This window comes from Stegodyphus dumicola, chromosome X1 (genome assembly GCF_044657685.1).
Source record: "Stegodyphus dumicola isolate Sdum_Otavi_A_Nest chromosome X1, ASM4465768v1".
Lineage (NCBI taxonomy): Eukaryota > Metazoa > Arthropoda > Arachnida > Araneae > Eresidae > Stegodyphus > Stegodyphus dumicola.
In genome coordinates this window covers 251147040-251268935 of record NC_140780.1, presented here as the reverse complement: position 1 = coordinate 251268935, position 121896 = coordinate 251147040, and the positions used below count along the sequence as shown (strand labels likewise).

The 121896-nt window shown below is 33.4% G+C and overlaps 2 protein-coding genes across 2 annotated transcripts; one reads left to right on the top strand and one right to left on the bottom strand.

The window, feature by feature from the left end:
• Positions 1 to 22322: 22322 nt before the first annotated feature.
• wus (TM2 and DnaJ domain-containing protein wurst) lies at positions 22323 to 66574 on the bottom strand. The gene is made up of 3 exons (XM_035375498.2): positions 65959 to 66574; positions 37632 to 38095; positions 22323 to 24656 (listed from the first exon to the last, which is right to left on the bottom strand). Exons 1-3 carry the CDS (start codon positions 66344 to 66346, stop codon positions 24426 to 24428), a joined length of 1083 nt encoding a protein of 360 aa, XP_035231389.1. The 5' UTR covers positions 66347 to 66574; the 3' UTR covers positions 22323 to 24425.
• A 25119-nt stretch (positions 66575 to 91693) lies between these two features.
• On the top strand, positions 91694 to 93096 carry LOC146993473 (uncharacterized). The gene is made up of 2 exons (XM_085808411.1): positions 91694 to 92041; positions 92741 to 93096. The coding sequence occupies exons 1-2, from the start codon at positions 91886 to 91888 to the stop codon at positions 92969 to 92971; spliced, it is 387 nt and encodes a 128-aa protein (XP_085664537.1). The 5' UTR covers positions 91694 to 91885; the 3' UTR covers positions 92972 to 93096.
• Positions 93097 to 121896: the final 28800 nt, after the last annotated feature.

Genomic DNA, 121896 nt, shown 5'->3' with positions numbered 1-121896 from the left:
ATTAGTGCAGAGCGCTGGAGAGGGTTGTTGATAGCATAAATGCTTGACAGGCTGTCAGTAAATATCGTAGCTCGACTCTGCTGCGTGTCAATTGCCCATTTCACTGCCTTTGTGAGGGCAATTACTTCCGCTTGGAACACTGAGTTCTGTGCGCCCAGACGGCCCTTCCATTCCTTTGCTATGTTTCCATCTATATAGGCTATATAGGCACTGCCTACAGCGTTATCAATTTTTGACCCGTCCGTATAAAGCACGGCCCCTGGTCCGTCTAAGCGCGGGGTTAACGCTGGTGAGTGGAAAGTCCTTATGCCCAGTCCATATTCCGACGAATGTGTGCTTAGTTTGGATCTGCGTGTTTCGTAGACTTCTGGCAGATAGCATGTAATCCCATATGTGCATGGCTGTTGGAGTCGCGTCACCTTTGCAATTGAGGCTTCTTGCTGCGCTTTGATTGCGAGCGGCATAAGCCCTGCTAATACCGAAGCGGCCGCAGTCGATGTTGTCCTGTAGGTCTTGGTTATGGCCAGGACAAATGGTCGCTGTGCACTACTTAGCAATTTTACCTTTCTGACTGTCATCGGAGCTGCCCACATGGCTGCTCCGTAGGTTAGAACCCTCTCCGCGACAGCGGAGTAAAGTATCTTGTAGATATTGGGCCGAAGGCCCCAGTGCGGACCTTGCATTTTTTGCAGATTGTTTGCGATTCGGCGGGCCTTTTCTCTTTGCGCTTTAAGGTGAGGCAGCCAGGTGAACTTTTCATCCAATATAATACCCAGGAGTTTTAGTTCTCTGACCCTTTTGATGGTCTTCACATAGAGCTGGATGGTTGTGTTTCTTATTAAAGTATGGCCTGGCTAATGATAAATTATATATTTCGATTTTGCCTCAGAAATTATTAGCTTTTTCTCCTGACATAGCCGTGAGAAGGTATCAATTACCTCATTGCAGTTTTGCTGCAGTTCATCTCTACTATTGCCGCCCACCACAAAGGTCGCGTCATCCGCGAAGGCTACTATCTGTGTATGGGACGGCCATTTGTATCGTAGGATGGAATCGAAAGTTGCGTTCCACAAGTCTGGACCCGCGCACGATCCCTGTGGACAGCCTTTTGTCTGGCTTCTGGTTATGACTCCGCCAGTGTGTGTTATTATGAACTTTCTATTGGATAGGTATTGCTTGAAAACCTGCAGGAGATTATCAGGGATCCTTGCCTGGTGCAGTGCCTCTAAAATTGAGGGCCACCACAGAGAGTCAAATGCGCTTTGCAGGTCCAGACTTAGGACCGCTGCATGCTGTTTCCTTTCATGCAAGTGGCTGATATGGTCTCTTATCTTTGATAGGGCAGCAATCGTTGAGCGTAGCTCTCTGAATCCATATTGAGCGCCAGAGATTGCCCCACTCTGCGTCATATGAAATTTAAGCCGCTGGATTAGAAGCTTCTCATAGAGTTTCCCTATTACCGGGAGAAGACAGATCGGCCTAAAAGAGGATGGGCTGTTTGGATCCTTCCCTTCTTTCTTAAAGAGAACAACCTGCCCCGTTTTGTAAGGTTCCAGAAAGCTTTGCAGCAGTTTGTTAAAATAACGCGTGAAAAAGCCCGATTTTACTTTATGTATTGCTCTCAAGATTAAATAGTCTATTGAGTCGGGACCAGGGGCTTTATTTCCGGGAGAATTTTGATCGTTGCGGAGACTTCCTTCTCCGTAAATGGCATATCATCTGGGACAGATGTGTGCAGCGTATAAGCCTGGTGGTCGGACGGATCTGTAATATCCTCTTCCGGAAGCACGGCGTCAAGAATTGTCCTGAGCGTGATTTTCGTTATGTGTCCAGCCTGCTGCCCTGCAAAGGCTCTTAGCTGCGGTGGTCTGTAAACTTTGTTCGAAGCTATCTTGTGGAAAGCACTATAGACTTCTACATTCTTAGTACAGAACTCCATCCAGCTGGCAAGTTTCGCGGCTGTAACTGCCCTTTTGTACTGAGCTTGCTCTTCATTATAAAGAACACTAAAGGCTTGCCTCCTCTCTGGGTCTCTTTCGCTCTTCATCTTACGCCTAAATGCCCTGGTGCGACTGCGCTGTGCACGTAGCTCTTTCGTCCACCAGTTTGCCACTCTTAAAACTTTTGGTTATTTCAGGCCTAGGGTGGCATCACAGATAGACTGAATATCTCGTATCATACTGGTGGTTAAGTCGTCGGCATCCTTTTTGTTCTGACATTCCATAAGTGCCTCGTCCACCTGCTCTAGTACTGGTCCTAGCCTGCTTACAAGTTGTTTTAATTTTCTGCCATTCGTTCTATAACACTTGTTCATAAACTGCGCATGTTGCTGACCTATCTGGAACGTTATATAGCGATGGTCCGAGTTTGAGGGAGTGTCACTTACGGTCCAGTGCTGTATTTTCTGAGCCAGACGCGCAGTTGACAGCCAATCAATCTCCTGCCAATACATGGTGTGCATGCGGGTAGGACGTAAGGATATTCTGCAAGGCATCTAATGTGGGAGAAACGTCTACTGTAGGTGGAATGTAAACATTCGTGACCAGGACACTCAGTCCCATAGCCTCGACTGCAATTGTGATCATGTCTCTTGACTTTGCTAGCACAACTGACAACCATCTGCTGTGGCAACAAACTACTGCCGCTCTTGTTCCCTCACTTCCTGAATCCTGGATGACGGTCCATTGGAGGGGAAATTCTGCTGCCTGCCCTGCATAAAGAAAAGGTTCTTGAATTAAAAGGAAGTCCACCTCTTCCTCCCTAGCATATTGCACTAGCTGTGCAGTAGCCGCGCGCGCTTTTTGGAGGTTGATTTGGACAAACTTGAGCACATTGCTTTCCTCTGTTCTTGAATTCACTTCCATTACTTTTGTAAATTAATTAACTTTTAAGGTAAAAATTACTAACTGTGAAAATACTTGACTTGCTTCCTAGGAAGGTGCGCTTGTTATTAAGTGGACTGGCTGTTGTAGTAGGTAGAGGGTGCCTTGCTTGCTGGACTATTAAATTAGTTGTCCTCGCCGTAGTCAGTACGTGCTTTAATCTTCTGGATTTGCGCATGGAATGTTGGGCAGTTTGCTGCGTACGCTGCATGGTGCGTATCCACTTTAACTTTTGAATCTCTGTCTGCTATGATGCAGTTAATGCATTCAGGGCAGTCCGCCTTACATTCGTTAATGTCATGACAGCCTCCGCAGTAAGCGCAGTAAGGCCTGTGGCAGCAGTCTTTCGACGTATGTTCCAGGTCCTGACAGCGGAAACAGCGCTTGGCTCCCGTAAACTCGTAGATACTATGTTCCCTCCATCCTTGGAACAATCTTCGTTTGGACACGAGGACGTGAAAGGCACCAGGGGTACATTCAATCACCCACTTTGTGACTCTATTCCTTCTGTCTGGGCGCTTGAAGAGGACTCTACACTCTTCATTCCCAAGTTTGCAAGACTTTTGTAGCATTTCTTGTACTTCCACCTCCGAGGTGCCGTACGGTACATTGTCGATTGTGCATTTCGGTGTTCTCTTCCGTGGTATACGCGTGCGTACTGTATCCTTTAGGTTGTCGTGCTGAGATAGGAACTGACTTATATTCTGTACTTCATCCTTGTTGTTGCATCGCACCGCCACACCTCCACTATTTAAGTTCGTAATGCCCCGAAGGTTGACACCCAGATCTTCAATTTGGACATGCTTTTCTAGTACCCCGCGTATATCCGCACTGTGTTCATCACGTTTAGGGAGGATCAGCAGTGTTGGCCTGTTCGTGACCTTCCTTTTCAATCTCTGCTTTATCGCTTGCGCGTACGTAGGTTGGCCATCTTTGCCCTCTATAACCGGGTGCTCATCCTGGTTGTATAGTATCTTTGCTTGCACGGAGCTGCTTGACCTGTCTTTTTGCATTTTGCTGAATCGAGTGAGCAAGTTCACAGCAAAGTACAGTCGACGTGTTTACTCCTATGTCTGCTAGGTTGTTTTTGGATAAGTAGTCCTTATTCTGTTGTAGTGTTTATCCAGTTATCTTTCAGTTGGTTTCTTTTAAATTGCCGGTTGTGCCAATTTTGGCGGTACGGCTTATTTTCTTAGATTAGATTAGATGTCTGCTAGGGTTGGGCTTTCTGCAAGGTGTGGGCCTCTCAAGGCTAGCGTTTTCAGAGCGTCCAGAGCACATAGCAGTCGCTCACAAAGATCTTGAGGTAGGAGGAATTTGCCCCCTCTATAAGCGCTGGCTGTCTTTCTTATAAATTCGTAGAGCAGGTGAACTTTGCCTTGATGGTCTTGGTCACTGTCGAGTAACTCTTGCGGATCAAAATCCGACCTTTGCATCTGAGGCTCTCCTTCCGACTGTGCAGATGAGTTACGTGTCATTCTTGAATCACCGATGCACGTTGAGCACTTTTCACTTAATAACACATTAATATCACTTTCACGTTAACACTTGTATCACCTTAATCACTTTAAATCAGTGTTGATGGAATTCAACGCGTGATATCACTTTCACGTAAACACTTTGGATCACTTTTAAATACGTTAAAACACTTTAAATCACACTATAAATCACCGTTGACAGAACGTAAACTTTTTAAATCACTTACACTTGAAAACACTTTCACCATACAATATCAACTCTTAATAACACTTTAAATCACTTTTCACCTGAGCCACGTACATAACTTTCACGCTAATTTAACACAATAACACACTTTTCCACTTTAAGAACACCACATAAATGCATTGTATATTATTAGAAAATTCTGGAATTATTGCTGGGTTGAATGTAACAGGTACATTTTAATACATAAATATTGAGTGCTATAATCAATAGTGACCAGCAAGCAAATTGCAGACAAGTTAACACTTTGGATCACTTTTAATCATGTTAAATCACACTATAAATCACCGTTGACGGAATGTAAACACTTTAAATCACTTTTTGCGTAAATCACTTAACACTTGAAAATACGTTCACCATGCAATATCAAAACTTAATAGTACTTCCACGTTAACACTTTAAATCACTTTTCACCTGTGCCACGTACATAACTTTCACTTTAATTTGACACAAAAACCTATTTCCACTTTAAGAACACCACATAAATGTCTTGTATAATATTAGGAAATACTGGTATTATTGCTATGTTGAATGTAACAGGTACATTTTAATACATAAATTTCAGAGCTATAATCTATAGTGACGAGCAAGCAAATTGCAGACACGTTAACACTTTGGATCCCTTTTAATCACGTAAAATCACTTTAAATCACACTATAAATCACCGTTGACGGAACGTAAACACTTTAAATCACTTTTCCCGTAAATCACTTAACACTTGAAAACACTTGCACCATGCAATATCAACACTTAATAACACTTTCACGTTAACCCTTTAAATCACTTTTCACCTGTGCCACGTACATAACTTTCCCGTTAATTTGACAGAAAAACACACTTCCACTTTAAGAACACCACAAAAATGCCTTGTATATTATTAGGAAATACTGGTATTATTGCTGGGTTGAATGTAACAGGTACATTTTATTACATAAATGTTGAGTGCTATAATCAATAGTGACTAGCAAGCAAATTGCAGAGAAATGCACTTGGCTGCGATACTTCTTGTGTGCATCAGCTATACACTATAGGTAGTTCTGCGGAGTAATCCAATTGATAAACACAGGCACAGAATTATTTAAAAAGCACACACATACTGCATTAATCACTAGTGTAGAAGACGATAATCCTAAGTCCTGGTAATGCCGGGAAACGGTTACTCTTGAAGTAGCAGGCCGATCTTCTTCGAATTTACAATCTCATATAGCCCATGGCTTGAATCAGAAGAATCCGTTTGAACAAAATCGATAGGCCAATTAAGGGCTTAATTAGCGATTCGTTTAATTGCCTCCAGTACCTGTTTCTCCCTTTGTTGACAACAGGAAATCACTCATGTTCACAGGCGACGGGGGGTCGATTGCTTCTAACTGACCGTAGAGACGGGGAAAAGGTCAAAGTTCACGGTGAAAAACTTGTTAAAGCAATTAAAAATCAATTACTCGGCATTCATTGACCGCACACACACATAATTACTGTCAAATTGCTCAGCGTAAAATTCCTCATCCGACGATACTAAACACCAGTGACATCGGGCAACGGCGGCTGCTATGCAAATTTGGAAGCACAGTTCGATATGCTTTACCACGTGCACGACGCTTTGAGGCAGTAATTAGTCTCTTAGTAATTACTCGATGATCCGACCTTGACGAACTTGGTGTCTAATTAAAGCTGAAGGTCTTGGGTATACATAGCAATTGGAATTAAGACAATCCGCTGAATATTTCCGCTTCTGCTGAGGAATCCGTACAACGCCTAGGCATGCTGAGTATCAAATTATCGATCTGATCTTGGGGGATATTACACCACTCAAACCGCAATGCTCTCCGAAGTTCCGGTAGACATGTAGGAGGAGCTTGACGGGCTGCAACTCGTCGGCCAAGCATGTCCCACAAGTGCTCTACTGGATTCAAGTCCGGTGAGAATGCTGGCCAGTCCATACGGGTGATATCCTCCGACTGAAGGCATTCACTTACGACGTTTGCACGGTGAGGACGGGCGTTGTCATCCATATACACAAATTGTGCGCCCATGGCGCTCCGAAACAAACGTACATGTTGTTCCAGAATGACGTCCCGATAGATTTGGCTTGTCATGGTACCAATTTGAACATGCAGGTCAGTTCTGGAACCCAGAATAATTCCACCCCAAACGAGCACTCCTGCACCACCGTAACGGTGTCGTTCAACGATGTTTTCTTGGTGATAACGGGTACTTGGAGCTCTCCATATGAAAGTCCGGCGAGAATCAGACTGCAAGCTAAACCCGGACTCGTCGGAAAACATCACACAAGCCCACTGTTGCGGTTTCCACAATGCATGCTTTCTACTCCAGGCTAACCGCAGGCGACAGTGAGTTGCAGTAAGTGGAACGCATCTGACAGGTCTACGAGCATATAGACCAATCTGGCCTATGCGTCTGTACACGGTCTGCCTTGAAACGGTCCCTCCAGGGGGTTGACTCAGGAGACGTCCTGGGAAGTACTGGTTAGGATCTGTACCTAGGCAGTCTCAACCACTGGGGTATACAAACACTCTTCACAGGACTAGAACCCGAGTATTGTACTCAGGTAGGTTCGGGCTTGGCAGGGACCGTACTGGTACTGTCGTGTCCGTTCCCCCGGCTGTTGTGGAGCTGATATGTAGATATAAGCGGGGCTTTTCGATGGGGGTTTGGCCCTCATAGTCCCAGTGACGGGGACTGACAGAGTAAGGCAAGGCACCGATCATGAATTAACTGATGCTGAGGGAGTGGTGCCCCAAGGCAAAGGTGACATAGTGTATCTTCTTCGTATTTAGCATTTTTACCTCGCCGAGGCTATGTATAAAGCCGGGCAGGGACTGTGGGGTCTACGCCGCCACTGATAAGTCCCATCTAGAGCCCGTTTCATCTAAACTTTGTAAGGATATCTCCAGGTCGAAGGTTCGGTCTCTGGCGTACTCGTACTTGTCGTACCAGTGGCTGAAGAGAGCTGACGAGACAGGTCTGAGGCTGTGCTCCGCCTGTTTCTTTTGGCAGTAACTGCCAAATACCGGTCCTCATTCGGCGTTGTAACTCTGGGGCGACCTGTGCTGTAAAGTCTACTCACATTACCATCATCTTGGAATCGTTGCCAAAGCCTGGAGATGACACTCTGGGCAGTTCCAAGTTCGTCTTATACTTCCAGTTGGGTACGCCCACATTCCAGACGGCCGATAATTCTACCACGTAAAAAATCATCCAAATGCGTCCTTTGTGTCATAACTATTAGGTTATTGCACTGAAATGCTGATAAAGCGTCTGAGAACAATTTTACTTCTTTGCCTGTATTCCTTATATATCTCTTACACTCTCGTCATTGTGACGTACCATCAGTGTCATCTGGTTACTTCCTGAAATTTGCATATGATTCTTGAAGATGTGTGCAGTGATTTTACAGGTGATATATTTATTTTAGAGTTCGATTTTCGCGTGACTCCGAATTATCCTTAATTTATGGACATGAGTGTAAAATACAATACTTTTTAAATAGTGTTGGTCACTATGGATTTTACAAAGTTGCCTATAATTAAGAGACCGGGAGGTGTTTCTGGCGACTTTGAAGAGGTTAATAGAGCTTATGCTGAGGTTTATTTCGATTTGAACACTGACTTTGTCTCCGATCTTTCATTGATTTGTGATTCAGATTTTGGAGATGATCCTGATTTTGCAAGAGACGAAATCTTTGGCGTAATTCGATGGTATCGAAATGCTTCTGCTGCCGGACCTGATGGTGTTCACGCTGTAATTGTTAAGACCATTTTTGATTTATATCCTGATTTCTTTTATGTTTTGTTCAATATGTGCCGAAAGTATTCTGTTTTTCCGGATAATTGGAAGATTTGTAGGGTTATACTTATTCCTAAGGATAACGGTAAATATAGACCCATCGCACTTTTGAATATTATTGGAAAGGTACTGGACAAGTTAGTGACAAATAGACTTTTACATTATAATCATGAAATATAAACCTTTCACAATAATCAGTTCGGGTTCGTGCCGGGTAAATGCACAGATGATGCCTTGTTTGAGGTTACCTCATTTATACGAGAATATAGGATAAAACAACATGTACTATTGGTGTCATTCGATATTGCCTCAGCTTTCGATAATGTTGATTGGAACTCCTTGCTACTGAACATTTATGATTTGCATATTCCTAGGAATTTGTTTTATATAATATTGGATTATTTTAAGAATAGAAAGATTCTTTTTAATTGTTTCTCCGATGATAGGTATGTCTCTAACTTTGCTATTAGTAGAGGCTGTCCTCAAGTCTCCTGCAGCGCTTCCCTGTTCTGAATCATCATTATGGATAAATTGTTGGAACAAAATTTTGCCGATAATGTAAAATTGATTGCCTATGCCGATGACATAGTTTTATTATTGAGAGATGATTCACTGGAAAAATTGGAAAGACTGTTTGACGAAACTTGTAAAATCCTTGATGATTGGAGTAGTAAAGAAAAATTGAAGTTCAATATGAATAAAGCACAAGCTATGTTTTTCCGAGGGGAGGTCGAACTGTCAGGCTTCCTCGGATAAAATATGATAATAAACGAATAAAATTTTACGAACATATCAAATATCTTGGTGTTATCTTTGATCCAAAACTAACCGTTACTGAACATTTTAAGTGCATTCAAAGAAGAACGGATCAACTTTTACTTTCCTATAAGAGGAATTTTCCAGCTGACGTACTCGCAAGGAAATCCTCTACCTTACTTCCTATATACTATAATACAGTTGTATTGGTAATTATCATGTACGGCATTGGCGCATGGGGTTCCAGAGCGGAGGAGTTGGCTCAGGATGAAATTAGATTCAATCCAGAGAGCTTGGGGTTTGGCTATCACTCGATGTTTTAGGGCAGTTCCCACGGAAGTGGTGTGTATCTTGGCCGGTTTGCCGCCCCTCTCAGTCTTGTATAAATTATATTATCAGAAATATTTATTATGATCCGGTAATATGAACTTTATTCAATATGATTCAAATATTGTTACTAAACATTCTTTTGAAAAATTTAATTACCATCTGTTCATCCGACAAAATGTATTGCTTATAGTTTTGATAAAACTTTATCTAAAATTGATATGTATGATGTCTATACGGATGGTTCGGGGATCGGGGGTCGCATTGGAGCAGCTTTCGTTATTTACTTTTATGGAACAGAAATTCATAATTGTCAGTATAGACTGAATTCTTATAATTCCATTTTTCAAGCAGAGTGTGTAGCGGTCTTACAAGCTTTAAAATGGATTAAGATGAATGTTTACAATAATGTCATTGTCAATTTATAATACTGATTGCCACTCGTTGCTTCAATTGCTCTCCCGCCCCCGACAATACAAATTTGCTTATTCTGGATATAAAATTGTTGCTTGAAAATATGTACCCTAAAATTGTGTTGCACTGGGTCAAAGCCCATGTTGGGTATGCCGGAAATGAGAGGGCCGACATTCTGGCCAAGGAGGCTGTTACTAAACAGAACATACCATTTATGGAAATATCTGGCTCCAAACGAGTAGCTTTAACTCTCACGAAAGAATATTTTAATAATGAGTGGAAAGAACTGTGGGAAAACTCTGATAGGAAGAAAAACCTACTCATAGATATTAACATTTCAAATAAAATGTTTATTTACAATGATATAGATATGAATCAATTGATTACGGGACATGGGAGGTTCCCATATTACTTGAATAGGTTTAATATACAAGACAATGAATTATGTTTGAATTGTGGTGTTCTAGGAAATGCCAGACACTTCGTGGTGGACTGTCCGCTAATAGATACTATTAGAAAAAGTTTTAATAATGTATCATTTCATTTTAAGAATTTGAATTTTAAACATTTTAGGCATTTTTCAAGAATTCTAATGCACTTTGTTAATAATAATAGGCAAGTTGTTGGCATTTTGGTTTGAGGGATTTACTTTGGTGAGCATTATTGGTGGTGCAGTAATTTTTAGGAGTTTTAATTTAAATTTTTAATTACACTTGGGATTTAAGAGGTTTTAATTCTTAGTTTTTATGTGTGGTGCCCTGTCAATTCCAATGTCTGTTTGTTTGGTAGTATTTTGTGTTTGTGTTGTCCTTACATATGTACCTTTCCTTATTTTTGTTTTCTTATACTAACATATATTTTTTTTCGTTAGTTATTTTTGGTTTTATGGGTGCCCCTTTAAGATTATAAGATCACTACGTGATCAGGTGGGTGGGGAGCACTCCAGCAATGTCAATCTACTGGGAAATACACCCATATGCGGTCAGGTCGTAAATTTAGAACACCTTTTTTCCTGGGGGGGGCTGAAAAGTAGGGGATAATCTTGCTCCTGCTCTTGACAAAATGTGGGGGTCGTTTAAACATCTAACTTATCTACATTCAGTTTTATACAGAGGAAAATACAAATTGAATTCTTCGAATGAATGCAATTTTGTACAATGAAAATGTATTACTTAATGATAAACTGTAAGATAAATAACATTTTTTTTTTAAAGCCATAGGTGTAGAAAGACAGATATTTGTTACACGAATGAATTTGTAGTAAATATTGAGTTTTTCATTTCGAATGCTATGTTCCCTGTATGCGAAGTAGCTGAGTATGTGAGATAATAGTCAAAACCGAATGGCTTTCAACCTTTTCACGGCTAAGGACTGTTTCTCAATTACAATGTGGTCGCTGCTTTTTAGTTAATTTTCTAATGACATATAAACAATAGTTGTTTTTATTTGAGACTTATGAATAAAATAACGCAAACTAGACTGCAGAAAATTCTTAAGATTGAAGTTAAATAATACTGAAAAATTTTGTGTTTTATATGTAGTAGTATTAACTACTACTATAATCCTTAAATGGAATCCTTAAATTATATATATCTATGTATAGGTATATATAAATGGAATCAAATATAGAACAAGGTATAAAATATTTTTATTATACAATGTTTATTACCATACGTATATTTACGTAATATCAATATAAATAGTTAGTTAGGTTTCGTACATATATAATTTATTTTTATATTTGTATTTTTTGTATTAGATTCAGTATTGTATACGTATCTGACGTTTAATTTGTTCTCTTTTTGGGTTACGACTTTAAGTAAGAAAGAATTGTTAGGGTCTTCATAGGGATTACATTATATACAATCAGTTAGGATCCGACTTTTCCTTTCTTTTAATCATTATATATATTGAAATACTACTTGATAAGTATACATAAAATATAGCAGTTTTTTAAGCTACTTATTTATATATCTATTGTTTGGTCTGGTTTGTTTGATTATAGCAAAGCATTCGACGGTTATTTGCCTAAGGGTAAGGGTGCCTCGTAGAGAACTTTCTAAGCAAAACTGACTCTTATGCACGTTACACGTGGGGAAAGCCTCGAAAACGCCAATACAGCTGATCCGGATTCGAACCCCGTATCGACCTGCCAGAGTTCAACGACTTTAAGCTCAGCCGCTAGTGAGCCCCCCCCACACACATCCACACATATACATTAAATAGTATTTACATGTCGTTTATAAAGTATAATTGAGTGCAATTTAATCATAAAGAGTTAGAAAATATTCTACGGAATTACTTCACTTCGTAGACGTTTTCTTAAGCTTCACCATATTTCTTAAAGAGAATCTCAATGCTAGTTCCATTTCCAAGCTGTTTATGTACCTTATTTTTCATGCTTTGAATTATATTTAGAAAATTATTTCACTTGGTTATAGCTGAAAATGCAGTTTTTTTATTGAAGAATTTAAGGGTAAGAAGAGAATTATGTCCTTTTCTAATTATTCTTGAAGCATTTAAATTAAAAAAAAAAAAAGCGCACATTAATACGGATCACTGAACTAAAGTGCTCGATACAGGACAGATTAATTAGCTACTAAATTTTGATTTTCGTTGAGTAAAAATGAATTCATCTGCATTCTCTAAGAAAGTAAATATTCAAAAAATGTTTTATTTTCCCATTCTCGCAGTCATAATATTATTCTTAAATATTCAGCTAATTCATATTCAAATATTCCAATCCATTACAATAAGTAATAAATCGATACAGTAAATAAATAATTAAAATCAATTAAATGGAATTTTAATTGCCATTTTCCCTCTGATAAACCCCTCTTTAGAGTTCAATAGCAGTCGATCAGCTTTTGTTAGGGGTTCATTTTTCTTTATGGTATGCTTACGTTATATATGTATGTATTATGCATTGCTCATACTTGTCAATTGCAGCTTTTAATATCTTTTGGAAAAAAATCAATATGAGAATCCAGAAAATGATTCTTAGCGACGCTAAAACTATTATTACTAGGCACTCTCATGCCACAGTGTTTAAAAAAAAATCCCATTGTTTAAAGGTAGATTCTATGCTCATATTTTAGTCTAAAATTAAAAGATGCGAGTCAAAATTAAGGGGGTTGCTCTTAGAAAGCCTCAATTAGAAGTAGTTATATGAAATGTTAATCAATACTTATAATTTTACGGATTAAACACTTATTCCCTATTTGATCACGTGTATGGCAAACAGATATTCGTCATTCATAAAGAAAAGAAAGGTGAATCAAAATGAGTTTTCAAGGCCTTTTGCATACATTAGCAATACTTATTCTCGTAATAACAGATACGTATGTGTTATTCTCTTCGTAATTTTCAGTACATATATTTATATTTATAATTAAGAAATCTTTTGAAAGCAGCGTCAAACAGCTGTCAAAATTATATTTTAAAATTGTTATTTAGAAATGCGCTTATAATGGTTTTTATATTTACGAAAGATACTTCCCGTTTACTCAGGCTCACTGTATTCAAGTCGATAGGACCAATTGAATGGAAAGATCGATTTCTTAATTCATTTCCAAGTTTCAAATCGGATGAATGGACTCGCGAATAAAATGGCACATTAAAATACGGTCACTGAACTACAGTGAGCTATGAAAATTTTAACAAAGGTTTCGTACTTTATCTTATGAAAACAAAATATCAGAATCTAATTAAATGTTTCACTTATTAGAAAAATAGAAAATATAAATATTTGTGAATAAAAAGAAATTATCTTTAAAAAATATAATTTAAATGAAAAAATAAAAGAATTACAAAATATTGCAGAAATTACATAAAATAGCGAATAAACTTATTCGGCACAAGCTCGCTAAATATAAAACAGATTGTACAGTCAGAAAGCTCGCCTTGTCACAGAAATATACTGTTCATCGGGTTTAAAGGTTATTCAGACTAAAGTGCGAAGTTCAGTGAGTAACTTGTATTTTCCTTTGAATGTATAAACTAGCCAAAAAATTGAGCACTTGACAATTAGATGCAAATTTAACAGATGGGAGCACTTGACAATTAGATGCAAATTTAACAGATGGATTGAATGAACCCTACTGCAACGTACCACTTTGTGTAAGCATTCTCGTGGATTTCCTTAAGGTATGTAAATATGAGCCCATTTTCCTTAGAAATTCTCCATGAAATCATACCTAGCCAACCCTCATATGTTTTGCCATATTCAACACAAAATCATTCTTAAGATGATTAATAAATTTTATGTTAGATGATACGAAGCTTTTCAAAAACTAGGATGCTTTCCGTAAACAATTAGTATTAATAAGGGCTGTTCAACTGGAATTAGGTTGGATTATTTGTTTATAGCAGTGCTTTTCAGCCGACTTACATGTACCTGTATGTATTGCTCAGAGGGGGGTGGAAGGAAATTCCTGAACGAAAACAATGTAATAATGAAATGTTAATAAACAAATAAATATAACTTTTCGTATCTTATGTAATTTGTCTCCATTCTGATACCATGTGCATCATTTATTTCTGATATACTGATACTGAATGAGACCTAAAAACAATTTTTGTTTTAAATATATCTCCCCTTATGATCCCTAACACAGCCGTTTACTTTCCCCTTCCGTAATTAACGTCAGTTTCCTGCTCTTGACCGCATTTGCCATGCCACCTCTACTGGAAGTGCCTTTGTTGACGGCGGCCTGGCATTCTCTCCTATTACACGTATCTTCCCGGACAAAAACCAACTTTCTTCGATAATTCATCTGGCAGAAATAAAGACAGGAATATTGTCCATTCTGTACGTTCCTTCCCTTATATCTTACTTCACGTGCGTCGGAGAGCTGCGCATTTCACATCATTTGCATAACTCAGTGACGTGTGTCTACTCTAAAATTTGCATAAATTTCTGACCACTCCTTCTTGGTGTTGCATTTTCAATGTTGAGCAGTGTATATCTCATCAATATTTTTATCCGGTATGAGCTGTGCCTGGAAAAGCAGCATACGCGCTTTAGTTTTTTTTTATCTAGTCAACTGCACAATCTTGTGTACATTAAATTTGTAATTTATCAGAGACTCTTTTATGATATCAATATTTGCATCGATAGGTAGTCCCCCGAGTAACACCTTAACAAGTTTTTTTGTGCACAGGGTTAACTACATAACGTTCAACATCATTATCAATAAAATACTGACTCAAAATTCTATGATAATTTCAGTAGCTGGCTCAACTTTAAGAAACTCACTGCTGACGTGGCCACAAAATTTACAATCAGGTAACAGAGCTGATAGTTCCGTAAAAAAATCATAATATTTAAGACCATCAGGAGGCCGAACCACAATCGGTGGGGCCTGGGGTGAGGTTAACCGCTGCTGCTTCATATTAACTGTCTAGTGGCTATTAGCATCAGAATTAACATTATCAATACTATTATCATCAACATTACACATATTGTTCACAATATTAGAATATAAGGTATTACTATTACAAGATACGAGTGCATCATCAACATTTAAGTTAGCAAATCTATTTTGCAGATTTAATTCAAGCACATGCTTAACTAGCCTAGCTTTAGCCATTTTCTTAAAATTATTCACTGTCACTACATTTTATTTCACAAACTTCATTTTTATAGCTTGCCGTTTGCATTAGAAGTTTTTAAGATACATTACCTGTAGTTGTGATATACAAAAAAACCGTTTTCATATATTGCGACTCCCCATCCCTTGAGTTACCTTGCAAAATCAGATTTTATACTTCCACGGTCACCTTTAGTTGGTCAATTTAACTTATGTCTACTATATAATATGTTACAATGCATGTAGTCACTTATCAAATAACAGAACAGTTTTATGTTTGGCGGCAAAAAACTATTTCAACCAATTTTAGAATTTGATGGCAAGAGTCCTAAGCAATGGTAAATGAAAACATTCCGGGCTTGGGCAGCTCAAGTGACCATAGTTGAAATGGCCAGTTAATTCACAGAGTAGAATTCCATCTTTTGTCACGAACGTACATAGACAAAAGAAACAATTCAAAGAAGTTCACTTACTTGTTTAACTTAATGCAGAAAGACATATAAGAGCTATCTGTCTTTGTGGAGCACATTTTAAGGGCTGCAAATGCACAGCTGATGAAAATTCTTCAAAACTACAGTACTTAGAAAAAAAGTTGCAGACGTTTTACTTATATATGCTAGTTAAGTTACATGCCAAGACCTGCTGCATATTTTTTGTTTCTTTAGCATGGACACAATATTAAGTAAATCTAACGAAAATTCACAAACATCGACTATTATTTGCTTCTAAAAATTCTCTATTAAAATTAGGATATGTAGTCTTATAGCTCGTTTTACATGAAGGTACATAATAAACATTTACATTAAACTCCACCATTTTATTTCTAATAAAAAGGCTACTTCTATTTTGAGACACTGAAAAAGAAATTATACATTTTAAAACAGATGTTAAGATGTGATGGTAATTAAAGTATTCTCCTTTATGAAAAGGATGTGCATATAAATATAGCAAGACTAATTCTATTTTCCCATGAGTCAAACTAAACTTTATCTCTCTAGTTTTAATTTATATTAGCCTTGTAATTTTCTACTCCCTACTAAAAACACGAACCAAAAGCAAAATTTTAATGTATGGGTTGAATAGCAGTGGTTTGCAGAAAATGTACACTAAAAAATCCCTTTACATTTATTTTAATTTCATTACCTTAATCTGTAATTATCTAAATAAATAATAACGAATTAATTTTTATTTAATTATATACTTATTAATTAAATAATAATTGATAAATTTTAATTAAGTAATTATGAATTGATTTGATAATTATTAACTATTTTTTATTATTAATGATTTTAATAGTCATTCTATTTATTTATTTTGGTTCCTCTTTATTGACGGTCTTTATAGGGCTCTGGCACTTTTAATTTTAGAAATTAAGCCCTGATTACTGTGTGCAAACTGATGCATTTCTGGAGCTTGAAATATATGTGTTCATGGTATATAAACTTCAACACATTTAAGATGACCAAAACTTTGTAGAGACATTAAGTATTTTTTGGAAGCAGGATTAATGAAAAATTAACAACGCCTTCGCGGGGATTTGAATCGCGGACCTTTTGGAATATCGGCCCAGTGTGCAGACCACCACACCACGAACACACCCCAAGAAGGTTGGAGAAATACCTTATAACTTTAAGTTGGAATATGTTACTTGTAGCGAATGGAAGTTCCTGTTAAGATAAATAATAACTGCCCTCTTAAACAAAACAATAATAATTATATAAAATGATCCAGCAGCTTCTGTAGTTAACAATTCAGTAGTAACTACATTTTATAGCAACATTTTTTTAAGTGTACGTAGACTGCTAAAAAGTTATTGTAACATGCTGAAAATCCTGAATTCCTACCCATCTCTGGAGTAAACTAGATTTCCAATTTGCTGCATTTTAAAGAAATCTCAAGCCCTATTAATGGAAATTAAAATGTTTATAAGTAAGTTTATATCAACAGTTACACAAATATTTCATATGTCAGCTTATATAGACAACTACAGAAATAATAACTATTAAAGTATGTTAATAATAATAATAATAATAATATAATATATAGTTTAGATAAGTTCTGGCAACAATGAGTGTTGTCATCATCAGGAGATCGTGCTTCGCGATACTGTCGTTCAAAAATTGCTATAGTTTGTAATTCCAATAAAAAGCATCGTATTTTTGCTCTGCTGTTTGTTTTCTCTATTTTTAGAAATACCTTTTTAGGTTATGTATTTTTTAAGAAATACTTTTTTAGGTTATGGGTCAAGCAAGCTCCCATATTGTGTCAAATGTTTTGAATTGATGTTTTCTCGAAGAAACGGAACTCGTTAAGCCTAATCAAGTAAGTGTTTTGTTTTCGTTATAGCAATCAAAAGTTGTTTAGAAATCAAAGTATGGAATTATCTAAGGTCCAAGTAAAGCCTTTATCAGGTGAAAGTGATTGGCTTATATGGAAATACAGGATAAAATTTGTTTTAAATTATCATCCTGGTGCTTTAGAAATTGTAGAAGGAACTATAGTGAAACCAGAAATTCTTCCTGTAGATGCTCCGATTGCTCAACAAGAGAAATATAATGAAGCTGTTAAGAAGTTTCAAAATGCAAACACTAGTGCTATGATGGTATTAACGAATTCCATGATGGAAGAAACTCTGCAAAAAGTTATGAGATTTCAGACTGCTAGAGAAGTGTGGTTGGAATTACATAAGTTATTTGAAGCATCATCAGAAAATCAATTGTATAATATATGCATGCAATTTTTTCAATTCAAGTGGAATGAAAATGATAATATGGCGGCTCATCTTTCCAAATTAAAAAACTTGTGGAATGAGTTGAATTCAGGACTTGAAAAGAAAAATGAAAATAAGTTACCTGACATGCTACTCAATTGCAAGATTTTAGATGTCTTACCAGAACAATACCATTTGTTTAAGTCAAGTTGGTTACTCTTGGGTGAAGACAAAAGAACTGTTGATGAGTTAACAGCACAGCTTTGCTCTCATGAAAGATAATTTAAAAGTCATGAGAAAGGCAATATAAATGAACGAGTGGCATTAGTAATGTCAAAATCTGAAAAACAAAAGCAATATAAAAAAGACAAATTCAGAATAAAACCAAGAAAAGAAGATATTTGCAATTATTGCAAAAAGAAAGGACACTGGGTAAAAGATTGTAAACAGTGGATTGCTGATGGAAGACCACCCAAGAATAGGTTGACGAAAACCAATGAAGGAAATACAGGCAGTGTAATACTGATGTCCATTGACGAAGAGGCTAAGACTGATCGAACATCTTTTTGGATTGATAGTGGAGCTACAAGACATATCATGAATTGTTTCACATACTTTATTGACTTTATGAAGTTTGATAGTCCCTGTAGCATTAAGGCTGCTGGAAAAGAAACTTTAGTTGCTCTTGGTAAAGGTACAGTATGTGTCAAAACAACTATTGGTAGTAAAATCCAAAGAATTTACCTTAAAGATGTTTGGTATGTCCCTGAGATAAACAGAAATTTATTTTCTTTACTTGCTGCTCAATATAGAAATCCGAATAGTAAATTTATTTCAACAGTTACAGAATGCTGGTTAAAGGTTAATGGTCAAGTAGTGCTTTTTGGAACTCGCAAAGTATATGGTACTTTATACAAGGCAGCTATCGAACCTATTATGCCTGGTAAAATTATAGAAGTTCATGCTGCTGAAGCAGACAATTCCTTGTTAGAGTTATATCATCAGAGATGGGGACATCAAGATAAACGTCACATTAAGAACATGCTTGAGAAAGAATTAGGAATTAAAATCCCATTTGAAAGAAAATTGTGTGAACCATGCATTTTTGGCAAAGCACACCGTTTACCATTTGGCATAAGAAAGCCAGCCAGCAAGCCTGGTGAATTAATTTCAGCTGATGTCTGTGGACCTTTTGATGAATCTTTCCAGAAGAAAAGATACTTAGTTGTGTTTAAAGATAGCTACACAAAGTTTCGTTATGGGTATTTTATCAAGGAAAAATCTGCTGTGGTAAATATGTTACAACACATGCTTGCACACGCTAAAATTTTAGGACATTCAGTCAAAGAATTTCTCAGCGATAATGGAGGCGAGTTTGACAATGACAAAGTAAGTGCTATTTTGCATTCTGAAGGTATAACTCAAAGACTAACAGCACCTTATTCTCCTGAACAAAATGGCTCTAGTGAAAGAGACATACGTACAATAATCGAAATGGCAAGAACAATTAAGTACTCAAATTCTGAAGCTCATTTTCCTGCAGCAATGTGGGCTGAACTAGTCAACACTGCCATATATGTACTAAACAGAACTGGCAAATCATCAGTAGAAGGCATGAGTCCTTATGAGCTATGGTTTAAAAAGAAACCTCGAATTAAGCATCTTCGTATAGTAGGATCTGTGTGTTATGCCCATATTCCTAAACAAAGAAGAAGGAAAATGGGTAATAAGGCTACAAAAGGCTTATTTAATTGGTTATGATGGAGACGAAAGATACCGACTATGGATCAAAGAAACCAATAGTGTGATCTGTTCACGGGATGTTATATTTAACGAAAAGCTCACTGATTGTGAAGAAAGGGTGCAGTTACCTATTCAAGATCAAGATAGCCTAATTTCTGGCTCTGAACATCAACAAAATTCAGAAAAAGATAAGTCAGAAAAGTTTCTTTGTGAAGAAGATAATTCAGAAAAAGAATACAACAAAGAAATATCTGGAAATATATCAGAAGAACATTCTGAAAGAGAAGAATGTGAAGATATTAATTTGCAAAATAATGCACAGTCAAGATTCCTAAGAGATAGAGCTGACTTGAGAAAGCCAAAGCGTTTTGAAGATTATATAATGATAAGTGAAGCTTTTATTATTGATTCTGAAGAACCTGAATCTTATGAAGAAGCGATCAACTGTAAGCAAAGTGTTAATTGGAAAGAAGCTATGGATTCAGAGATGAAATCATTGATAGAGAATGAAACATGGAGTTTAGAAAAATTACCAATAGATGCTAAAGCTATACCATGCAAGTGGGTTTATAAGATCAAAAGGAATCCTGATGGATCTATTGATAAATTCAAGGCTAGACTTGTTGCCAAAGGATGTACTCAACGTTTTGGAGTTGATTATGATCAAACGTTTAGTACAGTAACAAAGCTAGGAACTATTCATTCAGTTTTGAGCATCGCAGCCAATGAGAAAATGAATCTTTCTCAGTTTGATGTCGGTTCAGCATTCTTATATGGAAAACTTGAAGAATCTATATACATGCAGCAACCAGAAGGATATAGTGACGGTTCGAAGAAAGTCTGTAAGTTGAAACGCAGTTTGTATGGACTTAAACAATCATCACGCTGCTGGAATAAATATTTTGGAGATTTTGTGTCACAGCTGGGCTTCAAGACAAGTGAAGCTGATCCATGCTTATATATAAGAAACAATAACGGCAAGAAGCTAATCGTATGTTTATATGTAGATGATGGTTTAGTAGCATCAACAGATCTACAAGAATCTGAAAAATGTCTCAGAGAATTGAAGTCGAGATTCAGAATCACAACTAAACCAGCAGTATACTTTCTTGGACTTGAAATTAAACATCTTGAAGATGGAAGTATTAAAATTAGTCAGCAAGCTTATGCAAGAAAAATTCTTCAAAAATTTGGGATGGAAGATTGCAAGCCAGTGTCAACTCCTATCCTGAAGGAAGGTCTAACTGAAAAGAAAAAGGAAGATAAATCAAACAGAGAAATTTTTCCTTATAGAGAAGCTGTAGGAGCTTTAATGTATCTTATGTTATGCACAAGACCAGATTTAGCTTACTGTGTTGGCATTCTATCACGTTACCTAGAAAATCCTTCGAAAGACGATTGGACAAATGTGAAACGTGTATTCAGATACATAGCAGGTTCTCTAACTAAAGGTGTTACATACAAGAATAAATACAAACCAGGAATTCTAGAATGCTATAGTGATGCAGATTTTGGAGGCTGTCAAGAAACAGAAAATCAACGAGTGGAGTAGTGATATTATATAGTGGTGGAGCTATATCATGGATTAGCCAAAGGCAAACAGTTGTTGCAACTTCGACGACAAATTACTTTTCTAGAACATTCACTAGCTGCAGAAGTAATTGCAGCTAGTGAATGTTCTAGAGAAGTAATTTGGTTAAAGCGACTATTTAGTGATGTAACCAAGTTACGTGAAACTCCAGTAATTCAAGTAGACAACGCCGCTGCAGTGAGACTGTCAATAAACCCGGAGTTTCATCGACGCACAAAACACATTGATATCAAGCACTTTTTCATACGAGAGAAAGTTCTAGAAAAGGAAATCATTGTGCAGCAGGTACCTACAGAGGCGTAAGTTGCTGACATAATGACTAAACCTTTATTTAAACAGAGACTGTTAATTCTTTGTGATAAGATGGGACTTTTGTGACTTTTTCCTTTTAAGTTATTATTATTATTATTTTTTACAAGGGGAAGTATTAAAGTATGTTAATAAAAATAATAATAATATAATATATAGTTTAGATAGGTTCTGGCAACAGTGAGTGTTGTCATCATCAGGAGATCGTGCTTCGCGATACTGTCGTTCAAAAATTGCTATAGTTTGTAATTCCAATAAAAAGCATCGTATTTTTGCTCTGCTGTTTGTTTTCTCTATTTTTAGAAATACCTTTTTAGGTTATGTATTTTTTAAGAAATTAAAATGTTTATAAGTAAGTTTATATCAACAGTTACACAAATATTTCATATGTCAGCTTATATAGACAACTACAGAAGTAATAACAAACAAAATTAAAATACACTAATAAATGAATCACAAATGACAAAAGGCAGTTAAAGTTCAGAATACATGAAATTTTATGAAATATCGTGTATGATTTTTTAAATGTTTTTGTCAGAGTATTTTGGCTTTTTTTCCTTAAGCTAACTTACATACAACTTACATTTAATTAACACAGAGGAATGATAAAAATATTATCCAAAGCTTAAAACTTAACATACATCATGAATATAATGACATCAATACATTTTAATCAAGATAAAAGGAAAGGGATTAAGTTTTCACATGAAAAAATTGTATACATGTACAGAAGCAAAATTTTGCATGTCAAATGATCAGTTACAAAGAACAAAAGAAATGAATAATATTTTTTTTTCATTAAGTTAAGGAAAGAATATAATGAGAAAAATCAAGGTTAACAAACGTAATAAAAGCAAAACTTTTACATTTCCTGACTGAAAAGTAAACAAAGAAACAAATTTAATTTTTAATTATTCAGCATAAATTTGTGAGACAACTATATAAAAGCTTACTTATTACAGAGAAAAAAGTAATACTATTTTCCATTCCTTCATATTCATTTTGAAAGAAAATTAACAGACCCAGTCAAAAGGAAAAACATATTTATATAATATAATCTTACGAAAAGCAGAAACTGTGGGGAAAAATATGTGTAAGACTTAAAGCCGGGGGGGGGGGGGAACTTAAAATGAACAGCAGCAGAAATTTACAGATAATTTTAAATAATTAAATGCATAGTAAGTACAAAATAAAAAAATCAGAAATAAAATTAACAAATTCCTGATACAAGATATAACATTTTAATTCTAATACAAATCTTTAAAGGTGGTGGAAAAACTGCCCATAACTGATCACTATTTCCAAATAGCAAAGATTAAAAAAATGTTAAGTGAAAATTATATATAAAAGAACATTACCATATTTATTCAAAAATAAGACTCCCTTTATATTTCAAGATAAATTTTCAGATATAAAAGTTGAATATTTGGTAAGAACAGGATTCCGATTACATTTCATTTGTTTCTGATTAGAATGAAAGACAAATTACCTAATTAAATGCAACATTTTACTATACTACAGAAAGAATATTTAGGAAGAATTGTCACACTATTATTTAATTTCGAAGTCAAACAACAAAAATCAGCGTTATATTTGCAAACGCTGACTTTTGTTGTTTGGCTTCTAAATTAATATTTGTTCTGTTCATTATTTTAACCTACACCATTACTTGTTTTTAGGCATAACGATAACCAGCATAGCAATGGCAAGCTTAAACTGAAACTGTTTAATTAGACGTGGCTATTGTAATTAGCAGTACTTATACAGTTTATATGTAGAGTAATTAGTTATGTGGTTTATTTAGTATTAGAACAGTATAATTATTTCAAATAGTATGAAACTTAAACTCCATCTTTTATTCTACAAATTCATTTGTTAAAATATACAATTAAAAGATCCTGCCAATTTTTAGAACAAAAATGTGCAAAAAAGGAGATCTTGTTTTTGAATAAGTAAGATAATTATTTTTTTATGTGAAATATTACTATAAAAACACCTGTTGAGCAATAATGGAAACTAAAAATTTATCAGCACAGTACAAAAGCTTATACAGCTAGCACTTTTATATTCTAAATTTATTTGCATTAAGTATATCAATTCTGTGTAATCCACTCAGAACAAATTTGATGACTGAAACTATGTTAATACTGAAAAACTAATTTAACTTCTTACTTCTGAGAAAAATTATTGAACTAAAAAAAGCCTTAAAAACCAATAAAAAATAATTTTCTTTTAAATATTTAATAAATAGTAGAAATATGAAATGCAAAATGGTTGAGAATAAGTGAAACCTTAGGAAACTAAAATTTTTGCTCCATTTAAATGAATTAAAATTTTATTATCCTATAATTTAAATTTTCAAACAAGCAGAAAATTATAATGGTAGAAAATTTATAAAATTAAAAAATTTAATTTCATGACACTGAAAATCGTTTTAACTTATTTGAACAAATAAAATGTGAAATAACTTATAACAGAATTAAATTTGCAAATAATAAGTATTAAAAGTTCTGTCACACAAGTGTATAATAAATAAATTATACTCCTAAATGTGTCAATATTCATTGACTTTATAGCTATGCTTCTTGCTGATCACCATAAGAAGATGGATTTCTTATATTTTGAGCAACACGGTGAGATTTAATTTTAGATAAGATTTCATATGCTTGCTGAATTTCTATGAACTTTTCTTCTGCTACCTTCTTTTGCAGCTCATCTTTATGTTTATCTGGATGCCACATCCGGGACAATTTTCGGTACCTTAATGTAATTTCCTGTTGAGTTGCATTCGTATTCAATCCCAGTACCTGTGAAGTGTAGGATACCAAATCATAAAACATTAAAATAAAGTTTGAAATCAGCAAAAATTTTACCAAATCAAATGGTTTTTGGATACCATCAAAAATGATATTCTTAGTCCTATAAAATTAGTCCGAATATTTTAAAAATGTATTAGTAGCATTTTTTTATTATAGAGACTTTAAGAAAACATTTCATGTTAATTTACTGGTTTTCATAAGATTTATCCAAGTATTTACTTAATTTTAGCATGTGTTTTCATTTACAAAATATGTTTTTATTTACTAAAGGAAGATAAGAGAGCATTTTTGAAAAAATCTCTATTGTGACTCAAATATTATTTCTGATTGGAAGTAACCAGTTAAAATAATAGTTACCTAACAGCCATTGGTCTCTCTTAATTTTATTCCATATCATGCAAATATCTGAGGAGAGTTATGCCTCGCTTTAGCTAAACAATTTAAATAATGTTTTACCAGTAGTTTGAATATTTTATTGCATTTCATTTTTATATCTAATTTAATTTAGTTTTATTACTAATCTGAGTTTCTATTTGAAACAAACACATTCAGAAATTATAGTCAAGGTATTCCATATAGATATATTTTTCTATGTTTCAAACCATTTCATTTCCTACAAAATTTGATTCATTACCAAACTGATGGCATTTTCCACTTCACATATGCTCAGAGTAGTGACTTAAGAAGGTTACAGACAAGTTAGAACGTAGGTGAATATTTCCTGAAATACTGGATGTTTCATTTCCGCAAATTTACATGAGTATCCTCATTTTTAATTCCTCATTTCTTTTCCAGCATCAGAAGTAAATTTTCGAGCACAAATATTAAACTTTTCAATTTTGATAGAATTTATTTGTGAATAACTGGGATGTCATCATGCTTTGAGAAGTTGCTTTTTTGGTAATCTTTTGGAATACCCTGAATATATTACCTCTTTTTACACTATTCCCACTGCATCGAATTTTCAGATATTTTCTGATTTATTTGTTTATTACTTTTTATAATGCCTTTTAAAGATTTGGGAACAAATTTTACTAAATAATTGTACTGGTTGATTTAACAGTTTTGTTATATGTCTGGAAGATTCAGCGTCAACAACACTACCATTGTAAACAAGAAAGTTAGAAAGAAAATGAAATTTCAAGTTAGTATACTACTGTGATAGACTAATTTTATCAGACACTGACTAAAATTATCTACGCATTGAAATTTTATCTTACTATTATTTATTTACTATTTCTGCATTGAAATTTTATCTTACTATTATTTATTTACTACGATAGATTTATTTTCTCACACACTGATGTATTCACAGGTAGGTAAGAGAGACTTTTAACCCAATTCATATGGACTTTGAAACTTTCCTCCGTCTAAGTCAGGCCATTATCTTCAATGCATACGTGAATGTGAAAATGCACATGAATATTCCCATTACCGTCCAAATTTTGATTAATAGATGTCCTTCACTATTTCTCTACTTACGAATTTCTGTCTTATATGCTATGTCATTTCAAAATAAGCTACAAATTTGAAGAATATTTGCACATTTTACTGAACAATCTTACTTTGCAAAATTTGAAGAATATCATACAAATTGTGGAAACATCAATTTGAGAAAATGAAAAACAAAACTTGCAAAAACGGATACACGTAGGATGAAAAATAAGTTAATTAGAGAAGAAAAAAGAAAACAATAAAAAGATATGATTGTGAAATAAAAATGATAAATTTAGTATGTGGAAAGATCTTAGAAACAGAAATTAGAAAAGAATAAATTTAAAGGAATGATTTAGAAAGCCAAAATAAATGTATGTCTATATCAAGAAACAAGCATGCTGATTGGTTGAAATGGGAAGGGTACTGTTAACGAGAATCTGATTGGTATTATAAATGCCCTCTTTCGCCATCAAAAGATGTGAAGCGGTTTAGGCACACTGCAACAGGCTTGCACACGCCGCAATTCCCTATGCTAGGTGAACAAGCTACAAGGTGAACAAGGTAAAATAAGAGGTTTTCTGTCTGTGGTGGTGGGTCCGGGGTTCGATACCAACTTTTTAAAATTAAGCGAAATGTTATTAAATTCAATAATGAAATCAATTAAAAATAATAAGAGATAAAATAATGAGAAATTAGTGTAAAACGAATCACGTATCAAATAATTACGGAAAATAAATTAAAGTTGATGTCATTCCAAACATGTGGTTCAAGAGATCGTTACCAAAAAATTCGTCCTTGCCACAAAAATAAAACTTCGAAACAATTTTCTCGTTGCCACAAAAACATAAAACTAACGTGCATGGTGTTATTCAAGCCTGTCTACGTCACTTCCGTTTGTTACATTATCCAAGATGGTGGTGATCAAGACTCTTTTTCTGAGATGTCACTTCCACTGGTTAAGTACCTCCGCTTACTAATCATGGATAATATTTCAACAAACTAAATGTAGGATGATAAAATTGTGTAATATAAAAACACAGCAATACAATCGTGGAAACTTATTGTTCTAAATTAAAATCATTCTAAATTAAACTGTAGGTAATACAACTTTCTCACTTATATATATTTTCTAAACGGCTCACTGAGAGACGTATTAACCGCGCTTTTCGGTTATATTCTCTTTTAATGCAGAATCCAGTTTTCAAAGGCATTGTCAAAAATACCAAAAGACAAAGTATCCTTTCCAAAGAAATTATATTCACATAAATAAAATCAAATTAAAAAAGTTAACTACATGAATAAGCATATTTAAAGTACGCAATGCAAATTTTTTTAAAAACAACTATTTAAAGAACTATAGTTCAACCATGCAACTCAAAAAATTAAGATGAAATTCTTAAAAAAAGTCTAAAATGTGATAAAAATATAATATGAAGTAAAAATATATGCAAGAAAGAAAAATGACACTTTTCTCTCTCCCGCAAAAAATAAAAGAAAAATTTAAATAGGCTGCTGTAAACTCAGAAGTTCACCAAGTGATACAAAATAAAAAAGTGCGCCAAGCTAAATTTCCGAATTCCTAACCAAACTTCACAAAATTTGAATTTTAGGCACAATTTGAGCCGTAGAATCGAAACATGGAAGAAAATAGGCATGTCATTTCAGAAAAAACATGTAATAATACGCATGTTAGAACAACGCTGTATATAAATCTAATATATATCCTAAGTCGCACTTTCCAGGCATGAAAAACGCAAGTTAAATGTCGCCAATCGGCACAGTAGAAAGGCAGATATAGATCTCCTTTTTTGACCGAGTGCACCTAAATTTCTGAGAGGATTTCGGGAAAGGGATTTATTTTAAAAAAAGTTTATTAATATTATTTAAAATTTGTAACTGAATTATTATAAAATGTAAGGAAATAATTCTTTTAATGCTTATTAAAAACTTCTTCTGACCCTTGAATTCAACAATACGTATTTTAAAAATTCTACTGAACTATTTCCACCTCATATACTGCACTTTCCAACACCTTTTAATAGACCGTTTTCCAGTACTAACTATTTCTTTCTTCAACAGTCTTATAAATATATCTGGCAACAGCATTTAAATATATGTTTACAATTAAGTGTTAAGATCATTATATATATTTAGATGGTTTTAATAACTAGATTCTTCCACCAAAGTTTATGAATGAATAAATCCTTCATTTCCAAATACATTTATAAATGATTCAAATTAATATTTACATATTTAATTAAAAGCAAATGAATGCTTTTAAAAGGATATGCAAAATATTCATATATATTTAATATTTTTCATTTTTGGCATGTGCAAAGTTTTATTTTTTGTACATTCACTATATTTTTCGAATACAGTAATTTACAATAACTTAGTACATATCAGAAATTTTACATAAGAAATACGTATAAATACAAATTGAATGAAAATTATATGCATTATTTTTTACAACCACTCAAGGTTCAGATTTCTGTGAAAATTTCTCAGATTTCCCACTTGCGTGGGAAACTTTCTGCAATCTGGAATCAGTAGCAGGACTATCCCTGAGATGTCGTTTCAGAACATCACACACACACAGGGTTTTTACCTTCGCCGATAACACTGTTTATAAATTCTTAATAGGCTATCAAGATCATGGAGCTAAGAATAAAAGGAGGGGCCAACCCCGCTCTAGGAAAGCACTGCCTAAACATTCACTGCTGGATAAAATTCCGCATAAAAGAAACATTCATTGTTAGAGAGATAATAGAAATTTGTATAGCTTAGTGACATTTACCCAAAAATCACATCTTGGTTTTTTTTCGGTAACTTGCAACAGCGATTTTGCGGTACCTTTAAAATTGTATACGTCTTTCGATACCCTTTATAAAGTATTCGTTACTTTAGTTTATGTTTCAAACACCAAAATCTTTTCAATTAAATACATGTTTTGTCATTGACATATTATTTTTATATAATTGAAAAATAATCACTTTGGGTTAACTCAAAAAAAAAAAAAAAAAAAAAAAAAAAAAAGTAAATAAATGAATAAATAAAATAAAGTTCTCTCTCTCTTTTTTTTTTTTTTTCAAAATTTAATTTAGCAACATGTTTAATAGATGACTAAATGTAATACAAAATTATGAATGAAAAATCTTTGTTATTCAATACATACACTTGAGAAGTGGTCTGCTATTTTTGAAAGAGATTCAAGACATGAAAAAAGCATCATCCATGTTATTAATTCGGTATATCAATATACTTTCTATGTTGTTACCATCTGGATTATCTCGCAGTATGAAAATTTCAGGTATTTGTGAATTTATATCAATTAAGTTGTTTCTAACTGTTTTAAAAAGTGATGCAATATTATGCAGAGTAAAGCAATCAAGATTGCGATCTGATGACAGCGAGGTTAATATTTAAATGTGAAATGGATAGTTATATATTCTATTATCAGAGAACTATTAAACTGGGTAAAATCGCTAAAAGAGGTATTGAATGTTCTGCCAAAACATTTACTAGAAAAGTTCAATTTAATAATGAATGCATCCTAAGATGGGTTTTAAGTCGAAAGTTTGAAACTTGATGGCTAGATGTAAATATAAAATTATGCATGTTAAAATATTTGTAATTAGGCACATAGATCAGGTTAAGTTTTTATTAAATAGTGTAAGGCATGCAAGGGTTGTCTGCTTAAAGGGGGGAAGAGAGGCCATCAAGGAGGAATTTCGAAAAATTTTAGAATATGTATTGTTGAAATTAAGAGTAAAGAAAAATCTGATAAGTATTAAAAGAATTATTTCCTTATATTTTATAATAACTCAGTTACAAGTTTTAAATAATATATATATATATATATATATATATAAAACCCTTTTTTTATTTCCTTTCAGAAATAGTCATAGAAAGTTAAATACATGGAAATCAGCAAAAATATTTAACACATTTCACTATTAAAATAAAAGACTCTCTAATATGAAATGAACTGAACAGAGCATTAATTATAGATTGACTCAGATTTTTGATTTAAAAGATGCCTTAGAAGCTAAAAAAACAACTCATACTTGAGAAAGTATTTTAAGAAGCTCTGAAAATAGAAAAGAAATAATGCGTAATTTTAATATTATTAATACAATAAAAAGTTAATAATATTATATATTAATAATACAATAAAATAAAGTATTTGTTACTTAAGTTTATGTTCCAAACACCAAAATATTTTAAATAAAATACATGTTTTGTCATTGACATATTATTTTTATAATTATATTAGAATTACCTTAAATTTTTTTTTCTAATGTAATTAACGAAAATTTGTGAGAATATTTTCTTCAAATTAAATTGTTCTGGAAAAAGTGTAGCAATTAATTCCGTTCAGATCCGATCATGTCAAAACCCGTAGATCTTAATGCTTAAGTCACTGAATGTTTTAGTCTCCACGATTGGATCGCCACTGCTTCAAAGCAGTGAATGGGGAAAACCAGTCAGGGCCTTTCCTCTTACTTCCCTCCTGATGGTACCTTGACATGGATAGGATGTCATGGTCACATCACCTTCCGCCAAAATGGCAAGTGCCTCTGTATACACTTTTACACAAATACATAATTACAAATGACGGAAAAGTTAACTTATTAGCATATCTATCTATATATTTATTAATTTTAACAAGGTAGAGGTAATTTCGTTCTCCACTTAGGATATTATAAAACCTAAGTGACTATTTTTTAGTCATATAAACATTAAGTGAGTTTAAAATGAGCAACTATTATGTCTCTTCCCTAAAAATTTTAGAAGTTACCTTTAATTTTACATGAAAAAGTTTGATGTGGACACCACACGACTTCCTTGTACGGCCTATTAAATTATACACATTTTTTTCTGCATTTTATTTTAACATATTTCCTCGAAACTCATTACAGATTTATTTCTCATTCAATTCAGTTCTTACTTCGCGGCAAGGCAAAAATACATGAAAACTGAAAACATCTTCATTAAAAATTGAAAAATAAAGAAAAACATAACACACAAAATACAATTAAAAAAATTGAAAAAAATTTTTTTACGGTTAAAATTAAGAGTTTCTGCACAAAAACAAGCAATTTGGACAGCATGCAAAAATTCGGTTCACAAAACTGAAAGTTTATATTTGGCCTCCCTCGGCAAAAAGACACTGAAGGTTCAGAAAATGACTATTCTGCCAAATTTCAAACATAAACAAATATGGCTGCTTTATTAGGCTTAGTCGCACTTAAACAAATTTTAAATTGTTGGTAATTCTACAACTATTGCACGCAGATTAGCTGAAGGCATAAAAACCCTAATCGGAAACATACGAACAACATAATTAAAATATATATATACACACGTTTGGTGCGGCATATTTGACCTAAAAAAGGAGGTGCGCAATTACATGTTATAGCAGTCCTATATACAAAATTTCAACGTTCTGAGGCTACTCATTTTTGAGTTACGCGAGATACATACATGCATACGTACAGACGTCGCGAAGAATATCTCTTCTGAATCCATTTTATAATCCGTTTTGGAAAAAAAAAAAGGTTCTTTATTCTGTTTTTACGTACAGATGTCACGCAAAAAACATTGTTAAATTGCATTCAATTGAGGTCAAAATGAATATTTTCATTGAAATACGATACCCGAAATTTTTCGCCATTACAATTTACTTCGTACAAGGAAGTAAAAATAGTCCATTAAGAGACTAAAAGAAATTTTTTAAGAAAATATTTTATTGATTTTAGCCTAGGTTATTTTTCTATTTGTTTTTCTGAAAGAAAAGTTTAAAAACAGCGATTCGTTTTTCCATAATGCTCAAAGCAGTGCATATTACAATATTATGTGGATGACTAAAATGCATTTTATTTAAAATATTTTAATATTTGGAACATAAAATAAAAGTAGCAAATGCCCTATCAAGGACATCGAAATAAGTACACAAATTTTCATGTTTATACCAGTTAGTTATAAAAACTGGGGTTTAAAATGTATTACATTTTTGTGATATTTTGACATCTTAAAGGTACTTTGACTTTTTAAGGTATTTGTCATTCTTTACACGTAACAAACATTTTATTAAAATCTGTATTTGTGAAAACCAGTAGCTTTGAATTTTATAAAATAAATTAATAATTAAAGTCGCTGTGGCAAGTTATCGAAAGATAATCAAGATGTGATTCATGCGAAAATGCCACCCAAACTATACAAACTGCTATTCCATTCATCAATCAATGTTTCTTTGTGCAGAAGTGTGTCTGCTTTTTGAATGTGCAGGATTGTCGTATGCAGAAGTACAACTAAACCGCTGTCAGTGTAACGGGCTATAAATGTGAAAACTGCTGCATCCCTTTTACACTATAAATCATGGCAGCATTGCATCGGCCATGGTGGAAGGAAGGAAGGTGTCTCCTTATATTCCTTCCTCCACAGTTTATAGTTATCCACAACTTTCCACTGCAGTGATAACTTCAATAACCGCAACACTAAAAGGTAGTGAGCATTTAGTTTTGAATTACTTCTCCTAATTTTACATAGCTTTATTTATTCATATATTGTAGAATTTTACTCTACATTTCCTGAGGATTTTTTTAATACTATATATATATATATTAAATTTAATCTGATTTAGTTTAGATTGGCTATTTAAAAACAATTTGTGGTTTTGTTCTGCTTATTCCATATTAAAGATTTTTAGTTAAAAAAATTAGTGTTATATATCATAAATGCGTTCAAATAATAAAATAATAATAATAATAATAATAATAATAATAATAAAACAATAGAAAAACATACAAGCTGTCCAACCTCTAAATCTGATTATTTTGATACTATGTACTTATGCCTGCCAATTCCATGACTGCAAAAATCAAGTACATGAAAAACTTTTGAAACGTGTAAAGTGACTTTTACAGAAAAAATTTCGCATATCTGAATGTTTTGAAAGAATTACACGAAGAAAACCCTTATCATTAAACATAATGTATATAAAATAACAAAATGAAATTAATTCAAGATATTAAAAATATTTTCCCCTATAAATTAATTCTGAAACCATGCTTAATAACATTAACTAGTTTGTTTGAATTTCAAAATTAAGTTATCAGAAAACTTCCAAAATAATGATTAGACAGTTTAAAACATGACAAAAGCAAAACGAGAGGGGAAAGGAAGTTTCACTTTAACGTTATTTTTTCTAAAGAACTAAACTTTTATCTTATCGCATCACTTAGGATAAGGTTCCAAAGGCATTTTGTGCAATGGGGGGAAATCTTATCGCTATTTTAATGATGTAATAAAATTATCATATAAGTTAAGAGATCGTCATGAAATTCGCAAATGAGTGAATCAAATTTTTGGACATAAACTGGTCTTTAAAATCGCCAAAATGCTCATGATTCGTCAATCTTCACAGCGCACAACAAAAATAACTTTGAAATACATATTTCAATATCTCTAAAATATTCTCATAAAGAAAAAAATTAATAGTTAAATTTATAAAAATATACGTAAACACTAATTAAGTAAGAAACACAAGGCGTCAATAATGGCCGCTGCACATAGGCAGGGTTTTTCCGAAATGCGAATGCAGCTGAAAGCACAACTTATTAAAATAACGACAAATACACCTGTTTTTTCGGGGAGGGGGGAATCCACCATGAAGAAAGTGACTGTTTTTATTGAAATTAAACATGTGTAAATCTTGTACACAGATAATGAAATGATTGAAACGTCAAGGCCATAAGGGCACATCAGTGGTTAGCAATTGCACATTGAGCGTTCAACTCTGGCGGTGACGCATGACTGTAAACGTTGAGGCAAGGAGTGATAAAGATTCCTAATCTCACCCTCCTATATATTCCGCCTGGACCTTGAAAGATTTGTTGCACATGCGAGATGAAGTTCTCCACTTCCAATGGGAAAGCGCCAACAGAAAGTACTAAGGTAGCAACTTCTATCTACTACTAAGATTTCGAAGCCTTGTGTTCTTTCAAAACATCGATATAGTGCTACTTAAATTTCTTCTGGAACCAGAAAAAAATTTAAAGCAAAAGAGTGATGCAAATCCTGTGATGAAGGATGGAATGGACCACAAATACATTATGAAAAAGATGACACTGCTCTACTGCAGAAGCACCTTCTGAAAAAGTCGCTGCGGATATTTCTCAGATCATTATTCCTGCCTAATGACCAAATCTAGCTGTTGCGGTCTATTTCAATATGTGGCGGACGCTTATCCCATACCTGAGCTTCGAATGATAAGAGAAATTCTCGTACAAAACTGGATTTTGCAGTTTAGAGTGTTCTTGTTTTATTCATTTTAATCAGCGAGTGAATTTTACCTCTGCCGCATATTAAAGACCGAGGGAAATTCTCGGCGCAGAAAAAAATCAGTTTCTTTGCACCTACAATCGGATATTTTCAATTACAAGATCCTGGATCATATTTCTTTCATATTATACAGCCATTAAGATCGGAACAAAAAATTATCTTTGTTCCTTTCAGCATAAAGGAATGCAATACACGAGAGTACTTATTTTCAAATTTAGATATCTTTGACGACCTCTGTGCGACCGCCGAATGCACATTCTTCGTTAGAGTATTATACACTGATTTCCAAAAATTAAGGAAAAATCATAAAAATAGTGACAACTCGTTCAAAAATAAGCCAATCCGTATAAAATTTGAATATGTTGTCATATAAGAGTTGCTCAGTAAAGTGCAGCATGCAAATTAGTGGCGCTGCAATCGGAATAAGTCATCTGAGAGGAGCATGTTTCAGAGGAAGCCTGCAAATTTCGCTGTTATACTGAGATAAGAAATCTGGAATAGCCAATTTGTAACAATGACCTCCAGGCATCATTTGCCCGAAGAACTGCGATGGAGAACTATTGGTAGACTAGAGGCAAGACTAAGTCAGTCAGAAGTGGGCAGATAGCTAAATGTGAGGCCTTCAGTGGTTCATACACATTCAACAATTTCTAATTCTAGATTTGACATCCAGGAGGTTCAGCCAAGGACCGTCAGCCGCTACAAGCGCTGATGACTAATATTTGTCGTCATGTGCACGAAGGAATAGAACCTTAACACGGATCCTCCGGTGCATTTGGAACCAGTATTTAACTAGTGTATTTTGAATACGTACAGGCAGGATGTCCGTCGAATAATAGTATTTGATACTTTTCTCGAAGCACAATCTTTGACATTTAATTATATTTTTATAGCATTTTATGAACAATTTAAAAACCCGAAATTTGTCTGTTTATGACATCTCCTTTAGCACTGCGCGCATCGTGCTTTTTACTTTCTTATCTGAAGAGAACCTCTTTTCATACAGTTGCTTTTACAGTTTTCTGAATGCTCAGTAAATCAAAAGGCTCTGAATCCGCGCATAGGAGAATATTTCTATCAATTTTAGACACAAAACCAATGCCAAAATAACAATAGAGGGTCAAGCATTATCCATGATGCAAAAATCACAGTTTATTGAAGATTGCCAGTCTTTTCTTTCTCGTAGCTCCACGCTAAGGAATTTTGAGAATACTTGCATAATAAGCACCGTTCACTGCGTGCACATTTACTGTCAATGTTAACATTCTTAATCGCAATAGATGGTCTGCTACAATGCGCTTCGTCGATCGCTAGCATGTTGAGTTCTCGAAGAATAGCCAGGACAAACCATACTACATGCTTTTACTCATTCTGACAGTGTTAGCATCATGAATGCCTAGCTGAAGCTTCACGCAAGTCGATGATAATCTTCACAAAACCCAGTTAGTCTCGCCTAACAACTGGAACGAGAAAAAAGGTAGTCTTAAAACTTTTCAGTCAGCTTATGTACTAAAAAGTATTATGCGACTAAAATCACTGGAGCATGGAAGCCCATTTTAATTAGATTCCTTTTTGAAAGTAGAACCATGAGTTCACGAGCAGTCATTCAAGACATATTTATTCCTGAAAATTTGTGAAACGCTCTGTTTACTTATTTACCTTACTTTTCAATATACCCGTCTAACTACATTTTCATGTCAGCGCACACGACATTTGATATTTCTAAACACAGCATAACTTATAATGTCTTCTTATACGAATTTTACAAATTAAAAGGTAGAATAACTACCACTTAAAAAAGAAAAAAGAAAAAGGTAGAAAGCATATTACCGCAAGAAATAAAAAGATAAAGAGAGGTGTCAAAGTTAATTTTGGCATATTTTCGATTATTCGAGAACCTTCGTTAATCCCTTTAAGTTAGAATTAACGATAGTCTAGTATCTTAAAGTTGAAACAGCAGCAAAAACCAAAATTGTAAGATCTGCTATATTTTCTGAAATAAACAAAGTTTGTTAATATTTTAAATACTTTAGTTTATATGATGCCTTTAGGAGAGCTTGGAGTTTCAGAAATATGCATATTCGATTATGAATAATATGCAGATACTAAATAAATGAGTAACTAAAAATTAAAAGAATGCAAGTATGAATTTGTATTAAACAAAATTTACTCCTAAAGACCACTGTTCTTGCAGGTTGACATTATAGCATTTCTGAAATAGTCCTTCTCCAGAAATACTGTAATATCTACAAGAGGCTAAATGGCTTCTAAAAAGGAGACTAATTTAAAAACAAGTTATACACATTTTGTATGGGATGAGAGAAATTAGGAAGTGCAATGAACGAAACTTAAGCACGTTTTCCTCTCCAAAATATTACTTAATAAACAGGAAAAAAAAAAAAAAAAAAAGTAACTCATTTTGCCGATTTTCGAAGAAATATATAACTTGCATTAACTTAAAATAACAAATTCTTCAAACTGAATTTATTTATCTTTCTTAACAAATTTCACGTAATCTTTTGATTTAATGAATTAAGAGTTTTTAGAAGTAGAATAAATTCAAGCTTCATTTATAAATATTCTGAATCGATAAAACAGGGCATTTCAGCAGAGGAAACGACTGCAGATGTTGAATAAGCATCTGAATAAATACAGATAAATAAGCAGAAATTCCCACAGCTTTCGCGATCCAAAGAGCTTTCGTTTCTGTGTCTGTCTTGAATTTGAGTAAACACACACCTTGATAAGTAAACGAAAGCAGCAGCCGTTGGCGTGAGCGAACAAATACGTCTAGTTATATTTAATATAAAACTCGATGTCATCGAATTATCCACTGCAAGTTAAGATTTACAATATCGTAAATTATAATATAGTCTTCCATAACACCTTGCCACCCGTTGATTAAATAAGAAATTTTCTCTTTCGGCGAACAATGTGTTAAACAAAAAGAAAAACGGCACTGTTCCCAGCATGAAGATTTAACTATGAAAATAAATCGGAGTCGTGTAGGCATAAAATGCTGCCCACAATATTTATAGCAATAAAATAGAAATATCCATTCAGCTATTTAAAGAACAAAACCTAAAAAAAAAAAAAAAACATTTAAAAAAAATTTCAAAATATATGTTATATATATTTATACAAGCTTCGAAAGCGATATGTCAATGTTTAAAATCTTACCCTTAAAGCATTAGTTTCTCCAACAGGATCAAATGCATCCACAATCTCTTTCCAGACTTCTCTCCAACCATGAACTTTCACATGTCCCCAAAGTTCCTTCATCACAGTCACAAATTCTCTCCATATAGGGCTTTTGAAAAAGTGTTTGGCAGCATCTCTGCATTTTACAGACTCTTGATCTTGATAAGTTATGTGGCAATTAAAATACAACAAAGAGCCCCAAAGAGACACATATAATATGCCGCAAAAGGTAAAGAACGCCAATCTGCGGAAAAAAGATTTGCGAGGCTTCGGTGTTCGTCGCCATCTCTTAGAAAACCTATTAAAAAACGTTGAGGACGCAGTAGAAGATATAAGTATGGGAGATTCCAACCAAAAGTATACAGGTATTGTCAGGTAAGCTCCTGCTAGCGCACTTCGAAGAGATCCCTCATGGCGGCCAATATTTCCAACTAGATAAACACCTACGGCAAAAAACAAAATATACTTCAAGGAAATGTTGAATAAAAATATTTATGTATTTTCTATTTTTATATATTTTTTATTTACATAATTTGCGGATAATGTTAATTTCAAAGTAGCGGGACATCTAAAACTACGATACATACTTATGAAAATATTAAAACGGACATATTACATATCGCTATCGAAGAGATACATTTATTGCTCAGCACGTCCAGGGAAAAACTTCAAAATACGAAAATGCATACATTCATAGAACATCATGCTGATGTGAGGTTGTGTCTGACGTTATTTGAATTATTTCTTATGCTTTTTTAGATTTTCAGAAGTTTAATTTATTTAACATATCAAAATTTGAAATCCTGCTTTAAGGAAAGTGTTTTCTATCTGAGCTGACATTTTGTACGGAAAAACGTACCCCTAAGATCCGTAACATCCTATACTATTACACTGTATAATAACGTACGAAGAGTTGAAATACTTCTGGAAGATTAGAAATAATCAAATAGATACCATAGCAATTAATATTTAAAGATAATTATCATTCGTTACTTAATATTTAAAGATAATTAAGATTTATTTTATAAATAAAGATTAATATTTAAAGATAATTATCAGTACTAATGAAAAGTGAATATGCGAATTAACAGCCCCGCATTAATGTCACCAGGTTCTCATAATTATTTAACTAAAACAGAAAATGTAAATCACTCAGTACACACCATGCTCACGCATAATATACAGTAAAAATTCTTAAATTTAAAAAAAAAAAAAAAAAAAAAAAAAAAATTCTTAAAAAATATTCAGAAAGTTTAAGGATTCAACAATGTAACGACAAAGGATAGAAACAAATTAACCTGCACAATAAAACATTTAGACAATCTTTTCATGCAGTTTACAGGTAGCAAACGCATAAACTATCATAACAGTGAACAAAATAAGACATTAAATCAATATTTCAGTTTAACAAAATAAGTTTATCTAAGACCAGCATGACAAAATGATCTTTCTCCTGTGTCTGCACAACATAATATTTCGAATTTAGACAAAAATTCTTCTTTTGAGAATCATCATAGTAAATTTTTTAACAAATTCCAATCTATTTTGTAGCCTTAAAATCAAGATTTGGAGCAACCTAGACAGAAATTTGAATTTTAAGAAGATACAAACAAAAGACAGTAAACTTTTACACCAATTTCCAGATAGATTTTTTAAAATTTTTGAACGAAATATCATAATTGTCAAACGAAACATCCACAAATTCATGAATACAAAAGATAAACAAATAAGAACAGATGCAAAAGTAAAATTACGTAATCTATTACATTTTAAATTTAATTGAGAAGCAAAAAATACGAAGTGAAGAATTTCGTCAAATCAGCTGCATACACAGTACGACAAAGTTGGGTGAATTAGTTAATAAACAAAATATTCTTATTTAAATAAGAAAAAACATTTTATATTTCTTTAAAATAATGCCCATCGTTTGCAGCGCAATTTTAAAAACTGTCCAGATCCTGAAAACTGCGGGCAAAGTCCTCTTTAAGTATTGCACGAAGACTAGACATATGACTTTGAAAGCCATCAATATCCGAAAATCGTTCTCATTTTAAGGCTCATTTCAGGTTCGTGAACGGATGGAAGTCTGCTGAAGCAAGACCAGGTAGTACGGTGGCTGATTGAGAAGTCTTTTCTACAGGCCATAAACTGCTTCACGACGAAAGCCCAGTGTGGTCATACATTATTAAAGAAAGAAAAAAAAAAAAAAAAAAAAAAAAGAACCAAGGGCTCGCTTTGACGTTTTCTGGATGTATACGATAGATCCTTTGTAATAAATTTACCAGAACACCCTTAAACGTGCTAGCATTCATCGCCGCTCTTTCCGGCTAACGCTTTCTTCACATTCAGTAGTTTCGTCCATACAAGAAGCTGTAGGCCTACCACTTCAAGTAGCGTCTTTAGTGGAATCCCACCCCGTTTGAACCATCCATGAAAGCACTTAAAAGACACAGCTTCATCTCCGTCATCTTGTTTCATCATATCACGACTTTTTTCCACAGATTTACCAAGTCTGAAACCGAACTTTAAATTTTTCCTCTGCTTCAGGATTAGTGTCTTACTAACAGAAATTCATAATGCTTATTAGTATGCGGCGCTAAGACATGTTCAAACACGTCATAAAATACCTTTTCCTTACTTCGCCGTTTGCCCACTACCCCGCGTGCGCATCCTATGACGTCGTTCACCGAACTTTACTATCATGTCTTCTTATATTAAACTGGTAATATAAAAATAGAGATTATACACCACACAGTTGGTTATGTATTATTAACAATTTCTTCGCTTGTAAAATTCGATTTTTTTTTTTCAATTATTGCACCATTTTGGGAGAATTCCAATCTAAAAGTACCAACTAAAATACGAGTGATAATATAACTGCTTAACGTGAACAGCTGTAAGCTCAGTTATCTTTTCAAGTTATCTCAGTTAACTGCCTGAAGTGATAATAATGAAATACTAGTCTCTTAAGTGTCTGAAGTACATAAAATGATAAAAATGAAGAGAAAGATGCATACGAATGGAACAGAAAGTACTCACAAGCAAAGTGACCACTTTTTTCTCGTATGAAACAACATACATTAAAATATGTTCGTTTGTTAGCCAAGCAAACTAAAAATGATGACAGCATTCTGCAGCCGTTATTCGGAAAATATTTGGGAACAGTACGGAGTCAAATGTTTGAGATTTACCAAAATGGCAGTTTACGACATAGAAAGAAATTAGATTGCATTAAGGATTTAAAAAAAAAAAAAAAAAGTATAATAATAATAAGATATTTTTGTTGGTGATAAACTCGTTTTAATGTATGTAGTTTTCGATTTATATGAACTGAGTGCCACGATGAAGCATTTTCGAAAGTTTAACGTTTATGATTCTAGGTTAAAATCTAAATGAAATGCTAATGGATGGTTCACTATACTCTGAATACCCTTGTTTTACATAACGTGAATGTGCCTTTAATAGTAAACAATACACCTTTTCAGTAAGCTTAACGATTTTAGTTGAAATTTAAAATTAAGTAGTTTTAGATTAATCATAAGTTTCAAATTACTTAACATTATTTCTTATATATCTCTCTAGCTACCTTTCGCCAAATATTTATAAAAATTCTTCAAAGTTATGTTCAAAATCGGTATTTGTATTCCACACAATTTAATAACTGCAGCAGGCTGTCTTTATTCTAAAGTATAGTGAGAATGAATATCGCTTTTTGAATCGCAAGCATACGTTTAAAACAACTGCTTTTCCTATAGTATCATAATGAATAAACCCTTTAAAGCTATAGAATTAAAAAACAGATTTTAAATAAATACTACACCACTGATATAAATTTCAGTTTCCAACATGATTACAAACCCATAAAACTGTACTAAAATTTGAAACTACCAGTGGAAATATACTACTACTGGGAAAGACAATTAAATTTGAAATAAAAAGGTGCAATGGAGAGGGGAAAAAAAATTGATTTCGTCACTAGCGCAAACAATTTCTCATTTGAGAAAAAAAATGGAACGTAAGTGTCGAAAATTTAAAATTCGATTATTTTATAAAATATTTCGGCAAAATTATGGTGTATTACCATAAACTATTTCCGAATTTAATTCATTTTTTCAACGCCTGCTGGTCTTAGAAAAAACTTGCTTTGCTTAGATAACACTTTATCGACGTGGTCTTTTTAATATTATGAAATAGTCATTATTTCCTAATTTTAGGCCATTTGCCTTTGAAAGTATCTTTCATTTTGGGCTGCAGCTTTCCATTTTCAACATAAGTAACTTGGTTTCTTTTCTTCCTTGAGTTTTGCTTTTGTGATTTAATTGCTTTTGTTCTATAGCAGGTTTTTACTGCACTTAATCTGAACAATGCCATGTGGATAGATTCTCGGTTTTTGTAGCACTTTCCTGGTCATTAATCTCACGAAAGAATTCTCAGTCTCTCATTTATTATAATTTTTTATTAAATTAATACTTTTTCTTAATTTAAACCTTTTTCCTGCTTAAATATTTCAAAATATACTACTTTAAAAAAAAAATTACTTTCGTATCATAAAGTCTTGACTTTGTCGAGTCATTAGGTTATTTTGAAGCTGGAGAGTGAAAAATGTGTAATACCCTTGCCGGGACTCGAAGCTGGACCTCTCGAATACGCTCCGGGTGAGCTACCATTACACCACGAAGGCATGCTGGAAGGAGAAAATACCTTATATACTCCCCCTTTTAAAAGACGACTTGAGATTAGGGAACCCAGGCACAAATCCTGGTGGTGACGAATTATTGACCACCACCTATTAGTTCGAGCGCCACTGTAGAGTCACTAGTTATTTTGAAGCTAGAGAGTGAAAAATGTGCAATGCCCTTGACGGAATTGGAACTTGGGATCGCTCGAATACGCGCCGATTGTGCTACGTTACACCACGAAGGCATGTTAAAGAAGGGATAAAATACTTATAACTTTAGAAAGGATTGTTTTTGATTTCTAAAATTTTTTGGCAGTTTTTCTAAATATTGATTTAGTTTTTTGCTTCTAATTAACCAATTCTTTATCTAGTTTCGAGAATTCTTGTTTTGTACTGTAAGTTTTGTACAGTATTTTTAGTTTTAGATTACGTCGGAGCAGATTATATCTTGATTTATTTAAAAGATTAAAAAAATATATTTTTTATTTTATTGCATTCTTCATTTGCATTACTTATTTTTTTTAAATAATGTCCTTTTATTTTTATTAATTGATTTGACAACACTTTCGATTTATAATCATCCAGATACATTTCATAAACGTAGCTCTATTAAAAAATTTTCGGCTTCTTGAAAAAGACCAACGAATTCTCAACTATTTCTTTAATTGTAGTTTTAATTTAACACACACAATACATTTTCAGTGGGAATATTAAGTTTTAGCAAAACCGCTACTGGCCTGCCACGTCTTTAAAGCATTAATCATGTTTAAAGCATGAAAATAATCTCAGTAAATAATTATCTAAATCTCAGTAAAATGACTTAAGGATATCGTATAAAATAACAAGCAGCAAGGATTCAAACAAAACAAATAAGGAGAGAGACAGCATGCAAAAATCACAAGCAACAAGGAATTAAAACAATACAAAAAAGAAGGTAAAAATCACAAGCAAAAAAACGCTAAAACAGGTGAAGAAGTGGACTAGCATGCAAAAAATCTAGAAAGCAGTAGGAAAACTGAACAAAAATCATGCAAAAATTAAAAGTAGGAAATGAGAACATGCAAAGAAAACGGGAGTCAGTGCCCGCGTTTTTAATTTAAATATACAAAAAGACTCACCCAACTAGCGTGTATGTGCACCAAAAGTGCATCTGGTGTGAATTTATACAAAAGAAAGCGATATTTGAGACCACCACCGTTTGCCGAAACAAAAACTGCAACAAAGTAGATAACTATGAAATAAAAGCTAAGGTAAGGATTGCAGGAACAAGTAAAATGAGAATTATGTGCACAAAAATAACGAACATACATTTGTAAGGAAATACATACCTTCATAAAATATATATACCCAAATAAATGCTATAACTAATTGTAAAATTAACATAAAATTAAAGAAGAGTACACAACTTCCATAAAAACAACCAAAATTTTTATTACTTTGTAAAATAGGAATAAAAATAGCAGTCACAAAATGTCAGCAATAAAGACTATATAACTGCATATAAAAACAGATATAATGTAACGTGAAAGTGTTTAATGGGAAGTTATAAATCACAGTAAACAGAAATTTATTGGCATATTATATTACACAGGAACCTCGATCAATCGTTTTCCAATGGAAAGGGGGGATGTACCCTATATTTCCGTATATAAGCCGAGAATTTTTGGAACATTTTCTAATGTTAAATTACGGGAACCGGTTTATAATACCTATTCGCTATTCTTGCAAAAAACATAGGTACGTTTTGGTTAGTCAGGTGCAAACGATAATTCACCAGATATAGTACTCATTTATTTCCTTAATATATACCAACAACTAATTTTATATTGAATGAGTTTTTTTATTATTTTCATTAGTGTTTATATTGCTGGTTTCTTGCATCGTCGACAAAATGAAAAATTGGATGTTGGCGAGTTTTGTGCCCGGTTAACGGAAAAGTACCGAAACGTACATCAGAAATAATACTAAAATATCGTAAATAATCAGCACATAAAGATTACAGTGAAGAAGGAAAATTAATTTAATATTTTAACATATATTTCTGAATTAAGCGTTTTTTCTTCAAAAATTTATCGAACACTCAAACCCGTATGTAAGCAGAATTGGGGGGGGGGGGAACCACCTGTTACGTTCATGTATGTCGCCGAAAATGTTGCTAATTAAAATGTGTTAATTATTTTCCAATCAAATCGCTGCAAAGTAAAAGGCCAGATGCCAAAGACTATAGTTTTAACTCTGATAACTCTATCTGAAGGTAGCACATTTTTTCCATTCACTTTTTGTCTATGATATATGGTATTTGTGCTAGTTTTATTTTCTACGTCATTTTATTCTTTTGTCCAAAACACTGAGTACCTCGAAATGACTTTGTGGATTTATACCGCGACCTTCGGGAATTTAGTTCTCTAGTTGGCCATGTTTATACTCTGTGGTCTGGCGTTTTTTACTTTACAGCGATCTGATTGGAAAATATTCCCCCCCCCATTTTACCTGCTTGGCAATACGTTTGAACATTACAGATTCCCCTCCTCCCCATTTCGGCTTATATACGTGTTTTGAATTTCGGGCAAATTTTTGAAGAAAAAATGCAATCTTGGTTTATATTCGGAAATATAACGGTAATACCATTTACTATTTTCAACATGAATACACTACATTAAAAAATACTTTCAAGAGAAAAATCTTACAATGTCTCATGTTTCTCGATTGAATTTTATGTCAATTGAAAATACTTTTCGAGACTTAAAATGTCTCCAAGTACAGCATCATTTCCACTCTGAACACAGAAAAAAGCTGAGCGTTGGTGATGCTCGACATTAACACTTATTCCTTCTCATCTTCTAAAACAAAAACTGAAAACTAATCCTGAAAGTTAACAAGATTAAAATAACAAAAACAGACACATATAAACTTCCTGAAACAAAATGACTTTTGAAAATGACGCTACTAACGTGGACAGGAGCACATGTCGACGTCACGTGCAACGTGCGAAACGTTACTGCATTATTTTGCCACGAAATTTCCCTATCTGAAGGCAAATAGAAAATACCTACTTCGTTTCAAATTTTTTCCGAAATAATACATACCTAGGGAAAGCTACATCGATGATGTGACTTAATTATTAAGGACATAAAACGATAATTCGGGAAATTCGGGAATAAATAACGTTATTTATACAAAACTTTATTAGGGGCCAAAAATAACGATCGATTGTTGTGCGAACGATAGATCGAGTTTCTACTGCATTTAGTATGTTTACGAAGTAAAACACAATACCAGAACTAGTATTAAAGAAATTCAATTTTCCATATATTTTTGTTTTCTGCTAGATACACAGTTTTTGCTTTGTAATTGAAATACATTAATTTCTGGCAGAAAATTATTCAGGAACATAAAGCTATAGATCTGTCAGTTAATGGAAGTCGGCTGTTATAAGTGAAACATTTTCAATGAAAAACACAACATGACACATACAGTGGCACAAGCAATTGAGGATACACCTTACTTTTACTTGATAAATCCAACTTTCAATCGAAATTACACATTACCTAGAAGTGCAAACGTACTTTTATTCTTAGACATAACAAAAGGTTTTTAATTAACAGTAAAAATAAAGAAAAATCAACGACAAAATTCTAAAATAAAAATTTTCAGAGGCATTTTAAATTAACATAAGCAGATTTTTACCTAAAAAAAATTGAGGATACATCAATGAAATTTTTGTTTAACTACCACCAATTTTTTTTTTTTTTTTCTGCTTGCTACTATCATAATCTAAGTTTGGGCAATTTTATCTTAAACTTTTTCGACTGTTATTTTTGTCTTTTGAAGTTGGTTATGTGAATTTAAAGTCGCAATTTTAAATGGAAAATGGCCCCTCGGAGAGAGACCAGTATTGATGTAAGAAAATTTATATAAAGGTTATTTAAGAAAGGAAAATCTTAACGTGAAATAGCTGAAATTGTCGGTAGAAGCCACTCGTGTGTACAGAAAATCATTGGAAGATTTAAAAGCGATGGATTAATTGAAAATAAAAGTGGAAGAAGAAGGAAAAGTATTCTGAGTGATGTAGCCAAAAGGAAAACTTTGAAGGATATCAAGATCGATCCTAAACTAAGTGCAGTCAAACTAGCTGCAGAAACTTCTCGAATAATGTGCAGAAATGTAAGTGCTGAAACTGTGAGAAATGTGATTAGACATGCTGGATATAGCAGTCGAGTAGCTAGAAAGAAACCATTTATAAGCTTACAAAATCAGAAAAAGCGCTTGGAGTTTGCAAAAACTCATCAATTGAACACAGATAACTTTTGGAAGAAAGTTATATTTAGTGATGAAAGTAAATTCAACATTTTTGGAAGTGATGGTCGTCGCACCGTTTGGAAAAAGCCGAATACAGCTTTGGATCCAAAAAATTTACGCCCTACAGTTAAACGTGGTGGTGGCTCCGTCATGGTTTGGGGTTGAATGGCTTCAAATGGGGTAGAAAATTTAGTTTATATAGATGGCATAATGGATCATAAGCTTTATATAGATATACTCCACAACAATCTTAAAGAAAGTGCAAAAAAATTAGGTTTAGATGGAAATTTTATATTCCAGCACGACAACGACCCCAAACACACGGCACATAATGTCAAAATGTGGTGTCTTTTTCATTGTAAACAGCAATTGAAAACACCACCACGTCCCCTTACATCAATGTCATAGAAAATTTGTGGGCCACACTCGAAACAGCGGTCCAAAAACACCAAATTAGGAACAAAGCCCATTTAAAGCAAGTGTTACAAGAAGAATGGGATAAAATATCTCCAGATACCATCAGAAAATTGGTCGAATCGGTACCAAGACGTTTGGAGGACATTACAAAAGCCAAAGGACATGCAACCAAATATTGACACTGTCTTTGTATGTGATATATCACAAAAATTTCATTCGTGTATCAATTTGTTTAGATAAAGATCTGCCTATGTTTATTTCAAATACTAGTGAAATTTTTAATTTTAGATATTTTTTTGTTGATTTTCGATATTTTTACTGTAAATTAACCCTTTTGTTACGTGTGAAAATAAAAACACGTTTTCTCTTCTAGTTAATGTGTTATTTCCATTGAAAGTTGGATTTATCAAGTGAAAGTAAGGTGTATCCTCAACTGTTTGAGCGACTGTACATATTAAGAATAGCAAAAACTTTCATTACACATAGAGCACTGATTTAATGGTCTCTTCATTTTGAATTCCTTTGCATTTTAAAAGTAAATTTAATTTCAAATAAATTAACACATTCGACATTTGTACAAAAATGGTTATTTTGTTATTGTAAAACTTTTTTTTTCCCCCTCCAATGGCAGATTGTGAACAATTACAAATGTAATACAGCCCATTAATCTATACAAGGCCGGATGTGGTGATCTCTTTATTATGGAGGCACCTAATAGGTGGGCCACCATCGCCTTTTCTATGAAGGGACGGGCAGTTACAACCATGCCTTCTCCGGGATCGAACCCAGGCCCTTCGGCATCGCAGTCAGCTTCCCTGACCACCATACCGACTGGGCGGCGTTACTGTAAAACTTTAAGGAGAAATTTAAAAAAATTTCTTTAAATTTATGTAGCACTGAAAATTCAAATACTTTACAAGTGTTTTTCTATGCTATAACAGTTTGCTTCAAAGCGAGCTATTAACCCCATACAAAGAAACATTAGTATGACCGTCAATTTTCCCAGCAACTAAATTTTAAATGCTTGGCGAAATGATGGAATATCATGCAAATAACAAAACACTTTGCTATTTTAACATTTAATTATCTAACGGTCAATAAGCCAGATAAACTATAAGTTGTTCAAAATGATTAACTAAATGGTTTGATGTTTGGAATTTACACAGTGATGTAATGATAGAAACCGAAAGAAAATTATCTCAGTTTTACTCAGCTAAGTTTTGAAGGGCTTCAATACACAAACAACTTCAACAGAATAAATTAAATTCTGTTATAAAATTAACAAACAGAGTAATGGCTAATTGAATTATTGGACTTTATTAACAAAAAAAAGTAAAGAGAACTTACGTACGTCTTATTGCTTACATGACAACTTTTAGAATGACAGAAACAACAGAGATGCCAGATGCATAAAACATAATAATACAACAAAAGAATGATGCCACTAAAACTGCACATAACATCAACTAAATACTCGATTCTCAACAGCCTCCTTCGAGCATGAAAATAGTCATTGTTCATATAGATTAACCTTTACTTATTGACAGTTTTTACACCAATTCAGCTTCTTCTGAAAATGAAACTGAGGTGCTGGAAGCGCCTTCGTCAAAATGTCTGCTCGCTGTTCATTACTTCTGACATAGCCTAATTGAAAATGTCCCTTCAAAAACTCATCTTGCACAAATTTGTCCCTCTAATAAAAAAATAAAAAAATCTGATTATCAATTTGTAGGATAGGCAATGAGACATTATTAGCTATCTCATTGAACAAGCCCTTCAAGCATATCAGGTCTTTCGTGGCATAAGCTGCTGCCATGAACTCTGCCTCTGTCGTTGAACTGGATATGGCCTCCTGTAGCTTGCTTCGCCACGTAATTGCACCTCCACCATAGAAAGAAATAACACCTGTTCGAGACCTGCGTGTTTCTGTACAGCTGTTATTATCTGCGTCACTAAACAACACCAAACTTCTATCATCTTCATTATTGTACACAATGCCGTGTCCTATGGCATTGCGAAGGTATCTATGTATGGAATCATATGGAATTTCACTGCTGAGAGGCTTCGCCTCCTAGATCTTGATCATGCCGTCGTCATTTGGTTCACCATAGTCGACCTTGAGACTCGACTACTTTACTGGGATGTGTGATGTCTTAGCATCTTCATATCGCTCTAATATCTTTCTTGTAAATGCTTCTTGGTGCAGGAAGAGTGAGCCGTCTTTCAAACGTTCAACTTGCAGACCAATGAAACAATTTAACGTCGTTACTCGAATGTTAAAATGTTGCTTGAGCTCGTTCATAAATGTGAAGAATGCTGCTTTGTCCTGAAGAGCGAAAATGCCATCATCAACATAAATCGCCATCAGCATCTTATGTCCATAATCATTTCGTATGAACAGGCAGTTGTCGGATTTTCTTTGGATCACGGCATGTTTCTTTAGCACGTCAGTAAACTCGGCATTCCAACATCGTCCAGCTTGTTTTAAACCGTATAAAGGTCGCAGCATCTTGCATACACGCTTACTTCCGTCGTTATAGCCTTCGGGTTGATGCATCTCCTCAGTTAGATCACCGTAAAGGAATGCTGTCTCCACGTCAATTTGATGATTCTCCTTGGCTGCTGTTGCAAGTAGAGCTCGAATAGTGTCATAGCGACACACCGGGCTAAATGTGTCTTCGTAGTCGATATTCACCGTCTAGGTGTACCCTTTTGCTAGTAAACGGGCCTTGAATCTCTCGATTGAGCCATCGGGATTTGTCTTCATTCTGTAAACCCAACGAATGTCGAGAATTTTACGTCCGTAAGGTGGCTCAACAAGTTGCCAGTTCCATGTTTGGCATGCGAAGCCATTTCTTCGTCCATGGTTCGTTTCCAGTCGGCGAATTCAGACTTCGTTGCTTCATCATATGTTTTAGGCTCTTCCAACTTCAGAATGCTGTTGTACACGTCGTAATCGTTAAATCTGACAGGCCAGTGGATAGTTGAACGGTCTCGCAATGTACGCGCGGTCATCTGTGTTGGTTCATCTTTATCAGTGCACAGATCACCAGTCCCGTGTGTGTCTGCATCATCGAGTGCATCTTCCAAAATAAACTTCATACCGCTTGATAGACCGGTGTTCGATGCTATTTTTGAAGATTGGGAAGTAGGGTCGATTTGTGTTCATTGATCACTACATAGGCATTTTTTTATCGTATCATTCCTTGACGGTATGAAAATGTGATACACATCGCCATCACAATAACCAACCAAATAGCCCATTAAGCCTTGTCATCTAATTTACCTCTGTTGACATTTGGTACACGTACAAATGCAGCTGATCCGAAAGCTCGAATTCTGTTGATTGCCGGCTTGCGTCCAAACCATTCCTTAAACGGAGATTTTCCCGTAGTCTTACTTGGTCCGATTTGATTGAGAACGTAGACAGATGTAGATGCTGCTTCTGCCCACAGGACTTATGGTAGGCCTCAATCCTTGATCACAGTGCGAACTGCATTCATTAGTAAGTTGCGCTGGTAAGATATTTGATGAAAAAAATGGGTTTATTTTATAAAATTGAAAATTTTATTACTAATATTTACTTATTTGGTTAACATAAGCATATATTACATACATATTAAACTAAAAACGCAATAAATTAAATTAAATATTATACATATAAAAGTAAGAATTTAAATTCCCGCTGTGGAATGATATTCAGCGAAACAGGGTACTATACACAATGGGACTTTGCAAATCGAACACCAGTAACGCGATTCCTTCCTGATCTTACGTTTGTAGCAATGCGAACACTTTCGCGTAGGGCTGCTTTTTTCCGATGTTCCGAGTATATATTCCGAAAAATGATTCCCGCCTAATTGGCTTATATTAGGTCTAAATGGCCGAGTTTGTGTTGATTTATTTCTTTCAATTGGATACGTCGCAAAAGTGTCTTCAATAAATTTGAGCAAAAAGTTGATACGCGATAATGCTCCATTTTTTTTATATAATATGAATGCATTCAGATACATAATGTCTAAGAAATGGAGAAATGTCATTTTGTAGTACTTTTTGAGTCGTTTTCTTGCTGTGGAGTACGCTATGATAATTCCATCGCTCATATCCACTCCACCCATTTTCTTATTACGAGTATAATCAATCACTAACTCCGGTTTCTTTGTTATTATTTTTCTTTTCTCTGTTTCTATTACGTTGTCATTATGTACAGTACTTACTAAATAAACCTCCCTCTTATCTTTCCATTTCATTATACGCATGACGAGAATACTCGTCAATATACAAAATCGTGTCGCTTCTCCATGACGAGTATACTCGTCAATCACAATTAACTGGTTGATAATAATGCCCACTGGCTTAGCCTCCCTCTCAATAGCTTCAAACCTTATTATATATCCTTTGCTTCTGGCCATCAGAGCTATGTCATCTGCAAACGCTAATACTTGAAGAGATTTTCTAAAAATACTGCCTCTGTTATTTACTCGAGATCCCGATTAACCTCTCCAACGCAATTTTAAACAGTTATAAGAGATTTATTGCTCTTAATAATTCGTTGCTCTCAACGGAAATACATGCCGCTTTGTCGTCAATAAACACGAGATGCAAATCAATAATGAATTCACGGGATTTCTCCAAAATTTGTCCAAGGCCAAAAGTATGGTATACAGTGGATTTACTTGTACAGAATCCACATTAATAGTCAACAAAAATTCTACTTACATAAAAAACAAGTCTCTTGTACCGAAATTCGGAGAAAGTTTTGTCCTCAAAAGCACTTCTCTTAGCCCTAAAAATCTTTTTTTTTTTTTTTTCTTCTTTTTTCTGTGTGTGTGTCTCACGTTATTCCTGTGTCATATTTCTAGTACTTCTTTTGTATGAGGCAAGTTTTTGTTCATTTTCGAGCCTACATTCTTCATTAAACCAAACTCCACTCTTCCCTCGAGTTCTATGGCCAAAAACCACACTTGCAGTATCGGATACTGTAGTTCTAAACTTAAGCCATGGTCTTCCAAGATCGGGAGTATCAATTTTCCCTTCCGAAATACTCCTCTCCAATGTCTCTCTATATATTCTAACCATTTCTTCCTTTTTAAGCTTATTACAATTATTTGCAGGCTCTTAAGTTGTTCTTGGAGATTTTTGGAGACCATTCGAGATTTTTTTTCTCTTATTCTAACTAAAAAGGGATCGAAATCCATATTAGCTCCTCTAAAAGTTCTAACATTAATCAAAGTTTGTAAAATGTCTCGTATCAATAAGAAAGTGATCAATCTGATTAAGAGTCGCTCCTTCTGGTGACTTCCAGGTATATTTGTAAATATTTTTACGCTCAAAGCAGGTACTACCAATCACTAGGTCATGTGCAATAGCAAACCCAACGAGGCTTATTCCATTTGATTAGATTTACCCTGTGCACTATGCATATTGGGTCTAAACTCTTGATTACCAAGTAAAAGTTTAATATCATTAAGTGGACGGCTCTTAAAATATTCTGACAGTTCTTCATAAAATATATCCTTCCTTGCTTAATCTTGGCTTTATAACTAAAATACATAATTAGATGCTTTCCTCTCCTATTTACAAAAAAAAAAAAAAAAAAAAAAAAAAAGTTCTCTAGGTGCTTTTTATCGTGACAGCTGTGGAACAATATATGAGATTTCTTGTTAACCTGCGCAGTCCACCTCAATTAATGGATTGCTACAATATTTACTTTGTACTTCGGACTTCGAAGCAGGAAATTCTTTACCCGAGTTTGAGTTTTTAGACCTACCCCAAACTCAGAGGAGCAGTCTCCTGATAAAATCCCCAGGTAAAGGGTGCTGGGCTATGAACCTCGGACGCTGAGTACTTATTTTAGTTGCCTCTTACGACATGCAAGAGCTACACTGGGACTATTCTTTCCCACACGCCCCCACATGGGTTGTTTAAAGATGAATAATAAAATTAAACTATTTACGCTATTTTCATAGTCTTTTTAGATTCATTTAAAATTTTTTTGCAAAAATACGTTTATAATTACGTTTTTTATGAAATTTTATAATTTTATTTCTCATAAATTATACATATCTTAATTATGATCTCATCATTTTATCTGTGCTTTATATTGTTCGAGAATAGTTTTTTAATTTATTCTCTATTTCGCAAAAATGCTGATAGCGTTTTGATCAGCACCTTTCAATTCAAGAATTTTTCTTAATTTGCAGAGCTTTCTAGATTCTATTAAAGACAGTATGTCATCACTTTTTGCAGTTCTTTTATAACACTTTTCACAGTCAAATTTTATACAAGTTGTCTCAATATTGCTGGGAACTGACTCATATTCTAAAAATGAGTCTTCACAACTTCTCTCACCGATACCTGATATATTAGCTACAGTTCATCTGAGACTTCTACATAAAAACCACATTTTCGAAAACAATTTTTACCTGATTGTAAGAGATTAACCCCTGTATTGACTATAATATGAATGGCTTTTAGCAGATACATCGACTTGCGTCTCTCTTTGGAAATTCTTATTTTCACAAAATTCAATTCTGTTCATCATTTACTGAACATCTTTTCTGTAACGGCATTTGAAAGCTTTTATAATACCTTAGAGGCTGACTATTAAAATTAGTGGCTTAAGTCTTTTAGCTTGGCATTTCGGCTTATTACAAGTTAAGCTTCCACCAAATTAAAAAAAAAAAAAAAAAAAAAAAAAAAACTTTGGCATTTCGGCTTATTACAAGTTAAGCTTACACCAAATTAAAAAAAAAAAAAAAAAAAAAAAAAAAAAAAAAAAACTTCTTAAGTTATGTAATCGTGTTTTAATGCATTTTTCGTGGCGGGAATCACCGATGATCCCCAAGGCGCTGCAGACGATTTTTGTGATTTATTATATTCTTCAAACCATTACATTAAAAATGGCATTATTTAAAAATTTATCAGTATCGATATCCTATGTACTACGTATTTCACTACTGATCATGTCGCTGGTAACCGGTGGCCCCCACGGCGCTGTAGCCAAGTCAAATGCCGGCCGCGGGTGACCCCCATGGCAGTCATCGTGTCTACCAATTTTTTCCCATTCAAAAATTCTTGTACGATAATGCTTAGAATAATTTCATAAACTTCTTTTATGACTCTCTATGAACATGATGTGTCTATAGGGATGATTTTGAATGTGAAAACCTTAAAAGATGGGATATACAAGTTGCACTTCCACCTCCTATCAACTGCTATTTAAGAAGAAACCCTCACTCATTCCCAATGCTTCTACAGGATTGCTTTTGTTAAACTTAATATATGGAAATTCTGCCCCTCTAAACCGCAGTGCTAATTAAAAGAACCCTTAAAACAATGTATTACAGGTACAGGAGCCGGCGAGTTTCGAAAATTTCGGTCACACCCATTTTCTTGTAGTGCTGCATACCTAAACGATAAAGTTACGGTCCACAATACGTTAAATGTCTACTAAATTAAAACTGCTAAACTACTGTCTAATGTACAACTACAAAAAGCTTTGATAGGTTAGGATATTCTGGTACTGAAGAAACGGTCTGTTGCAAATCCGAGTTTAATAAGAGCCGGAGATGAGTTTAATCGGCGTTTTTTTATTGATTATTATTAGTCCAAAGGGGCTTCGTCCCTGAAGGACTATTGTTTTCGTTTTGCGATTTTGCGTTGAATCACTCTAAATGTCCGTTTCACTTTTCAAACTGCTGCCACCAAATGTTAGAGTCCTGCATTATACGGTACATAGAGCCATCGAATTTTGAATGACGTAATCCTCCTACGAATATGGGCATGTGGAAGATCAAATTTGAAATTTGGAATTTGTTTTATTATCGATTTCATATTCTGTAAAACTTTAACGAATTTTTGATTAACAAACTCAAGGATTTCAAAGCGAGCAATGGCGACACTCTATGGGGAAAAAAAAAAAAACCTTTTTATCTCCAGCGCGCGGAGCTGTGTATCGGAAATTCTAAAGATATGCTCATTTTAAAATTATTTTACGACATTGCTATTGAACTGAAATTTAAGGTTTAAGTGCAAAGAACATGATATTTAATAAATAAAGGTAACACATAAAACGTTAAAAAAAAAAAAAAAAAAAAAAAAAAAACCCGCCCCTTTGGATGTAATTTAAAATCTGAAATCTTTCAGTTTTTTCTTTTTCTTTTTTTTAAATTTATTTCGGATTCTAGAAATATGAACGTAATAAACGGCTGAGTTTATTAACCAGTGAGCTTCATAAGCGGCGAACACTATACCTATATGGATTATCTCTGCTGCCATGTATCCAAGCATAGTGTCGCGTGAAAATTTCTCTGGTTTATCTTGGGGGGGGGGAGAGATACATTTCACTTTTAGTAGAAACTCATAGTTTTGGTACAGTGACTGTCACTACTGAGCTTGGGATGAATAAAGTAAATGTTAATTTATGGCCACTTGCAATGTGGCCATTAATTAACATTAAAACAGCTATGGCGTGCTAATGCTGAAGTAATACTATCCGGCCTCTGAAGTTATTTCTGGTATTCAAGAGTTTGAAAACGAAAATAAAGGAAACAAAAGGGCAGATGGGAAAAAAAAAAAAAAAGATAAAGTCTGCAGGATTTTATAGGACCAAGGCAGTTTAGTAGTAGAGACTCAAAAGAAGTCTACAGACTTTTATAGGAAAATGAAGCAAAAATGAAATAACAAGGATGGCCACGGTGAGGCGCTAAAATTTATATACGAGTTCTCAAACTATATCGATGGATGATTTGGTTTAGTTTATGCGATTACGGCAAAGCTTCGAGGGCGATTTGCCTAAGGGAAGGGATGCCTTCCTGGCAGACTTTCTAAGGGAAACTGACCCGTATAACACGTTACAGACGTGGAAAACTACGAAAGCATTCATGCAACCAGCCCATTCCCGAGATTCGATCCTCGGACCGAACTACCAGTGTTCAGCGACTTTACCGCTCGGCGGCTAGTGGGCCTACATGAAAGGATGAATTGAGTTTTAATTTAATGTCATTATAGCTATGCACAGAGCTGCAGCATTGATTCAACAACATGTTTCTAAAGAAAAGCATATAATAGACGCAGATATTTTGACAAAGACATACTGAAAACGTAAGTTTTATTATTGCATTAATCAATTTCTAAACAGTACGTCCTGCATTTAACATGGAATTACCGTTTTCCTCCAAATTCAAGCCACATTTTTTAACAAAATTTTTAACATGTAAAATTAAAGCGAGGCTTAAAGCAAAATGCCGATTTCCCTCTTTATTCGAGGGCGGCTTAAACTCCTAGTAATAACGCTATATGCACAGCTTATTAAACTGGAAATTAAATATATGATTTTACATTAATGATGTGGATGAGCCTGTCAACTTTTACAAAGCTGTTCTATATTTAAATGCGTGCTAATAAGCTTAAATCTGATATTGGCACATATGCCAAGTTGATTTTCGTACTTTGTTTTTATGTGAGTTAGAGATAAAAACACTTTCTCAGTCAGATACATAGAAAAAAATTTAATTATAATTTTAATATCAAGGAACATTAATGAAAAGCATCACTGCACATTTCATAATATTCTGTTTCCACTGGCAATAAGGTCCAGAAATTAATCATACTTTCTGTTTCCAATTTTAATTAGTCATAATTAGTTTGGAAATCCGGTGCCATTCGGAAGTTCACCTCTTCTCTTTCATTCAATTAAAGTTTGTTATTTTCAGTATTGCTTGACAAATCAGTTAATTTTAATTTTTGTCATTTTTTTGGAAATCTAAAACAGGTTTTGAAGACCAGATTGAGAAAAGCAGCAGATAATTTTTTATTAATGTTACATCAGAACTGTGCAAGTTAAAATGTCTTTTAATGACGTGGAATTTTCTAATGAAATCTATGCCTTACAAGGAAAAAGTAAATTGTTAAGGAATAAGTGATAACTTTTTACTGGAAAATTTATTTAAATTCATTTATACATGAAACTAAAAAGCACTGGTACTGTCAGAAATAAATATTGCCTCAACTTTCTTTACATTAATGTGCACTAACCAAAATATACTGCAGCCCATAAAAACCTGTAATTAAGCCCATAAAAACCTGTAATCTTCATACAGCATTTTATCATGAGCAATATTTGTTATAGTATTATATCACTATAGCATCATAGTATAATTAGGCAATCTAAAAAACTAAAAATAAGTTAAATATGAACAGCCACAGAAATAAAAAAAAAATAATTTTAAAATATTTTATTTACTAAAAGTGATGGAAAAAGACTTAAATATTCTCATCTATATGAAACTGCAGCTATCCTCAACCAGTTAAAAGCCAAGATTATATATCAGGCATGGCTTAACTGCTACTCTTGACTTCTCTCATGCACCATTCATTTCATTTCTGAATAATTTAACAGAGAAATCATACTGTACCATATTTTTAACAAACAGTAATAACATTTTTAAAACTACACTATGTATATAAAACTACTTGGGACTTCTAGATTAAGTAATGGCTACTGTGATTTAAAAAAATACAGATGTATTGGCAGCACATTAAGCTGGTGAAACACCTCAGATCTTAACACATTTGCTGCTGAGCAACATTTTTAGAAAGGGTTGCACCACGGCAACAAATTGTAATTAATTCTAAAATAAAAATCATGTGTTTATAGGAAAGCTATTAAATTTAGATAATTTGTAATTGATTTATTAATTATGTGGATTATATCATACTTGGTTTTTGCAATAAAATGTTTTATGACAGTGCCAACTATGAGTATACTTGTAATGAGTATATTCGTAGTTGGTGGTTGCTTATAACAGAGATTGGTTATTTTTACAATTATTAAAACAAAATTTATTATAAATTGTTTGATTATTTTTACAGTTCCTATGCTATTTACTTATATTATACTTGTATGTCAATGGATCCCTTCACATGTAGGCATCAACAGTAATGAAAAGGCAAACTCACTGAGAGGAATACTTGAGCCACAAGAGAGCAAACCACTTCCTTCAGAGTCAATTAAAAAGCATATTTTTGAGTAATTAATGGATACTCTTAAATCTGACCAGGCAAGAAAATGAACAGGCAAATCCTGGGCTAACATTCAAGACACTTGGAAAAAATTTGTCAAAAACCCTGTAAAGAGGCTGTGGCAAACTTCAGACTACAAACAGGCAGCCACGATTGCATAACACATCATCTTAATAAAATTGGCATCCTTACATCTAGAATATGCCACGTTTGTGATTCGGGTATCATGAATGCAGAGCATCTTCCTATATGCCCAGAATTAGATAAAGAGTCTCAGAAACATGGTGAGATAAGCAAATTATACTGGAATGTCAGAACTTTCATAAATTCCTTGTAAAGAAATCTCTTATGTTCCTTTCCTTATTGTTTAAATTTTTAAACTTTTTACTTTTGTTCCCATGTTAATTTGTTCTGGTTCTTACCTTAAATGTTTGTTCTTTTTTATTATATATCAGGGTTCTTGTGTGATACTTGAGCTGTTTTATATGTTTGGATTGATCTTTCTAATAAAGCCATATGTAACAACATATTATACTTGTATCAATTTATAAAGAATCTCTTGAACTGTGCCAGATTGTTGTGTTTTTCCCTAATCCCCAAAGCCAGATACCTTCAAAGAACATAAAAATACTACAAGTTTAATCGTATGTGGCATAAGTTAAAAAAAAAAAAAAAAAAAAAATGTCTATGAATTAACTCGCAGCTCCTGCCTAAGCACAAAATTTGACCTACGAGATAACTTGTTGTTGGTAGCAAACGTGTTGATGAACTGCATAATAAATATGTAGACATAACCTGCACTGAAAAAAAAGGCAAAATTATCTGATGATCTAGTTCAAACTGAACAAAGTAATTAAATGATTTAAGGTTGGATTTGATCTCTAGGTTGGTCTTCACTTGTGTGAGAAAAACTTAACTATTTTATGAAAACACCTTAATACTTAATAACACCTTAATAAGTTAGCAGCTTATTTTAAAGTACTTTTTATTGCTCAGATTGTAATTTCTATGCAGTGTGAGCTAATCTGTCTTATTTGTTTTATTTCCAGAGGAGTACGTTCGAGTTAGGAGGAAAAATAAAATCAATATTTAATTTTCCAAATTGTTCCTTTATTCTTCACTTGAATGCAAAGTTTTTTACATTACTGTAGAGATATCAATGTCTTAATTTTCGGTTTACATCTAATAAAATAAAATCAGTTGATAATAACTATTATATCTATGCTTCTAAAAACATACATTAATTAAAGAAATTGAAATTTTTATTGAGTTCAAATATTTCTTTCTATTGAAAAACTTTTACTGCTTTAAAATGTTATAAATATCTGATTGACTCAGTTTCTGAATTATAACACATGGCTTTTACTGGCATGCCATATGGACTACAACTGTGTGGTTTTTGTCAGGTTTGTCAGGTTTTTGTGTCACAGACAAGCTAAGATCCAAGTGATAAAATACTTAAATTTTGTTCCTTAATAGGCTAGAAGTTTAAAAGATAACTGGAAAATTAGTAGGCTTTATTTTGAACAAGAAGAATGCAAAAAAAAAAGTTTTTATCAATATTAGCTATTTTTTTTTAAAGTTTGTGTTGTTTATGAATAACACATTTCACAACAGATTATAAAGCTTTAGAAATAAATAATTAACTAGTTCTGTTCTAGAAAATATATAATGGCCTTTTTTAAATTTAAAAGTAATAATCTCCACGAGATCAATTTAAATAGAAATGTCATAAAAATTTTAAGTGTTGAAATAGCCCATACTTTGATTCTATAAAGTACTTATCTCCAACACATAATAACAATAATTACTTAACATAAATGTCAATATGCTTCAATGTGATGGAAAAAAATGACTTCAGATCAAGTACTTTTCTTGGTGCTGATCCTAGATTGCTGGCTGTCCACGTGCGAATTAAAATTGGCCACCATTTTTTACAGAAATATAATATGTTTCATAATCATTTTGCTGCCCTAATTTTGCCACTCATGTGCTAAGCACCATTTTGCCTCCCGCTAGGATCGGCTCTGTATTTTCACATATTTTTAAAAGCAAATTTCTTAACTAATACTAATTAACTAAATTGGATATACTCTTTTGTGAACAGGAAGCCAGTCTTAATTGGGCTGCAAATTGCCAAATGTGGTAATCTGTTTATTTCACAACCCCCAGTAGCTATGCAATAATGATATTTTAATGTCCTTTTGACTAAATGTGATGACTGAACATCAATCAATAATTTTCACTCTGAAATTTTCAAAGAATTTAAAGATTAAACGTAAAGAATATTAAGTATTGAATTAAAAATTACTTATTTGTGAATTTTTGCATTTAGTAAAACTTTATATTGCCAGGACTGCCATTTCTACCTTTAGCTAAATATCATGCCAACATTTCCACATGTTGAAAAGCAGTGCCGTGTTAAATGAAAATTACCCAATTTTGATATTCTATGCTTTTTGAAAAAGATATTGCTAAATAATTATGATATTCAATAGCATGTAGTGGGAAGCTAGCTGTTACTAAATGTTCTTGCCTTATTTTCTGCAGTTAAAATACATATAATATATATAAATGTATCCAGTTCTGACCCAGGTCTGGCGCCTGAGCATGCACAATCAGTGTGACTGCACGAGGTAGCAAAATTTTTTGAATTTGGAAAGGAAATGGGTGGCAGAAGTTTGCAGCACTGGGCAAGAAAAAGGTCTAGCACTGGCTTTGTTCAAATGAACAAATAATTTACATTATCTTATTTAAACTGCCTCCACCAAAAATGCAAAAAATTATGAATGCTTTCTTAAATACATTTAATTACCCTTAAACATTTTTTGTGTAATGTTTATGTATACTTTTAATTTTGCATCAGTTTAATAATATTTCTACAGTCAGTTCTTCAAAAGTTCAATAAGCAGCTTTTCATTTTGAGACAGATACAAGTTTCATATAATTTATCTTTAGACAACAAAAAAGTAATTAAAATACAAGTAATAAGTACAAAAAGTAATAAGCACTATGCTCATTAAAAAAAAAAAAAAAAAAAAAAAACACATCTCAAAACAATTATGCTTCAAGGATGAGTTAACAGCAAAACAAAAAAAGTGTAATTCTGAATAAAAAGTTTTAAGGCTATTTAAACTGATACTGGAACACACTCAAATGATTTCATTTGCTGTTCTACTCAGGCATCATAAAAGAAGCACTACCAAGAATTCAGCATATTACAATTCAGCTTTAATGCAGATGGGTCAGACAACTAATTTTGAAAGAACTGAAACTGAGAAACCAGAAGTGGTGCATAAATAAATATGCCTCAGCCGTCATTAATTTAACGAGATATAAAACATTAACATCATGAATGAAACATTAAGCTTACATAAATTATAAATAAAGATGCTAGCATATTTCATACATGGTTATTCATGTACTTTTAAAACATCAAGAAACAGATTTCTCTCCCTGTATAGTGAACATAACAATAGCCTGCTTTTGCAAAAGTATAGCACATTAAACGAATCAATTCTATTCAATACTGGAATTAAATTAATTCTATTATATTTATATAAACTATCCTCTTTGTCCTAAGAATTAAATACCTATACGTATTTCTAATAAATTCAGCAAATTCAGTTTTATCAGTTAAACTATAAAATAATCAGTTTTCAATGATTAAAAATACAAATGAACCATGCTAATAATATCTAAAATCAATAAACAAACATGCCTAAAAACTGAACTGGTTAAAAATTTAAGTTTATTTCAAGGTTCATCAAATTTATATAGTAATTGTTTTTGTTCTTATAAACAATGACAACGTTCATTTTATCATGAAGCATGTTATTTAATACTTAAATAAGCACTTGCGTAAAATATTTGGGACATACAGATGTAAGAAATCAACATGCTCAATATAAAAAAATGCAAAGAATCATTCCATATAAATGCAAAAACCCAAACATTTAATATATGTCACAAGGGGGCAGAACAAAAAAGCATCTGACTTAGTAGGCATCAAAGGCCCTGAACCTCAGGAAAAACGAAACAAACAACAACAAATACTGGAACAAATGAATAATATGGACACTCCAATCTTTTCTTTAATCAAAGGAAAATTACACAAATGTAAATATTATCCAAATGTTATTTGTTAATCTCTTTTGCATATAAATAATACATCCAGAATGTGAAGTATTATATTAAATACTTAAAGCATGTATTAAATTTCCTCCACATTTCCTTTTTCGATATTAGAATTTAATATGTTCTGTTAATGTTACGATTTTTTTTATTATTATTATTTTATTTCCAATTCATTGGTAAAAAAAAATTTTCCCCCTATCTTAACAATCTAAAGTATGATGTGGGGGAAAAAAATAATGCATAGGATTGGAGCAGAAACTATTAAATGATACAAAAAAACTTATCTTAAAAGTATGATATGAAACAAAAGAATACATAGGATAGGAACAAACTACAAAAAAATCAGTACCTTTCAAATAATGAATTTCCTAGATTCTACTCAGAAGAGGGGAGGGGGGTAAGTATATGTTCTTAAAATATTTAATTACATTGTCATAAGTTTCATTTTTAAAACTTATTCTATGCCTAGTAGTATTACTTAAAACTTACTGCTGTATTCTGAAATAAACTATCAAAACATCTTTACAAATAATACTACACAAATTTGATCAAAATATTAAGTTGCATGTAATTTTTAGTTACAAAAAAAAAAAAAAAAAAAAAGCTTTTTTTTTTCTGTAGAATAATATATAAACTAACATGTTTTTAGTGACTTTGTAAGTTTTATAATCGAGTATCGTAGCTTGATAAAATGATGCTAATATATATAGTACCAAATCTGAAATCTAGACATCCAATACCTAGATAGATAAATCTAAACCTCTGGACCACCAGCAACACTTTTTTAAAAATTGTTTTGGATGCTTTAAGCATGCACATTAGATATTTTTGAATAATAAAGCATGTCAGAGTCCTAATTCTTAATTTTACTCCGGCACTAAATAAAATACCTCCACACTGAAGAAAATCCTTTACTAACATAAATCTGTATGATCAATACTTTAACTATGTAGCTGCCTTTTCGCTTGGCACATATCTCAAACCAAAACATGCTACATCAAAAAATCATTAATTTCAGACTTACTGAATAACTTATATCCATGATGCCAACCTAGCAATCATTGTTATTTTTGCTTTCATCACTCCATAGCAGCTTGAGAAATGACTCGTACAACAATGTCTAAAAAATTAGCAATTGAATACTAAACAGGATGGTAAATTTTTATGTTCATATTACACATAGCAATGATTACAGCTAACTGCACTGTGAATTACTGAGTGTGTTGACAAGGAGAAAATTAACAAAAATTTCTTTCCATTTGCAAAAAAGATAAATTTTGAACAGAGTCATAGCTAGGGTTTTCAGCGCCGAGGGACAACTGAAGATTTCACACCTCCTACTGCTTGCCAAGAATGGAAAACATTTAATTCTAAAATGTTGTAACATCAGTTTGGTGCCCCTTGGATTCAGTGCCCGGGGACAGATGACCCCCCTTGCCTCCCCTCTAGCTACGCCCCTGATTTTGAAAATGACATTTGTAGACCAAAAGATTACATTTTGAGCTTTTTGAATAAACAACAGATGATTTGTTTTCGGATATGCTTTATCCGAAAACAAATCATCTGTATTTATTTATTTGGGACTTCCTTAGTAAGTGATAAGAAAGAAAAATTAGGTAAACAACACATCTCTAGTCGTCAATCTCATACTACATCGCCAATATATAACAGTGGAAGCTAATCACTAGCTTATGGTGATAACCATGAATTTGAAGGATTTTGGAAATCGCAAATAAAAGGCAAAGTTTTCAGATTAAAGGAATTTGTGAAGAAATGCGGAGAAGTAATAAATGAAGATGCTGTAACAAGTTTTTCATTACAATGATAATGCTCCAATCATCAATCAACTAACAAATGGTGAAATCTGTAGTATGGTTCTAAATCCAGTAAATATCATTACTAATAGTGAAGGAAGTGACAGAGACGTTATTGAGAACAAAAAAAATTTTGATTGCGAATTTAGTGGGAATTCTCGACAAGACTATCAGAGCACTTAAAGTATGGAACTTTGCAACTGAACAGGAAATTATGTCTATATATATATAGAATTAAAGAGAAAGTATTAGCCTAAAAAATGAAGCAACTCAGACAACTTATATTGAAAGAAATGCTTAATAAAGTACACAAATAAATATAGAGCATTTTTTTGTAAATTTTGATTCCTTTAAGATTATAAATGCTTTGTTATTTCATAAATCACCATATCAAATTTCAGTTTTATAATTTCCACAAGTCATCTAGTTTAATCCTAGTATCCGGTACACAAGGAATTTGGCTACTTTATGACGAGTAGTAAACGGGACATATACGATGAGTAGTTAAATGGGTCATTTTGGTGTTGGCGATAATTTTCAAAATCGCGCCAAGGCTGCACTGTATACTAGGATTTTACCAGTCATCTTACTAGATTTAAACTGATGACCTAATATGTGCAAAAAAAATCCAAATATGGAATTGCCAAAGTCCTCACGAGTTCAGATCTCAGACTCTGTACTATGTTTTGCGTCGCCAAGTAACTTGTACACTACATATTCTGAGCCCCTGTTCTGTACATTCTTTGCGAGAATATGATTTTTATCAATGCAGAAGAAATATTAAGTGATAAGATTATAGTTAGAAATTATATGTAATCATCACTTTAAATAAGGGGAGTAGGATTAAAAAATTTAAAGAACCAATTTGTTACCTCATAAAGGGATGAAAATTAACTACTAAGAAGCAATAAATTGGCTAAATATTACAATTAAATTTTAAAAAATTACATTAATAGGTGCTATTGAACAAGTGTGAGCCAACTGAATCACAGCAAATACATTTGTACACGGTAGAAATATAATCATGAAAATCTTTTGCAACAGAAATGGAAAAAATTAATTTGAATTACATACATGTCTAATGCATGTATGTAACATAAACCTGCAAGTCTAAACATATATTTCACTGTTTTAAACTATGTTATTTGGGTATGAAATTTTCATACGCATAAAATAACATTTTTAAACATAATTTTATATTTCAGCTATCCATTATATTCAATGTTTAATGCTTCTAACAAATAAACAGAAAATCCTCAGGTATGAAACAGAGTCAGATGCAAAATAATGAAGTAAATATTTTAAAACATATAAAAACAATGTTCCATGAACTTTAAACTCAAGATATCTCTCTCAATATCAGTTACATTCTAAGCAATTTTATTGAAATTACTAATAATTGCACCAGCATTTCAAAATTAAGCATACCATTAATAACTTGTGAAATGAACTTTTATTTAGAAATGATTATGAATGAAAAGGCACTGCTCTGATGAAATCAAGACTAAATAAAAACTGACTTCACTCAATTATTACAGATAAATTTACATGTATGCTTAGAAATTGAACCTCTATGAAAAATATATTAAACTGATACATTTGTTCAACTGCAAGAGAGGAAGAAAATGTAATTTTAGAGACTTGAAGCAAAATACAAGAAAAAAATTTAAACGCTACCTTGCTGACAATTAACAAAACAAGTAAGAAATTTTAGCAACAACCTTTTTTCAATTATTTATAGAAGCTAATTAAGTGCCTAATAAGCAACTAATACTACACTTATAACTACAGGCTAAATTTAACATAACTGAAGATATTTCGATTTACTATACGGAACACTTTTCTTTTCAAAACTGCATACACGCATGCCTATGCAAATGTTAATTTATGCATTAACGAGCACAATATTTCAAAAATATGTGGAAACATTACATACCAAGGGCTGAAGACAGAGGTATCAAAAATGCAAAGATTATACGCGTAAAGTTTTCAGGTACTAATTCTCTAGGAACAGCTCCAAGAATTAAATAACCAAAGGCATCAGCGACCATTATCTGCCCAAAATAACGAACGGACCCTGTTGGAGGTTTATCATGCTTTCGCATTTTTTCAGCCAATTCTGCTAAATATTCAGGATCTTCATTAGCGTCTTTCACATACTCAGGAATTCTCCACAGATCTCTGAACCAGCCAGCTCCAAAATATCCACCTGCAAACATCCACCAAATTAAAGCTTGATAGTCTCTTCCCAAATAAAAATGATGAAGTCCGAACAATCCTCCGAAAAGCCATAGAAGATATGTTACAAATAAACTTTTAGCCATCCTGTTGTAGCAGTTTTAACGATTCTCAATAAATTTATCGTTTCAAAGGCCCGCCATTCGGGACAACTTCGCAAGCACACTCGAATAACGCCGGTAATACGATTGAAAAATTACGTAAACAACCTGCAAGATACATCTGAATAGCCTATGAACCCCATGTTATTAAATGTAGGAAACTCAAGCACCTGTTCGTGCTGTAATTGGTCGAGCTGCTTGAAGAGAGAATCACATTTGGCGAAATATCGCCCGAATGAGACGGAGAAACAAAAATTGTCTTGTTTTGCATTCGCTAAGTCTTTCTGCTCAAAAGCGGAAAATAAAACTTGTCTGCAAAGCAAGTACGGACAGACAGACAAACAGATTTCGTATTTGAGGACAGACAGACAGATTTCGTATTTGAACAGAGTAAAAAGAATCTAAGAGTTCAAAAGGCCAGAAAGAAAAGATGGGACAAAATAAAATTTAAAATAAATGGTCCAAAAATAATAGAGGGGGGGAAAAAAGGGCTTATAGAAAGAAAAGGAAAAGAAGTAGAAAATATCCTAATATACGTTGTACACATGAGTGTAGTTAAAAGGAGTTCATTTGCAAAAATTAGTGTCTTTAAGCAGCAAGCTTTAGCTAAGTTAAAAAAAAAAAATAAATGAATTCCTACATGGTAATGTGTATGCCCTTATCTTGAGACCTAACTAGAAAAGACATATATCATCACAGAGATGTATATAATATTTTAACTAAAGTAACATTAACTATTACCGTTACCAAGAAACTCATGTATATTTCAGAAAAACAGTAATTGACAAAATCATAAATCCATACACATTGTGAGAGCATTTCAGGAAAAATAAATTATGCAGTTTATTTTTCTTAAATATTAGTTAAATATAAAATTAATTTATTAATTTAACCGTTGTAATTTATTATAGTACAAGTTTAACAAATTCCGTCACACTGTATTTATATTTGCTCATAATTCTAAGTTTGAGACCTGAAAAAAAAAAGTCGGGGATCGTAGTTACAAAAATCACAATCTATACTCATCGATGGTCAAGAGATCCCCATTTTTCCCTCTCAAGAAATTCCTAAACACGAAAAGGGGGGCCTCCGAAGGATGTGAATTGCTGATAAGAACGAACTACTGATATAAGGCTCCTATATACCAGGCTGAATCATCAGGCATTCGCGATCCCAAGTGGGAGATTTAATGGCGGCTGTGTGGTTATGGTGCAACAATTTTTTGTGTTTTCTTTTTTGTGTAAAATGGGCGGATGTGCAGCTATTAATTGTTCAAATCATTCACGGAAAGGTCATACATTGGTAAAATTTCCTAAAAATGAAGAAAGAAGAAAAATATGGGTAAATAATTGCCGAAGAGACAATTGGAAACCTGGTCCAGGCGTATATAATGTTAATTACGCCTTCATTTAGAGTTTATATCTTCTCTGATGTTTATAATGTGCAAGTAAAGTGAAATTCTTGTGTACAATAACCTGAGTATCTGCTAATTTCTGTAAAAATAGCTATAATTAAATTAGTCTAGGGTTAATGTACCCGTCGCCAAACATCGCCAATGTGGATGTTTTGAATGTGGAAAAGAAATTTCTCTTCTAATATAAAGCGCAGATTTTGTTTTCCTGTGCTAATTGTGCAATTTATACTGATGTAACATGAAAATCATTAGCATATTGAAGTTTATTAAAAAATAAATAATAATTTGGAAAGTCAAGATAAAATCTGAATGTTTGCTAAAGATATATGTAACATTATACTATAGTTGCAATATCGTTGGAATGATATATAATTTTTTTCTTTATTTTATAATCACTGTTGTTAAAAAGTTAGATGAGTTGTTTATGCACGGTGCCCACTACTGTTTCTTGGTTAAAATAACTTCCAGAATTTTGACGTTGACATCTGAAGTCAATAGAATAAATTGAATAGTATGAGACAAAATATATATAATCTGACTTCAATAATTGCAAGTACCATATATTTATAATCACAGTATTATACAATTTGGCAATTTTAAAAAGATAATAAGAGTAAAGATTTAGAAATGAATGCAGAACATTCAAATAAGCACAGAAAACTTGTGAAACTGCATGTGTATTTTTCAAAAATAATTGTAGTGTTTTTAATGCATGTGTAGTGTTTTTAATGCATGTGTAGTGTTTAATGCATGCATAACAATCAAATAAATCTGCCTGTAATGATGAATTTCAAAGGCCAAGCCAAAATCCTTTCATGAATAACAGTTATTACTGATCTGTGTTACAAAACAGATTTTTATACATGATAAATAATATTTTCTGAAGCGTTATTTTGTGTTGTCATCTCTAAATAAAAAATTGCCTACAAATTCAGAAAGCTACTGAACTACGTTCTAGAGTTTTTAATAACTTGAATTGGATATGTCTGTGCCGATGTAATTTAAAAAATTGTCGTTTAAACTGGCCTTGATGCTTTTTAAAATGCATGTTGGCACTGTGCTCTGAAATTAGGGCTATGTTTTGAATGATTAGAGAATTAAAAATTAAATATTTCAATTAGAGCAATAAACATTACTACAATTATAAGAAGAATCATAGTCTGCTCTAATTATAAATGTATTTATCGGCCTAGTATCTTAAAAGTTGGGTGAAGTGAACTCTTATTTTCTTATCTATTCTAAGAGCACTATAGCAAGAAATATAAAGTTTTATTTTAGTTGTTTTTAATGTTATAGCAAAACACTACTTCATTTAATTTTTGGATAATGTTCTAAAGAACACTTTAAATTATAGGCAAAAAATAAATATTGGATAATTAAATTCTGCCCAAGCTTACAAGATGCTGCTGCTGATATGTTAGACATGGTTTGTTTATTGTTTCAGTTTTTTATAATACTGGGCCTAATTTAATTACCTGCATATTTATTTATTGCCTATACTTACTTACAGTTCATGCTTGCTGCCTTTGGCACAACCTCACTGTGTGGTTTGTTTTTTGTACTTTTATTTATTTTGTATACTTTTTTTATTACTTTATGTATTTACAGGATCATTTTGAGGTATCTCAATTTGAGTCACTATGCAAAGATAGAAAAAAACTAAGAAAACACTCTTTAGCATTCCAAATCCACCACCATCTGTAACTGACAAGAGGATAAGAGAAGTAAGATGTCCTAAGCCAAATACTGAAGTGGTAAATTATTTAATATTCTCCAAAAAAATTGTTGAAAAAATCATTGTTATTACAAATATATTAATTCATCCAACCATTGTTTAAAAAAATAATCACAGCATAACATGTTTACTATTTCTTTTTGAATTTAGGAAACTCTACCTGCTTCAAATGAAGAGTTGTTAAAAAAAATAGAATTCCTTGAGCAACAGCTTCAAGAAAAAGATGCAAAATTGACATCATTTTTGTCCGATGAGCAAGTAGGAGCCCTTGCTGTGCAGTCAAAAAGGAACTGGTCAGAAAAGTCCATTATAAAAGGACTGAAGATGCGATTTGCTTTGGGCAAACATGGATATAATTACCTCAGAAGTACTGGATATCCAGCACCATCGTACAGTACCTTGAACAGGAGGATTAGGGAAATAAAAATAAATTTCGGCATTTTAGAAAATTTGTTTTTTTTCCTCAAGACAAAAGTTCATTCATTGGATGCTCTTGATAGGAACTGCCGCCTTTTAGTTGACGAAATGGAAATCAAGATTTTGATACATCGTCTAAGTCATTCATTGAAAATGTTACGTTAGGAAAACCTGCAGTTGCTAAGAGGCCTTAAAACATCATGGAAACAGATTGTTGCCAATGAATTAGCAGGGTCTTCAACATCAGGTTCTGACATGAAAGATCTAATTCATAGAACTGTAGTAGCAGCTACAGAAATAGGTTTAACTGTAAGAGCCTCTGTTTCAGATATGGGAAGCAATAACAGAGCAATGTGGTCGTCATTGGATGTATCTGTCTCTAGGACAGATAGGAAGACAAATTACAATATTGGAGGACCTGATGTTTTCATTCACAGTATTGCAGATGTACCACATCTCATTAAAAACATGAGAAATGCATTTCTTTCAAGTATTATGATATTACCAGAGGAATTTCGCCAGCAGCATGCCTTGCCATCGAGGATAGTAGCTTCAGTGTATGTGAAACGACTCTGGTCAAGTGAGATAAAATCAGATGCTGCCCTACATCACTTGAACAGAGTTCATCTCTTCCCAACACACTTTTCCTCGATGAATGTGGCATCTGCTGTGCAATTGTTTTCTGTAAAAACAGCTGCTGCTATTGAAAAAGCAGTTATTTTACACCAAGTTGCAAAAGAAACATTAACTTCTGCATGGTGGCTGAGACTTGTAGCAGAATGGTTTACAATTATGACTGCAAGGCATCCAAAAAGAGGCATCACTATCAAAAATCAAGATGAGAAATTTAATATTTTATTGAAATTCATTCATGTGACTGGAACTGTTCAGTTTGGGAAAGCATGGAAGCCATTTCAAACTGGCATTATTATGAGCACATTGAGTGTTGTGAAACTCTCAAAAGAATTATTTTCCAAGGGGTTTACATTTTTCTTACCAGGTAGGTTGACACAAGATGCGCTGGAAAATGCCTTTTCACAGATTAGACGAAAGTCGGGTGCAAAGCCTACTGCTTTGCAAGCCAAGAGAGCGCTGAAATTAGTGTGCCTATCGCAGTTCATTTCAGATATCAATAATCCAAATTATTGTTCTGAAAGTGACCACAGCCTCTTTGATGCTTCTGAATTAGAGGTTGCTATCAGAAAGGAGGTCTTGCATCCTATCTCCAATTCTGTAGTGCCATCTACCTCTTCTGCAGTGGCAGTGAAACGTCGCTTGCCCCCAGTTGTGGAAGAAAATGATATACATTACATCGCAGGAGCCATATATAATAAGTTGTTGGAAAAAAAAAGCATATGTGAAAATTGTAAAACAGCTATGACCATTTCAGAGGACATGCTGGAACCTGACATACCCGAGCATCGCACAATTCTTACAAAACATAGCAATAAAGGTGGACTGAAGGTCATCTCTTCAGGAATGTATCGAATATGTAGGGAAGCTGAACGAGAATTTCAAAAATGTAAAGATGTACTCCTTCGTTTACAATCAGCCATCACAAAAGAATTAGTTGAAAGAATAATTGATAAATGTACACATGTGGCCATGCCAGAATGCTGTAATCTTAAGAAAGTAATTATTGATAATTTTTTCATTACTAGATGCAAAGGCCTTACACAGCATCTTATCAACAAAAGAGCCCATAACGTTTCATATTCATCAGCATCGGCCAATAAGAAACAAAAAGTAAAATAATTTTCGAAGGTATGTATGTTTTATATTAAATAATTTATGTGTTTTATGTAATATGTATTACTTTTTCCTAGGCTACGAGTATATAAATTTCTGTGTTTGATGTTATATATGTTACTTTCTGCTAGGCTATGAGTATATTATTATGGTATTATTTTCTTGTTTCTAATATATAGAAATATAGCATATTTTCCAGTATAAAATTTCAATTAAGTTTTACTTAAAAGTATGGGAAAGCAGATTTGTTTCATGCATGATCTTTATAATACTGGTATGAAATAAATGAATTTTAATCTGTAAACAATTTTTTGTTAATATTGAAATGTGTTTCTTTGGATACATTTTTAGGCACTTGTGGATCATGTTAGACAACATGCAATAGAGAAAAGATGTCCGTGTGCATAAATTTTCCCATTGTGTTACTTCATTTTATCTAAATTTCAAGGATAATTATTTTCATTTTTATATGGCATGTTATCAGTATAAAGTCTAGTGAAAATAAATTGGTATGTGTATCTGTTTTTGAAGTGTAATGCTTAAATAAAAAGATGGTGTGTGTTTCTTCATTTAAACAAAATTTCAAAGATGGTATTTTTCAGCGTTGTACTGTTTGTTATTTCTCAATGTAAAGGGTAACAAGGGAAAAAAAACTGGTATGGTACATCTGTTTTTTTTAAGCATGATAATTTTATTTATTTCTGTAGTGATGCATATAGAGAGAAGGTATTTGGTCCAACTGAAGTTATAATAAATCTAATTTTACTAGATCTCTTTCTCCACTCAGGTGTAGAAAATTTTCAAATGCAGAAAGTTTATTTGCAGAATTAATTCATTTCTGATAAACTGATTATCATTAATTTTTTATATAACATGTTATTAAGTTACACGTTTGACTACTGTGTAATAAACTTGTATTTAGGGCAAAAAATTAACTATTTTGCAGCTGGTGACTAATATCATATGCTTCTAAGAATATTACTTTTAACTTTTTTCATAATTTTTGTATTTCAGGAAGATGAAACTGTTATTTTGATATACTTAAATAATAAAAGTGTGTATCTGAATCAATTAATGGATACAAATATTTTAAAGTTATTTTTAGAAGATATTTGCCATATCGCTTCTAATAATTCATATAGTATGTTAAAATATAGGTAAATAATTTGGTGCAGAATTCAAATTTAGGGTTTGAAATATAGTGAATCATGAGACTAAATGATTTTTATTGTCATGATTTGCCTGGGCTTAAGAATGTACTTTTTGCCCGGTGGAAATTGTCATCAAACTGTCCTGAGCAGGCTTTTTGTTGATAATAACTTCCAGGCTTATCAGTACCTCCTTTTGAGTGGAGGGTATACAAATATAGTACCCAATTTAAATTACATTGTGATTGTAATAATATTGTGGTATTAAATAAGTGATTATAATTACAATTTAGATAATTGCATTGTAATTATATTACATTGTATCTGTGAACTCTTAATTTCATTACTTTATGCAATTATGTTGTAAGTGCATAATCTAATTGCAATAATATAATCTATTCACAATTACAAAATAATTATAAATGCAGTTACATCTTAAATAGAGGCCATTTTAATGCTTTTAAATTTTCGCAAGATAACTTCCCATTAAGGTTCATTTGGAGGAAACTATGCAAATACTAAAAAAGAAATTATGCTAAATTTACATATTTTGTACAGTAGTTTCTTGTTATAATGCTGTTCAATATATCTTCAATACTTTTGTAAATTTAACGACATTCTTTGCAGTCACTGTGGTGCTTTAAAAAGAAGTTTCTTAGTTATGCTTTCTAATAAGAATGTGTTAAAAATTAAGTATTATGTATAATAACTAGCAATTAAAAAACCTTGACTGCATGAAAATGCTGTTGCTGTGTAAAATAGAAAATAAGCTTTCTTTTATGCTTTGAAATGAATTACGTGGGGTTAAGTCGTCCTTTTACAATTTAAGAATGTGGTTAACACACATTCTTAAATTGGGCAGGTTTTATCTAAATTATTAGTATAAAATATATAAACTATGAATTATTTTGTAACATAACTCAAATTACAAAATTAATTCTATATACGTTCAAATTTATTATCTTTTATGGAATAACTGTTTTTTAATTTAGGTAAAAATTGGATCTTTAGAAGTATTACAAATACAATGCAACACAAAGGTGATCTGATTGGAGAGGAAGGACTTTTTATTACGGTTTCTAGTTCGTATTTATATTACATTTGGTGAAAATCATCCAAAACACAGAATGCTGTACTTTCTTCTTCCATATATGTTATGAAATATTTCACACATTTAAAAGAAAGTGTTTCTTCAGAGTCTTGCACAATTATTTCCATATACCTCAGACTAAAATGAAAACATATTCTTAAGTTATTTTTTTAGTATGAATTTAGTGTTTTTATGGAAATTTTTGTTAAAATGTCATTAAGATAAATTTATTTGCACACTCTACGCTTTAACTATTTCCCCATTTGACACTATTGAAAGTTTTTATTCATATCTTATTTATTTTAGTCTGCTAACAAAACTGAAACATCTAAAGAATAAGTTATTTTGAATATGTTTACAAAATATACGCGAAATTTTTATTTAAGTGAAAACGTCTATATACTATTCGAGAATTAATAAATTATCCGAAAAGTTTATGTGCGCTGAATGCCGCGCGTCTATAAAATAAATCTTTAAATAAACAGCAGACATTCAGCCAGCGTGTGCGATAAACGCGCCACAATTGGTAGCGCGTTCCCTCCCTCGCTAAGAGAGAAAAGTTGGTGATTCAGCCTGGTTTAGAGGAGCCTTATACTGATAAGGAATGTGGCGTCTCTACGGAATAGTTACGAAGAAAAGAACCACATGACTTGCTACTATTACTAACTATAGTATAATGCTAGAATCTTATGAAAATAATAACAAAAGAAATTTAATGGCACTTTAGTGATAGAGAATAAGATATTGTATAGAGAACAGAATGTTACTTATCTGAATATTCCGTGTCAGGGTTTCTTTTGGATTTCTCGTGTTGATAGTGAACAGCGAACAAGTTTCGAAGAAGCGAAGTTTCCTTTTTCAATTTGATGAATGAGACATTGCATAGGAAAGGTGCATTAAACTTTTTTAGAGAGTTGAAAACATTTACTGAAACACTTATTTAAAAATTTCGGAGCTATGTTTAGACACTGCCTCCAGCTTTCGTGATCGTAGCGCCAGTCCACACTCTCGCTATAGGACGCTAGAGTCCAAGTCCAAAGCAAGTACGTGTCATTACATACACATGTCTTGTCTGCGGTTATATTCTCTAAAATGCTACAGTCAGACAATCATCAGTTGTAGATGGCTCGTTAGGATTAATGCCATTTACGATGAATATTATATCAAAAGTATAGCTAAATTTATAGTTAAAATTGCATGTGAATTTTTAGGTTAACAAAAAGGTTAATAATGGGTCCAATATTGAGAAGGTTAATAATGAGTCTATTCCCAAATTTGACAATGATTATCATGAAAATGCCTAGATGTGAGTTCAATTGTTCTACAAATTTTAATTTACAATCAATAGTGACCCTTAAATATTTGATTGAGTCCAAGAACTTAATTCTTTTTTCATTAAATTTTGTTGTAGGGGTTTTAACATATTTCCCACCCAGTGGGGGGAAAGACTATATGTTTTTTCCAATATTAAATTCAATGCATTCTTCATTAATCCAATCCATCAATTTTCTTTCTACTTTCATAAATTTCTTTTCAAATTTTTCCAACGAAACATCATAAATCAAGAGTAAAATATCGTCTGCATAACATATTATATCAATATTATCTATATTTATATTTCTAATAAGTTTGTTGGCGATGGGGCAACAGGGAAGCAAAAACAGAGAAGCACTGCTCGAGCCCTGTAGACAACTTTTATTCAAATATCTTTCAAGAATAATTTCATTCTGATTATCAAGGAGGACAATTTTTCTTTGGCTAAAATAGTTCTTAATTATCTGTAGCATTCCATCAGTAACTTCAAGTTTCTTTAATTCTTCAATGATTGAAGGCCAGCGAACAGAGTCAAATACACCCCCCCCGGAGATCGAATGAGACCAGGTCCCTCTTTCTCTGTCTAATTTTATTTATCAAATGAAGTAAGGCTTGTTTCGCTGATCTACCCTTCAAGAATCCGTATTGAAATTCAGATATATTATTAGCTGTATGCATATAATAATTCAATCTATTTGTTAACAGTTTGTGGAGTATTTCCCCAAACACCTTCAATAAACTTATAGGTCTAAATGTACCACTTTTTTGGGGAATCAAATTGAATTTTGTTATTTTCCAACTTCTTGGAAAAATTCTCAAATTCAAACATTGATTTTAAAGTACAATAAAAAAAAAGAATGGTAGACATGAAACATTTCTTTAACAACAGGAACCCCGATCCCATCTAGCCCAGGGACACTCTGATTTCGCAGTCCCAGCGCAACCATAAAAATTCCTTAAATTGTAAATTGTTTTTCATTATCATCATTTTCTTCTAAGCTAATTCGTAGATCCGTCTCATTTTCTTTTCCCAAAATTTAATCGATCAAAATCTTATATTTGTCTCATCCAGCATGCCTTTATTGTGTAATGGCAGCATATTGGGCTCGGGTTCTAGAGGTCCAGGTTCGAGTCCCGGCGAGGGTACTGCATATTTTTCACACCTCCAGCAGAAAAAATTCTAATGATTCTACAAAGTCAAGGCTTTATGATACAAAACTAAAAAGTTGATTCCGCCAAATATCTTTGTATATCAGTGAGGTTGTAATATTTTTCACTTGATTGAAGTTCGCAGTGTTATTCTTGCCTTTATTTCCTTTTAAGTAACATACAGTGCCACAATTGTTTTATATAATAAACGGTCCTTCAAATTTTGTACAACATTAGCCACCTTTTTCTTGTGAGGCGCAACGCAACGAATGTTTTAACTTTAAGAGCCTTATATCCGGTTTTAAGGTCAAAATGCTTTCTTTTCCGGTCGTAGTGTAATCTTTGTTTTTCTCTTGAAATATCCGAATTTCTTACTACCTCATTAATCATTGTCTGAATGTCTGTTAATTTAAATTCTGCCTTCCTTTTCTGCTCAAAAAACGGTTCGTCAAAGGGGGTAATTATTTTCCTCCCCGAAAATAGTCCTGACTCTTCTTTTCCTGTAGTGTCGTGTTTAGCTGTTTTTTTGGGGAAAAGCCAATTCGTTGACGCAGTCACCCTAGCGTCAATGGTAAGTTTTTACATAGCTACAAATAATTTTCCCTACATTCCTGTTTATGAGTTCTGCAGCCGATAGGAAACCATCTTCAAGTACCATATGCCAAGTCCTGCACATAAATCTTCGAAAATTTGAGTAATGAACCGGGGACCTTTGTCCGATATAACCCTAAGTGATGCACCACATTTAGAAAAGAATCAGGTACAATTTTAGCTGAGGCTCTTTTAAGGGAAACTGTTTCCATCCATTTCGAGAAATGGTCGACAATAACGAGTAAATATCTATTTTCTTTGCTCTTATAGAAGAGCGTTTTCTGCTTTCGGGTCCCTTTAAGCCTATCTTATTACGTAAGGCCGTAGTCTTACGTGCCTCTTAGTATACGCTGGTGAGGTTTAATTACGGGCCAACTCGGCAAGTTATCATTGTACAGCTTTGGATAAAGTTTAGCTAGTAGAATTAATTTAGTTTCTTATTTTCTATCTTAAGTTAGAGCCCAACCCCAAGTGAAGGCTTTCCTGTAAGTCCGAGAAGAAGCCAACTGTGAAACGTTCCTTTGAGTGAATAAAAAGGTATTTTAACCTTTTTATTCACTCAAAGAAATTATTTAAGGTAAAGGTATAAAGGTATTTCTTTGGACTTCAAATAATAATTCTGTCATCGGAGGAATGGGGACATCTGTTTTTGTTGTTATTTGGTGAGCTGAAAGAATGCTGTTTTTCATTTCAAACAGAACAATATCTTTTTTTGCAGAGTGAATCTCGTTATGTTTAATGGGCAGCGTAAAGTCGTATTTCGGTAAAATGTCCAATCCGGGTGTTAATTCTTCCGTGATATTAGCAGAGAAATTCAAGTGCTGTAGATCTCATTTCCGAAGGTAATGCTGACGTTAATTTTACCTTCAGTTGGGATCTTGTCACCTGTCACTGTCTGTAAAGTCATGCAGGGAGGAGTTCACGCAATGTTTCATTCAATTCCCGAGCAACCACTGTTCTGATGATGGTTACATTTGCTCCCTCATCGATGATCATCTTACAAGGATGCTTATTCACGTATCCTTCGATGAACAGTCCGTTATATCCAACGCTTATTGAATATATCTGGAGAGCTTTCAAGGGGCTACATCTTCGCCTGGTAACGTCCGCCACGTTAGATTGCCTCATTTTAATTTCTGTGGTTTTGGTTTCACGAGAGTCTTCCGGTGTTGGCTTACGTGACAGATCCTGCGGAGATGTCCTTCAGGTCGGCAGTTCCAGCACCTGATAGATTTCTTTGCATTTGTCATTCTTAACGCCTCCCGAATCTCTCTTAATTCTTCTCTTAGTATTACGACATCATCATCAAAATTTAGGTCTCCTATTTGAGTCGCTCTAATAGGATGGCGATCGTTCCTAGTAGCTTGCTGAGTCGAATCGAATTTCATGGAGTAGATCAGGGCGGATTTTAGCTCTTTCAAATTCGCCAATCTGAAAGTCTTCTGAATTTCCGAATTCTTAACTGCATCGCCCGTATGCATCAGGGCCAGATTTTCGCGGACATCAGGTAGATAGTCCGGATATGCTTGATGCACCAACATCTCAATCTCAGTCGCCAGTTCTTGAAGGCTTTCTGTTGGCGAGTTTTCAACTGCAAGCGGCTACAGTCATTTACGCATTTACCCCCCCTTCGAATTTCAGTTTCAGCGCATTCGACAGAGTGTTTAAGTTCGAAATCTAGTTTCCTAATAGACTCCTAAGATGTCTGCGATATTGCCTTGAAGTGATGTAGTTAACTATAAGGCCCACTTGTGTGGGTGTCCCACTTCTTAGTTTAAGCCCCGATTGAAAAGTAATGGGCTGTTCGTCTTATTTACATTCCACGTTGATTTTCCATCTTATGTAATTGTTTTGATTATCGTGTGAGAAGAAACTGGAACAACCTTAAAATCTTCAAGTTCGCTCTTGGGCTCAGTCTGGTTTTCTTTCAAAACGTCTACTTCTTTCGGAAACTTTCTCAATTTTTCTTCAAAATCATTCTTCCACATCTGCTGTTTGGGCTCGAGCTTCCTCTAACTTGTCCTTCACTTTCTCTTTCATGTTTTCGAATTTAGCTTCGGTTACTTTTCTAAGCTTCACGAAGTCGCTTCTAATCTTGTTCTACTCCACTTCCATCTGTTGGAGTAGCTGTTGCAGCTTTTCTTGCCCGGCTTTTTCTTGAGCCGATTTTATTTCGCACTCTAACTTTTCTTCCCCCATCTTGATCTCACCCTTCATCTTTTCTTGTCCGGCTTTTACAGCTGATGACAAGTCCATCAAAGCTTTCATTTCCTCCGCCATCGCTTTCTCTTGTAGACGGGCCATTGGCATTCACTCACAAATCCCACTTCTGACACCAATTATTGCGTTCTATAGGTTCGTGTATTTGAAGTGATTAATGCTAACACTTGATGAAGAATCAAAACACAATTTATTCACCAGTAAGCAGTATTACACAGGACAGTTCCAAAGATGTGTTTAAACTCGTCGAAAAACTAGGACAAACAGGCTGAAACTATCAGCAACATAGCCTTCAGGATATAACGGTGAAGACAGTTTCACGGCAAATCACTAAAGTACAGCTCCCGACTCTGTCGATGGCACTCAAAATAGTCTCTGAGCTTAAGAGATGAATTTCTCCCCGTGCAGGTAGGGTATGTATAGCTTTAACCTACCTTCGAGAATATTCCCGAAAAAAAAAAAAAAAACGCTAAAAATTCATTCTAGGATGTTCTCGCTCCATCTGGGAAATATCGCAATATCGCAAATTTTTCGCTAAATATCGCCATTTGGGCGATTTCAAGCCAAATCTGGTAACCCTGACCTTACCCAGCCACTTTCTGGCAATTCTGAGCCCGCTGTTAACTCACGCTACTCCGCCGGCAGACTTCTTTCTCCCCTCCACTAGAGCAGCTTCGCTTTCGATCTGCTTTGGGGGGAAGCTATCTCAACGCCCAGCGGCTCGGCACTTCGCAATATATATAGGTAGGGTTTTCTTTTGTTAGAATTAACATATTATTCCAATTTTTGTTATCTTTTCTGAACTCCTCAACTTCCCCTCGCATTTCCTTGCCATGATATAAATTTAAAATTAAGTGAAGTGAGTATTTAAACGAATGAATCTCGGAGTTCATTCAAAGCATGTTTCCACTAGCCAGCACAGGTTTCGTTGCTGATCTTGCCGTTACGCTAATACGCCCTTTGGCCATTTCGAATAATTGTCACGCCTGTTACGTATGTTGAGTCAACCTAAGCTAGCCGTAGCTTAATGTGCTAATCTAGCACTATTTAGACTTGAACTAATTTATATTATAACGTTTAAGTTCCACCGCAAGTTGTCGCTGTTATTGTAAGCACGAAGTATGTGCCTGTCTTTTATTAGTTGGAAATAATAAAGGGTTATTTTCACCCTTCTTCTGGGCTGGTATTTACTTCACGCCCCCTGTGCAAGAATTCGTCAGTTTTATTTGCAGGACCTAGTTTAGTTTATGTGTAAAAGAAGAGACGGATCTTATAAACCCCTTAGTATGATTCGTCTAAATTCGTGCAACCCTATCGGCGTCCATTCTTTTGACTTTTAAAGCATTCTTCTGAGATGTAAGATAAGATTAAAGAAAGGTATGTTTGTCTTTTGTTCCATAAATTTCCTAGTTTTCATTTTTAATAAAATATTTTTCAATTTAATTCAGCTTGCTCCAGCAGCTTATTTTTATGAGTATCTTTTGACAATAATTTAAAATTCACAAAAAGCTAATTGTCAAGTATTTGAGTCGCCATTGTTTTAGGCTTTAAATTTTGTTGTTGTTGTTGCTTATGCTCATTTGTCCGACCAAGGCCAACTTATACTCAAGGCCTGCAAGACTGAACGAAATTCCGGTTCCCAGTTTTCAGTGGCTTTCGCGAAATTCATCACTAGGTGGCGCTCGCATTCTGCTACAATTTTGTTATACGCTTACTATTTGTAACGTGGCTCGTTATTAACAAAAAGGGTATTTTATGTCTAGCTGCTGTGTTTTTAAGGGCTATACTTAACAAGCTTGGTTTTTTTGCGTAACTTTATATGCATATAGGTTTGAAATTGTGTATATACCTCATTGAACTCAGTTCTGAAATTCCTCATTCTGCTTATTTAATTCTGAAATCTTTGTGCATCTAATGCTGTTATTTTCAAAACTTTGTTTGTAACTTTCTTCTGATTAGTCTGGAATGGAATGGGAATGGTACACATGGATTTATGTCAGGTAGTTACATGTAGGTAATGTATCAAGATGGCACTCATGTATATGTGTGCTTAATAATGATAATATTGTTTTGAGAAATCCAGTAATTTTATTTCATGTATACATTATTCTTGATAATGAACTATATCAGTATCTCACGCTGCCAGCCATAAAATTTTGTACACATGTCATTCTGATTAATGTTGTATGTGTGTAAAAATGTCTAGCTGCTGTACATTTAAGGGCTATACTTAATAAGCTTGTTTTTTTGCCTAACTTTATATGCATATAGGTTTAAAATTTTGTATATACCTGTTATTTTATTGCATGTATACATTATTCTTGATAATGAACTATATCAGTATCTCACGCTGCCAGCCATAAAATTTTGTACACATGTCATTCTGATTAATGTTGTATATGTGTAAAAAATGTCTAGCTGCTGTATATTTAAGAGCCATACTTAATAAGCTTGATTTTTGCCTAACTTTATATGCATATAGGTTTAAAATTGTGTATATACCTCATTGAACTGAGTTCTAAAATTCTTCATTCTGCTTATTTAATTCTGAAATCTTTGTGCATCTAATGCTGTTACTTTCAAAACTTTGTGTGGAACTTTCTTCTGATTAATCTGGAATGGGAATGCTACACATGGATTTATGTCATGTAGGTAATGTATCAAGATGACACTCATGTGTATGTGAGCTTAATAGTAATAATATTGTTTTGTGAAATTCATTAATTTTATTTCATGTATACATTATTCTTGATAATGAACTATATCAATATCTCACGCTGCCAGCCATAAAATTTTGTACACATGTCATTCTGATAAATGTTGTAAGTGTGTAAAAATGTCTACCTGCTGTATATTTAAGTGATGCATTTAATAAGCTTGTTTTTTTTGCCTAACTTTAAATGCATATATATCTAAAATTGTGTATATACCTCATTCTACTCAGCATTGTGGGCATGTGTGATGGATATATAATTTATATTCAGCCATTGCAAGTTTTCAAATTTTATCCTTGATATACAGAACTGAACATTTTCTTAAATATATATTGTGATTATGAGAGTCATTATTTTTTTGTGTGCTGTTAAAATATATTTTATGATGTCTGTGTCTCTTTTATTTATAACAAACAGATTGATTTGATCAATAGCTTTATCAAAAATTTCATTATTTTCATTTGAAAAATTGAAGTTTCTCTAACACTGAAAATGTAATTGCTGCAATGCACTTAATTCAATTACTAGTTTCTTAATGTTAACATCAATGAAATTTAGAATACAAATGAAAGTGAAGAGAAACACACCTGTGTAATATTAAAATTAGTCAAAAAAGCAACTTTGGGTTTGAGTTTCATTCAAAATCTATGCCACAGTAAAACTTTTTTTTTTTTTTTAACCTAATAATTTTAGAATGTCTTTGAATATCTGCAATGCAAATACTGCACAGAGATCAAAATCTGCATTATTTAAATTTTTATTGTTTAAGATTTCCTAAAACAGTTATTTAATAATTAAAAAAATTCTTCAGTATGTAAAATTTAATCTCTTTAAGTAATATTTTTACTCCAATACCGTGGAAACAAATATACAAATTTTAGATCACGGTGTATTAATATGTTAATTACATCTTTGATAGGGGATACTAAATTATTTTTTGGCCCAGTACAGCCGACAGAAATATTTTGAAAATTTTTCACTGAAATAGTACATGATCTGCTTACTATATAAATAATTAAAAAATAAGGTGTATACTCTGAATTACCTTTAAATTAGAATAAATAGTTGTAATAATAGTAAATAGTTGAATAATAGTTGCGTACAATTCAGAATAGCGCATGTCTAGATGAAAGCAGGAATTAAAATCGAGATCAAATAGCTGGTGTTTATGTTCGGAAAAAAAAAAAAAAAAAAAAGTGAGATAGCTTAAAATTCCATGCTTTCCTTCTAATTACTAATAAGAAATCAACAATTTCTGATTACTATGGATTAATCGTTTTTAAACTTATATAACAAGACAGCATATAACAAAACAGAATTCGTTTTTGGTACTTTTCCGATTTTTGTAAACATCGCAAAGTGTAGCAGAATTGTAGCGCCATCTTGCGCTCAGTAGAAATATCAGGCAGGCAACCGAAAACACAAAAGAATGTTTGCACACCGGCAGGCCTTGAGTATAAGTTGGCCTTGGTCCGACGTAGTCATCGAAGCCCACGAAATTCCTCGTGGCAAGGAGCGCAAGATTACGTCTGTCGTTGGCAATAGCCGTAAGCACCTAACAGGTGACAGTGCGATTTGGCTCAGTTCTGTCCCTAATTTTGATGAAGAGCACCCCGGGGTGGAAACGCGTCCAAGGGAGGGTTTTCTACCCCTCTCCACTTCCACCATACCAAACGAGAGGACATTTGGCTGGCCGCATATTTAGAATGCCGCCATGCCGCACCGACACTATACATTTACAAACATCTATGTCTTCTCCGGGACTCGAACCCGGCCTTTCGGCACGGCAGTCAGCGACGCTAACCACTATACCGGTTGTGCGACAACCTTTAAGTAATTCGACCGAACAAGTTATTTTTCAGTTTTGAAGAGTGATTCTTTAATTCTAGATGTAGGATATTTTTCCCTTGCTGTAATTTAGTTAATGTAATTAGTTAATTTGGCCTTTTCTTGGTTTTTTAGTGTTTTTTTCTAAAATTTTTGTGCTTTTATTTTTAAGGTTATTTTGCTTTTGTATATAATGTTTGGTCTCATTTAAGTACGAACACATATAGGGAATAGATCTGAACATTTGTGAACGTTGTTTTAAAATTAAGGTTTGATCCTAAAAAGCGGTTCTTTATCTCAAATGATTTAGAGCAAGGATGTCAAACTCGCGGATGCGTCCCACAACAAATATTTTTGCGGCCCGGCCAATATATCGGCAAATAATAATATATAATAATAAAATAACATATCGACGAAGAAAAAAATGAAATGTTTACTGCTAAGTAATTAACAATAATTTATTCAGTGTTGTTAGATTACTCACAGCGAGCTGACACACACACTACTTATATTACAAATGCGTGTGAGTAGCTTGCGTTCAGCTACCTTCGGCTTTTGGGGGACACGTACACTCAGAACTTGTACGCATCCCCCGATAGCCGAATGTAGCCGAACTCATGGTCTCAGTTTTCCAATCATAGTTTTGTACGATATACTGGTGCATGCATGTGCATGCACTTTGATTTATTATTAATTTTCATTTAATTCATATTGTTACGGATTTCATAGTTATTTATTTATTTAGTTTTTTTTATTTAGAATTGTAATTAGATTTGCTTCATGTTGCTCTAGCAACGCAGACGATTTTTGAAAAGACAGCTGCGTTGGAAGGTTAAAAATAGAACAGCGCGTGCATTTAATACCTAATAAATAAATATCTCGTAACTGCTGTTGCCATCCACAAAAATCCAGATATTTATAGATGTTTGCAGTGTATTCGAGAAATTAATTATAAAGCTTATAAAAGCCGAGAACAAACAACTCATCTCAGTAGTAGCTGTAGTTCTAGCGACCTGTTTGTTTACTTAATGCTGTGATTGATTTGTAGCAATTTCGCTGTGAGATAGAATTAGTTTCTCTGTTTTGAATTGATTTTTGCTAAACGTTTGACCTTTTGTGATATTGTTAGAATATTTTTGAAGAAATATTTCAGCATTTTGATTTATCTCTTGTGGAAAGAAGAAATTTTTGTTAACTTTTTAACTTATTCCAGCCCTTTGTATTCAGTATGTCTATATCAAAACCAAGTGGTAGTAAAATTAAACGAAAAATCGCTGACGAACATAGAATATTCCAAGTAAAATCGGAATTAGAATATTTTTGCTGTGAAATAAAAGATAAAATAATCTGCTTGATATGTAATAATACTATTAATGTATCAAAGTTATCTAATATTAAACGTCATTACGAACAACACAAATCGAAATATAACAATTACGAAGGATTAATGACAGAAGAAAAGTTGAAAGAGCTCAAGTTAGGAGTGAAAAAGCAACAGTCCATGTTTAGTAAAGTATTGCAAGAAAGTGAAGCGGCGGTACATGCAAACTACGTCTTGTCCGAGTTGATAGCTAAACATTCGAAGCCTTTTACTGACGGTGATTTCATCAAGGAATGCCTAGTGAAAGCTAAATGTGGAGTGCCTAGTGAAAGCTAAATGTGGAGTGCCTAGTGAAAGCTAAGTGGAGAAATTGTTTGTCCTGGAAATGTGAAGGCATTTCAATGAATTTCATTGTCTCGAAATACAGTTGCGGAAAGAGTTACTGATTTAGCCGCGAATTTAAGTGATCAGATCAAGGCAAAATCCTCGAGTTTCGAAAGTTTCTCCATTGCCTGTGGCGAGAGCACGGACATTAGTGGCAAAGCTCAATTAGCAGTGTTTCTTCGTTCTTGTGACAAGAATTTTAACACTTTTGAGGAATTACTGGAACTAATACCGATGCCTGGTACTACCACAGGAGAAGATATATTTACTTGTGTTTTTGGACTTCTGCAGAAATACAATCTACCTTTGGCAAAATTAAATTCTGTAGCTACAGATGGCGCTCCATCAATGACCGGGAAAAACAAGGGCTTCGTAGCATTACTAAGAAAAAAACTTAGTGAAATTCACGGTTCAAACATTCATCATACGCATTGTATTATACATCAAGAAGTTCTATGCACGAAAGTAATAAATATGGAGAATGCTTTGTCATATATAAAAAAAGTTATAAATTTTATAAGATCTCGAGGTTTAAATCAGCATCAATTCACTGCTTTCTTAATTGAGTTAGATAGTGAATATTCGGGTTTGTCCTACTATACCGAGGTACGTTGGTTATCTTGCTCCAAGATTCTCAAACAATTCTGGGATTTGAAAGAAGAAATATGTCAGTTTTTAAAAACGAAAAATCAAGACGTAAGTTTGTTTTACGATCCAATATGGATACAAGATTTATCTTTCTTGGTTGATATAACCAAACACTTAACCGATTTAAATTTATCGTTACAAGGAAAAGATCATATCATTACGAACATGTTTGACATAATTAGAGCATTCAAATGTCAACTAGTTCTTTGGGAAAAACAACTTAAAAATGAAGATTTGACGTACTTCCCGACGTGCAGCATGAACAAATCAAGTTTAGATGATACTTGTTCGTATCAAAAATACGCAGAAAAAATTGCAAATTTAACAACTGAATTTGAAACGAGGTTTAATGATTTTAGTTCCCTCGAAGACAATTTTTTTTGGTTTGTTTTTTGTTTGTTTTCTTCGATTTTTCTCAATAAGTATTGATTCAGTACCCAGCCATATGCAAATGGAGGTGATCGAGATTCAATGCAACTCAATTTGGAAAGCAAAATTCATTGAAGTGGGCTTGCGTGAATTTTACAAATATTTACCAGCCAGATTTGAAAATACTTGAAAATTCGCATATGAAATTATTTCCATGTTTGGTAGCACTTATCGGTGCGAGCAGTTATTTTCAGTCATGAAAGGTAATAAATTTCCTATTAGAAACCGTATTAATGATGCTCACCCTGGGTCAGCGTTGAAAGTTATCACTGCAAACAAAATTTCTCCCGAAATAGGAAAGATAATAGCAGAGAAGAGATGTCAAGTATCAGGACGTAAGCATTAAATTTTTCTTGTTCTTTTCTATATAAATATATATATATGTTTATTATTGTATTATTCGAAATAAATCTACGTTTCTATGAATATTGATTTTTTTTTTTTTTTTTTTTTTTTTTTTTTGCGGCCCGCCTAAAGTTAAACCTTGTTTGTTTGGCCCAAGTGTACCTATGAGTTTGACATCCCTGATTTAGAGAACGAAACTTTTATTCAGAACTCATTAATCAACTTTTTAAGGCTTTAAGGCTTTAAGGCTTAAAACGCTTTTCCCTTGGCAAGTTCTGTTTGAAGCGTTAAACAGAGGAGATTAATAAATTGTTATTTTGTTTTGTTTTATATGATGTTCTGTAAAAAAGGTTTTAAGTTTCTCTTTACTCATATTAATTTTCAGTTAAGATAACGTATTTGAAAGTTTCTTTAAATTTAAATGTACTCAGTTTGTAATTCCTTACCTAGAAAAGAAATGGTTACACCTTCATGTAGAAGGAACAAAAATTTTCAATTTAGTTACGACATTTCCTTTTTGATTCATATATATATATGTAATGTTTTCAGTTATTCCATCACATCGTGGGCGAATGGTGAGGCTATTCCATTATACGTTCTGGCAGATGGTTGACGAAGCTGGGATGATTGAAGTACGGAGAAAAATGACGACTCAGGACTTTTCACTTTTAACAGCAAGCATATCTTTATTTTAATTTATAGCAGATGACTTTTTCCAGATGAAGTTAATCAAATAACTTATTCAGTAATTGAACTATTAGATACGACTGACTTTAAACTTTAATACGTCATAACGTTCTAACAAAGAAAGAGGAGCATAACGGAAGCGTTAGCAGGACGAAGGCGAGAAGGCATCTGTCTAGGAGAACTTATGACTCAGCATTTATATGAATGGTTATGTAACAGAGTAGCTTCTAGAAAAATGTAGAAAAACTTATGACGCAGCATTTATATGAGGAGGTTATGTAATAGGCGTGAATGTTCTAGCAGGTACTTGGTTAGGGGACGATCCTGAATTGCAGAAAAGTAATTAAAGGTTGCTGTTTCGCAAAGAGCAAAGCCATTGTATTTTTTTTTTTTTAATATATTTTACATCTTCCCCCCGTCAAAAAGAGAGGCCGGGGTGAGAAAAGCATTAGTACAGGAGAGCAGCAAAAGTATGAGAAAAGACATGAAAACATCCAGAACATAGAGTACAAGCTTTAACTATGGCCTAATATTAATATTACAATTAAGCCGGTAAGGATAGTTTCCTGCAGCCTGAAACCTCAATAAAAATTTAATTCAGCTCTTCAAATCATCGTTTTGTGATAAATCCAAGATAATGTGAAAGAAGTGAATCATCAAATTTGTTTTTTCAGTGTTTAAAAAATAACAGATCATTCTTCTGCTGTGGTGTTTTGCAAGTGCTTAAAAAAAAAAAAAAAAAAAAAAAAAAAAAAAAAAAAAAAATCACGCGTAGTGTTTACAGATTGAAAGTGATCTCTCGATAAATTGAGAAGTTCGAATGCCTAGTGAAAAGGAAATCATCAGTGAATTACCGTTTAGGAATTAAGCATTACAGCGGGTTCAAGGTCGATCTGAGTTAGTGTTTGCAAGTATGTGCGACAGAAAATTATTTGCACTTCCGCTTTTTCAACAGCTCAAAAATTGTTACATTCGTGTGACTCTAACTCAGGAACTAAATCATTTAATATGTTGCGAATTCCATAGTTTTCATTTCAATTTTGGTTAAAATTTCTGCAATTTGTTTTGAGAAAATCTGAAATTCTTGTTCATTAATGTTTCTGATTTTTCATAATTATGTGTGAGCAAATTAAGTAACGAATTTTAATCTATTTAAATTATTCATAGGGAAGGATATTAAGATAAGTTTTTATGTTTTTGAAATTTTGTTGAGACTTTTAAATACGAATTTTATAATTATTCTAAAAATAAAGATGTTAAAAATAAGTAAAATTATTACAGATACGTAATATGAAATTATGGTAAATGCATGTTAAAATTTATGGGTTATTGTGTGTTAAGTACAGTATGATGAGGGTGTACTTGTTCCTTCAACAGAGGCCTGTAATTACCTCTGTACAGTTGTTCCCTTCACCCTCTTCAAGTAAGATAATGTCGGAGGCTCTCATTTGAGTGTGTGTAATTTTTTTTATATTATTATTATTATTATTATTTTATTATGGAATGTATTAGTGCAGTTCTCAAAGGCCAGTTACCTTAATGCAAGGAACGGAGGCCTTTTCAAGTAACTGCCTAGGCACCCTGGGCCACCAGTGCATAGAACACACTGGTTAGCTCAAGAGGACAGCCCTACTGATGGATATGGTTTGTTTAGAAGTATTGCGAGGCCTCCCAGTTGGTAAAATACAGGAATTGTAAATGAAAGATGATAACAGTGAAACCATAAATTCTGAAAATCTTAATCCTATTATTTATGATGTTAAATTATAACTTATCAGTATAAAAATAAGTATCATAAATATTTATGTGCATTGCATTTAATTATAAGTAATGATTATGTAAAAGTTTATTTTGTGAGATTCTGTAATAACAAGAACCTTCCCTGAAGAATTATGATTATGTGAACTCTCAAACAAAAAGACTTTTGGACTGAAATGCTGAAAAATTCAATAGGACTCTAAAAATTAAAAATTTATTTAAAAAAAATTTATATTTATAAATTATACTTTTATAGAATCAAAATTTTATGATTTATGTTTTTCTTTTTTATTTGCTAGTGCTTTAACTCTTTCTCTTTAAAAAAGCTTCTCTGTCGCTACGCCTTTTTCTTTTTGAAGGGGGGAATATGTAAGATAAAAAGATAAAATTATATGAATCAGAATAACTAAAAACATTAATTCTTCCTCTTTATTCTAAAATCGTAATAACTTCTCTGCATTGCGTCATTTCTAGATCACTCTATGGCCCGCGCAACTCTGATGACGTAATAATTAAGAACTGAAACTGACCTTGTAAACCAAAACTTTTCTCTTCACGTACTTCCATCTTGCATAACTACGCACTTCAGCTTTTGCTCTGTGTTGTGCTAAGATGTAATTTCGCTGGCTTGCTTTCTATCTCAACAATATCAAAAATGTAAATCTTTTGTGGAAAGGCACGACTAGAGTGCCAAGTGATTGTGGCCACAAATATCAATTGGAAATAAAAATGGAATTAAAACTGCCTCGACTGCCAAGTTCTTTAAATACTACGCAATCAAAATTCTTCTTCAATATGGATCTAATCACGCATCGACAGTGTTCTGTCTTTTCCTTTTCCTGTGCTTTTAATATTACATATATATATATATATATATGTATGCATATATGTAACTTCTAATTGCTTTTACTTGTTAACCGTTTATATACAATAAACCCTATATTACATCAATACATTTACATTAATGAACATTATATTACATTACTAAACACTGCATATTTAAGATAAATTTTCTTTGATAATTTTATACCTTGTTCCATTATATAGCGATATATAAATATATATAATTTAAGGAGTACATAGTAATTAATACCTATAAAAACAAAAACTGAATCAATTCATTTCACTTTTCAGTATTATTAACTTCACTCTTAAGAATTTTCTGCAATCTGGTTTGCTTTATTTGATACTAGACGCTACGCGGCCCAGCCTTCGCCTAGTTTTTAAATGTACCGGAGAAATGCCCAAACATTAAATTTAAAAACTGCACAAAATTTTACTCTGCAGAATAACTTTATCAAAAAAAAAAAAAAAAAAAAAAAAAAAAAAAAAAAAAAAAAAAACCACAAATTTCGATATAAATGTATTACATATAAAAAAAAATTACAATGAAATAAACAATATTTCTTAATACAATATTAATTATCCTAAGAAATAAATTAACCAACTTCCCTCGACTTGCCTTCTGTCGACAAACGTTCAGTATTCAAGAGAAACATTAAATTTAAAAACTGCACAGAATTATAGTCCTTATTTTTCCGAGTGACAACAATGGCTACAGTGATATATCAGGAACAATGGCTGCATGCCATTGTTGCTGTTGAATTATCGATTTGATGAGATTTCATCAAAAAACATAAAATAAAAGAAATCTCATTCGAATTTTGAAAATATCGCTTCGAGGTGCACTGGCTCTTGTCTAGATGCACCCCTATATACCAAATTTCGTAGCCCTGGGTCTATTAGCTTATGCGCAGCACGAATGAAAGACACACACACACGGGCAGACTCTTATATATATATATGTGTGTGTGTGTGTGTGTTGTGTGATTTTGGCAGTTGTGATGAAGCTTGGCATCAAAGTTCAGGCATGGTTTTTGCAGAGTGGTAAGGCTAATCCAAATGAAGAGGCAAGTTGATTTACACTCATGTCCATAAATTAAGGATAATGCAAAATCAGGCAAAGGAAGAGTTAGAAGCAAAACAAATTTGACATATTTGTAAAGCTTATTTATTAAACAAAAGGTAAAGAGCAAAAAAAGATGCTATATGTTTGATATTATTAAAAAAATTAGCGATTTTTTCTCCCTGGAGCAAATTACCAAAAAAAAAAAAAAAAAAACCCTATTTAATAAAAACCAATATTACATGGTTGGTATGATTGTTAATACATTGTATGTCTCCCAGACGATGCAATACAGTCCGTACAACGCCTAGGCATGCTGAGTATCAAATTATCGATCTGATCTTAGGAGATATTACACCACTCAAAAAGCAATGCTCTCCGAAGTTCCGGTAGACATGTAGGAGGAGGTTGACGGGCTGCAACTCGTCGGCCCAGCATCTCCCACACGTGCTCTACCAACACCTCCTTATAGAAGGAAGCCGGGACACTGAAGCGAGGGGAAGCTCTGACGTCACAGGTAGTCGTCTCTGACTCACCTCGCTCCTTCAAACAAAATCAAAGCCCCGTAGTTGAGCCAAGAGCGACGAACGTGGAGCGGTTATTTGCGTTAGCGACAGAGTTTTTATATTGTCTCGTGCTTTTTTTATATATTGTCTCGTGCTTTTATAATTTCATACGATGCCTCATAAATGTGCTGTAGCCACATGTCGTGGTAATTATAAAAACGGACCAAAAGTGGCTGTATTCAAGTTTCCAAATGAGACTGAACTCCGGATGAAATGGATAAGGAGTCTACGAAGAAAAGATGGCTTTCAACCTACTAAACATACCAGAGTAAGTTCAATTTTACTGCATTTTTTATGTTTTGTATCTTTACATTTTTTATTACTTTTATTGATAGGTATGTGATGTTTATGCTTACGATATTAGATTTTGATCTGTGGGTAAGAAGATTTATGTTTGAAAGATTTTAATCTTGCCTGTTTTAATCATTTCAAAAAAATATTTTCCTTCAAAGTTTTATGAATGAAATAAAGTTCCATATAACAGGAATAATTCTAAATTTAGTAGTTACATAAATGCCAATAATTTGTAAATGCTTTCTAGTATACTGTGCAGGCAGATTCTGTAGTTATTCCAAATTTATCATAATTTATATGACAAGGAACTACTAAGTAATCATAATAGGTTTCATTTTAAAATTTTTGTAATGATATATGAAAGTTTTGTATGATGTATTCAAGGTAATTATTTGTATTTGGTAACCAGTGTTTGTTGTAAACAATTATCTCAAATATATAATTTTCTTTAAATGTAAATAAAGCTGTAATCATTATGATGAGCATTCCAGATTTTACAAATTACTTAAATTATACACGTAATTGAAATGATATTACTGGTTTTTTAATTCGTATTTATGTATCAAATTATTTATTTAAATCATAGGGCTTATTGACTTCTGTTACTAAATATTAACATCCATCTAACTTTTGTACTCACAACAAGTTGATTTTTGAATATTTCCTTTTATAGGTATGTGAATTACATTTTCGATCAGATGAAATAATACGAGAAATCGAAATGTATGATGAGAAATCAGCGAAGTTAATTAAAGCCCCAATTTCTAGGCCACGTTTGAAAAAAGGATGCATACCTTCTCAGTTCCCTGATGGCCCATCCTACATGTCATCAAATTCTGTATCGAGAATGTCACCAGAAAAGAAGAAAGCTCGTTTAGAAGAGGAGACCTGGAGAAAGCGATAGAAGAAAGTTTGAAAATGAAAGAACGGTATGATAATGAACGATCATTTGAAAGTTTAATTGAATTCAATAATTGCCTAGAACATCAGATTTTAGAAACATTTTGGACAACTGTACATACTGAAAATTCAACTATGTTACTTGATATTTTAAGTGACCCAGCTCCAGAAATTCAGAAATCGGTAGTAATAAATGAGGATTTAACAGTATGTGTTTATATTAAAAACATCGCTATAAAATCTATTGGTAAATTTGTTTTCCCTCTAAAAATTAGTAATGTAAATATGTTTCTAGAAGTACTAAAGGAAGTTGAAAGTCTGTCTCATAACTTACAAAATGAAGAATATATTAAGAATTCTATACAAATTGTGGATGATATGCTTTCAGAATTGAAAAGAGTGTTACCTGAAAAAGAAACTGAACTGAACTTCCTTTCAGAGCAAGTAAATAAACTAAATGTAAAGAAAGAGAAGTATCGATATACTCCAGATTTACTTATTTTTTGCAGTTTGTTAAACTCGATCTCACCGCATGCATACAAGTTTTTACGACATTCAGGTTACATTTCTATTCCCCATCCACGTACTATTCGTAGAATTTGTTCAATGTTTCCTCTTAATCCTATTACTGAGCAATTTAATGATGACTTTTTAGGATATGTTAAACAAAGATGCAAGGATTTAGAAGAAAATGATAAAACTGTAATTATTATGATGGATGAAGTGCATTTAAATTCATGTTTCGATTTTAAAGTTATGTTTTTATGTGGCCACTACTTTTATCATTTGGGTATAATTTTGGTGTTAACATGATAAAATACTTTATCAAAGTAACAGTTATATGTTTCAAAATGCTTACAAAATGTTATGTATATAATAACTGCCACTGTTATACTGGTAATGGGTCATTATACTTTTGTTGATATGGACAGATATTGACTGTTTTACATTCAGATGACTTGAAATATTGAAGAAGGCATGTCCTTTTTTTAATTTCTCATCGCGTAAAAAAGTGTCTCGGTTTGTGTTTTAGTGCGGCCACTACTTTTATCATTTGGATATAAGTTTGGTGTTAACATATGGTAAAATGCTTTCTCCTGATAAAAGTGATATGTTTCAGCATGGGTACAAAATGATATGTATATAATAACTGCCACTGTTATACTGGTAATGGGTCATTATACTTTTGTTGATATGGACAGATACTGACTGTTTAACATTCAGATGACTTGAAATATTGAAGAAGGCATTTCCTTGCCTTTAAATTGTCATTGCGTAAAAAGGTGTCTCGGTTTGTGTTTTAGCGCAGCCACTACTTTTATCATTTGGATATAAGTTTGGTGTTGACATATGGTAAAATGCTTTCTCCTGATAAAAGTTATGTTTCAGCATGCTTACCGAATGATATGTATATAATAACTGCCACTGTTATACTGGTAATGGGTCATTATAATTTTGTTGATATGAACATATACTGACTGTTTTATATTTAGATGACTTGAAATATTGAAGAAGGCATGTCCTTTTTTTAATTTGTCATCGCGTAAAAAAGTATCTCGGTTTGTGTTTTAGTGCGGCCACTACTTTTATCATTTGGGTATAAGTTTGGTGTTGACATATGGTAAAATGCTTTCTCCTGATAAAAGTGATGTTTCAGCATGCTTACCGAATGATATGTATATAATAACTGCCACTGTTATACTGGTAATGGGTCATTATAATTTTGTTGATATGAACATATACTGACTGTTTTATATTTAGATGACTTGAAATATTGAAGAAGGCATGTCCTTTTTACTTCCTTGTACGAAGTAAAAAGGAAGTATTGTAATCGCGAAAAGTTTCAGGCAGCATATTTCACCGAAAATATCCATTTTGACCGCTATCGAATGCAATTTAACGATGTTTTTGCACCATATCTGTACGTAAGGACAGAATAAAATACTCTTTTCCTTCAAAAAAATTATAAAACTGCTTAAAAAAACTTAAACTAAAATTAATTCTGAAGAGAATTTTTCGTGGCTTCTGTACGAACGTATGTACGTACGTTCGTGCGTACGTACATATCTCACATAACTCAAAAACGAGTAGCCTCAGAACGTTGAAATTTTGTATATAGAACTGCTATAACATGTATATGTGCACCTCGTATTTTGGTTGCAATCGGCCACACCAAAAGTATATAAATATATTTATATATATATCCACTCTATGACTTGAAATATTGAAGAAGGAATTTCCTTGCCTTTAATTTGTCATCGCATAAAAATGTGTGTGGGTTATGTTTTAAGTGGCCACTACTCTTATCATTTTGATATAATTTTTGTGTTAACATATGGTAAAATGTTTTATCGAGGTAACAGTTATATGTTTCCAGCATGATTAGAAAATTGTATGTTTATAATAGCTGCTGCTATTATACTGGGAATGGGTCATTATAATTTTGTTCATATGGACATGCACTGACTGTTTTATATTCAGAGCACTTGAAAGATGATAATATTGAAAAATTCATTTTCGTGCTGTTGAGTGTTTGCTGCATAAAATGGTATCTGGGTTGTATTTAAATGGCTACCACTTAATGTTTAGTAAGTGGTTATCATTTGGTGTTAACATACTGTAAAATGCTTTCTCATGATAAAAGTTGTGTTTCAGCATGCTTACTAATGACAAGTTTATGGTAACTGCTGCTTTTATACTGAGAATGGGTCATTATAATTTATATTTTTTATATGGGCATGTACTGACTGTTTTACACTTAAAAATATTGAAAAATTCATTTCCTTGTCTTTAATTTGTTGTTGTGTAAAAAAGGGTCTATGTTGTGTCTTTAAGTGGCCACAACTTATATCATTTGAGTATAATTTTCATGTTACCATATGATAAATTACTTTATCAAGATAACAGTTATGTGTTTCAGCATGGCGACAAAATAACAGGTTTGTAATAACTCCTACTATTATTCTGGGAATTGGCTGAATAAAGGGTGTCTCTGATTAGGAGCACTCATTTCACAAACCTGTGATTTTCATGTGCATTTTGAAATTACCGGTGTCCCATAATTAAGACTGGTGGCTTTCTGGACAAATCATTTTGATATATTCTTTGCTTAAATTAAACAAGCCTGATAGCGAGTAACTTAGAAGATCACGATTTTAGCTTGGAAAAATTACAACAAAATTGTGTTGCATGTAGTGACCAGATACTTTCAAATTTGGATACTGGTGCATAGGTAAAACATTTTTATTATTTTCTATATTTGAAACATTAACTGATAATCACTTCCTTTACACAACATCAATAAATGTTTTTACATATACTGGTGATGCTGACATCCATTTGCTGTTGAATGTATCTTTATATGCTTCATAAATAATAATAGCCATCGTATAAAATTTAATATCATTTGTGCACCTGAAGTGTTTTAAATGGTAATGGACGGTCTTCTCAAGTGTTTGCCCGATATTTATCCATATTATGGCAGTATCGTAATACATTTTGAAACTATTAATTGGCTGTTGTAAAAAGTTAATAACGGTGTTTGTAATTGCCAGACAAAATGGGTTGAAATTTAAAGAATAGAAACTTGAACTTGCAGTATCAAAATTTAAATATTAAGGTCACATAGTCTCATCTTATTGTTTCTGATGGGACCCAATTAATATAGAAGCAGTTTTGAAATTTTCACACCTGTTAATAAATAAGAATTGATGAGATTTCTTAGTATGGCAATATGCTTAATGAGATTTCTGCTTCAATTTTTACAAGAAAGTTTGAATAATTTATTGATAAAAAGAGATCAGCTGGTTTTAACTTATTTGTATGTTATAACTTAGGTGTTGTGTTGTGTTGTTATGCTGACTGCTTGCATAAAATTGTAAATAAAATTTTTTTTATTTTTCACTTGTGAATCTTTATTTTTAAGTTCAGCTATATAACTAACACAATACAGTTAAGTACATATACAACTAATATTATTGGTTCTACAGATTTAAGCAATAATTTTAAATTGCACATTGAATTATTTGCTAAGCAAACCTCTGATATACTAATTTATTTGAAACTTGCAAGACACATAGCATATTATAGACAAAATTTAGTGCATTTTTATACCATTTTCTTTTAAAGACAAATTACTGATTGGAAGAAAAATGAAATGATAAGTAATAGTTTGTATGCAGATAATTTGGGTTTTTTTCATAAATATTAGAAAAATATAAAGCAATATTAAATTATGAGGGAAAAGTCAGAAATTCCTTTTCTGAGTTAGTATGGCTGATTTTTAACTTTTTAAATGCTGCTGTGAAACCTACAAGGAAGTATAATTCATTAAAGTCAAGAAATAAGAAACAAAAAATTCTTAAATTTATGTCAAATTTTATTGTGTTAAATTTTGAAGTAATTAAATTATTCATTATATATAATTGAATCTCTGAATAAAATCCCACCCAAGTATCTATATCAAATAGTGAAATCAACGTTAAGTACGGCACTAGCGCGCAGCCTGTTTTGTTTCGTTGCTCTCTCGGGGTTTCGACATAGACGACTACGCGTGACGTCACAATCCAGTGTCCCGGCTTCCTTCTATAAGGAGGTGTTGGCTCTACTGGATTCAAGTCCGGTGAGAATGCTGGCCAGTCCATACGGGTGATATCCTCCGACTGAAGGCATTCACTTACGACGTTTGCACGGTGAGGACGGGGTTTGTCATCCATAAACTTAAATTGTGCGCCCATGGCTCCCCGAAACAACCGTACATGTTGTTCCAGAATGACATCCTGATAGATTTGGCTTGTGGTTCCAATTTGAACATGCAGGTCAGTTCTGGAACCCAGAATATTTCCACCCCAAACCAGCACTCCTGCACCACCGAAACGGTGTCCTTCAATGATGTTTTCTTGGTGGTAACGGGTACCCGGAGCTCTCCATATGAAAGTCTGGCGAGAATCAGACTGCAAGCTAAACCTGGACTCGTCGGAAAACATCACACAAGCCCACTGTTTGCGGTGTCCACAATGCATGCTCTCTACTCCAGGCTAATTGCAGGCGACAGTGAGTTGCAGTAAGTGGAACGCATCTGACAGGTCTACGAGCATGTAGACCAGGGATGTCAAACTCATAGGTACACTTGGGCCAAACAAACAAGGTTTAACTTTAGGCGGGCCGTAAAAAAAATCAATATTCATCGAAATGTAGATTTATTTCGAATAATACAATAATAAACATATATATATATTTATATAGAAAAGAACAAGAAAAATTTAATGTTTACGTCCTGATACTTGACATCTCTTCTTTGCTATTATCTTTCCTATTTCGGGAGAAATTTTGATTGCAGTGATAACTTTCAATGCTGACCCAAGGTGAGCATCATTAATACGGTTTCTAATAGGAAACTTATTACCTTTCATGACTGAGAATAACTGCTCGCACCGATAAGTGCTACCAAACATGGAAATAATTTCATATGCGAATTTTCGAGTATTTTCAAATCTGGCTGGTAAATATTTGTAAAATTCACGCACGCCCACTTCAATGAATTTTGCTTTCAAATTTGAGCTGCATTGAATCTCGATCACCTCCATTTGCATATGGCTCGGTACTGAGTCAATACTTATTGAGAAAATCGAACAAAAAAAAAAAAATTGTCTTCGAGGGAACTAAAATCATTAAACCTCGTTTCAAATTCAGTTGTTAAATTTGCAATTTTTTCTGCGTATTTTTGATACGAACAAGTATCATCTAAACTTGATTTGTTCATGCTGCACGTCGGGAAGTGCGTCAAATCTTCATTTTTAAGTTGTTTTTCCCAAAGAACTAGTTGACATTTGAATGCTTTAATTATGTCAAACATGTTCGTAATGATATATGATCTTTTCCTTGTAACGATAAATTTAAATCGGTTAAGTGTTTGGTTATATCAACCAAGAAAGATAAATCTTGTATCCATATTGGATCGTAAAACAAACTTACGTCTTGAATTTTCGTTTTTAAAAACTGACATATTTCTTCTTTCAAATCCCAGAATTGTTTGAGAATCTTGGAGCAAGATAACCAACGTACCTCGGTATAGTAGGACAAACCCGAATATTCACTATCTAACTCAATTAAGAAAGCAGTGAATTGATGCTGATTTAAACCTCGAGATCTTATAAAATTTATAACTTTTTTTATATATGACAAAACATTCTCCATATTTATTACTTTCGTGCATAGAACTTCTTGATGTATAATACAATGCGTATGATGAATGTTTGAACCGTGAATTTCACTAAGTTTTTTTCTTAGTAATGCTACGAAGCCCTTGTTTTTCCCGGTCATTGATGGAGCGCCATCTGTAGCTACAGAATTTAATTTTGCCAAAGGTAGATTGTATTTCTGCAGAAGTCCAAAAACACAAGTAAATATATCTTCTCCTGTGGTAGTACCAGGCATCGGTATTAGTTCCAGTAATTCCTCAAAAGTGTTAAAATTCTTGTCACAAGAACGAAGAAACACTGCTAATTGAGCTTTGCCACTAATGTCCGTGCTCTCGCCACAGGCAATGGAGAAACTTTCGAAACTCGAGGATTTTGCCTTGATCTGATCACTTAAATTCGCGGCTAAATCAGTAACTCTTTCCGCAACTGTATTTCGAGACAATGAAATTCATTGAAATGCCTTCACATTTCCAGGACAAACAATTTCTCCACTTAGCTTTCACTAGGCACTCCACATTTAGCTTTCACTAGGCACTCCACATTTAGCTTTCACTAGGCATTCCTTGATGAAATCACCGTCAGTAAAAGGCTTCGAATGTTTAGCTATCAACTCGGACAAGACGTAGTTTGCATGTACCGCCGCTTCACTTTCTTGCAATACTTTACTAAACATGGACTGTTGCTTTTTCACTCCTAACTTGAGCTCTTTCAACTTTTCTTCTGTCATTAATCCTTCGTAATTGTTATATTTGGATTTGTGTTGTTCGTAATGATGTTTAATATTATATAACTTTGGTATATTAATAGTATTATTACATATCAAGCAGATTATTTTATCTTTTATTTCACAGCAAAAATATTCTAATTCCGATTTTACTTGGAATATTCTATGTTCGTCAGCGATTTTTCGTTTAATTTTACTACCACTTGGTTTTGATATAGACATACTGAATACAAAGGGCTGGAATAAGTTAAAAAGTTAACAAAAATTTCTTCTTTCCACAAGAGATAAATCAAAATGCTGAAATATTTCTTCAAAAATATTCTAACAATATCACAAAAGGTCAAACGTTTAGCAAAAATCAATTCAAAACAGAGAAACTAATTCTATCTCACAGCGAAATTGCTACAAATCAATCACAGCATTAAGTAAACAAACAGGTCGCTAGAACTACAGCTACTACTGAGATGAGTTGTTTGTTCTCGGCTTTTATAAGCTTTATAATTAATTTCTCGAATACACTGGAAACATCTATAAATATCTGGATTTTTGTGGATGGCAACAGCAGTTACGAGATATTTATTTATTAGGTATTAAATGCACGCGCTGTTCTATTTTTAACCTTCCAACGCAGCTGTCTTTTCAAAAATCGTCTGCGTGCTAAGGCAACATGAAGCAAATCTAATTACAATTCTAAATAAAAAAGAACTAAATAAATAAGTAACTATGAAATCCGTAACAATATGAATTAAGTAAAAATTAATAATAAAGCAAAGTGCATGCACATGCATGCACCAGTATATCGTACAAAACTATGATTGGAAAACTGAGACCATGAGTTCGGCTACATTCGGCTATCGGGGGATGCGTACAAGTTCTGAGTGCACGTGTCCCCCAAAAGCCGAAGGTAGCTGAACACAAGCTACTCACACGCATTTGTAATTTAAGTAGTGTGTGTGTCAGCTCGCTGTTAGTAATCTAACAACACTGAATAAATTATTGTTAATTACTTAGCAGTAAACATTTCATTTTTTTCTTCGTCGATATGTTATTTTATTATTATATATTATTATTTGCCGATATATTGGCCGGGCCGCAAAAATATTTGTTGTGGGACGCATGCGGCACGCGGTCCGCGAGTTTGACATCCTCGATATAAACTAATCTGCTCTAAGCGTCTGTACACAGTCTGCCTTGAAATTGTCGTACCAGTGGCTGAAGAGAGCTGACGAGACAGGTCTGAGGCTGTGCTCCGCCTGTTTCTTTTGGCAGTAACTGCCAAATACCGGTTCTCATTCGGCGTTGTAACTCTGAGGCGACCTGTGCTGTAACGTCTACTCACATTACCATCATCTTGGAATCGTTGCCAAAGCCTGGAGATGACACTCTGGGCAATTCCAAGTTCGTCTGATACTTCCAGTTGGGTCGCCCACATTCCTGACGGCCGATAATTCTACCACGTAAAAAATCATCCAAATGCGTCCTTTGTGTCATAACTATTTGGTTATTGAACCGAAATGCTTATAAAGCCCTGCGAACAATTTTACTTCTTTGCCTGTATTCCTTATATATCACTCTCGTCATTGTGACGTACCATCGGTGTCATCTGGTTACTTCCTGAAATTTGCATATGATTCTTGAAGATGTGTGTAGTGATTTTACAGGTGATATATTTATTTTAGAGTTTGATTTACGCGTGACTCCGAATTATCCTTAATTTATGGACATGAGTGTAGTTTTTCAAAACAGATTTCACTTCACCCAGAGAAGTTCTGGATATAATGAAAAGATTGAAAAATATAAAGGCCCCTGGGTACGATGATATTACTAATGTAGCGATCAAGAACTTACCCATCAATGCCATAACTAAGTGTACAAGTATATTAAACGTTTGTTTACAGAATTCTTATTTTCCCACCAAATGGAAAACGGCGAAAATCATTGTTATTCTAAAGCCAGGCAAAGACATTACTAAGCCCGATGGTTATCGACCAATCAGTTTACTCCCTGGATTAAGGAAAATTTACGAGGGAATTATACTCAAAAGAATGGAGCCGTACCTTGAAAGGTTGCCACCAGAGCAATTTGGTTTTAGGAAGGGTCTCTCGATTACAAAGCAATTCAGAATTTATCGGATCTGCAATTCATAACAATGAGAAAGTATCCTTACTCATGCTAGACGTGGCGAAGGCATTCGACCGCGTCTGGCATGAGGGCTTTATTTTTAAACTCATTTGCAAAAACTTCAGCAGAGAAATGACCCTCCTGATTTATTCTTTAATCAAAAATAGAAAGAAAGTTTTTTGTGAACATTGGTCAAGACACCTCAGATCAAGAAAGATTGAATGCGGGAGTAGCCCAAGGCTCAATTCTTGGGCCTATACTCTATCTCTTTTATGTTGCTGATTTTCCGATGCCTTTGACAGGTATTAATATTTATATTGGTTGTTATGCCGACGATACGGCTATTGCTGTGAAGTCATTGAGCCCAGTCATAGCTGTCAACAGATTACAGAAAATGATACCGCACATAGAACACTGGTGTACGAAATGGAGGATCGCCATTAATGCTTCAAATTCGAATCTCCTTATTATCAGTAAAAGAACTTCCATAACACTGATCGGTGTCAAACTCAAGTTATTTAACATGGAAATCCCTATTGTGAAGAAAGGAAATTATCTTGGAGTTATCTTGAATCACAACTTCACCTGGACGGAGCACATTAAAAATGTCAAAAATTTATTGCAGTAATGAAAAATCTCATGTCTCTACTAGGTAAATTCTCCAAACTTGATTTACTGCGTAAAAGACACCTTTATACGAATATAGTCCGTCTAATTTTTACGTATGCCTCCCCTGCTTGGGTGGCAATTTCTAATAAAGTTTTGAATAAGCTTCAAATAATACAAAATAAGTTCCTCAGACTTATTATGAACGCCCACTTCTATGTTTCAAATGACACACTTCACCGTGACCTTAAATTGAAAGAGTCAAGACTTTTCTCCACAAAGTTAATGAAAATTTCTTTAACAAGGCTTTAAACTGCCCGCACATGGATAATTTCAAGGTTTTCGATTACATCGTACTCGCAGAAGAACGAAATATCAGGCGCTATTTGCAGCCCACATTTGCGATTCTAACTTCCCTACGTAGTTGATGCAGCTTGTATATAGTATACACATGCTTTTTATCATATTTTCTCTGTATTATATATTTAATTGTAGTCGTGTATTTGTATTTGTATTCGTATCTTATTATGTTCTATCTGTTTATCTCACAAGCAGTCATGATGTGCTTCACACCAACACTTGCCTCTCCTGGTCTGCAGCTTTAGCTTGGATTTGATTTTTCTGCCTTGTGACAAGTGGCCACCCCCTTTTCTTACCATCTTGGACCTCTTCTTCATCGGTTCGGACTCTTCCATGTCAGGCGCCCTTCGGGCATATGCGTCAGGACCCGGAAACATGGCGAGTCCTCAGCGATAGTCCGGCAATATCGGTATGGATTGGATTGGACTCGAAGAGAGAACATTCCTGTTTAGAACTATGGGCATGTTGGCCTGCTAAGAACGATCATTCCTCGTGTATAAATGCGTTAGAGCATTTTTCCTGTAACAAAATTCTGAAATTACGGGACTAAATATACCCAAGTCCCATATTGTCAAGATATGCAACTGCTAAGGTTTTTATCTTATTCAAATTCGTGTTATTGTTAAAACTTGAGTTAGAAGTTCATTATAACCCTGTGTCACAACCCAGGGTTTGCGTAGCGGTTTCGGCCACTACACCACAGCAGTAGTATTAAAATTGGTGGCAGCATTTAGGGATTGTTCCTAAGAGTAAATTTAGGAACGGACTTTTCACCTGTGGACTTAAGTTAACATCGTGCGTTGTTTTCCGTACATCTCGTCGTGTGAGTGTTCCGGATCGTTGAATGGAAATTCCAGAAAAGGCAGTATTGTAAAAGATTTTATGTGAGCAGTCAAGACTTACTTCTCTGCACAAGAACGATGTAATTTTGCGTGCAAGGACAGTTCGCGTGGTGAAGCTTCTTCAGAAAGTGACAGTGTGTCAGAAGGGAACGCCGGAGAGTGATCTAGTGCCGCAAAGAAGTGAAATTTCTCGAAAGAGTTGGAGTATCCAAGTTAGTACCAGGAGAGTCATCGAAGACGTCTTCAAATTGGTGAGTACCATATTTGTGATTTTGGAGACGTTATGCCAGTTATTCGAGACTATGTTGATTTTGGATATAGCTCTGTTATTGGAGATCAAAAGTTTTTCTTGTAGTTATTGAAAGTTATTCTTGTGGTTATCTTTGCTAATTGGAATTTAAATGTTGTTCTATTGTTCTAGTAACTGCTTAAATTGTATGAAGTATTGTAACGGTATGCTTTAGAAAAAATTATTTTTTAAATCAGTTTGATGTTAGAGGACAATATTTATATAGTTGAGATAGTGGAGGAAAAATTTGCATCTTATTTAGTATTTGTGATTTATGTTTTGTATGTATGCATAGATGAATTAGTTAGAGATCATTAAGTGTTGTAAGGAAATTAGTGTTCAGAATTATTGGGGTATTCCTCAGTTTTGGAAAAATAGACCTGTTGTTAATTTAGAAGTCAAACAACAAAAATCAGCGTTATATTTTCAAATTTTCACAGGATTAGTTTCGATGGTTTTACCGAACCATCCTCCTCAGCTGCAGAAGGGCATATGGAACAAACAACAACCTGTTATTGTTTTTGCATATTGGGATAGGTTATTTTGCTTTAGTTTTCCATAATGGATGAGTTTATGAGGAAATTTACTAAAGCTCTGCTATCGGAGTTAGTGGAGGAGTTTGATACAAATCTGTCTCAGGCCAATAAAGTAAGAGAAATTAGGCAGGCCATTCTTAATGCCGAGGACTATGAAGAGGAAGCGACGAAAGAATTCGCGGCAAGAATTTGGGCTGCGGCTGAGCAGAAAAAAGCAGACGAAATAGCCGAAAAAGAGAGAGTAGAGAGGGGACGTGAACGTGAACAGGAGAGAGCAGAACGGGAAAGTGAACAAGAGAGAGCAGATCGAGAATGGGAACGTGAGCGAGTTCTTGAATTGGAAAAGTTAAAACTGATGAACGTAGATGAGCTTTGCTTCTACGGCTTCGACAGTTGAACAACCTAGAGAGAAAGGGGTTAATTTGAAATATCTAGTACCGCGTTTTGAACCGAATAATATCGATATTTCATTATTCTTTATGCTATTTGAGAAACAGGCTCAAACGGAGAACATTAATGAGATCAACTGGGTCTCGCAATTAATTCTTTTATTACCTCATGATGAAGCGCAGTTAACAGTAAAAGAACCAGCGAATAAAGGGGACGATTATCAGCATGTTAAGAAATTACTCATGCATAGATTCAAGCTGAGTTCTTTGGCTCTAAAAACAAAGTTTGAAGAACCTTCTAGATAGAAAAAACGGAATGTTATGGCTGGATTTATTGTATGAATTGAGATTAAGATTAAGATTACTGGCGTGCTCCCCACCCACCTGATCACGAAGTGATCTTATGATCTTAAAGGGGCACCCATAAAACCAAAAGTAACTAACCAAGAAAAATATATGTTAGTATAAGAGAACAAAAAACAAGGAAAAGTACATATATAAGGACAACACAAACACAAAATACTACCAAAAAAACAACGCATTGAATTGACAGGGCACCACACATAAAAACTAAGAATTAAAACCCCTTAAATCCCGAGTGTAATTAAAAATTTAAATTAAAACTCCTAAAAATTACTGCACCACCAAAGTGCCCACCAAAGTAAATCCCTCAAACTAAAATGCTATCAACTTGCCTATTATTATTAACAAAGCACATTAGAATTCTTGAAAAATGTTTAAAATGTTTAAAATTCAAATCTGTTTAAAATCAATCTGGTGAATAACCTAGGAATTGTATGATTTGAGAGTGCATTTAGAGAATTGGTTGGGTTCGGTGGAAGTTCAAGATTTTGAAAGTCTTAAGGACTTAGGTTCACCGAGCAAATTAAGCGGCGAGTCCCTCCAGAAATAAAAGAACACTACTTAGACAATTGGGAAGAATTTAAAACAGCTTCTATTTTAGCAGAGAATACGACAGGTATGAGGCTTTGAGAAGAAATACGAGGAGGTTAGAACAGAGAGCGAAGTTCAAGAAGCCATTTGAGAAAGTTAGAGAGTGGTATGTAAATTCCAATGGTAATTATAATCAGAAAAGTAGTGGTCATCAAAGAATTAAATCGGAGGAGCATAGAAAAGTGGAGGATTCTAAAAACGAGCCGGTTTTCAATTAAGCGAGGTTCAAGAAACAGCGAAAAATAAAGTGTTACCAATGTGGAATGACGGGCATATCCGACCTAACTGTGCTTCGCTGGAAAAGAATAAGGCTAATCTGGTGAATAATCTGGGAACGAAGAGTATATTGAAGTGTTTTGAGCCGTATTTCAAGAAAGCAGTAATTAATGGTGTAGAGAGAGAATATCTAAGAGATACTGGAGCTGGAATATATCTGTGTAACAGTACTTGGATTAATACTAGTGACTTTGTTTGGGTGAAACAGCCTTTGGACACAGAATGTAAATGTTTACCTTTGGCGAAAGTCACCATTGAAGGTGGTTTTGGTGTGGTCAGCACAAAGGCAGCGGTTACTCCGGTAGAGTTACATAAAGAGTACTATTTGTTAGGACATAAATTTGCACAGTTGATAGAGGAAATTAGGGAACGACCGGTTCTCTTAAATGCTGCGGAAACTCGTAGTCAGGCGCATGCGCGCAGGAGTTTAGAGAGAGCGAGCGCAGAAGACTTACATTCCAGATCGGAAGAGGAGGAAGAGATAGAAAGTGTAAGTGTTGTGAATAATGATTTTTCTGAAGAAGGGAAGTTACAAGTAATACGGAGGACTCTATTTAAATTTCAGTCATCAGTTCAGAAGAAAGGTCTATCCTTGCGAATGGTTCACCAGCAGAATTCTCGGAAGCACAAAAAACATGCGCTAGTTTACTTGCCCTCTGGAAGAAAGGGAAAAAGAGTTTATAATTGTAAAGGACAGATTACTCAGAGTGGCAGGTTCTAAAAAAGGGGAAGATAAGCTTTAGCTGTGTGTGCCTCTCGTTTTGAGGAAAGGGATCTTGAAGTTATGCCACGAGGAAATATCTGGTTATTTAGGTGTAACAAAAACCAAGGATAGAGTTTTGACACACTATTTCTGGCCAAACTGTTACCAGGAAATTGAAGAATTTGTGAGGACGTGCGATATTTGTCAGCGTGTAGGTCACACTAGGGATAAAAAGGAAGCCCCAATGAAGATTGTGCCAGTTATATCAAAAGTGTACAGCAGATTAAATATTGACGCAGTAGGACCTCTGATGCCTAGTTCACGTGAAAATAAATACTTAATTCCGTCAATCTGTGTTGCTTCCAAATATCCAGATGTCATTCCTGTACAGAATTTAAGCTCTAAAAGTGTGATTCAAGCCTTGATGTAAATCTTTTCTAAATCAGGTTACCCTAAGGACATTCAGTGTGATTTGGGTAGATCGCTTACCAGTGAACTTATATCTGAGTTTTTTATTAAGTTCGGAATTAATTTGTATCATTTTTCGGTGTGCCAAAGCAGTTTTGTTGAAAGGTATCATTCCATACGGAAAAGGGTATTGTAGGCTTGGTGCTTAGAAAACGGAAAAATAACTAGTGTAATTTCCGAGACCAACTATACTGTAGGAATTCCAGGCAAACATAGTACTGACACCATTTGTCATGCCAATTTGATTGAACTTTATCATCATTGCCCTGAATTTGTAAATCTCATGATGGAGGATATCGAGGGAGAAGCTGATATTCCTTTTCTTTTGGCTGATTCAACGCAGATTGATTCTAGGAAAATGATAGTTGTCGTAAAAGGTTTTTGTAGCGTTTTGGAATTATACTTTTGTAGATTCAAAATTGTTTGCATCGTATGTTTCATTTTCAAGATGGTTAGAATTAAATGGTTCATCTTAAGTATTAGCATTTTATAAAACTTGAGGAATATACTTTGTATGAGGCAGACATTAGGAGTAATTTAAATTATTTTTGTTGTATTCTTATTTTTATGTTTATCTGTCTCAGCGTGATGTTATCTAGAAATAAGTGAAGGTTAAAGTAACTGGCTTCTCTATTATCACTTAAATGGTTACCACTTTTGTTCTGAAAGTTGTGAAAAGTACTTCGAATTTTCCTTTTCATAGTCTAGGAAAATTATTCCTATGTGGGGAGGAGTTATGATAAGGTGGCATAAAGGTTCTTTGTCTAGGTTGCGGGATTCCAGAGTGCAATAGTTTCATATCTATGGTGAAAACCTATGCCTTTGTTAACTATTCCGGTTGCAGCCTCGAAGGTCGTTCCAGTGGACAAAGAAGTAAAAGAATTCTTTTCATCAGGGTCAGGATATGGACACTTTGTTAGGTATGAGTGAAAGAATCTCCCCCCCCCGCAGTAGTTCAGCGCAAGTAAACACAAGGAGATATACAAAGTGTTTTCCTGAGAAGGGAGGAGAACCTTTCTGTTTAGAGCTGTGGGCATGTTGGCCTGCTAAGAACGATCATTCCTCATGTATAAATGCGTTAGAGCATTTTTCCTGTAACAAAATTCTGAAATTACGGGACTAAATATACCCAAGTCCCATATTGTCAAGATATGCAACTGTTAATGTTTTCCTCTTATTCAAATTAGTGTTATTATTAAAACTTGAGTTAGAAGTTCATTTCAACCCTGTATCACAACTCAGGGTTTGCGTAGCGGTTTCGGGTACTACACCACAAGGGCAACGCAGGGCGACGTCCAGATGAGTTTATCTTCCAACAGTTGAGCCAAATCTTTTCCGATGATGGTAATATTGGCTGTATCGATGGTCATATTGCCAAGAACTTCATTGATATGTCCCATGATGAAGAGTCCATTAATGCCGCCACTCACTGCTGAAATCTGAAAGGCTTTAAAATGGGCCTTATCATTATCTTTCAACCTCCGCTCCACGAGATGGCTACTAATTTGTTTCTTGAACCCTTGCTGGGGAGCGGTCTTTCTCTCCGTTCCTTGGGGTGTTCTGCCGTTTCTCCGTAAATAGCCTTCATTACCGCAGTTCCAGTACAGGGTAGGTTTCTTGTCTCTCTTATTTCAGCTCAAGGCATTGAACTGTTTGGTTAAATCATCTAGACGAGGATTTACTTGATCCACTAGCTCTTGGACTTAAGCAGCTCTGATCGAGTGGCGGTCTTTACGAGCTGCTTGCTGGGCTGTCTCGAATTTCATGACGTACATTAAATCCTTGACATCTGCTATTCGCAGGTCTTTCTACATCTCAGGACGCCGGATGCCAACGATGAAATACTGCAAGGACAAGATTTCCCTTGTTTCGGTCGGACACTTCGAGAAGGCGAAATGAGACAGACTTTTAATATCCATTGCAAACTTCTGGATTTTTTTCTATAGCTCCAATCCGCTGGATAGTACTTCGAAGTCTGATCTTCTGGTTTTCGGAAAGAGTTCGAAGGATATCCGCTGCGTCTGCTGTCACAGAAGCCGGCGAGATGGCAGGTGTTAGCTTGGGAATCACATCCATTTGCGTCCGTCGTTATAGAAAATTGTCTCATATACTTGCCAAGAAGTCTTACAATCATATGCGAATAGCTTTAGGACGACATATGCCCGAATTTAAAGGCGTTAGAGATATGACAGCTGTCGTTATTTACTTTCTGAAACAGTCAGTTTCTTTGGCGACAACAGCAGAATGTCTGTCTGTTGTTCAACTGCAGAGACGCTTTCTTGAAGTTCTTCAACTTTATCTTCAACCGTGTCCATTCTGCCTCGAATTTTGTTTTCTATTATGACAGTAATTTCCCTTTCCCTCTTGACCTTGTAATTCCTTTTAACCAGCTTTCATCACTCTTTTAACGGAGTTGACGGCTTCTCCCATCTTTTTCGGCCCGCAAATAATAGATTCGTAATAGATTGAATGCACACAGGTCAGAAGCTAGGTTCATAAAATTTATTTTATCAAAAATTTATTTATTTTATTTATTTGATAAAATTTATTTTATCAAATTTATTTTGAGCGAAATGCCTTACTGTATTTTTTATTTTGCTCATAAATGTTTAAAAATTGCATTATATAATTTATGAATATGCATTTACAATGTGTAAAATGTGATTTTGTGTCTGACCTACGAATCTGTGTATTGCAACCTATTTTTCCGTGGTAAAAATGATAAAAGATGATAGGCCTGCGTGTTCTAACTATATAAGATCGAGAACGTAATTCTTAACTAAAAGGAAAAAATGAAGTTTTAAGTTAAACATACGAATCACTTTCTTTCTCTATAATTTATAAAAACGCACATTTACTCCAAACACATAGCCAAATTTCTAACTCACTCTGTAGTAGCTACAAAGGAAATACAAAGCAGAGGTGGAGAGAGAATGTTGGGCTGATGAAAGAAATTTCGCTAAATATTTGTTTAAATTTTTGTTTTCTTTTTTTTCAAGTATGATTATGTGTTGAACTTCGGAAAAAATCTGCCATTTATATCAGAGTAGATTAAGAAGTTTGATATTTATTTCGTTCTCGGAAACAATTACTTATCGAAATTAACTCAACTGCTTTATCAGTTATTACTTTCTTCGATCTAGAGCAAAAGTATTTTTTAACTCTTTTGAACAATAAATTAAATACCATGCTTGTATCAGCTGATCTTTTCACATCACATGTCTTTTTGTGTCATAATGATATAACGCTTATTCCATGGCAGATGACCATTTTAAATTATCACCTGGAGTAATATCACTTTAGTAAATTGCTTTTATTTCCTTTTACTGCGTGTTTCCGAGAGCTAAACAAACTTTACAAAGGTCGAGACAAATATGTCAGCATTTGGGAAAATTTGTTTTCAAGCATAATCTACTTCAAATATCGATATCAAGAAACACAGCTTGATAATCACTGCAAACTTTTAGAAATTTGTTACTTTGACCTATAATTATTGAATAAGGATTAGCAATAGATGCGTTGTAACAGAATGGTAATAACAAAATTTAATATTAGTCACATAAGGAAATTTAGTGTAATTATCAGCTTATAATATAAATTTTGCAATTTCGCCCTTGGAAAAAAAAATTAGAATCACATATTTTCTCAAATTTTATAAATATTTTTCCTCTTAATGTCTACATAACAGAGGTAGTACAGAGATAACCGTCTATAAATGTTGTACAGAGTGATTCAGTGTGAGATATTTCACTAGCCTTAAATCTATCTCTAAATTAATCTTATCTATCTCTATATTAATTTCCGCTCCCAAAATTTAATTTTCGTCAGACAAAATAGAACCCTATCGCGGATGGGAGAAAAACATAGGGTCTTTCGTGTATTTATATCAGAGGTTAAATTAATAGTATTTTAACTCTTAATAAAAGGTTTTGTTCAGTTAATGTGCAAAAGACAGTAAAATCTTAACTGCTGGATTTTGACCTACGTGGAAAAGGCAAAAGTTTAGGGATGGGCAACTATCAGCGGGTTGGGGGATATTTTTTAGGCTCGCAATGAGACATACATCATGGCAATTGAATCAGAGAGTTCCCAAGGCCGCTCTGTAATTATTGCCTTCTTCAGATTCTGCTTTATAAACCATAGCTGAACTGTAGTCATTGGCTGCATATGGATTCATAGATTTTAAGCATGATCTCACAAATGCAGAAGATCGCAATTACCAAATCATAGGGATGTAGTTCTGGAAAACAAATACTGGTGACATGTTACTTTATCTTGTTGGAAAATTTCTTTACCATCAAGAAGCACATAGAATGAATTTTAAAAGCGGTGCAGACGACTAGAGAATGTTCCGTAGATTATACTTTTAGCGATTGTTTCAGTTGAACCAGAAAACCCGTTATAGACCCCGTGGTTATGTTCCATATCAACTATAAAGCCGATTGTATCTTGAAGAGTACTTTGCTATGGGAAAGGGTTCATAGCTATTCCACACATTCATGGCTAATGCGGTCATCTGAGCAAAACAGTTGAACTTTGAAATTTGATTCATCAAACTATGCTATCCGTTCCGCTTTTCAGCCGTTAAAGTTAGATGTCATTCGGCCGATTCCACACATAAAGCATCGCCACAGATTGTAAATATTAAGACACAAAGGTAGTGGAGACTAGCAAATCTAGCGGAGAACCGGCTACAAAAGTAGTGGAGAATAAAGGTAGATGGATAGTGTTTTATCAATCTTTAATTTGCTATTGGATTTAATCATTTATCAACCTAGATTTTGAATGAAGCTCCGTCGACTTGAAGGGGAACAGACACAGGTCCCTCTTCTTCAAGAAAAATGGTTTTTTTCCTTGAAGAAGAGAGACTTGTGCCTGATGGCTTTCCAAATCGATAGTTTTATTCAGATACTAAACCAAACAAAGGTTTCTTTTCCCATTTAATTTTAAAATTTCATTTCGTATTTTTTCATTCACAAAAACGGAAATTCGACACTTAAAGGATTTCAAAGAAAATTAGAAAAATTCAAAGAATTAATTCTGATATTGGACAGATTCTGATATTGTATATATATTCTGATATTGGGCTTTGAGATTGAGAGGTTCAATCTATATAATAAATCGGATATTAACTAAAAGGCATAAACAGTAATGAAAATAAAACTATCCGAAAAATGAAGCGGAAGTCTGAAAATAAGATGACGATTAAAATGAAATGAAGAGAGATTCTGTATTTAAAACTCCTTGACGTTTGAAATAAAGCGGATTTGTAGTTAAGAGCTACGGAATGGTCTCCAGGTGAGCCGAAAGAAACCCGATATTTTATTTAAATAAAAATTGCTGTCTTAATGCGATATGGTGTGAAGAAAATGAAATTAATACAAGATTATGCCATGGAAATAAAGAAAACTACTTAAAAGTAAGCAATTAAACAAATTTACTCATTCGAAATCTGTTTAATTTTTGAAGATTTACAAAAGGATGGCTTGTCTCAAAACTTAAACATTTTAAAAAAAAAAATTAAATTAAAATATTTTTCAGTAAATGATTTTTTTGAAATAAAACTCAAATATGAGTAATAAAGTCAGTACTGGATTATTTTAATTATGGCTAAATACAATAAACTTGTGTGCCTAAGGGAAGAGCTATCTTCATACATAAAATCAGACGCAGATATTTTGTGAAATAACTCTTAGTCTCATACGCAATAAAGATAAATACCTAATACGGAGCGTGGATTATTTCGTAAATCTCACTTAATTTTTCTTCTTAATTATTTAAAACATGTATTTTCCCTTTTTCTTTGTATAATGTAAATAAAATAAATACAAAACTAACAAATAAAAAGAAACAGTTTTTCCAATACCTGAAAATTGTCTTTCACAAAATATTTAATCTAACAAATACAATATTTTCACTATACTCTGGAGGCTGCCAGTCGGTAAAAGTAAGAGCCCTAGATTAAAAACAGAGCACCTAAATGTGTTCTGCCGCTGGTTCCTGGAGACAGAGGAACCGGGAACAAATACGATAGTATTCTTAAAACTACTGCGTACTACAAGTACTAGTACTACAAGTGTAATGGCATAATATTAAAATAGTAGCTATGTGCATAAGGATAATATTAGATTCACACTTAAATGATATGTAAAAAAGTGAATATACAGAGCAATTTTTCATTGGCAATAAGACGTATTGTGCAAAAGAAAAAAAATAATTTAAAAAATTTACTCAAAGGAAATAAGTGTAGTCCTGAAAAACTTAATTGCGTAATATTCATTCATAACGAATTTCTTACATAGATATTCAAGTACTGCTGCACGTTTTCAAAAGCAAGTACAGAACGTTTTTACTGAAACATAACTAGAAAATGATCTGACAGTCTTAATAACCTGTGTGGAAATAGAGATTTATTGTGCAGTCATATCCAGGCTCCCAGATACATTCAGAGCCGTAGCAAGCCTTTCGTGCACCTGGGGACAACTGGGGATTTCGTGCCCTTCTCTCTCCTGTTTGCCAAAAATGAAAAAAACAAGGAGGTTTACAAAGAGGGAGGGTTCTCAGTTTCCTCCATTACTGAGGAATGAAGCCCTACCTAACAAATGGCGTCCATATTAGGTCTGTCAATACATTGCATTACGGCACTGAAACGTATGTGTTTCTAAGCTGTTCTGTGCATGTATTTTCCAGTAAAAATATGTTAAATTTATAATGAAATGCTTCGCTGTTGTTAAATTTTTGTTTTAAAGTAATAAAGATGATACCCATAATTTACAAAGTACAGAAAATTATTAAGAACAGTTCGAAATCTAAATGCATGTGTATAACATTAAAGCCTTTAAAAATGATGTTTCTGCATATTTTAAGGATTTGCTTAGGTTTTAGTTGCAACTTGTTGGGTATTCTTTTCAATTTTCACTTTAAAAAGTGATAGTTCTGATTTAATCACAATATTATCACAATTTATTAAAGAATCATTTCGTATACAAAGTTTAAGAGATAGGAAAGAAAGTTATTTTATTTTAGCATGTTTAAATACTTCAGCTTTAAGTAGTAATACACTAAAACAGAAATTCACATGTTTAAAAAGCAGATAACTATCTAAAAAAAATAGTCACAGGTTGCATTTTTGAAAAATAGATCCTTTTCAAAACCAACAGCCTTATAACAACAAGAAAAAAATATTAATAAAATAAAACAGATTTATCTGAATTTAATGACTTCAGTTTATGCGTGTTTCATATTTATGAAGCTCAAAGAAATTGCCTTGAATTAAGCTGAATTACAGAAATGTACCTATATAAATTTTAGGATACGTCTTTCCACAAGTTCCAGTTGTGTAAATATTTTACTTACTTTTATCGCTATACTGCCCAGAAATTTGTAAGTTTATGCAAACAATTTTTAACAACAGAAAAATTTATCTTAATCAAATGCACAAATTATATTCATAAGAGTTCACAAAATTGAAATGAATAATAATTAATACATTAAGAAAAGCATGACTTTATTTAACACCTTTACAATTCATAAAAATAGTAACAATTGATTTCTTACTTTTCATGAAAATTATAAAACGAATTACCTAAACCGTTCAAATCATACAGTTTAAATCCATATATCATTGTATGTTAAGGATCATAGGAATGCATATATCATTGTATAGGACTGCATATATCATTGTATGTCAAGGAATGAAGATACCAGCTATAAACAGAAACATTAAAATGTATTTAACGTATTTTGATTATTATTAAGTCCTTTTTTACATCTGGAAATAAAATAACATGACATTGTGATATTTTTCAACATACTTATCATTTTACATAAAAAAAATCAATACTTAAAGTAATCCCTGGAATCTTTTTTGAAAATCGATTTGCACATCCACATGCAACGCAAGATGACATACTTCAAAAAAAAAAAAAAAAAAAAAAAAAAAAAAAAAAATGTCGCAATGGCAGACTTCAAGTCACAGCGACAGTAGTAACATGGCCGCCAAGATTCATGGTTTGAGTTGAACCTTCCCTCCTCTTCTAACCTCCTTAGGTGGTGGTGTATTAAGAATACGGCAAAGCAGACTAGGGCTATCTGCCTAAAGGGAAGGATGCCTTCGTGGAGGACTTTCTAAGGGAAACTGGCTCGTATACACGGTACACATGGCGAAAACCACGAAAACGCGCATGCAGCCAGCCCGTTCACGGGATTCGAACCTCGGACCAAACTACCAGTCTTCAGAGATTTTACCGCTCGGCCGCTGGTGGGCCCTAACCTCCTTAGGAAAAAAATTCGTAACATTAGTTTGGCGCCTCCTGGATACTACGCTCGGGGAGTGTAACGGCGTACTGCTGGCGCGGCTAAAACCCGCCGGGAACTGGAGAAATTCAACCAATCAGAGACGACCGTTGCGCAAGGAACTTTTGCCACCATTTTCCGATCGTCAAACATAATTTTTGTGCAAAATTGGTATACAAGAAAGCAATTGTTAATGTTATGATAACTTGTTCTGACTTCTTGGGTAGAAGTAGTTCATTTGTTTTGGTTATTTTGTGGTACTCCGATATGATTTAATATTTAATTTACTGTAGGGGTGATAAGTGAAGTATGTAAATCTCAGTTTCGAAAACAAATACAACTTTATATTCTACTCATTTTGCTATCTTGATACCGAATAACGTTTTGATACACTTTTAAATAAAGGGTAAAAATAATAATTGTTAAAAATTACTGTATTGTGAAATTTCTCTGCTCTTTGTGTATTTGAAAATGCTTTGTGATATCTAGGTTGAAATTATTTCATGTACTCTAAACATCGTAAAATTCAATAAAGAAAAATATTTTAAGAATATGTCTTTTTTTATTTAAACTACTTTTAAAACTTTCAGAAATCTCTCTTTTGTGTATTTTTCCATAGGCAAAACCATACTAACAAGAGCTCCTACTGAAATATAGAAAGTACAATGATTATTCAGAGAATCTATATATTAAAATGCTGATGTGGCATAACTCATAAAATAAACCAGGTAAGCCAATCACCAATAATCAGGTAACCCAATAACTCCCAAAAGAAAAAAAAATAATGGAGAAATAACTCTCCATCTAAATAACTCTATTTCATGTAGTTTTTATTTTATGACGAATCTGTGGAGTATTTTACACTCTATATTACACTGTATGTGTTTGCTATGTACACTGCTCAAAAAAAAGGGGGGGACAGTTCTATATCTTTCGTTCTACTGGGCCGATTGACAAAATTCAAATTGCATTTTTCATGTCTCGAAAGCGTGACTTTGGATATATATTAGATTTATATATAGCACTATTCTAACATAGGTATTTTGATACAAAATCGGACTTTTTCTGAAATAACATACCAATTTTTTTTCCATATTACCATTCTACGACTCAAATTATGCCAGAATGCCAAGTTTTCTAAAAATCGTACGAGTAGTTTTTAAAATATTAGCTCTCAAAATTTTAGCTCCTCAATGTTAACTGAATTTGGCAAATATTTATTAATATCTCCTTTTATATTAAACATTTTTTATTTTTCCTTTCACATTCCGAAATTTAGGTTCATTCCAAATAAACTTCACCCATTTTTTGTGTTTTATTTTTTTAATTTCTATTTTTAAATAAATTTTATAAATTTTTCAAAAATATTTGAATTATAACCTATAAAATTTTTACCATCATCTTAAAGTAGGCGTATTTCTAAGCATACCTGCAAAAAATTAGACTTTTTAATTCAAACTTTTCTAAGATATACACGAATTTACATATTTTCGCGTTTTGAAATTTGGCATCTTTTTTTTTGGGGGGGGCGATAATAACGCCAAATGTGATTTATGGACTTGTTACAGTGAATTGCCACAGTTATTTTTAACCTTAAATTTCAAATAAATTTTTACGGAGAATTAATTATATGAAATTTTTTCCCTCAATGATACGCAATAAATATTTATTAATACTATGTGAAAAATTATTATTTTTTAAATTATAGATGATATTATTCAAATTTTTAACTTTTTAAAAAAATTTCTTGCTTTCTTCCTTTTCTTAAAAAAATATTTGTAAGAGTAAATTTTTATCTTCAGTGTTTTATCGTCAGCAACTTTACTTTAACTTCGTTTAAATCGAATTGTCTAAAACTGAGAACTTCTGTTTGATGTTTATTTGAATTTTATGAAAATATTTTCTATGAAATTAACTGCATAATTTATTTCTAAACAAGCTGTTGCTTATGAAATGGCTGAAAGAACGGCTGATACTATCATCCATATTTTTAAAGCACAGTATATTTTTATAGAAAGATAAGATTTAGAATAATCATTCTTATAGTCAAATTATGATATAAACATACAACCCTTTAGAGACCGAATTAATGGTTATATAATTCAATGGTTATATAGAAATGATCTGCAGCTACTTAATGTCTCGATAAGTCAGCAGGTTCTGTGGACAAATAAGAATAATTATATAAATGACACCCAACATTCTGGATTCAATTACTAAGGAGGGTACGATGTTTATTAAATAAATTTAAGAAATTTTTAAACATAAAAACCGACTAATTTTTTTTTATCCTAAAATGCATTTTTCTGCGTAATGTACTTTCATTATATCCTTAAAATTCTAATTTAGAATGTAATTGTCAAGAACTGAATTCTAATCATCAGCAATATAATAATTATTACGGTTATTAATAAATCCTTCTTATAAAGTAATTGCAAATATTTCAAAAAACTTTCTGTCTGAATGCAAATATTTCTAATTTTATATTAATCAAGATTGCACAAGATATTATTTATTCGCACTTCAATTCTTACCGTCAACTCTAGTAGAAGTTACAAATCAATTATATTTAATTAAGGAATGACCATCTACGATAAGTTTAGAAACAGTGTACCGTAACAGCAATTCAATTATTGACGCCGTATCTTTCATGTTACTCCCGATTGGCAAGCTATATGATTTTTAATGAGTATTCAGGTTTTGCTAGTAACTTAACTTGGAAATCGCGCTTAAACTAGGTTAGTTGGTTATCTGAACATCGAAAGAACATAGAAGCTATTTGGTTAAGATGCTTTCATAGAGGACCTTTGTAAAGAGAACCTAGAAAACTACGAAAACCAACCATGCAGCCTGGGTTAGACTTCGCAACAAACAATAAGTATTTAACAATCTTCAAATGCTAGGCAACTGGTGAGGCTCCAATTAAATCTCCAATTCAATATTTTATTTGTAAATATTTAAAATATTATTGTATTCTTAGACACAAAAAGCAGAATTTAAATTTTGTTAACTCGTTAGTAAACTACCAAGCCGTAGTACAAATGAATATTCAATTTCTTTTGCAATAATTGTAGTCACTTAATATTCTTGTAATATGAGCTAAAGAAGGAATGTTCTCGGAAGATTAAAGAAGTGTTTAAATCCAGTGATATTAGGTTTGTCTTACAAGCTCAGGTATTAAAACGATTCTGCAGTTGCCCGAGTAGTTGACTTGTAAATGGCTGTGAATTAAGCAGATGACTTTTAATCTTACGTTATTCAGTCAGAAAAACATATTCCAAATGTTTTGTATTGCATGACAATGCGTCTTTTCATTATTCAATAACCAATCGGAGAACCGCTTGTGTTCCGAAAATAAGTATGTGTACTCAATCGTCCTGCATGTTCTTCAAATTCTTCTTGTGATTTTTTTCTTTCCCAAAAACTAAAGTTGCCTCTCAAAGGAAAGTTTTTTGACATCGAAGAGACAAAAGGAGTATGACATCTACTTTTAGAGGCATGTCAAAAACAGATCTCTACAAGCCTTCTCTTTTATTACATGTTATGCATTCAGACAAAAAGTTGCATCAGCGTAAATTCTATAATCTATTTTTATTACACTCTAATTATTTTATTAACATACAGTGAATACAGAGGCTGTTCGCACATTTTTTAGACGATTTTGGTAAGCGGTAATAAAAAATCGTTTGCTGCAAAAGAAGTAATTGCAATTGTACTATGTTTTTAAAAGTCAAAATTATTGTCTATGGCTTGAAAGTTTTTTTTTTTCTTTTTTTTCTTTTCTTTTTTTTTTTTTTTTTTAAATTCAAAATGGCGAATTTCAGAAAGCAGTGGTTCGAAGGCTACATTTACGCTCTTTCCGAAGAGAAATATGCATACTCCGTTATCCAAAAACGATGTGAGAGTCGTGGTTTTGTGATAAGCGTCCATAGATAATATCATCAACAAGAAAGGAAAAAAACGTCAAATTGGAGCCTCAAGTGGGACAAAAATTCCAAACAAGTATCTAAGGAAAAAACAGACATCTTCGACTATTGCAAAGGTATGTTGTTTAATGTTAAAATAAAATCCCTCTAATCAAAGGACAGTTTCAAAATCATTAAAATATTCGGTGTCCACTGTAAACAAAATGATAAACGTTGATTTAAATCTCAAGAAAGCAAAAAAAAAAAAAACGCAATGTGCATCGTCTTCTTCGAAAGCATATCGCTCAACGCAGGACACGCTGCAGAATTCTATATGAGAAACACTTATCCAAAGAAAAATGGAAAACAATTGTCACAATAGATGAAGCATGGGTGTATTTAAATGATTGTAACAAAAAAAAAAAAAAAAAAAAAAAAAAAACCATTTATTATCATAAAAGGAGAGAAAAAAATTAAGTACATGGTTCAAAGAATCGAAAGAAAGTTTTTCTAAGGGAATTATAATTGTTGCTTGTTTTTCTTATAATGGCAAGTTAAAAATAAAGAGAGTGCAAAAAAAAAAAAGTCAAGATTAACTCCAAATACTATCAGGAACATATTTTATCGCCAATTTTTCTGAACGAAATACCATCGCTTTACCCACAGTGCCATCAATCTGTGAGACTCCATCAGGACAAAGCTAGCAGTCACACATCAAAATCCACTGTAAATTTCCTAAAAGAAATGGAACAAAAAACTGGTATCAAGGCCATACCCTTCACTGATATCCCTGCTAAATCTCCCGATGTCACCTATGGATTTTTGTACTTTCGGACTTTTAAAAACTGCATTATCCAAACGTTGTCCCAAAACCCTCAGGACTCTGGAAAGCTGTTCGGGAGGAATGGGATAGAGTACCTCTTCTGCCACTTCAAAAGGCATTGTTATTCTGGAAATTGTGGTGTCGAAAGATAGTTCAGAATAAGGGATGTCAAATAGAACATTTAAAACACAAGAATTTTATGTAATTTAGTTTTGTGAATACAATATACATCGTCTAAAAAATGTGTGAACAGCCACTGTATATACTAAACCTTTTACTTCAGCTTCAGTAATTCGCAATTTTTGACGAAATTGTTGTCGGAACTAGGACTTATAAAATAAGTCAAATTGAACATTTCGATAATCCAATAAATTCAATGTCGAATTTTCAATATTTTATTTTCTGAGGGAGGGGAAATTATTTTCAGTTTTGGTCCATTATCCTAAGTATATTTACTTCGAATCTTTATTTTTTCCATGAAAGCGAAAATCTTACGCATGTATACGCATAGCTTCAAATTAAAATGTAATAATATACAGGGTGGTTATAATTAAAGTTCCACTTTGAAATGGTCGTAAAAGGAAAACTACTGGATCAAATGTTATCAAACTTGGTAACCGTGTAAAGGAATTGTGGGAATTTATTTTCCGCGAAAAAAAGAAAGTTCCGAACCTCACCACCAGGGGGAAACGGCGGTGTATGCAATATTGTTAAATGAAATATGGGTTGGAATCTAACTTAACCTTTTGTTACACTGGTTGAATGTGTTGTATACCCTTAAGAAACTTTGAAGTAAGCAAATTATCATTTAAAGGCGTTAAAGGCGATAAAAGTCGAGTGCGCCATCTGTGTAAGGGAGAAATTCGTCCGTTAAAACCACGAATTAGCGATTAGAAAATGTGAGATCGCAAATCATGCGTACAAGTGCCTACAATCTGGAAATCGTTTTCTTACAGATCAATAATTTGTAGTTTTTGAAGCCTGAATTCGGCCCTAAAACATGAAGATATTGATTCAAAACGCTTTTAATCGATTTGGGCCAAAGAAATCCCTCGTGTTATCTACCTAGTTCCACTACATTCTCCTGCTGCATTCCATTGCATAGCAGTTATTCCACACCGTTTGGAGTGGAATGACAGCTACTGTCTGTCTACCGTAAGAACAGCTCCCGCCACGGTGTCTGGCGAGTGGCGGTCGCTATAGCAACAGGGCTAGTATATTTCGAATAGGGACGAACCAAGGGTTGTTTTATTGTTATTTTGTTTTTGGCGACTGTTGGCTTAAGGGAAGTTTATCATTCGTCTTCTCGGCTTCATTCCAGCTGCACGCATCTTTTCTTAAGCCTTATATTATTACTATTAGCTATTTTTATTCTCGTTGTTATATCTTTTGTGCTAGCATTTGCTCAAATTCGCTTCTATTTAGCTTGATTTTCGTA

Coding starts and splice junctions, on each gene's coding strand:
- wus (XM_035375498.2), bottom strand. CDS start 66,346: ATGGCTAAAAGTTTATTTGTAACATATCTTCTATGGCTTTTCGGAGGA. Junction 38,096..65,958: donor ACCTCTGTCTTCAGCCCTTG/GTATGTAATGTT, acceptor TTTTTGCCGTAG/GTGTTTATCTAGTTGGAAAT. Junction 24,657..37,631: donor GAGAAACTAATGCTTTAAGG/GTAAGATTTTAA, acceptor TACACTTCACAG/GTACTGGGATTGAATACGAA.
- LOC146993473 (XM_085808411.1), top strand. CDS start 91,886: ATGCCTCATAAATGTGCTGTAGCCACATGTCGTGGTAATTATAAAAAC. Junction 92,042..92,740: donor AACCTACTAAACATACCAGA/GTAAGTTCAATT, acceptor TTCCTTTTATAG/GTATGTGAATTACATTTTCG.